The 144,179-nt window shown below is 43.8% G+C and overlaps 2 long non-coding RNA genes across 3 annotated transcripts; one reads left to right on the top strand and one right to left on the bottom strand.

Annotated features, from left to right (window-relative positions):
- Positions 1-35,209: 35,209 nt before the first annotated feature.
- On the top strand, positions 35,210-57,463 carry LOC120396837. Its single transcript, XR_005593434.1, has 3 exons — positions 35,210-35,290; positions 51,938-52,081; positions 56,688-57,463. It is a non-coding gene; the product is annotated as an uncharacterized LOC120396837 (long non-coding RNA).
- A 4,646-nt stretch (positions 57,464-62,109) lies between these two features.
- LOC120396836 lies at positions 62,110-98,305 on the bottom strand. 2 transcript variants are annotated; one of them, XR_005593432.1, is made up of 5 exons: positions 98,248-98,305; positions 97,041-97,149; positions 96,865-96,941; positions 62,998-63,157; positions 62,110-62,406 (listed from the first exon to the last, which is right to left on the bottom strand). It is a non-coding gene; the product is annotated as an uncharacterized LOC120396836 (long non-coding RNA). The 2 variants fall into 2 exon arrangements; XR_005593433.1 differs by lacking the exons at positions 62,110-62,406; positions 62,998-63,157 and adding an exon at positions 92,542-92,822.
- Between the last annotated feature and the right edge of the window lie 45,874 nt (positions 98,306-144,179).

The following is a 144,179-nucleotide window of genomic DNA, read 5'->3' as shown; positions in this document are numbered from 1 at the left end:
TGTGTTATCCTTTCCAGTGATTTTTGTAAAAAGTGCTTTGGGAAGCTGCTCAGATTACAAAGGCTGGTGCATGTCCCCTATCCTTTGATGAAGGGGTGAACTAATTATTGAGCTTGCGCTGTTAAAGAGAAGGTCTTGAACAGTGTATGGTAGTATATTTCGGGGGAGAGGGGAAGCTTGGGAGATTTTCTGCTGTTTTCCTGTGTATAATTCATGAGTGACTTTGAGAGTATTCATGCAATTTATCTGGGTGTGCCTCTGCATGCTGATGGCTGAATGATAACAGTGCCTGGAGGGGGCTGCTGCTTGTCAATGGCAAAGTGTTGTGAGGGATAACACAGGGTGGAAAGTTAAGGGGGCACAGCCGTCCGACAGATCTAGGTTGTACCCTGGGGACCCCATCACACTAAGATATAAAAGGGTTTAAATTGCCATTTTTCCTTGTCTCACTTCCGTTCCTCAACACAATTTTGGAAACTGGACAATATAATATACATTACTCACAAATATTCCAAAGTGCTGGGCTCATGCCACCACCAGAGTAGAAGCAGGCGCTGTACTGAGACTATCTGGGAGCTACCAGAGCTGCTATTGTGTAGGGAGGGGAGGGGGTATGACCAGTGTTGGAACAAGAGCAGGAGTAGGCTCCTTTGCACCCAGCATTGGACCCCAGCAGCCCATTGTCTTGTAAGGAAATGCCAGATTTACAGTTGCCTGTGCAGCCTTACTTTGTTATCCTTACACACATTTATTACGATTGGAGCTCTACAAATAATGGCTTTTTGGTTCGTTGACTGTACCAAAAGTTTTGGGTCGAAGTGAAGCAAAATGTTTTTTAACACTTTGGTGAACCAAAAAGTCAAAGAAAAATACAGTTTGGGGATTAATGAAACATTCGGTTTAATTTAATTTTTTTTTCAGGTTTTTTTTTTAATTAATGAAATTTAGAAAATGCCATTTTGATATTTTGGGGGGAAAAATGATCAAAACTATTTGGCAAATCAACACACCATTCCAAAACATTTCATTTGACTTGAATCTGCATCTTTTGGCAACACTGTTTTGTCCACATTTTTCCCCCAGTTGTAGTTGCAATAATGTTTTACATATATAATCACATATGCTTGTTTTCTACAGCATCCTTGTCTTATTCAGTGCACAGTATGAATGCACATAGCAGCACAACTGAGAGCGTGTGGACAACTGTAAATCTGGAATTTCTTTATCTTCAAGCGTTTGATTTTGTAACCTAAATAACATGTTGGGGGGGCATGTGTAATTTTAATAGGAAGTGTGCTTATGTGGTGTAAATTTACATGGGCATATGCATCTGTCTGTCAGTCAGGTCACTCTAGCCTCCTGCTACAGAAATGGAGCCCAACTGGATGTTTCTTCAACCCTAGAGACCAGTTTATATTTTATGTCAATCTACAGTTTCCAGGCTATGTTCACATGGAAATGGGTTAGAAACTTTTTTTTTTAATTTAAGTCTGAATTCTTGTTCACTAGGACCAATGCCTGGCTCTGTTAACAAGCCTTGTTACTTGATTAATCATTCAATCTTTAACCAATTATTTCCTTAATTTGCCCCAGGTTGGGTTGCTTACCAAGTGGCCAGGGTGGTGAGTCAGCCTAAGGCTATAGCTCTCACTGAAGGCAGTGTGTTCTGTGCGTGTTCAACACTTATGAAAACCAGGCCACATTCACCTTTTGCAGTGTCCTGTTGTATTTTTTAACACCTTTGTACTGACCACAATGGAAGAAATTCTTCACAAATAGAGCTTTTTCCTCAGTATTTCCTTTGCAAAACTCTATCAAAACCACATCTTTAACACAGAAGCATTACTTTCCCGCTACTATTAGAACAATAGCCAAACCTGTACAAATAAATCATAGCTTCTGTTTCTGGAGAGTAACCCTGAAATAAAGCACTTTTGGAGGGGGAGCGTGGAGAGTTGCACTTCATCTTAGAACTCAGACTAATTACTGGGAAGATATCACCCACAACATTCTTTGCACTTACATACCACTGTAAAACAGTGACACAGAAAAAGGGTTAATTCCCAGACCAAATGAAATTTTAATTAAACAATTTGAGAATGTGGATTTAGATCTATTGTATGTATGTGAAACCACTGTGCTGCTATCAATTTTTTCAGGCATCCTGCTAATGTATATTGTCAGTGTCACTTAGCTTTTCGTGTCTGAACATGGAAAGCATGAAGACACTGATCTGAGTTTACAGAAGATTATACTGGTAATGATTTAGAATCTATTTAGTCAGCAGTAATTAAAACTGTAGTCATTAGGAGCTAGATTCCTTCTGTTAGATGCAGCGCACAGTTACAAGCAATGTAGACCCATACTGTCACGGGACAATATTGGGAATCACTCCTTGAATTTCTCAGTAGGCAGGAAAGCACTCCTGCTACATTTCTTTATGGAGTACAAGCTTGTTTCTCCTGCATGCTGGTTCTGCACTGCAGGCTGGTGTGGAGCCATGTCCTGCCTCTCCCTTTCTTGGGGGTGGATACTTTGCACACCCTGGGCCATAGGAGGGACAGAGCAGTAGTGCAAGAACTGGGCCATGTAAGGGCAGCAGAAGGCTTCACACTCCACAGCACTTTCCTGGAAGAGCCATGCAGACTCTGTGCCTAACTTAGTTTTTCATCTGCTTTAATCTAAGGGGGAAATAAAAGTTAAAGGTACAATATTCATTTTGCTCTTTGAAAGCAAGTGACTTAAAAAGAATCTTATGAGAAAATACAAATGGTTTATATTCAAAATCTTATTTGTATCACCCAAATTCTGTTTAAAGTTAAGTTGCACTTAATCAGTCCAACTACTGGGTTTAATCCTCCAGTCACAGGCACATAAGGAACTGTAAACTGTGTCAAGTCTGCAAATGCACCGTTGAGGTTTCCGCAATACAGCAATGGGGGAACAGGCTAATTAACCATTTGAAATAATTCAAACCACTCTCTGCCTTAACTTGGTTTCCTTAAATCTTCAAAAATGAACACATACGTTAACACAAAGTACAAACAAAACCAACACATTTTCTCTAATACATTTTCAGTATCATGTACTATCTAGAGTTCTTCGTTCTGAACTAAAATACAGATTTACTAAACATCATAGCCACAAATTGAGCAACCAGTATCTTAGGCTTTGTCTACATTCAAAGTTTTGTCATAGTAGCTATACCAGGAAAAAAACCTCCTAATGTAGACATACTAGCAAAAAAGAACTTTTGCTGGTTGTCACACTGACACTTTGCCTCTTTTCTGGTCTCTAAGAGCCCCCTCTGATGTAAGACTTAGTGCCTTTATTTTCTTGGGATTGAATTTTGCAATTCTTACATTCTAGGACCAGGCCCTGGGCCACAGTACTCTGTGTGTCAACCATTCTTATCCAGCAGGTCAGACTGAGTTCAGCACCTGTGATTCTTCCCTTTTGTCATCTGTGACTAGTAGAGTGGATGGGAAATGTAATGATGAACTGAAATATTAAGTGGAGGGTACCAATGAAACGGACAAGAATTGTGTCAATTTCACCCAGCAACTGGCAGGCTCCCAGGGTGCATATTTTATTTCAGAAACACCAGGTGTTGGTGTGTCCAAAATGAAGATTGTATAGAATTTCTGGTTTGTGGTAAATTAAAAAAAACAAAAACAACAACAACAACAACAACAAAAACCCTTGAGTTTGTTCTTATTTATGTCCGCCAAAACAGACATCTCTGAGTTTTGGACAGTTTTAGTAATCATTGGTCAGACAGCCTTCTTAGCATAAAAGTACTGTTTATTTTACCAGTAGGAATAAAGTTTTCAGGGGGAAAAAAAGGATTTTAAAACAACAACCAGTCTGCACACGTCTGTCTTACCTAAAACGCTCACCCATGCCCTGATTGCCTACATGGGCCTAACTTCTTCAGCACTGTGGTGTCTCAGTCTGGTGCTCCCGAACAACTATTTCTGCTTCCTGCTATAGTTCTTTTGTTTTTCTGTGCTTTGGCACGTCTGTTCAAAACCAAACGATCGAAGATTGAGCCTGAGACCCTATGCTTTGGTGTTGTCTGTTGTTAACTCACGTAGTTTGCTGAGAAGTGGCTTATATTGTACCATTCTCCTTCTCCCTATCATTTTTCCCCCAGGCAGATTCCTGTTGAGTTATCAATATTGTCATAGAGAAAATGCCCTAACAGTCCAGCCAACATTCAATATTCATAAATTTTAACAGAGCAGCTCCAAATCTGTCACACTGGTGGAGCTTATGCTGTTTCAGTAAGAGAAATAAACTATATAAGCAAAAGTACTCTTTTATAATGGCATCTACATAGGGGTTTGCAAGGGTGGGTCTCTCTCAATCTCTCCAGTTGAAGCTCTTCCAGTTTCTATACATAATACTCATTGGGCCAGAAAGAGAGAGAATCCCCTTTCAGCCTGTGATGAAGGGACTCACCTGTGTGTGGGGGTGGGGTGGGGGGGGAATAGGTGGATTCCAGTTCCTACTCCAAGGGTTGACAGAGATGAACCCCAACATACCCTATAGCCCAGTGGTTATGGCTCTCATTTACAACATAGGAGGCCCAAGTCCAAGACCCTGTTCTGACTTTAGCAGAGTGGGAACTTGAACTGAAGTTTACTACATGCCTGGTGAGTGCTCAAATCACAGGACTATAAGAGGATGTGGGGAGACACCATCATCAACTATTTTTCCTCTTAACTAATCAGCATCTTCAAATTAAATTCACAGATTTGTTTGACCCCAAACTGCATTTTTCAGCAAATAAACAATTTGTCTGAAAAATTTCACCCATTTCTCTCAGATGCTTCCCCCTGAGAGCAGCTGAGCTGAGGATAGACAGAATAGGGGCTCTTCCTACAAACATACTTTTGGGTAGGGATACTGTGTTGCAACCCACAAAAAAAGTGTCATACATTCTCCTCCTCCCACCAGCACAAGCAGGGCGCCCTGAAAAATACAATGCTTCCTGGAGGTCCTACAAGGGCAATACACTTGGCTGTTCCCTTTCCCAGGGGCTTTGTGCAAATGGCACAGTTCAGTCACATTTTCCACTCAGATTTCTTTTCGATATGCAGAAGCATACAGCCAGAAGAACAATGGGAGACAGTTTGAAAATGAAGAAAACAAACAACCCTATAATCATGAGTTTAAAAAATAGTGACCATGCTCTAGGTTTTTTCTTACTCCATTATAACCCAGGGAAATGTAAAGTAATTTAGGAATTGCCGTACCAGATTAAACTATCAATTACTTTTTCTGACAGTGGTCAGCCACAGCTGATTCAGAAGAAGATGCAAGAAACCCTGCTGTTTGCAAACTAGATAATCTGTTCCCAATCCCTAATATTTAGAAACTGGTTTAAACCCTGAAGCTTAATTTCTTCTAAAATCCTTTTTTAACTTTACTGTTATTATTTTGGATATTGTTAATAGCCATATTAATGTCCAGTCCCTCTTCAACCTTCACCAGACTACCAAAAGGCACATGTTTTGCCCTAACAACTATTTTTTCACTAGATTTCAAGTTCCTACATCAACCAGCAGAGATGCTAGAACAGTTTTATAAAGAAGTAGCACACACTGATTTATAATCACCAAAGGATACTTTTTCATTTATTTTCATTTGAAAATAACAGAACCATATTTTGTGGAAACTTTACAAATCCAACAGTGTGAGAAAACTTTATACACCAAACAGTTTATGCTTGGGCAGAGAATAACATGGAAAATAGCAGCCTGAAAGATGAAAAGTTGACAACTGAAAAGGCCCTATACAACAGAAATATTTAATTAGCTGCAATGTACAGCTATAAAATGATCATAAATGGTTATTAGAATGTGCATTGTATGAAAAAACAGTGATAAATCATATTTGCAGTATATTGGTGCATATATGACCCCACTAAAGTCTCATATTGCTGTTGATACCTTAATAATATTCCTGTAAAAACTCTGTATAAATAACAAAAATCCAGACAAAAACAAGTTATGCTTTTTAAGAATAAATACATTTGCCTTAGAAATCAATGTATAAAATTTTCAGGCTGAAAGGTGTAAGTTCCAGAAAGTTGTAAGTGACTGAAAGCACAAGGGTTAAGAATGGAAACCATTATGCAACCTTTATTTATACCTCTAATGCACACAGACACCCCATAGAAGAGCATATTTAATTTACTTCTATGTAATGAGTTAGTTATGCTTGTCTTACAATAGAATTTCTCTGAAATATTTGTTATACAGATTTTCACAGACTAGTCCACAAGAAATATCCCATATTCAGTTATTGTGAAATGGACAGACAATATATTTCATGATATATACAGGACTTAGATTCAAATATAGATCCACATTGATGAGCGTTTGTGACAGCTCTTGAGGAAGTATAGCTTTGAGTGATGTTAATAAGTGCATCATTCCCTGAAACATCTCTACAGTTTTGTCAGATTTACACTAGAATTTGCTTCTCTGTTTCTTTCTCTCTGCTTTGGCTCTTTCACTTTTCATTTTCAGCCTAACCTCATAATGTTCAGCTAATACTCTTAGTTTGAAGGCTGTCTTCTTAAGCTTGAGAACCCTCTTTGCCTTTTTCTTTTTTCTTAGCTTTGTCAGGGAATCTCTATGACATGTATCCCTCTCGTTAAAGAATTTCTGATGAACAGATGATGATAACTCAGTGTTTATATTCTGTTGCTCTCAATGACTCTGTGTAAAAACTCCCTGCCATCCTCTCAATCCCTGCTCTCGTCAGATCCTATAAAATGAAAATGGCAAAATATAGTGGCATTGACAAATGCAGAAATAATATTGGCCACTACATTTTCCATACTATAGTGAAATCACACATTTTAAATGTGTGATTCTATTAAAAATACTATGCTAAAATATGGAGTTACATTATAAACCATACCAACACTAGTAATAACCAGCTTCTTTAATGCAAGTACTGGAATCATTCAGATCAAAATATGTAAAATTGATTTACAGATCCCAAATTAATCAGATGTAGCAGAAGTAGAATCTCTGCTTTCTGGAATCTCTGCTTTCTGGGAGAGCAGGTGGTGTTCTCTTTTATCTATCCAGTAAAGGGTAGGGGCCCAGGCAGAGACACATGCATCCTGGAGGTGAATGCCTGGCTGCGAGGATGGTATCAGCAGGAGGGCTTTGGCTTTGGCTTTGGCTTCAATACGGGATGCTGTTCCTGGAAGAAGGACTGCTAAGTGAAGATGGGATCCACCTATTGAGAAAGGGGAAGAGACTATTTTGATACAGATTGGATAACCTAATGAGGAGGTCTTTAAATTAGGTTCAAAGAGGGCAGGTGACCAAAGCCCACAGGAAGTAAAAAACATGGAGACCTGAGAGAAGGGTCATAATTTGCGGGGGGAGCATGGGCTGTTACAGCAGGGATAAGGGAGAGACAAGACAGAACTGAGTGGGGAATCAAATCAGTATCTTAGATGTCTGCATACTAATGCGAGAAGTATGGGAAATAAGGAGGAAGAACTTGATATGCTACTAAATAAACACAACTATGACAGTTGACATCACAGATGAGATAACAAGCATGACTGGACTATTGGTATAGCAGGGTACAGCTTACTCAGGAAGGACAGTCAGAGGTAAAAAGAGAGATTTGCTTTATATATTAAAAATATATACACTTGGACTGAGGTTGAGATGGAAATAGGAGACAGACTTGTTGAAAGTCTGTGAGTAAGGATAAAAGGGTAAAAAACAAGGGTGATGTCATGGTAGGGGTCTACTACAGACTACCTAACCAGGAAGAAGAGGTGGATGAGGATTTATTTAAGCAACTAACAAAATCATCCAAAGCACAAGACTTGGTGGTGATGGGCGACTTCAACTATCCAGACATCTTCTGGGAAAATAACATAGCAGGACACAGATTATCCAACAAGTTCTTGGAATGTATTACAGACATTTTTTTTATTTCAGAAGGTGGAGAAAGCTACTGGGGGAGAGACTGTTCTAGATTTGATTTTGACAAATAGGGAGGAACTGGTTTGAGATTTTGAAAGTGGAAGGCAGCTTGGGTGAAAGTGATCATGAAATAATAGAGTTCATGATTCCCAGGAATGGTAGGAGGGAGAAGAGCAAAATAAAGACAATGGATTTGAAGAAGGCAGACTTTAGCAAACTCAGGGAGTTGGTAGGTAAGATCCCATGGGAAGCAGGCTTACGGGGGAAACAATTGAAGACAGTTGGCAGTTTTTCAAGGAGACATTATTAAGGACACAAGAACAAACTATCCTGCTGTGTAGGAAAGATAGGAACTATGGCAAGAGACCACACTGGCTTAACCATGAGATCTTCAATGATCTGTAACTCAAAAAAGAGTCCTACAAAAAGTGGAAACAAGGTCAACTTACAAAGGATGAATATTAGCAAATAACAAAAGTATGTAGGGACAAAATTAGGAAGGCCAAGGCACAAAACAAGATTAAACTAGCTAGGGACATAAAGGGTAACAAGAAACATTCTACAAATACATTAGAAGCAAGAAGAGATCAAGGACAGGGTACACTCATTACTCAATGACATGGGGCGGGGGGAACAATAACAGAAAATGTAGAAATAGCAGAGGGGATTAATGACGTCTTGTTTCAGTTTTCCCAGGAAGGTTGGTGGTGGCTGTATATTTAACAGAGTGAATGACATGAAAATGAGATAGGATCAGAGGCTAAAATAGGGAAAGAACAAGTTAAAAATTACTTAGACAAGTTAAATGTCTTCAAGTCACCAAGGTCTGATGAAATGCACCCTAGAGTATTCAGGGAGCTGGCTGAGGAGATATCTGAGCCATTAATGATTATCTCTGGAAAGTCATGGAAGATGGGAGAGATTCCAGAAGACTGGAAAAGGGTAAATATATTGCCAAGCTATAAAAAGGGAAATATGGACAACCTGGGGCATTACAGACCAGTCAGCTTAACTTCTGTACCTGGAAAGAAAATGGAGCAAATAATAAAGCAATCAATTTGCAAACATCTAGAAGATAATAAGTTAATATTTAACAGTCAGCATGGATTTGTCAACAACAAATCATGTCAAACCAACCTGATAGCTTTCTTTGACAGGGTAACAAGCCTTGTGGATAGGGGGAAAGTGGTAAAGGAGGTATATCTTGACTTTAGTAAAGCTTTTGATACTGTCTCACATGACCTTCTCATGAACAAACTAGGGAAATTCAACCTAGATGGAGCTACCATAAGGTGGGTACGAAGCCTGGTGGCTGGAAAACCATTCCCAGAGAGTAGTTATCAGTGGTTCACAGTCATGCTGGAAGGGCATACCGAGTGGGGTCCCGCAGGAATCAATTCTGGGTCTGGTTCTATTCAATATGTTCATCAATGATATAGATAATGGTATAAAAGTACAGGTATAAAGTTTGCGGATGATACCAAGCTGGGAGGGGTTTCAAGTGCTTTGGAGGATAGGTTTAAAATTAAATATGATCTGGACAAACTGTAGAAATGGTCTGAAGTAAAGAGGATGAAATTCAGTAAGGACAAATGCAAAGTACTCCACTTAGGAAGGAACAATCAGTTGCACACAGGGCCAGCTCTACAGTTTTCGCCACCCCAAGCAGCACCCCAAATTGCCACCCCGGGCGGCGGGGGCAGTCCGTGTGCCCTTAGGGCGGTAGGCGTGTTTCCGCGGCAGCGGCAATTCGGTGGCAGCTTCTATGTTTAGCTGAAGCCGCCCCGGACAGCTAAACATAGAAGCTGCCACGGAATTGCCCTCACTGCGGAAACACGCCTGCCGCCCTAAGGGCACACAGACTGCCCCCGCCCTCCGTGGCGGCAATTCGGCACGCTGCTTGGGGGCAAAACAACAGGGACTGCCGCCCCTTGCAGAATGCCGCCCCAAGCACCAGCTTGGGATGCTGGTGCCTGGAGCCGGCCCTGGTTGCACACATCCAAAATGGGAAATGATTGCCAAGGAAGGAGCACTGCGGAAAGGGATCTGTGGAAAGGAAAACTAAATATGAGTCAACAGTTTAACACTGTTGCCAAAAAAGTGAATATCATTCTGGGATGTATTAGCAGCAGTGTTGTAAGTAAGACACGAGAAATAATTTTTCCTCTCTACTCTGCTCTGATTAGGCCTTAACTGGAGTATTGTGTCCAGTTCTGGGTGCCCCATTTCAGGAAGGATGTGTACAAATTGCAGAAAATCCATAGAAGAGCAACAAAAATGATTAAAGGTGTAGAAAACATGACCTATGAGGGAAGATTGAAAAAAATGGGTTTGTTCAGTCTGGAAAAGAGAAGACTACTAGGGAAAATGATAACAATATTGCAACAACAACAAAACCTTCAAAAATAGGCATCAGAGAGTGTTAACATTAGTAGCACTTCCATTGCCATGAGAGCAGAGCTCTAGGGCAGCTATCCCACAGTGCAACTCTCTCCAGTTTGACGATGGGTCTTGTGGGAAGGTGGGGGAGGTGATCGTGAGGCATCCTGAGTCCCTGCACAGCCTCCTCTCCCCAAACACTGATCAGCTCCAGTAGCTCAGCATTGCTCCAAGCAGGGGATCATTTGCTCTGTGGAGCAGGCATTCTCACCTGACCAGATAAGTGAGCACTTGCCAAGAAAACAGGAAGGACAGTTTCAAAGTTCCCGGGGCTTTACAGGGGGAGGGGTGGATGTCTGTTTACCTGGCAACAGAGCAGCAGAGCTGCTGGCCAGAGTGGTCACCGAGGCACTGTGGGATATCCTCTGGAGGCTAAAAGCTGTGTAAACAGGAAGAACGTGTCTTCACTTGCACATCACCGCAAAAGCATCACAGGTAAGAGCTGTATGCCTTTTGTGGAGGTGGTTTTCTTTTGCCCTGAAACTTCTGAGTTTCACCTCAAAAAGCCATTGGCAAGTGTAAAAACAACGAGGAGTCTGGTGGCACCTTAAAGACTAACAGATTTATCTGGGCATAAGTTTTCATGATGTATCTGAAGAAGTGGGGTTTTTACCCATGAAAGCTTATGCTGAAATAAATCTGTTAGTCTTTAAGGTGCCACCAGACTCCTTATTGTTTTTGTTGATACAGACTAACATGGCTAGTCCCTGATAATTGGCAAGTGTAGACGCTCCCATGGTTTTTGCGCAAAAAAGGGACTTTTTCCGCTTTAAATGGAAAGAGTAGACATGCCCTAAGAATGTTTGGTGAGGGATCTTGTCAAAGGCTTTCTGAAAATCTAATGACACTATATCCACTGGATCCCCCTTGTCCACGTGTTTGTTGATCCCCTCAAAGAATTCTAGTAGATTGGTGAGGCATGATTTCCCTTTACAAAAAACATGTTGACTCTTCCCCAACAAATTATGTTCATCTATGTGTCTGACAATTTTGTTCTTTACTATAGTTTCAACCAGTTTGCCTGGTACTGAAGTCAGGCTTACTGGCCTATAATTGCCGGGATCACCTCTGGAGCCCTTTTTAAAAATTGGCCTCACATTAGCTATCCTCCAGTCATTTGGTACAGAAGATGATTTAAATGATAGGTTACAGACTACAGATTGTAGTTGTGCAATTTCACATGAAGTGATCCATTCATTTAAGAACAGATCCAGGAATAGGTCTGATTCAAACATACATCTTTCAATAACTTCAAGGAAAATTATTGGCAAGTTATATTACATTTTATAAATGTTCTCATCTTCTCCAAATTTAAGAGCTGGGTATTATTATTGATTAAATTGGTAGTGTGCATAGAGGCAGTGACTTAAAAATTTAAATTGCAGTCTTTCTTATCCTTAGTGCTACTGCCCTCAAAATAAATTATTTATAATTAGTATACACATTGCCAATCAGCAACGTACATTAATGCTATTTACAAACATTGGGTCAGATTCTGTCTTCATTTACACGTGGAACACAGGTGGTGTGTGTAAATCAGGGTAGAATTCAGATCTTTCGGTCTGTGGAGTGAATCAGTACTGCTTCTGGTCAGTAATCTATCATCAAAGCTGCTGTGATAATATTTTAAAATAATGGAACAAAATGCCAACTGTCTAATGATATACTGCTTGCTCATACAGCCTTGGGCTGTGCTTTATTAAATAATTATCAAATGTTATGTTAGAGATGTATTGTTATGTATTTTAATGTACAGTGTATGCACACCGTATACATATTATACCATTTGTCTTAATTTATGTAATACACAAATATATTAAGACTGTATTCCATGCCACAACAATACTATGATGTAAATTCTAGTTTTCAAGAAAAAGTGAGACTTAAATCACTGCTAGGAACAGAGGCAGCATAGGCAAATACTGCTTACACACACCTCTCAAATGCACCTCAGTACTGAATTGTAACTCCCTTCCTATATCAGTCCTATGCCTCTGACAGAATTGTGGTGATTTATGTGGGTCTTACACAGTACACTGAAATCATGGAAAGATACCTACTGACTTAAATGGGATTGGATCAGGCTTGTTATGTGAATAAATAGGTCCCAGTGGTAAGACTGATCCCACCAAGCTCCAGTTTGATTGTGACTAAAGCCAGGTTTGAAAGGACTTGTACAAGAGTAATAAACTAGTAGCATATCTTCTATACTAGTAACATACCTTAACTTTTAAAATGTATATTGTAGTGGAATTTAGAAATTGGCATTGTTTCAAGCTAATCAATATCAAGCTAGTGTTTCAATTAGAATTATTTTCTCTGCTACAAACACTTAAAAAAATTTAATATACCTTCTCTGTAATGACACTCCATATTCTTTATGGAAATATGCTTATGATATGGATAAGGCATAACTGAGATATAGTTTATGCAAAATGGGCCTTGTAAGGTATCATTGGAAAGGTTATAAGTTACTGAATGCAATTATCCAATTCGTATGCACATATCACTTATGTATCTAAACCTAGGAATACTGACTATGTAACAATTACAACTGTGTGTATATTTGGGAGGCACCTACCAGACAATAGGCCATCAGCCTTGATGGGCCATTAGGAAGAAACAACAAGCCTGTGAAGATACTAATCTCTCTCCTTCCTGAGGAAGAAACAACAAGACTGTGAAGATTCTAATCTCTCTCCTTCCTGAGAATCATCCTGGGATGTAGCTGTGACACTAGGTCAAGTGGTCCTGCCACTTGGTTTTAAAAATTTGATTAAAGCTAATGTTAAAAAAATTATATAATACATAGGTTTAGAAAAGAGTGTACATCTGGGTATAGTGCTTAGATTATCCACAAATATAAAATTAGTTTTTAAAAGTCACATGATACATAGAGTATGTAATCAGCAGTTACTCAATTTTAAGTGAATAGATTTAACAATACAATTTAGATAGTAGAATCCGAATACTCAGGTACATCACTCATGAAAAGTTGTACAGAGATTTGGTTGTGGAAATTGTGGAGATTGTCCCTCAGTAATTGAGCATTAGGTTGGTTGTCTATTTAGAAAATACAATCCACGAGGAAAGTATTTCAGTTACTTTCCTGACTGCGATTCTCATCGGGACTCCAGCTCATGCCTTCTGGTATTGCGGATGTCCAGTGATGTGTTCTATGTAGATGTCCCTCAACCATCTTATGGCATCCAACACCATGAGCTGCCCCATCAGCTGAGTGTCACGTTGACTGATTCCACATTCTCTCAGCGCTTGCTCATTAATTTTCCACTAACAAGAGGAGGAACTCAAGTTTGTGAAAAAAAAGATTCCCGCCCTATGTAAATTGTATTTAAGGCTGGGGAGTAAGGCAAACAGGACTCTCCTCCATTGCCTACCCAAGAAGAAAGGCTGCTGAAAATATCTGAAGAGACAAAGAAACTAACCTGAGGGGAAAGTCAGGGGTAAGTCCTGACTGAGACAGGGGTCCAGTCTATAAGAAGAGATAACTGGAACTCTAAGGCTACGTCCCCACTATCCGCCAGATAGGCGGGTAGTGATTGATCTATCGGGAATCGATTTATCGCATCTCGTCTAGACACAATAAATCTATCCCCAAACACTCCGGAACTCCACCAGGGTGAGAGGTGGAAGCGGAATCGATGGAAGAGCCACGGCCGTCGATCCAGTGCCGTGAGGACGGGAGGTAAGTCGAAATAAGATACGTCGACTTCAGCTACGCTATTCTCGTAGCTGAAGTTGCGTATCTTACATCGACACCCCTCCCCCCAGTGTAGACCAGGCCTAGGCTATAGAAACTCTGCAACTTGCCTAAAAGAACATTTAGGGTGAGAAATTACTTCTTGAAACCAGTCTCTTTAAGGTCTTAAGCTTGCTATGCGTGTTTTGTTTTATTTGCTTAGTAATCTGCTTTGTTCTGTTTGCTATCCCTTATATTCACTTAATCTGCCTTTTATAGTTAAACTTGTTTTTGTTTATTATTAAACTCAGTTTGTGCAATTTCTATGTGGGGGTGGGAGGGAGAAGCTGTGCATACTTCACATTGAGGGTGAATTCTTATGAGCTTGTGCTGTGCAGATCTTTATATATATATATATATGTATGTAGCACAAGATAATATACATGTATGTAGCACAAGATAATATACCTTTGTGTCTGCCCTCCAACGGAGGTGGACACCTGAGTGCTGAGGCTTAAGCTGAGTGCTTAAGATAAGTCTTCCCAGAGCTGATTTCAGTGTCTGTGCCTTTCTGCAGCTGGTTTTGGCCCTGCTTGTGTGTGTGCTAGAGGAGGCTTAAGAGCCTGGCTCAGCAAGACAGGGCAAAGGGGGCTCAGGCTGGTGGAACAGGCTGTCTCAGTGGTATCCCAGTACATCAAGTGGCACCTTACAGGGGGACAATCCATCACACCTGCCATTTTAACAGAGTTCTGGATTTAATTTTCAGGAGGAATATAGATTATAAATGGGCCCAATTTTATTAATAAAGTGCTATTTGAAATCTCAATATAATTATTGGCTAGCAGTTTCCTCTGCTATTGGTGTCTTCTGGTTATATATGTATCTATACAAAATATTATGCCATTATCATTTGATGTGACAATTTAAGACATGCCTCCTTGCTTCAACATATATAAACTATGGGAATACATATTCCAGTACACGTATGTGTTTGTGAGTGAATAGACATATAAAGATATTCAGTGTATATTTATCACTTTTCAATAAAACAATCTTTTTTATGACTGAGAGAGACTGTAAACACAGATATATTTCATCCACTGTGATGTCATAACAGTACTTGCCTGCCTCTGGCAAGCAACCTATTGTACTATAGCAATTATAGGTTTCATGCACTTCGGACTGCAAAAAAAAATAATCATTTGTCTAAGAAGTGGCAAATCCTCAAATCAGCGCTGACATTTTCTTCAAGAGAATCACTAATCTGCCCGAAAGGTGGGCCAGAAAAGGGACAGGTACTGGGGATATGAAGAAGAGCTGAAGCACACTGTTTACTCCACCAGCAAACTTGGATAAACAGATGTTAAAGTTCTGGAGGTCTAGCTTGTGAGTTTTGTACCGTTGCCTCTTCAAGGCAAACTGTAAGACCTCCATTAGGCTCACTTTGAAAAGCAAACTCCAAGAAAACATAGGAATTCACATCAGTTTGTTGTCTGAAATGCCTATAGTTTGTATGTGAGAGATTTGGAATGCTGAAATGAAATATAATTTGCAGTTCAGTATGTCACAATATCATTCTCAACGGGATAGCTGTGTAGCTGTGAGGTGTGTAGAAAACAAAAGGTCAGAGTAGGTTGTGGCATTGGAGGGAGTGAGGAAAGAAGAGGTGAAAGAGTGGTATATAAATTAGGTACTAAACTTGTTGGAGCACAGCACCTTAGTCACTGACAAAGTACGAGGTACAAAGGCCTGAGTCAGCCCTCTTCACAGCAGTCCAAATCAGGCAAAGCAGATTGGAGCTGACTATGCAAGGCTGTGCCTAATTTGTTGGCGGGGCAGAAAGGCCAATTAAGCCATTAGCCAAGATCCCACAAATAGGCACAGAAAGGACAAATGCAGGGAGCAAGTAGGCAGTGAGAGAGAGAGAGAGAGAGAGAGAGAGAAAAAAATAGCTTCTCTCTGCTTGGGAAAAGTCTTAGGTATGATGTGAAGGTGATGGGATGTAACTGTAAATTAACTGCACAGGGTGTTGAACAAGCAAAAGGGTCACTCTATAATTTGTGGACTGAGACAGAGGCAGGACTAAGGCAGCCCTGTTACAGTCACCTTTTTTGATTTTGAAACAACTCCATTCACTAAAGACTTAGAGAAAGTAAGTAGCTCTGAGATCTCTAAAGTTATAGGTTATGTATTTATTCTTACATGCTTCAGGGAGTCTAGGAAAGGCGGTGATGTCAAGGTACCTCTTTTCAGGGGCTTGTTTACACTAGAGCACTCCATTGACTATGTATCCACCAGTTGCTCTGGGCTGACTGACATGCCAATAGCTGAATGCAGGCATGCTAGCCACCTTGAATCTGTGTAAGATTTGCCCTTGTATCCTCCATGTAAGAACTGCCTTACACCAAATCAAGAGGGATGAATGCCATCTTTGATAGCTCCCTTCAGCAGGAGAAACTTAGTTCAAGCAGAATGCTAACATTTTATATGTATTTTGCACAAATGTAAAATGACTGTATGAGGTTGTCATAGGTTTGTTCCCCACTCTGAACTTTAGCGTCCAAAAGGTGGGGACCTGCATGTACCCTTCTAAGCTTAATTCCTAGCTTAGATCTGATAGCGCTGCCACCAACCAAAAATATAGTGTTTTGGTACACTTTCCATTCCCCCCAAACCTTCCCTGGGGAACCCAAGACCCAAACCCTTTGGGTCATAACACAAGGGGAAATAAACCATCCCCCCATCTTTCTCCTCCCAGACTTTCCCTCCCTTAGTTACCCTGAGAGGCTACACTGATCCCAACTCCTTGGATCTTAAAAAAAAAAAAGAGGAATTCACTATCCCCCCCTCCTTTCCCGCCCCCCACCAATTCCTGGTGAGTCCGGACCCAATTTCCTGGATCTTAAAACAAAGAAAAATCAATCAGGTTCTTAAAAAGAAAGCTTTTAATTAAAGAAAAAGAAAAAAGTAAAATTTATCTCTGTAAAATCAGGATGGAAAAAAGTTTACAGGGTATTCAGTTCATATAACCTAGAGGGACTCCCTCCCCCGTTCTAAGTTTCAAAGTTACAGCAAACAGAGGTAAAAAATCCTTCCAGCAAAAGAAACATTTACAGGTTGAGAAAACAAACATAAGACTACACGCTTTCCTGGCTGGGTACTTACAAAATTAAAACATGAGACTGATTCAGAAAGATTTGGAGAGCCTGGATGGATGTCTGGTCCCTCTCATGTCCCAAGAGCGAACAACCCCCAAACAAAGAACACAAACAAAGACTTCCCTCCAACAAGATTGGTCCTCTGGTCAGGTGTCAGCCAGGTTTACTGAGCTTCTTAACCCTTTACAGGTAAAAGAGACATTAACCCTTAACTATCTGTTTGTGACAGAGATACAAGACAGTGGAGAATCAGGCCCAAGGATTTTTGTGTTTTGTTATGGACTCAAATGTGACTTGCTACAGTAAGTAATGCAAAGTTTTCAAGAGAAAAAGGCAATTTTCATGTGAAAATGAGACAGTTTTCAGTGAAATATGGAAACATGGATGCATTTTTCTGGAAAAAACTCTTTGCAGTAAAAATAGACATTTTGTTTTTGCATGATTTCTATGAAAAAGTCACTTTTTGTTTGAAACTGTGAATAAAGCTACATTTGAGAAGGTTGAACCTCATGCCAAAAGGGCTGACAGGTGATTTTGGGGGGAATTTACATAAAACAAACTTTGAATTTCACACACAATTGGACATACAGAAAAAAATTCTTCCCTCTCCTGCCCTACATTTTCATTTCCCTGTATTAGGAATTGTAGAGAAAATCCTCGAATTATTTGAAAAGGTGTCTATTCTTCTATGAATGTGGTGGAATTTGTGTGGCAATTTGTCACTACATTATTAAAATATACCTTCCCTCCCCCCCCACATCCCACCTACACACACCCACAATGAGGGGAAATAGATCAGGGACCTAGTTCTTCAAAGATGTTGAGCTCCCACTGACTTTAGTGGGATTTGTGTGTGGCCAGTATTTCAGTTCATTTTCTTCTGCATCTGTGGAAGAGGCCGAGAGGTTTTATCAGAGGTGTGGGGAAGCATTTGAAAGTAATGTGAATACTAAGGAAGCTAAATGGCAAGTAGCTACACCTTGGGGATAGGGTGTGGCTTTTAAAAGTCATTATATAATTCACAGAATTTAAGTCCAGAAGGGTCCATTATGATCATCTACTTTTACCTCCTGCATAATGCGGGCCATAAAACTTCAGCCATTAATCAAGCCCAAAACTTCTGACTGAGATATAGCATCTATTTTAGAAAGACATCCAATCTTTATTTAAAGACTTCATGTAATGGAGAACCCACCAGTGTGATGTCATGAAGTGATGAGTGCCTTTTTTATGGTAACTAGTAACATTTCCTGGTTGGGTGATTCCATAATCTGATTTAAAAATTCTCTGTTTCATTAGAGAAGGAACATACATCAAATATTCAAATTTTAGATGTGTATTACTGTTAAAATATGCCTCAAATAAGCCTTTTCTATACAATAAAATTGATAAATTACTGAAATTATAAAATTGCTGTGGGGATACCATTTGGTAACTAGGTTTATCTGGGGATTTAAAAAGTCTCTTTTAAGAGGAAAGGCTTCAAGAGCTAAATATCTGTAGCCAAAGGGTGCAAGGAGGGAGAGACTGAGTAAGGGACTGGGGTATGGTGTATCAGTATTGTTAAAGGATTATTACAGGGATCTATGAGAATTCTTTGGGTGACTGGGGATCATAAAACATCAGATTATTATGATAATTAGGATCTGAAGCTCTCACCAAAATAAAAAAAATAACTGCCATTACTGTTACTGAGAAAGAGGAAATGTGTAGAGAAGAAATGGATGAGATTGTACAAGAGCCCCAAGGCATCCACCTTGTACTGTGATCCTGTCAGATCTCAAATGCTTCAGCTGGTTTGTGTTGGGACTGCAACTGAAGGAGCGTCACATGTGTTGCAGGAAATAGTATTGATGGTTCAGTAAATCGCACTCAAGTACTGATACAATATAGCATTATGGGGCATTGTGACATTGTAGGTGCTGAAAATAGTCCGTCTATGGCTATTATAAATCCAACAGAACAACTTTTAAGGTAAAAAATTAGCTAGAAGTGGTCAAAATTATTTTGATCAATACCATTGTCTCACCCAAAAAAGGATTTTGTCAAAAATGATTTTTTTTTGGCAGGAAAATGTCCTTTTTTATTATTTTTTTTCTGAAACTATACAACAATTTTTATTTCTTTTCACTTTTTGAAAAATAAAACATTGAAATTTTTGGATTTTTGTTTTTCCTATTTTTTTTTACACGGAATGCAGTAGCTATGAATGTCTAAATTTGGGGTATGTCCGTTTTTCCATTTCTTGTTTTTCTTTTTTCCACTCAGTAACATTTCAGTGTTTCCTCAACTTTGAAAATGTTACAAAGAAGCAAAGGGAAGAATAAAACTCTTGCAGTTTGCAGTTGTGTAACTTTTCCAAAGTTGATGTAGAATAAAAAAGGAGGGAAAGAATATAAAAGTAAAGAGGGAAAAATGGGTCTGTGTTATCAACTATGGACATTATATATCTTTATTGTATTTGGTGGCAAAATGGGAGAAATGAAAATTTCAAAAAAATGTTTTCATAATTATTTTGAAAAAATGAACACCCCCTTCAATATGTAAATACAAAAAATTGTTCCATTTTGAACCCCGTGAAATGGAAATAATTTCATTTTTTTTAAACAAATTTCTACTTTTTTGATATGCTCTAGTTAGCCCGTGTCTCTTCACCAATTTCCAGTTCAGGTGAACTGTCTGCCTACCTAAAATCCCCTGAAGTTTTAACTGTGTAAGAATTCTTCCCTTTCAAACCTGAACAGCATTGCTGTACCCTATTAGAGAACTGTAATATTCCATCTAAGAGGCAGCTGTGTTTCAGTGGTGGGAGAAGTGATCCCTATACACCTCTATACCGATATACTGTGACCAGATATAACACAAATTTGTATATAACGCAGTAAAGCAGCACTCCAGGGGGGAGGGGCTGCGAGCTCCAGCGAATAAAAGCAAGTTCAATATAATGCAGTTTCACCTATAACGCAGTAAGATTTTTTGGCTCTCGAGGATAGCGGTATATCAGGGTAGAGGTGTATAACATAGCTTGTAGGCTCTCTTCCATTTTTAATGGCAAGGATTATGTTTTTAAAAGGTTAAAACACACACACATACACAGAGCATCCCAGGCAGTTTGAAATCCACCAGAGTGTGCTGTATTTTAATTGTTTTCTATATCTGCATTTTTCCAATGATTTTATTATTGAAATGTAAAAGCTATGCAATTGACTGAGACATTTAAAAAAAACAGTGAAATGAAGCTGTATTTGTAACATGAATACTTCATACAGTTTAGTGGATGCTAATTATAGATAGAGTTACCACTTAAAGGGTATTTTTGAGCTTGCTCTATTTTTATTTGCCTGGCTAAATCATTTCATGTGATCCTCAAAACACTATTTTGACATCAAAGCTTTTCTAAATGAATAATACATTTCCCAACTACATCTTGCCAAAGTCCAATATCCTAGCTTAATGGTAAGATGTAATGTTGTGGGGAGAGAACCATGACATATATACAGAAAAGTTCATTCAAAATAAAAACCAAGACTCAAATCAGGAAACACAGACAGAAACAGAATGCATGCTGTAAAGGGGTGATTTACTCCTGGAAGGATAGAATGCTGCCAAATACAGACTGAGCTGTACTTTTCATACCAAAATGATTTAGCATTTGTTACAAGCCCAAGCCCCATCCCAGGTACGCTGACATTCATGAATATTTTGGAAAGACAGGGACATAGTTTAAGTGAATCTGGGGCAATTTATAACTTCAGGTTGAAAACAATTGATTTCCAGTTAGCTTCAGATTTACAGCCGGTAATAGGGGTTATTTTCCAAGGTTCTTTTTATATTTCACTTTCAAACTGAAACAATCACCCCCCGCCCCATTTTAAAAAATGCTTCTCCTTCTTCTAGGACTACAAGTGAGGAGGAGGGAGGGCACCGTACAAATAGTAGCATTAACATGACAAAACTCTATAATCATGCAAAAAAGCTATGTTAAAAGAAGTTTACAATTTAGGGCTGTCAAGCAATTAGTGACACTGTTAAACAACAATAGAATACCATTTATTTAGATATTTTTGGATGTTTTCTACATTTTCAAATATATTAATTTCAATTACAACACAGAATACAAAGTGTACAGTGCTCACTTTATATTTATTTTTGATTACAAGTATTTGCACTGTAAAAAAACAAAAGAAATTGTATTTTCCAATTCACCTAATACAAGTACTGCAGTGCAATCTCTTTATCGTGAAAGTTGAACTTACAAATGTGGAATTATGTACAAAAACCCCTGCATTCAAAAATAAAACAATGGAAAACTTTAGAGCCTGCAAGTCCACTCAGTCCTATTTCTTGTTCACCCAACACCCAGACAAACAAGTTTGTTTACATTTGCAGGAGATAATGCTGCCTGCTTCTTGTTTACAATGTCACCTGAAAGCAAGAACAGGTGTTCTCATGACACTGTTGTAGCTGGCGTTGCAAGATATTTATGTGCCAGATGTGCTAAATATTCATGTCCCTTCATGCTTCAACCACCATTCCAGAAGACATGCGTCCATGCTGATGACGGGTTCTGCTCGATAACAATCCAAATGACCCAACGCATGTTCATTTTCATTATGAGTTAGATGCCACCAGCAGACGGTTGATTTTTCTTTTTTTGATGGTTTGGGTTCTGTAGTTTCCGCATCTGAATATTGCTCTTTTAAGACTTCTGAAAGCAAGCTCCACACTTCATCCCTCTCAGATTTTGGAAGGTACTTCAGATTCTTATACCTTGAGTCAAGTGCTGTAGCTATCTTTAGAAATCTCACATTTGGTACCTTCTTTAAATTTTGGAAGATCTGTAGTGAAAGTGTTCTTAAAATGAACATGTGCTGAGTCATCATCCGAGACTACTATAACAGGAAATATACAGCAGAATGTGGGTAAAAGAGAGCAGGGGACATACAATTCTGCCCCAAGGACATCAGTCAGAAATTTAATAAATGCTTATTTTTTTAATGAGCATCATCAGCATGGAAGCATGTCCTCTGGAATGATGGCCAAAGCATGAAGGGGTATACAAATGTTCAGCATATCTGGCACGTAAATACCTTGCAATGCCAGCTACAAAAGTGCCATGCAAATGCCTGTTCTCACTTTCTGGTGGCCTAAATAAGAGGAGGGCAGCATTATTTCCCATAAATGTAAACAAACTTGTTTGTCTTAGCAATTGGCTGAACAAGAAGTAGGACTGAGTGGACTTGTAGGCTGGAAGTTATACATTGTTCTGTTTTTGAGTGCAGTTATGTAACAAAAAAATTACATTTGTAAGTTGCACTTTCACAAAAAAGAGATTGCACTACAGTACTTGTATGAGGTGAATTGAAAACTACTATTTCTTTTGTTTATCATTTTTACAGTGCAAATATTTGTAAGAAAAAATAATATACACTTTGATTTCAGTTATAACAGAGAATACAATATAGATGAACATGTAGAAAAAAATCCCAAATATTTAATAAATTTCAATTGGTATTCTGTTATTTAACAGTGCAATTAAAACTGCAATTAATTGCAATTAATTTTTAATCATAATTAATTTTTGTGAGTTAACTGTGATTAATTGACAGCCCTATTATGACTGTGAAGTCAAACACTCAGAAGTTAGGAAATGCCAGAATCAATATTGCCCATGAAACTTATTTTTGACCCTTTTCTTTAATTACATGATCATATACGTTTCCATCCCCCCTACCCCCACATCCACCCCCGCCCCCACCCCCACTGCAGGACCTGTGTCTCACAAGTGCACAAGATGGTGAGGCAGCTGATCAATACCTCCTTTTTATATTTTTATAAAAAAAATAAAAAACAATCATCTTGCTCTTGAATGAACTATCCGAAAAAATGATAAAAGACAAACACCCTATCAATTGTGGGCCACATCTGGCTTCTCAGTCCTAGTCCTCTAAAGAAACTTGCATGAACACTTTGAAAAGAAGGGGCCGGGAATTAAATTCACAACTCTACTGCACACTAAAAAACATGGCCTTAAAAGAAACTGGTTTTATGGCCCAAACAATTTGTAACATACCCTGCTGCCTACTAACCCTCCACTGATTGCAGAGGTGTTAATTGTCCACTTCATTGTAAGTGGTCTCCTACAATATGTGTGAACACTTTATGCTTAACAATCTGTCCAACCTGGTATTTAGCTTGAAAGCTGCTGTTTCCTTTTCCAGAACTGAAGGAGAGCTCTGTGAAGCTCAAAATCTTGTTCCTTCCACTAACAGAAGTTGGTCCAGTAAAAGGTATTACCTCCCCTACCTTGTCTCTCTCCCTTTTATATACTTATCATTCATTGTGAGGCCCCATAGTTTATTTATTACAAACCACCCAAACCCAATGATTCGAGAAAGAAGTCTGAAATGGTGTTGGCATGTTGTATAAATGTCAAAAAAAAAAAAAAACCCAACCTACAAAACCCCAAACAAATCAACCAACCCAAAACCACTGTACTCCCAGACAAGCCCTTGACAGATACCACTTGGTGGAAGACAGAAAAGAGGAAAACGCATGACGTATAAGAAAACCACTGAGAAAGATATCATTGTTTTGGAAACAAACTATAATGGAGCAAGAAATATGGCACTAGACAGATGGATGTGGAAATATTAGGTTGTCTCATGTCACAAGGCATAGGAGCATCTAATCTAATAATAAAACCCAGACTTGAATAAGGATTTAATTTTTCTCTATTCTCATCATCACATTATGTGTGTAAGCACTTCACAGATATTAGTGCATTTATCTTCACCATATCTCTGTGAAGGGGGAAAGGACTAGAATCATCATTTTACAGAGGAATAACTGAGACACAGATTGAGGCAAACATTAGCAAAATTTCCACTAATTTGGGGTTCATCAATAGCTGGGTGCCCAGATACTGAGAACCGACAGCTTCCATTGTAGTCATGTGGAGTAGTGAGTATGAGGCACTTGTGAAAAACAGCCCTAGATGAGCACCCCAAAAATGAGGAATGCACATTAATGGCAACTTCAGAAAATTTTGGTTGAAGTGACTCATCCAGTATTGCAGTGTTACATGTTCAAATTGAATTATCATAATAATACAAGATTGTCGGATAATCACCTCACTTGGAATAATTTAATCAGAGATTATTAGTCAAAGATTTAATACAATACAATACAGAATACAGAAAGCAAATCATACTTTACCAAACCCTCTGTAACACATGAAGCAATAGCAGTTAATCCACTTCCAATTTAAATTTAAAAAATGTTTCCTTTTATAGAATGTGGGACAAAGAGATTCCTTTGTGGGGAAGGAAAAGCTATTTTCCCACAGTTGATCCCACTCTGTGTTCTTTTTTCAGTATCTCAATTTACCTAATACTGTAAAAGAAGCTCCATCTGTAATCTTAATTTTCATGATTTATAAACTAAAGGGGTTTTTAACTCAGTCATTATTATTAAAAACGTCTGTGGCAACAAGCAATTCCTAATGAGTTAAAAACCTCTTTCAATGGATCATTATTTCACAAATCACAGAAAACATTTGCAATAACAAATATCCCTTATCAGTCACAGACCATATTTTTGGATTAATACTAGCCCTTATCTACCACACCGTCTTGTTCATTACAACATCCAACTGCACTGACAGGCATCCTTTTTGAGTTGCCTCTCTGAATATGTGGACAGTATTCTCCATAGATCAAAGGGATCAAAGTAAAAGATTATCCACATTTCTTCATTTGGTCACCCTACTATGGTTCAGTCTAAGTACAAAGAACTTTTCACTTTGATAGGAACAGAGAGCTATATTTTATAGATCCAAAACACTTTGTTTAGATACAGAAAGGTTTCTGGTTAATATAGAAAAGACTGGTAGCAGGTTTGATATCTACTAACAATAGGAAGTATGTAGCAGAGGCAGAGATGAAATCCAATTATCATAGTTCCCAGGCAAGTGTCTCAGCAAAGGACTATCTATTCTTCAGGGAACCTGCGCTTGCCCCTCTTTCACTATATCATATCACCTTGTCTGTGGCCTGGTCTACACTACAGAGTTAGATCAACGCAAGGAAGTTTATGTCGACCTAACTTTGTAAGTGTCTGTGACGCTCTGTGCCTCGGGGGAACACCCAGCACCCCCATGGTCTTCCTTGTAAAATGATTGTGTGGTATCCAATGCAAATTTTGTCATGTTGGGTGTCTTTGGAAGGCTCATGATGCACTGAGCATTGTTGTTATAATAATGTTATAGGTTATAATTTCATGTATATAGTTATGAGGCTGAAAATGTATCCTCATGGCTTAAAATAAGCCCAGGCAAAAACTCTCCAAGATCAGAGAGGCAGTTCACACCTCATCAGGGCAGCTGTGGGACAAACCCAGCTCAGCCTCACAGGAACAAAGGATGCTGGCCTAGGCAGATCAAAAGAATCTGTTGGACTCTTGAGAAAGTCACCCCCCGCTTCCTTTGGCCAGTTTGGGACTGCGATGAGGTAATGCTCACCTGACTCTGAAGGGGGCAAAGCCAAGAGGGAAGAAAGAACATGATAAAATGGAGAGATGTTTGCCATGCTCTCTCTCTCTTCCACCTCCATCTACAGACACCACACCAACCGACTGAAGCGATGATCAAAGGGGTGAGGCCGGCTGAAGAGCACCCAGCCAGCCTGTGGTGAGAGGCATCTAAGTTTGTAAGGGCATTGAAAGTGTTAAGATCAGCTTAGAGTGCATTTTGCTTTTATTTCATCGGACCAAATCTGACTTGTTATGCTTTGACTTATATCACTTAAAATCTATCTTTCATAGTTAATAAATCTGTTTGCTTATTCTATGTGAAGCAGTGCATTTGGTTTGAAGCATGTCAGAGACTCCCCTCGGGATAACAAGGCTGGTACATAACAATGTATTTGTTAAATTGACCAACTTATATAAGCTTTCAGTGTCCAGCGGGGATAAGTGGACACTGCAAAAAGGAAGTTCCTAGGGTTGTGTCTGGGACCGGGGGTATTGGCTAGTGTCATTCAGTTGCACAATCCAAGGAGCAGCTTAAATGCCAGAGGCTGTGATGAACAGCCCAGGAGTGGGGGATCTCACAGCAGAGCAGGGTAAGGCTGGCTTGCAGAGTCAAGAATTGGCGTGACCTAGCAGATCACTGGTCCAGATAACACCAGAGGGGAACATCACAGCATCTACACTAAAATGTCGCTCCCACTGAAGTAACTCACCTGCTATACTGACTTAGTAACTCCACCTCCATGATAGGTGTAGCACTTAGATTAATGTAGTTAGAGCAATTCAGTGTCAGTGTAGACACTTTGGTTACTTACATCGACTTTAGTGGCCTCTAGTGGGTGTCCCACAATGCCCCACTGTGACTGTTTTGGTCACGATTTTGGACTCTGCTGCATGAAGACAAGTACACAGTTGTATGCCCCATATCTTTTAAAGCACTGCAAATTTTTGAAATTCCATTTCCTGTTTGCTCGGCATGGAGAGCTCACCTAGCAACTGCCCATCTGACCATTCCTGCTCCATGCTGCAGACACAGTCCTGCCTGGAGTATACAGGAGGTGGTGGATCCCCTGTGTCTGTGGGAAGAAGGGGCTGTGCAGGCCCAGCTCTGATCCAGCCAAAGAAAAGCCGATATCTATGAGCAGATCACTCAGGGCATGGGGGAGAAAGGCTACATGAGGGACCCACAGCAATGTTGAGTGAATGCCAAGGAGCTTCAGCAGACGTACTGGAAGGCAAGAGGGGCTAACAGTCACTCTGGTGCAGAGCCGCAGATATGCTGCTTTTTACAAAGAGCTGTATGCCATTCTCAGCAGAGACCCCACCTCCACCCCCAAGAGCCCTGTGGATACTTTGGAAGAGCTGGAATCACAGGCCCCTGGAGTGAACAGTGAGGAGGAGGTGTTGGGAGAGGAAGAGGAGGAGGGGGAGTATGGGGGACAAGTGACCAGGGGATTCAGTGGCACAGTGAGCCAAGACCTGTTTTTGACTCAGAGCAGTTGAACCAGTCGCTACAGTCCAGCATGGGTGAGCCTGATGCAGGAGAGGGAACCTCCGGTAAGTATGCAATTTGCTGTGATATTGCAGGGACACATCTGTTCATTTACTCTTTTTTAAACATTCTAGAAGAGGTAGTGAAATAACAAGTAGAGGCAGAGTCGCTATCTGCTTCTCATTCCTCTGTCTAGCTAGGGAGGGGGCCGTGCAGAACAGTTTGTTTATATGAACCGGGATGTCCCGTGAGTCCTCCATAAAGATCTTGAGTAAACTTTCCTGGAGCTGGTCTGCAATTCTCTGCCAAATGTCTCTGTGGAGGGCTGCCTTATTTCTTCTGCTGTGGTAGGACACTTCCCCACACCACTCAGCAATTACTTCAGCAGGCACCGTTGCAGCACGCAGGCTAGCAGCATATGGACCCAGTGTGTAGCTAGATATGTACAGGAACGGTTCCCTTTCAGCCCCCATTAGCCTCAGGAGTGAGATATCAACCAAAATCACCACGTGTTATGCTTATAACATAAAGGGGATAAGGCAATATGCCGCGTTTACTGAGAGTACAATTTAAGCATTAAAATGAGTATGCTTTCATTTACACACACACACACACCTCAAAAGATTCTGCTGCTGCGTTTTATAGTTTCCAGTCCTTAGTGTTGCTCAGTCAGTTCCAGTGGCCAATTGAAACTGCACACGAGGAGCGGAGCTGGGCCTCTGTTGAATTCGTTTGAAGCTCCGATGCTGATGCAGAACGAACACAAAGTCCCATGGCAACACACTCTTCTTTTATAGTAATAAGTTCCCACACAAGTTTCTGGACCTTGCTGTGTTACACAGGAGCTGTTTAAAGTTGCTCCAATCAGCATTATTTGGGTTGTTACTGGGAGTTATCCGCAGCTGTTTTTTTATCTCATCCCTCTGGCTCCACTCTTTATCTTGTCCTTGGGGTGTATACCTTTGCTTTAGGGTTGTCAATCTGCCATCTGGGTGAAAGTTGGCACCCCTTGACTTCTCCATTCCCTTCTTGACCATCCGGCCTAGCTGTTTTTTTCCAGTTAGTTACTATACATTTTTTACTCACACCAAACAGTAAATAAGGTAATTACAGCCATAAAACTTCTATCCTTTTAAGAACAATTATTAACACAATCAGTAAAGAATAAACTTAGAACAATTTTTCTTACTAATTTAAGACTACAATTTCTTTTTACTAATTTAAAGCTAGAAAAATGGAGTATAAAGCAAAATAAGTAAAATGGAATATAATTTTACTTGAGACATTTTTTTCCCATTAGGATTTTGCTTACAAACTGCCTGTGGAAAACAATGCCAGTATTCAGCTCAATTGCCCTCTCCACATATACTCATGCCTGTGAACTACCCCCCACCATTTATTGTCTCAACTCACTCCCCCTCCCGGCCATACTCAAAATGGGTGGGAGTGCCGCAGTGCTCAATCCAAAGGAGAAATTAGAAGGTAGTGCTTGTAACTAGTGTGGATCAAGGGGAGTGAGTTCAGTATACCAAGTGTACCAATCTTTTAAATGTACTCATGACAGTACCCCTGTGAATTATATCTTTTGCAGCTGGAGATGTGGCCTTGAGGGTGTCTCTATCCACACCAGTGGAGCAGCTCAGACAGACAGGGAGGAGAAGGTAGAGGACATGGAACGGCATGTTCCAAGAGATCCTGCAAGTCTCTGGTGCTTAGTATACTGAGTACAGGGCTTGTAGGGTCACACTCACAGACAGAATGCACAGGGATAGAGTGGAGAGGAGAAAAGTACAGGAAAAGGAGAGAGATGTGCAGCAAGAGATGCTAGTGCTTCTCAAGCAGCAAAGAGACATTCTGGAGAGTCTTGTTGACCTTCATGTTCAACAGACCTGCATTTGCCTCCCTTTGCAGCCCATAGAGAACTGCATTCTTGGACCTCCCTACACACCCACATTCCACGTGACGTCCACGGCCGCTGCACTACCCCTACCGGGAGAGTACAGATAATCACAGCCACACGTACACAGTTGGTGTATATGTTTACGAAATAAATATAACTGTTCTTTCCCATGTATTTATAAAGTTTCATTCAGTTACAAATACGTCTGTTTGCATGGGTTCCGAATAAAAGTCTGTTTATGGAAACTTAATTCATCTTTATTAATTCGCAGCATATGTTGGCTGTGACATCATTCACAGATAATAGCAATAGGTGCATTTGCATTGTTATATTACTACACATAGAACATTCATTACAAGGATCATACTGGGGAGTGAAAAAAAAAAGCCAGGTAGAGTACACTGCCGCAACAAACATTACTGTGGCTCACTATTCAAATGGTCTTTCAAAGCCACCCTGAGCATTATAGTTCCCCATTGAGATCTTCTTATAGCCTTGGTATCTAGCTGCTCCAAATCAGCAGACAGATATTCCACCTCTGCCCTCCACCCCTGCGGAAACTTTTCCCCCTGTTCTTCACAGATATTATGAGGCATACATCAGGCAGCTATGACCATTGGGATATTTTTTTCACTGAGGTCTAATCTCATGAGTAGACAACACCAGCGGCCCCTCAAATGGCCAAAGACACATTCAATTATCATTCTGCACCTGCTGAGCCTGTAGTTGAAGTGCTCCTTACTGCTGTCGAGGTGGCCGGTTTATGGCTTCAAAAGCCACGGCAGTAAGGGGTAGGCTGGGTCTCCCAGTATCAATGGACACAAATCAGACATTAGGAATGGCAATATACAAAAACCTGTAGGAGAACACTTCAACCTCCCTGGCCACACAATAGCAGATCTTAAGGTGGCCATCCTGCAGCAAAAAACTTTAGGACCAGACTTCAAAGAGAAACTGCTGAGCTCCAGTTCATCTGCAAATTTAACACCATCAGCTCAGGATTAAACAAAGACTGTTAATGGCTTGCCAACTAAGAACCAGTTTCTCCTCCCTTGGTTTTCACACCTCAGCTGCTAGAACAGGGCCTCATCCTCCCTGATTGATCTAACCTCGTTATCTCTAGCTTGCTTCTTGCTTGCTTATATATACCTGCCCCTGGAAATTTCCACTACTTGCATCCGAAGAAGTGGGTATTCACCCATGAAAGCTCATGCTACAAAACGTCTGTTAGTCTATAAGGTGCCACAGGATTCTTTGCTGCTTTTACAGTATCACTAGTGGCATTTCAACATCCCCAATGGTAATACTCTGGTCTGGAAAGAAAGTCCCTGCCTGCAACTTTCTGAATAGGCCTGTGTTCTTAAAGATGTGTACATCATGCATCCTCCCATGTTGCTTTCAGTAAAACATCCCTGGTGATCCACCAGTGCTTGCAAAGCCATAGAATCATAGAATCATAGAATCATAGAATTCAAGATCAGAAGGGACCATTATGATCATCTAGTCTGACCTCCTGCAAGATGTCTTATCCGAATTTCATGTTACTAATACTCCAGTTTACAAGGTCATCTAAATCACTTTTACAGGTCATCTAAATCTCCCTGGAGAATATCAGGTCAGCAATAAATAGATTGAATAAAATGGCTAAAACCTCTAGATGCTTGCTCATGCAACTTCAACAGATCCCTAAATTCCCCAATCCAGTTCCTCCATTCTGGCTATATCTGTTGTTATCTTGTTGTCCTCACTCCCAATGTGATAATTTGGCGTGGAGAGCACTAGGACCTCTCCCGACCGTCTCCCCCCATAGAAAAGTAGGCCTTTCTGTTGAAGCACTCTGTGGCAAGGTGGTCTGGTGCCACAATAGGGATATATGTGTGTCACCATGGCTCAATGGGTCATAGCTGAGAATGCCAGATTCAAGACAAACTGCAGAGAAATATGGCAGACTCACCCCAAGCTGGTGGTTATTCTATTATTAGGTATACCAAACCAGCAACAAAAATCAACTTCTATCTCACCACACTGGTTAAAAAGAAGCCCAAGCTGCAGTTTCCTTAGGCATCCTAGACCTTGTTTCACCACCCAGACACTAGACTTTTTGATGAGTGGTTATTGAAAACCAGTTTAACCAACCAAAGGGTTCTTCTGATCTTAAAAGACCAGCCACACACCCAGGTCAATATATAACTCAGATCTGACTCAATAATCACACTGTTGCCAATCTTTTAGTAGCTAATATCTAAAGGTTTATTTATAAGAGAAAAAGAAGAAACAGAGTTTAAATGGTCAAAGAAATAATCTACATGCAATCATTGCAAAGTTCTTGGATCAGGTTTGTAGCAATTATATTACAGACTGCTGGCTTGTGAAGTTTCTGGTAACTTCCAAAAGATTTGAAGGTCCTCAGTACATAGTCAATATGTGCCTTTAGTGCAAGTCCAGAGATCAGAGCAGGAAAGAGGCAAAATGGAGATGCTTCCAGGGTCTATTAGACCTTCTCCCATGTGTAGGGGATGCTCTCAGTCTTAGTTTCTGGAAAATTACAGGCACAAGATGGAGTCCAGGGTCATATGAGTAAGTCACATGCCCTTGCATGCTTTGATGACTCATAGGAGCAGCCATTAAACATATTCTGGCTAAGGCAACCACAGGAAGGCTCACTGGGTGGGATGATTTTCTTCTATGATCCATTGTGAGAGTTAATTACCTTTAATTAAGGTAATTAGCCTTAATCAAGCTTGAATAATCCATTCACAATGACTGACTAGACTGCATGTAAAGTACCTTGTGGGAGTTGCCCAGGAATATAGCATATGGTTAGCATGCCAGTATATAGTCAATATTTATAACTTCAGATACAAAAATATACATGCATATAAGCAAGATACTCAGTCAATCATAACTTTTCCATTGATACCTTACATGACATACTCTGTATAAGATTTGTTGCAATTGTCTAATAGTGGCAATATTAAGTATATGGCTGATCATGTTTCTGTCATACAGCATTACAGCGTTCCATCTATAGCTCCACTGCAGTTCAGGAAGCCCATTGCTGCAAAACCATCCGCTGTCTTGCATGTTGCCCAGAATCACAGTCCTTCAAAGCAGGATGTGATTAATGGCTTTGCAAGCTTGCATCATAGCAGCCCCCCTGGTGGATTTTCTAACTCCAAATTGATTCCACTCAGTGATCACCACAGTGATCACCAGGGTTTCAGGGCTTTTGAAAAGAGGCACGAAACATCATGGGATGCAGATAAAATTATGGGATGGAGAAAATCGCATCATGGGACCTTGCAACTGTGTTCCCTGTCACCACTATGCAACTCACTATGCAAATCCTTCTCAAAACACCCTGCACTTTATGGTGGCAAGTTGCACAGTGTGATAGTGCACTGCTCTCTGCATTGATGCAAGCGCTGCTAGTGAGGACACACTACCAATAGGAGGAGCATAGCGTGGACATGCAAAAGCAATTTAATTACGGTGATGGTTCTATGTTAACGTAACTTAGGTTGACTTAATTCTGTAGTGTAGGCTTGCCCTCATTCAACATCCATTCTGTGCACTGACTGAAGTCAAGAGTCATATGGAAACAACGGTATGTGGCCATGTATTTACAGAATATATTCTAAGCCATATTTGTCAAGGGACAGAATTATGGTTGCAAAGGCAGTTTGAGGAGCCCATTGGAAATAGCAGAGCATGCATTACAGTATTTTGCAAATATGCACAATCTCCTTTGAGCAGTGTCTCATTTTGTCTTTTCTAAAGGGGGGAGTTTGGGAGAGTAGTACTCTACTTCTCCTCCCCACCCTACCCCAATTAAAGTCCTGAAGCAACAGACAACAGGTTAGGCCAGCATTTTACAATGCGGTCACCATAGCTGCATGCAGCCACCAGGGGATTTTCTTGCAGCTGCATCCTCCTAGGCGGTGATTGTGGGTGGTGGTGGGGAACAAAACAATGGCCCTTCCCCTGGGGCCACCAGTGGAGGTTGGCCCCTGTCCCCCTCTGGAGACACAAACACTTGAGGAGCAGGCAGCCAGTGAGTTCACCATCTTCCCAGGGGCAGTGGGGTCAGGCTTCAGCCCTGGAGTGGCAGATGGCAGAATCCAGCTGCAGGGCTTTGGCTGTGTGGTGGAAGGGCTTCGGGCTCTGGCTCCAGTCCCCATCTCCAGGCCCCAGGCTCCTGTGGGGGTCAGGGGAGGGGCACCACCAGAGCTGATGGAGAGAATACCAGAGAGAGGAGGGAGGGATGCTGTCGCCGATGGCAGGGCTATGCCAGCGGGGGCAGCCCCTATCACAGAGGTTTTGGCCTTCTTGGTGGGGCATTTGCCCTTCATAGTCCCTTGGCCCTTCCTGTTGGGTGTGGGGGCTCCCCCAGAGTTAAAGGGGACAGGAGGCATGGCAGCAACTGAGGCCACCCCTGTGCTTAATGCAGCCAGTGTCCCAGCGGGGGCGATGACAGGGAGTCCAGAAGCAGTGGCTGAGATGGTGACCATGGTGGTGGGAGAGGGGAACAGGGAGACAGGCAGAGGAGGGGCATAGAGTCAACCTGAGGGGCCTCACCCACCTTTGTCCCCACCATGGACCACTGGAGGGAGGGAGGGGAAGGGAAGGGTCGACTGATCCTCACTGCTAGGCTGCAGGTGAATGAGGAGGGTGCCAAGAGGGGGGGGGGGAGCGCATGGGGGCACCTATCAGGGCAGGGAAGGAGGGGGTTATGACTGACACAAGGTGAGATTACCGGCTCCTCTGGCTGCACTGGGGAAAAGGGAAGGACTATCATCATTGGGGGTGACGTGAACACTGAGCTCAACAGAAAGGGGCTCAAGTGCAGGGGAGGGGGACGGACCTGGGTGCATGAAGCAAGGGGCCAACCGAGGGGGCAGGGAACACTGGAGGCTGAGGGGGAAAAGAAATGGGCTGGAAACAAACCAGGCCCAGGACAGGCAAACCGAAAGGACTAGCTTCAGGGGTTAGGGCAGGGCAGGCAAACTTACAGTCATCCAGGGACCAGGGTGGGGCAGGCAAACAACTAACCTCTCGAGGACAAAGAGTGAGGCAGGCAAACAAACTGGGGACTAGGGCAAAAAGGCATGGGGAATAGGCAGCAGGGGGCAGGCAGCAAGGGAAAAGGGTGCAAACTGCTGCAAGGGACTGGGGGTGGGGGAAGCAGAGGATGGGATAGTCCACCAGCCGAAGGCAGCAGGAGAGATAAGGGCCAGTCCAAGGGGAATGGAGGCACGTGTGTCCATGTGTGCTTGCAAAAACTCTGTCTGGGTTTGCTGCTGCTGCTACAGACCCAAGCAATGAAGGGCCAGGCAAGACAAGAAGTTGAGTCCTGGAGTAAGGAGAGGAGGCAGATGGTAGGTTGGGGTGTGTGTGTGTGGGGGGGAACAGATGCACCAGGGGGCAGGCTCCATGCCATCCCCCCACAGTAACAGTTATTACCCCCACCACAAGAGCAGAGATGGAAACAGTCACTGAGTCCAACAGTGAGCCCCTCCGTGGTGTCCTGCAGGTGTCACAGGGTTCCTGCCTGCTTCCCCAGCAGCAAGGGTCCTCCTCTTCCTCCTCACGGCAGCATCAGGATCCCAAGAAGCACGGGCAGCAGCACCAGCAGGCAGTCTGGCAACCAGGCAGGAGGGACCCTTCAGGTGGTGGCAGCAAGAGTAGGGGTAGCTTCCCTCACTCTTCCTCCAGGGAGCAGGCCAACAGACTCCCCCCAAGAAGCAGCGGCAAACAGGGATTCCACCAGCCAGATAGTAGAGATAGTGGGTCTGGCCCAGACAAGAATCTGAAGTGAAAGAGCTCTGGGCCCAGCAGCAGCAACTCCACACCTGAAGAGGGTCCTGGAATGTTAACGTGTTAGCCCCACCATAAGCAGGTTCTTTTTTCCTTAGTAACTGAACAGAGGTTACTCTAGGTTAATTAGGACACCTGGGACCAACCAAAGGCCTGCCAGAACCTGTTAAAAGTCTCCTCTCCAGCCAGATAAGGGTGTGTGATAGGAATTGTAGGAGGAAAGTGTGCTACTGGAGAGCTGGGTGGTGCAGACACTAACAAGGACCAGGAGGGAAAACCCCACAGGTACAGAGGCAAAGGGCAGGAGAAACTCTGCCTAACAGGATGAATAGCCCTTTTGGGTACCGGAGGTCTGAGGGAAGAGACCTTGCCAGAGGGGAGAGACTGAACTGGGTGCCTGGTTTGTTACCACCATGCCTGGAGGGGCTATCAGAGATTAAGAGGCTCCCCTCTCCCATCAGGGTGGCTGGGAGGAAACTTGCTCAAGCAAGGTATGGACAACAAGCCCAGGGGTGTTGGGAAATTCTGAGGTTGAGAGGAATACCCCAGCCCACTGCTAAGTGGAACCGTGGAACCCATGGAGGCAGAGACTCTTACATATATTTTAGTAAAATAATGATATGCTTGTGTGGGATTTACCTAAAAGTATCCCGGTTTAAAAAACTGACTATTTTAAACATTTCACAAATAAAATCTGCCAGTTTTTCAATGGGGAAGGGAAATTATATTCCAAAAAACCCACATTTCTGTCAATTTATAACGTGTGATCAATGGCGCTGTGATTTCCTGACCTTATTTTATCTCAGCTAGAAATGTAAGGAAGTGATCAAAGTTTACATTATCAAGGTCATCTATCATTCCTGGTATTGGTCTAGCCAAAGTAATATTTGTCATGCTGACAAGACTCACAGCCCCTAAGTTAATGTAGCATTGGGTGACAGAGTATGTATATTATCTCGCTAGCCAAAAGATAGCCAAATTGAACGGTAGCTCAACAAAATCATCTTCAGGAAAACTGGAAGGGTATATTAACTTCTAAATATAAATAAAGACCATATTTACTAGATCTCACATTTTACAGCATCTTACAAGATGCTAGAGAGCAGCTTTTACAAAAATGCATCCCGTCAGTGCACAGCATATATTTATAGCACAGCAACACAATAGGACTGTATTTAAGAATCAGATGTTGTTTTCTAGGGTTTATAACTTTGTTGTGTTAAATTACATTCTACTGCAACAAGAAATATGCCATCTCTTCCCCTAAAATGTCTTTGTTCAAGTTAAAGGATTTTTGTCTTTTTTTCCCTAATTTGTCCAAAACATTTTCTACTACTGTGTTTTTTAAAGCCAATTTTATTTTATTTTTTTTAAAAGACATGATAAAAAAAATTAAGAAATTCATGGAATAGCATCTTGGCAAGAGATGATGACTATTTAACATCTTGTGCCCTTCTGTTTCTGGCCAGCAGTCATCAGCACTGTGGTAATAAGGAAGAAGAGGTCATTTTTCTCGCACTGTGCTAGGCTCAGATGTATATTGAGAAATCTTATCAGTGAGAGGTTTCAGAGCAGTAGCCGTGCTAGTCTGTAACAGCAAAAACAATGAGGAGTACTTCTGGCACCTTAGAGACTAACAAATTTATTTGGGCATAAGCTTTCGTGGGCTAAAACCCACTTCATCAGATGCATGGAGTAGAAAATACAGTAGGCAGGTATAAATACACAGTACATGAAAAGATGGGAGTTGCCTTACCAAGTGTGGGGTCAGTGCTAACGAGACAATTCAATTAAGGTGGAAGTGGGCTATTCTCAACAGTAGAATACCAAGGGAGGAAAAATCACTTTCTTCACACTGAAGAAATTGGTCGTACTTGCTCCCTTTTCCCTCTGATTAAGCTATCACTTGTCCCTTTGCTCTGATGTCAGGTGAGTATCAAATAATCCTAGCTTTTAAATGTTTAAATTCCCCTCTCTTATATGAGGGCTTATGTTCTAAGTGTTCTATGTTCAAATGACTGATTTTTGCTTGAGCTGATATGCAGTTGCATGGAAAAAATCCTAATCCCCTCAGGTGTGCCTTCTCTAGTGACACACCCCACATTGGCTACACCTGCCTTTCAGACTTCTGGAAGAGACTGAATTATCTGAAGGGAATTTTCTTTTCTTTTCTTTTTTTTTTAAATCATCTTGACTCTGACACAGCTTGCTCATCTGGTAAGGGTTTGGTCACAAAAAAGGTCGGAGATCTCTCGGAGATGGAATGCATCAGCTCTATGAGACCTATGCCCACCCCTCAGACAGTGACTTGCAACTTCATACCATGACAAAAGGCCAAAGGTGAATACAAGAAAGATCTTTAGGGTCCCCAGACTGTTTCCATTCTTCCTGGAAAGATTTCCTTACCTGGTACTGAGGTTTAAGGGCTTGGCTCTTGAGGAACATGCATCAATGTGATTACTTCACCCATTCCTTCATCCTGGAGCAGTCATCCCCAATCTCCCCCGAGTTTTCCTCTCAAGTTGCGAGGACTTCTGCCCAGAGACTCTGTGCAGCCAATAAAATAGTCACCATACTCCTAAACTCAGAAATACAGAAATGTGAGCAACCAAAGTTACAGGAAAGACCTAATAGCTACAGCAAAGACCTAATGAAGAAAAGTGAAGAAGTCTATGGAAGAGTGGTCCCACACTAATATAGCAAGAAAGTGCTGCTATTCCTGGCTCCTAACAGACTCTTTACAGCTACCAGCCCTGTACTATCACAAACCATATCAACCATGCACCACAAAGTGCTGGCATAGGTGAAGAGTTTTTTATCACTATCTTAGAACAGAAGGATAAACTTGTCCATTTTGTACATCCACAAAGGCATTGTGGTGTTTTGGTTTCTGGCAAGAAATCATGGCTGGCTGGGGGGGTCCAAGGTGGAAAAAAAAATGTGAGCAAACTAGAATTAAAATGACTATCAATTCTTTTGCTATGTAATATCTGTTTTCAAAACCGTATTCTCAGGAGATATACATAATTCAGAAACACGCTATGAACAACTGACATTAACATCCTTTCTCTCAAAAAATAACTCACTTCTAGAATTCAAAACCTCCCTGACAACTTGGATGTCATTTTAAATATCTGAAATTCAAAGGCTTCATGTTGTTTTACTGCAAAAGGCAGAAGCAATTTGTGACTATCCAAGGCCAGAATAAAAAAAAATATTTTTCTTCATTTACAGACACTAGGCAGCAAGTAGGACAGAGAGGCATGATGGTAGAATGGGATTGGAACTCTAACTCTCAAATGATAGGAAGATGCTCTATGCCAAGTTAATCTCCTTGCTCATCACATTTTCATCCTTCCAAATATAACTCGGGAACAGATATGGCCAGCCACAGGGGTCAACTTTTCTTTTTCTTGAAGGGTGCTCCACTCTGAGGCCTCATCCCCACTCTGTCCTCTCCCCCGAGACCCCCCACCCACCAATCACTCATCCACCAAGCACCTTCTGCCAGCCGCCGAACAAGTGATTGGTGGCCCCACCAAACAGCTGTGGCTGTTGAGTACTGAGCACCCCCTATTTTTTTCTGTGAGTGCTTGAGTCCTGGAGCCCCATGGAGTTGGCACCTATGTGGCCACCAGTAAGCACAGCAAGGCGGTGCTGTCCAATAAATAGGGCACCAAACTCATAGTCAGGATATCTGTGATCGATTCGTGGATCTACCTTTGGCAAGTCACTTTACCTTTCTGTGCCAGTTTCCCCATCTGTAAAATGGGGGATAAAAGTTGTCACCTTCCTTTCGGAAAGCACTTTGAGATCTGTGGATGAAAAGTTGTAGGTGAACCAAGTGCTGTTATAGGACATCCTGCCTGTTCTCCTTTAAGTGCATAATGTGAATGAGTTGAAGCCTTTTCCAACAGCAAAATATGTGCCTCTCCATTTGTAATGTGGATGCAGTGACATTCAAAAAAATTGATATGTGCACCTTTTACTTAAGAAGTAAAGGAAACCTTGCACAAGTACAGATGCTTTGCAGTGTATTGTCACTGTCAATATCCTTGGCAATACAGGTACATGGAATTCTCATGTTTCTATCATCTTTGCTCCCAAGAGAAGGCTATCAATGATTAGTCTCTCCTCTCTGTGTTATAAATAGTTTTTCTGCCAGGATTTGTATAGATACCGTACCATTTATGTAGCAGTGATTACTTTAAAAGTGATGTCAATTAAATCCTTCCTTTTTAAAAAAAAGAAACTTCCCCTGGTAATGTTTGTAAGCTGTCATACAAGGAGAGGGGGAAAAAAGAGAAAATACTAAGAATGGAAAACTGAGCTCTGCAGTATTAGGTTAGGTTTAGCTAGACTTGTCAAAGCATGGGAAAAAATTAATTTTTGAGTAAGTTAACTTTATTTGGAAAAAAGAGAAAAGAAAGGAAAAGGGGGAAAGGAGTTGAAAGTTCAAAGGCTAAAGAAATGTAATTCCAAGTCAGTAGAGTCTCTCTGCATCTAAAAGTGATGGCTCTATTACTTTTGTCATTCTTCAAAAAGCACTTAAGACACCTGCTTGGAGTAGAGCTGATTGAATAATTGATTTTTTCAGTTCACTGGCAGTTCCAAAAAAAATAAAAATAAAAAATCAGTTTGGATCAAACTAATTCTAAACTTGTTCTGAATATTTGGTGAATTTAAAAAAAGTTATCAAAAAGTCCATTTCAGATCAAATGAAATGTTTCGTTCAATCTGGAATGTTTTGTTTCAGGGCATTTTTAAAGAACTAGATTCACAGGAACACAGTTGGGAGGAAGAGGTTCCCTTATTACCTTTAGCCTGGTGGTTAGGGCACTCACCTAGGATCTGGGACCTCTAGGTTCAAATCCCTGCTTTGACACAGGGATTTGAACCCAGGCCTCCCTTCTCCCCAAAGAGAGGACCCTAATCATCAGGGTATTGGGTTTTTCCGATTCTCTACTGCTGGAGCTGTTCCATTGCATAGAGAGAGTGAGCTTCTCCTCTGGCCATTTTGTGCATGGTGCCTAAGTCTCCTTGTGATTATAGCCCAGAATTTTTCTGGAGACCAAAACTATTGGGCACATTTATGTCCAACTCCCAAATATAGATACAGGTTGACCCCAAGCTGCATTTCTTAACAAATAAAATAGTTGTCTGAATAAATTTTACCAGCTCTTGTTCTGAACCATAATTTTCATTCTGACTATTCCTTTTATCCTTGCTTCAGCCTCTCTACACCACACAAAAGGGCCAGAGCAGCATAAAGAGGTTCTAAAAATGATAATTCCAACTGGAGGAAGATTCATCCATCCACTGATGGGACTACAGAGCAATAGAAATGTAGGGATAGCTGGGACATCAAGAGTCCATCTAGTCCAGCATCCTGCACTGAGGCAGGACTAAGTATCCCTAGACCATCCATGACAGGTTCTTGTGTAACCTGTTCTTAAAAACCTCCAGTGACGGGGATACCATGACCTCCTCTGGAACCCTGCTGCAGAATTTAACTATCCTTATCATTAGAAAGTTTTTCCTAATATCTATCCTAAATCTCCCTTGCTGCAGATTAAGCCCTTTACTTCTTGTCCTACCTTCAATAAATATAGAGAACAAATGATCATCATTCTCTTTATAACAGCCCTTAACATATTTGAAGACTTATCAGGTCCCTCCCCAGTCTTCTCTTCTCAAGACTTCACGTGGACAGTTTTTTAATCTTTCCTATAGGTCAGAATTTCTAAACTTTTTATCATTTTTACAGCTCTCCTCTGGACTCTCTCCAGTTTGTCCACATTTTTCTTAAAGTGCTGTGCCCAAAACTGGACACAATACTCCAGCTGAGGCCTCACCAGTGCCGAGTGGAATGGTACAACTACCTGCCATGTCTTGAATACAACACCCCTGTTAATACACCCCAGACTATTTGCCTTTTTTACAGCTGTGTCACGTGGTTGACATATTCAATTTGTGATCCAATGTGAATTCTCATCCAGTCCTCCAAAGAAATTAGCAATCCCTCCCAGCTTGATGTCATCTGCAATTTATATGAGCATACACTCCACTCCATTATCCAATTATTTAAGAAACATATTGAATAGTACCGGACCCAGGAAAGACACCTGTTGGACCCCACTAGATACATCCTCCTAGTTTGGCAGCAAACCATTGATAACTATTCTTTGAGTACAGTTTTTCAACTAGTTGTGCACCCACCTTTTAATTATAGGTACTATATTTGCCCTTCTGCAGTCCTCTGGGATTTCACCCATCCTCCATGAGTTCCTGAAGATAATAGCTAATATTCCGAGACTGCTTCAGTTAGTTCCTTAAGTACCCTAGGGAGAATTTCATCAGGCCCTGCTGACTTGAATACATCTAATTTATCTAAATATTCTTTAACATGTTCTTGCTCTATTCTATCTTATGTACCTTCTGCCTCATTGTTAATATAATTGTGTTATGCATATAGTCACATTTTTAGTGAGACTGAAGAAAATAGGCATTAAACACTGAAGCCTTCTTGGTGTTCTCCATTTTTAACTCTCCTTACTTGCTAAGTAGTGGGCATACACTTTCCTTCATCTTTTTCTTGCTTCTAATGTATTTATAGAACCTCTTCTTATTGCTTTTTCTGTCTCTTGCTAGGTGTAACTCATTCTGTGCCTTACCCTTTTTGATTTTGTGCCTACCTGCTTGGCTCTGTTCTTTTGTACTCATCTTTAGCAATTTGTCTGTTTCCTTCTTTGTGTAGGATTCCATTTTGACTTCCAGATCATTAAAGAACTACTCTACATTTAATGGTTCCCTTTAATATATGCTAACTACTTCTACTAAACAACTTGTTGAACCTTGCATGTAGCTGTGATACTCGGAGTACCTTTCCCAGACCTGAAGAAGAGCTCTGTGTGGCTCAAGAGCTTGTCTCTCTCACCAACAGAAGATGGTCTAATAAACAATGTTATCTCAACCACATTGTCTGAGATGTTGAGCAGATTCCCTAACCACCAGTGTACCCTCTTGTTGTTCCTATGACTTGATTGTAGCTTTTCACTTCCTCCCCACATCCCCAAAAATGGTGTTTATCTTATCACCTTTCTCTCTAAATGATAGCAAGTAGAAGGAAGGAAGTTTACACCCAGAAAATTTTGCTGGAGTTCCCTATAATTAGGACTTATCTTTCTTTCTCCTCTGATTTTTTTTTTTAACCTGATGCCAAGTTTGACTAGCTGCATGGTAGAATGCACCCTGCATCTTGATATAGCTTGTGATGTTTTGTCTCTGACATTTCCTTCCTTGCAGATTTTTGTCTGGTTGTAGGGAAATGGAAGATCCTGAGATAACAAACTGCTTTGTCTTTAGCCTGGCCTCTGTCAGGCCACCTCCCTGATGTGGGGTCAGTATAGAAGGCCTTGCTAATACCTTTAAGGATTAAAATATGTATCAGAGAGAGATGCTTTTTCAATTCTTGAGCAAGCTGTCAATTTCTGTACCTGTTATCAACCTTCTAAATAATTCACTCACTACTAGTGTGAACAGTGAATGACAAACCAGGCAGATGCCTCTTGATACTCCATTACTTGCTATCCAGATCATGATTTCATTCTTCTTCCAGCTCCTTTACACATTTCCCAATAGTCCCAAGAAGGCTGGGCAAAGTGAAAATTTTGCAATGAGATAACTGTGCAGTGTAGGATCCTTTGATAGCATGTCTGGTCTCAGGTAGCTTTTCTGAAAGAGACTGAAATGGAGTTATTGATTTCAGACTGAAAGAAAAAGGAATCTCTTACATGTTGTATCAGATTGAAAGTTTAAAAATTCCTTTGTGGTAGTTAACACCTAGGCATTGACTTTAGCCAAAGTAGTAGCAGATGGTAAGTCCACCAGCCATTCAGTTATGTGCCTTGCATTGGTTTCACTGGAGGTACCAGAGTTAGGGAATTTAGCATACCCATCAAACTGCCTCCTTATCTTAACTGCCTCCTTATCAGATTTATTTTCAGATTCTAGATTCCCTAGTTACAATTCTTCCTGAATCTTGACAGACTTGCCCGGCACAATGCTATGTTTGCTAGCTTTTCTGCTACTCGGTCAAGGGGTCGTAACTGGCTCATCTGAAAGCCAATCAGTCCTGGTTGAAAGAGAATAATGAATATAAGTTTCTCTAGATTGGCCTTTGTCCTGTAATACTCTAGATCAGAAGTTCTCAATTTTTCTGTGCTATGACTCCATATTACAATATAAATAAGGCCCTACTTGAATTGCAGAATGATTGCCAAAAAAATATGGGTGAGTTGCAGACAAGCCAAGTTGTGGGAAAGTAATAACGGATCTTATTATTTGCAGTAATAAAGTCCATTCTTACTTTTCTGCTGTTAGTCACCCAGGGCTGAGAGTGGGGGATCCCACTGTTAAAATTGCAGTGGAAGCCTAATACTGCAGATTCAGCAATTTCCACAATATCACAAGTTAAGTAGGGCTATTAATATAAGGTTTCAGGACCAGCCTTCCCATTTAGTCAGAAAGGAAGGGGAAGATGGACACACCCCCAGACTGTGCTTTATTTTCTTAAATAAGTAGGAGCCAGGAATGTGTTTCCCTTCTTACATAAAAGGTACATTGAAAGGCCCAGTGTCATAGGGACGGATCTAGAATCTCTCTTTTGTTACAAATGCAGGTCCTTGTACAATCAGTGTTAAATTATATTTCTCATCAGATACGCAGGTTTTGAGGACATCCACTTCAATGAAAGTCAAGCAGGGTTGTGACATAGCTACAGTTAGCTCTGAAGCCTGGTGGTCCAGATGCTTGACCTTTATCAAACATAACTAGAAATATTTAGATATAAAAAAATGAAGTGTTACAGCTGTGAGAAACCACTATTAATTGTCATTGCCATTGGTGGAAAAACAACGTGATGTTCATCATAAATTATATAAGCAGATAAGCTTTGATTTCAAGAATAAGCAAATCTGTTTTTGAGGGGGATGTATACATTTGTGCACACATAAGTGGGTATGTACATGCACAAACTAGTAGAGTTGGTTACAACATTTCCATCAGATTTTTTGATAGAAAACTGTGGGTTTTTTTATTAATTTTTTTTTCACAAAGTCTCTGCTTTCTTTGAAAATGTTCAACTTTCCACTCCAACTGCTCCATCCGAAAATTTGTGGCCATCTCTAGTAATCTGTTCTCCCATCTAACAGAACCCATTATATTTGTCCTGATATTTGGCCTATGTTTTCATTAGAAGCGGCACACCCCAGAGGATAGGCTATAGGCCTAGAAATCACAAGAACTGGATTCTGTTTCTGGCCCAAACTCTAACTTGTTTCATGATCATGGCCAAGCCACCATGCATTTCTATTTTCTAAAATAATGATAATAGTGTATATATATGCTATGTAATATGTTAATTATTGGTAGAGTTTGCCATGATTCCAGAATTTCAGAGCTGCACACTTCCTTATCATTAGGGTATAGATCAATGACAGATTAAAACTATAAGAAATACTTCCCCCCATTTCATTGTATGTATACTTTATATACAGTATAAAACATTTTCATCTATTTTAGTTCTTAAAATTATATTTATAAATTATGAAAGGATGAATTTCAAATTGTGGCTTGGTTTGGAGTTTCACAATATAAATACCTTACTGGCATCAGATACTTTAGAATTGTCTAAATAACTGCTCTTTATTTCATGAAAAAAATATGGCTGACTGTAGCGCAGTGGTCACCCACTCCCGGCTTGAAAGGGTTAAAAGCCAGCCCTTGGAGAGGGCTGGGACTGGGAGCCTTAGGCTGGGCTGATTGGGAGGCAGCCTCAGCTGTGGCCACACCCCAAACAGACTCAGCTGGCCCTATAAAAGCCAGGGAAGCCAGGAGTAGACACACAGTCTCCTCTAGCTGTGGAGGGAGATGGGCCTGGCTGCTGGGGAGCTAGAGAAGGTACCTGGGGTGGAGTGGAGCAGGGCTGGGGGGAAGGCCAAGGGAGCTGGGGAGCTCCAGCCTGGAAACCACCCCAGGCTGCGGCCTAGTATAAGGCCAAACAGGTACTGGAGTTGCAGGGGACAGCCCAAGGCTAGGCAGAGGCAGCAGGTCCAAACCCAACCTTGCCTGTGATGAGTGGCTTATACTGCAGTCTGCCCCAGGGAACAGGGGCTAGTTGGTGACTGGCAGTAGCCTATGACTGAGGTGAAGTGGGGATAGGAGCTGGGGGTTCCCTGGGGAGGGGAGACCCTGAGAGTGAGGGGCTACTGCTGGGGGCAACATCCCAGATAATGGGGCACCAGAGTCCAGGGAGGGATGTGGGGGCCCAGCAGCATTGGGACACTGGCCTGCAGAGGGCGCTTCAAGGCTGGAAAAAGAGCTAATTCCCAGGACACCAGCAGAAGGAGTCACAGGGGTGAGTCCCACACCGCTACACTGACAAAGATGTGGGGGGGAAAGATTTGAACTACTAGATAATAAAAACCTACAATAGTGAGGTTTCTAAATGACAAGTGGATATATTTTAAGCAACAATAAAAATACTTAGTTTTCTTTGAAGTGCTATCATTACATGTAAAACAAACAAAAATGTCCTGTATAAAAAAATCTATATAGTTTTTTGACAGAACAGTGGCTGAAGATTACAGTCTTTATACAGTTTTGAAGTGCAGCTCACCAGTGGCCATTCAAATTGCAAAAGCTACAAAGAGTACTGAAAAATGAAGATAAAATATTCCCCCTTTTGTTTACAGACTTAAAACTGTAATCTTGTTGTCCACCTCCAATGCTCTCATCTAGAGCTATGTTGCATCGCACTCAATGTACAACTATATGCTGTTAATCAGAAGAGACAATAGCATGCATTTGAAGTGTATGGAAATTAGAAGAATGTAATTTGCCAGTTATGCATTTATATATGATTATGCAGAACCTAAACCTTAAATCTAGTGCTTACTTTTATTGAGTTGAGAGTCATATTTTGTTTATTGCTAGAAATAAAATGGGTTTTCTCAGAGCAGCAGCCAGGAGCCTAACGAACAGCATCACCCGAGACAGCCATGTCTCAGTCTAGACAAAGAAGTTAAGACTAAAGTGATTCACAGTTTTCAGTACATAAAAAAGAATCCCTTATGAGGCAAATAAATGCATCTGAAAAATAAAATTGAAAATACTAAGAAAAGCACTGAAAGTTTTGTAAATGTCCTCCTTTCTCTGAATCTTTGCAAAACAATTTGTGAAACAAATGCAAAATAGCATGGGACTGAGCAGAGGACCCAAACAGGGATATCATTTGAAAGTGCAGCTGCTAGCATTGCCACGGGACTACTGATCTGATGTCTAATAGTTTAATGAAGAATATATACCATCAAGACAGATTGTGGCACTTTCCTGTGCATCCATATGCGGGTGCAGGAGTCCCCATGTCCCTGTGTGACTTCCCTGGGTTTCCACTGCAGGTGTGGGGAAGAAAAGTAGGGACTGTCCCTGGTATTTGCACCAGTACAGGAAGGAAACTTAAGGGGAGGGACAGGGCATGATCAGAGTCTTGGCTCTGCCCCCCTAATAAAGGGAGGCCAATGCTGCTCATTTAGCAGGAAAGAAGTTCATAATGTGCTACTGGATAGGTCCAATGATGCTGAGGGAGACAGTGACTTGCCATTTGTTCCTGCATGTGGGAGGTCGAGGTTCCTTGCTTGACTGAGGGCTGAGGAGACACTGAGTGGATTTAGTAGTCCCCCTTGCACCCTGGTGCTAGCTGACACAGGACCCACAGGGTCTCCCCAGAGAAGGTAGTGGAGGAAAAGCTGCTGAGACTCAAGCAACAGTCAGCCATTCACCCACAAACACTTGTTTTGGGGGATCACCTTGAGTTCCAATCATGCACTCACATACACGGGTTACTCTGCAGGAGCTGCTGCCACAGCTACAATATAGTTTCCAGGGTTCCTGCGTGGGGCAGGAGTCAGGATCCATATAGAGCCAGTGGAGGGCATATAGATCTCATTTGTGTGTATCACTCACCCTTATCAACCTTCATAGGCCACAACCATAGAAGGAGGAGCTCTGTTCTATGTCACATGGCAGCCTGACTGACCCCAGGACTGGTGAGCTTTCCTCTGCATGAGGGGTGTCAAGGACCATTACATATTAAGCATCAGTAAAAAGCATTTTTTGAGAAGGCACTTAACAATTAAAATGAAGATTTTCAAGGTCAGGCATTTATCTACCTGCCCATGTGCACATGCAAATATCTACTTTCCATGCACCCAGCTGGTATTTGACTAGTTCCAGTGATTTCCTCCCCACCCCCTTCCACTGTAATAGATAATAAATTCTTTTATACTTTTCTCAATGAGTGGTTAGTGCCTTCTTTGCATCTATTGTCTTTTATTCCTTTAATCTGTTATATAATGAAATATCAACAGGGTGAAAATCAAATTGATCTGACTGGCTGCTGTTTTTCACCCTCATAAAAATTCTTACTTTAAGTGTTGCCCAATCATTACTGCTGTCAATTCCATTTGATTTTATATAAATATATTCATACTTGCTATTTGAGTTTGTCAATCTCTGTTTGCTCATGCCCAAAACATGAAAACAGATCTTAAAACTGTAATTTCCTTTTTATGTAGTGAAAAATAGCAAATTAATGACAAATTTCATGCAATTTATATAAATTTTGCAAAGAACATTAAAAAGGCAACAGGATTTCAACCCAGCTCTATGATGTGGCTAAAAAATATGGATCATCTTCCAGAAACAACATTTTACCCCAGCCCTGTTTGATTAATTAAAAACAAACAATGCTCTCCCATTGGTATCTCAGCTGAAGAATTTCATGGTGATCCTGATTTTCTTCTTGGGTAACAGACATAAAAAGTCAAATTCTCCCAGTGATTTTCAAGCAAATGGCAATTCATACTCATTGGTTTCAGTTTAGCTACATCTTTCATTTGGAATCTGATAATGTCACACACAGTTTCTGGACCTCACCTAACTCTTATTATTAAGACCCAGTTTTTCAAACTGTGCCTCACCCTGGGTGTAGATTTCTAACTTTAGGCACCCAAGTTTGAAAACTTTTTGACTTGAACTCAACATTTTAAGTTATGCAACCTCAGTGACAGGCAAGTCAAAATCTAGATTGAATAAGTGTTTAGTTGACCAGCTGCTCTTGAATAAACATGGTAATGTGTAGTGCCAGTGTATTTTGTATTTCAAATGAGGTTCTACCATCTTAAAATATCATAAAATACAGGGCTTTCCCTTCATTTTAATCAACTCTCTCCTAAGACGTTGACTGAAATACAGTAAGTAGTTGACTTTCTTATCTATATGGCCATGGGGATACAAATAACAACTTGTCTTACCCATAAGTATGTCAATAACAATGTCTGAAATAAACAACTTTTAGTAGTAGTCATATTTTTTTAAGTGTATTCCTTCAAAGAAGGAAGATTTCAATAGGTGTATCACTGAAGTCAGAATCAGGCCCTCAAATCAAAATTGTCAGAAATATGTGATTAAAGTTAACCTCTAAGTCCATAATTGGGGTACTTAAATAAGTGGCATGATTTTCAAATGTATTGAATACTCAGCTGGTTTCTGTCTGAAGTCTGTGCATGCTGTAGGTTGCTCAACATTTTTGAAAGACAGGCCATTCATTTAGGCGTTTGAATTTGCACAGTTTAGCTGATATTAGTATGTGAGTTGTCTTGGATTTTCCTGAAATGATCAGCATGTGTATTAGCATAGACATAAAAATCCCAAGAGCATGTACAGGAGACACAGTCTGGCTTGCATATACAGCCATCTCAGAAATTGGTTTCTGATAAGTGCCAAGCCTTGTGGAAATTCTGGTTTTACTCAAATTGGAGTGTGATCAAGCTCCAGTCTTCTTCATACTCCAGTTCTCTAGACCACTGTACCTGGACACGTCATCTCTCCTTATTGAAACCTTCATTAACACAATGGTGTAATGAAGTAAAACAAAACACAAACAATTGCTATCCGTGCAGTGATAGTACATATAAAGGATCAAGCTGAGCCAGATTTGAACCCAATCTACAGGAAGATCTGGATGACCTTGTAAATAGGAGTAATAGTAATAGGATGAAATGTAATAGTGAAAAGTGCAAGGTCATTCATTTAGATATTTTGTTATAAACTGGGGATGCATCACTTGGAAGTAACAGAGGAGGAGAAGGATCTAGGAGTATTGGTTGATCACAGAATGGCTATGAGCCACCAGTGTGATATGGCTGTGAAAAAAGCAAATGCAGTCGTGGGATGCATCAGGCAAGGTATTTCTAGTAGAGATAAGGAGGTGTTAGTACTGTTATACAAGGCACTGGTGAGACCTCATCTGGAATATTGTGTGCAGTTCTGGTCTCCCATGTTTAAGAAGGATGAATTCAAATTGGAACAGGTACAGAAAAGGGCTACTAGGATGATCCGAGGAATGGAAAACCTGTTTTATGAAAGGAGACTTGTAGCGGGGTGGTTACCCCACTCCTGCGCTGAAGGGCTTAAAACAGCCCTGGTAGAGGGCTGTGGCAGGGGAAAGGCTGGGCTGATTGGAAAGCATCCACAGCTGTGGCTGGCTTAATGAGGGCCCAAATGGCCCTTATATGAGGGCTGGCGCCAGAAGCCAAGACACACTCTCCCTAGCTACATGGAGAGAGGAGGACCTGGCTGCCTGGGAAGATGAGGAGGGTACCTAGTGCAGAGCAGTGCTGGGGAAGGGCAGAGGGAGCTGGGGAGCTCCAGCCTAGCGGAGCCCCAGGCTGCAGCCAAGGTGAGGGCCCGCGAAAGGGTACTAGGGCTCCAGAGGGGCAGCCCAGACCTAGGCAGAGGCAGCTGGTCTGACCCCCCTTGCCGATGATGAGTGGTACAGACTTCAGTCTGCCCCAGGGAGTAGGGGCTAGACAATGACTGACAGTTGCCACTGAGGCAAGGGAGGGATGGGGGTGGGGGTTCCCTGGGGAGGTGAGACCCAGACTAAGGGGGTACTGCCAGAGGAAAGAACCGTCATCTAGAAGGGCACTGGGGTCCGGGAGGGACATGGGTCCAGTGGCAGGCGAGCCAACAGAGGGCTAATTCACTGGACAACCAGCAGGAGGTGCCGTGCTGGTGAGTCATCGCTTCGATACAAGACTCAAAGAGCTTGGCTTGTTTAGCCTAACCAAAAGAAGGCTGAGGGGGAGATATGATTGCTCTCTATAAATATATCAGAGGGATAAATACCAGGGAGGGAGAGGAATTATTTAAGCTCAGTACCAATATGGACAAAAGAACAAATGGATATAAACTGGCCATCAGGAAGTTTAGCCTTGAAATTAGATGAAGGTTTCTAACCATCAGAGGAGTGAAGTTCTGGAATAGCCTTCCAAGGGGAGTAGTGGGGGCAAAAGACATATCTGGCTTCAAGACTAAACTTGATAAGTTTATGGAGGGGATGGTATGATGGGATAGCCTAATTTGGCAATTAATTGATCTTTGTCTATTAGCAGTAAATATGGCCAATGCTCTGTGATGGGATGTTAGATGGGTTGGGATCTGAGTTACTACAGAGAATTCTTTCCTGGGTGTCTGGTTGGTGCAGGGTTTAGCTGATCGCCGTATTTGGGGTTGGGAAGGAATTTTCCTCCAGGGAGGATTGGCAGAGGCCCTGGGTTTTTTTCACCTTCCTCTGCAGCGTGGGGCATGGATCACTTGCTGGAGGATTCTCTGCACCTTGAAGTCTTTAAACCACAAGTTGAGGATTTCAATAACTCAGACATAGGTCAGGGGTTTGTTACAAGAGTGGGTGGGTGAGATTCTATAAACTGCGTTGTGCAGGAGGCAGTGGCGTAGCCAGATTTTAACAGCAGGGGGAGCAAGCAAACATAAAAAAGGTGCTCCCCTTGGCTCCTCCTCCCACCACGCCCCCCAGCTCCTCCGGCCACGCTGTGCCCCCTCCCCCCCTTGGCTGGCTCCTCCGGCCATACTGCGGTCATGCTGCACCCCCGTGGCCATGCTGCGCCCCCCCCGGCCATGCTGCCCCCCCCCATGGCTGTACAGGGAGGCTGGCAGAGGATGGAGGTATGAGGGGAGGTGAAGAGGAGGGAAAGGCAGGGGCACGGGGTACATGGGAGGGGTACACGGGGTATGGAGTTTGGGGAGGGGTTACTGGGGATGGGAGTGGGCTGGGGTCCCCGGGGCTCTCTGTGTAGAGGGGGCTGGAGCTGCCCCCAGGACCGGGAGAGCCTGGGAGGGGCTCGCCACATGCAGCACCAGCCCAGCTCAGCGCTGGCTCTACCCCTTGAGGGGTGGGGGAAGAAAGCAGCGAGCCCCGCCAGGCGCGGTCCAAGCGAGCTGCAGCCCGGCTCGCCCGCTCAGCCCAGGGGGCGCTGCCCTGCCCAGGGCTGCTGGTGGAGCCTGGCTGTGGGCAGGTCGCACTGACAGGCCATGGCAGGAGGGGAGAAATGCTCTCCCTTCTTCGGGGGAGTTTTATTCCGGTGAGCTGTGGGCGGCGCCGAGGCTCCTGCTAGGAGTGACCGGCTGCAGGTCTACCCAGTGTGGCTGCCATGAGCAGCGCAGAGCCGCGGTGTCCGCTCCTCCAGCATGCATCTGCTTTGCGGCTGCGCTGGTGGGGCTCTTCTGGGCCAGCAGGAATTGATGGCAGCGCCGGCCGGCAGGCGCAGCTTCCCCGCCGGGCTGCCGCCCCACGGCTCCTCCTGCTGTGCTGCTGTCAGCGCCGGCCGGCAGGCACTGCTTCTGCACCTGCCGCCCTGAGGGGAAGTGGCTGCTTCCACTGAACCCTGCTAGCTACGCTACTGGCAGGCGGTCAGACTAGAAAATGATAATGGTCCCTTCTGACCTTAAAGTCTGTGAGTCTAAGATGTATTTTATGAGTATCTGATTTAATCACCATTTCTCTCTCTTCAGCCATGCTTTGACCTACCCAGATCTGTTTTGTATGAGAGCACTGCTACTGCTAGAACACTAGTTGGCAACTCCTCCAAATCTATGCTATGCTTCACAGTATGTCAGCCAAATTATGGCTGCCCTCTGCACAGCTGCATTTAGAAGGTATGTCTAGATTAGGATAAAAGATGGGGGTTTAGCATATGATGGCTAGCCTAGGCTAACTAACATGTAGCCTAGGCTTCTACTCAACTACCTAGCACATGCTAAGGTACAACTTGCCTTGTTTATATGATGTATTTCAAGTATATGAAACACTTTTAATATCCTAGCTTAAGACAAATGAAGGGTGGAGGAAAGGAAGGATTCCTCATGCCCTCTTATCTTTATATCCCACTATCACAAAAGTAGGGGATAAAGTCTGAGTTTTCTCAAAATTCAATATAGGCAGGATTGGTTTTCCCTGTACAATTATTCTCATTTACAATGATGATAGATACATTTAACAGATCACGACACTTTTTTAAAAAGTTAATGGAAATTGCCTGTTCCTATTCTTTCTACTTCTCATCCCTAGAAGTACCATATTCTAAGGATAAGATTAAGCATTGCTATTTAAGATTTATAATTTGATTAAGTTATCAAATATAATAATATTTTTTGTGAATGTGCAATGTTGATTACCTAATTTTTAAAAGTACTTTTATATGTATCTAAACAGCATTATATATATATTTCTTCAATACATGAGAGTTAAAGCAGAGATTAAGAGTTTTCAAGTATATAGTGCTATCTATAATATTGTACTCTTTATATTAACAGATTAAAAAATCTTTAACTTTTCTTTTTGATCGGTGACTATTTGATACCAGAACATTTAAACAGAAAGAAAAGGTTTGTACAAACTAGTACTATCCAATATCCAAAATTACAAGAAGCTAGTCTGAACAGTGGAATTAGCATCAGAGGGCTATTGTTCCCTGGAGAGATTAATATTGACAGTATGCCAATGGAAACAAAAAGGCCTGAGATTTAGGTTGGAAACAACTCAGCCACATGGACAGAGCAGTCCACCGGGTTTAATAAAGTTCTACTTGTTCAACTTAATCTGCATTCAGCTTCATTCAGAGTGAATGAAACATGATAGGAGCACCTGAGTAGTGAGTTCTCTGCCGTGCAGCAGGTGGTAGTATCAGCAATGGAACTTGGTATGAAGCCTCCTGGAGTTCTGGATTTTGGAGGCACTATCCTAACCCAGTGATGGACCCAGCGAAAGCAAAATTTGTTTACATAGACCTGGCCATGCACCAAGACGATAACAGCAGGAAAGTAAAACTGTTATTGTGCCTTATTGGGGAACAAAACAGAAAGCTGTTTATCACTACTTCAAGCCTCACAGCAGTCGTAGGAGCCACGGGGAAATATTGTTCCCTGAAGCAGAACAAAACTGTGGAGTAACACAAATTCTTCACTAGAGACCAATCTGAAGGCGAGGGGATAGACCCCTATATTACTGCCTTACGCACAATGGCTGCTACATGCAATTTAAGGACTTGACAGTTTTTGTGGTTTGGGACAGAATAGTTTGTGGCACTTGGGATCACCCCCTGTGGGAGCAACTACTTCAGGAAGGTGAGCTTGCATTAGCAGATGCTTAGACATGGGACTTGGAGCAGAAGCCGCAAGAGACATGTTGAAAGCCCTAGGATATGCAACACTCCCAGAAGTACAAAGGAGAGCGGGTGGCCAGGGTTCCATACCCACCATGAGAGGCATTTACCAAGGGAAACAGCATGAGAAGCTAAAGAAGTTCCCCACAGTAGGACAGCATTGCAAGGAATGTGGCAACTCAAACCATTTTAGCAGTGTGTGCAAAAGCAGAGGAAGGTCTCAGAAAGATTCAGTGAGGCTTGTACCTAGGTAAAAGGGGTAGAACACATCAGACAGGGTGACATTCTGACTCTCTCCTTTAGTCTGAGAGCATATCAGATTCAGTCTCGCAGGACAGGAAAGCAACAAGAGACAATACCAGGAGAAACTGATTGCTTATACCAGCACAGCCCTATCAGAGACTGAGCAGGGATACACCCAGTGAGAAAAAGGGCTTCTTGCTGTGGTATGTTGAGTGTAGTTATTCCATCAGTACATCTTTAGCCACCCACCAATGGTGCAGTTAGACCCATAAACCCCTAGTAACAATCATGGCAAAGCCCCTTTTTGTGCTCCAAAGAGATTGCAGCACATGTTGATGTACACCCAGGTAGAGATCAGATCTTGTCCAGGATGATTACTGGTGTCAGCTGACACCCTGAGCAGGTCATATATACCCAGCATAAGCAAGTTGGAGAAGGGATCAGGACACTGAATACATTAACATAGTGCACTATCTCCCATTTCTATAACAAAACTGACAGAAATCAGAGAGGCTGTGGAAAAGGACATCCAACTACAAGCAATCAAGAGAGAGATACTACTGCAGGGTGGTCAGGAAACAAAAACCAAGTATCTGTAGGAGCAGAACCATATTTTCAAATTAAAGTTGAGCTGAATATGGAGGATGGAATCATATTTCAAGGACAGAAAGCAGTTATCCCTGCCTCATTACATAAAGATGTCATGTAAAAAAAAATACATGCTTCACACCTAGACATTGACAGCTTTCTTAAACAGGCTCTAGAATGTGTTTACTGGCTGGAAGTGAATACACTACTCTACTCCTTGATACTCACTCTGCTGCTCATGTGAAAGCCGCTGGTAGAAGGAGACTGTTATCACATGTGTTGCACACCCAACCTTGGGAAAGGTAGGAGCAGATATATTTAGTTCCAAGTCAAAGCGGTACTTGTTTACAGTGGGCTAGTATTCAAATTACCGGGAGTTCAACACCTGCCTAATACAAGGAGCAAGTCAGTGATTGGCAAACTGAAGGCCCAGGCACATTATTAATTGACAATGGACCTCAATTTGTCTGAAGAAATCAAGGAATTTGCACACAAATGGGAGTTTGACCACCACACCTCCCCCCTCCACCTCAGCATACCCACAAAATAAAGGTTAGGTGGAAATCAGCTGTGAAAACAGCTAAGAGATTGTTACATATGGCTGTTCTTTCTTGTTCAGAAATCTGGCTAACATTTTTTGGCACGCAGGAATACCCCATCACAGGTGTGCAAAACAGTTCAGAGTAGGTACTGATGTGATGAAGGATCAAAACCCAGTGAGGGAGACCTACTGCAGCCAGCAGGATGGAGATATCATTGAAAGGAAATGGCCAACAATCAGAGAAAGCAGGGACTATAATACCACAGTTCAGCCAAGGACCTATCAGCCTTGGAGACAGGCACTCCTGTGAGAATCCAGCCATTACACAGACACCAGAAGGAGTTGACTAAAGGGGTCATGAGAGGTGCATTGGCACCCAGGTCAGATGAGATGACTATGCAAGGGGGCAACTGATCTGAACAGGAGGCATTTACGAATCATCAGACACAACACCCAGGGACAGCCTGCAGAGATCTCCACAGAATGGAGAGATGGAGAACCATCTGGAGGCACACCCTACAGGGAAGGAGTAGACTCCACAGAAAGAGTTTGCTAGACTCAGAGAAAGATGATCGGGAGACAGAGAGGTCATTCCTGGTGTGATTGCCTATTGAGGAGACCAAACTATTTCAAAGCGCATGTAACCAGCTGAGTCTATGGTAAAGATGAGAATCCATCTTGGCTATGTGCTAGCAACCTCTGGCTGAAGGAAAACAGGGTGGACGTCTGAGTATCAATCATTTGTTTGTAATGTTAAAATGTTTGTAAAATAGGGATGATGTATCATGATCAGTGGAACTGGAGTCAGCAGGTCCACGTTCCCTGGAGGGACAGTTATGGATGTGTTGATAAATAGTATAGTCAATTGCTTTGACAACACTTGGTTTGTTACAAAATATATTGTGACCAAATCACCAATGTCAGTCAGGTTTATTGCTATAAGCCAATAATACTATAGTACAGGAAAAAGGCCATCTTGTACAATGTCATTATGTTTACCTTAACGCAGAAGGTGTGCTGCCAAAGTTACACCCCTAATGCCTTATTAAACAGGTCCTACCTGTTTACAAGTAAAAAATTCTGTGTACATCATCTGAAACTAGATTTAACCAATCAACTTTCTACCTTGTTTTTCTGATATGGTGTACTCCTTATCCCTTGTTCCGAACATATGTTTCAGGAACCAAAGGGCATGAAGGCACCTCCTAGGTCTGTACTAGGACAGAACAATCGTATGTCTTGTCCTCTTCCTTTGGGACATTCCACTACAAACCTGTGAAATTAACTCCTTTTCTTTTGCTATGATAAAAATCTGTCCTGATCTTGACAGCTTCCTTGTTTGCTCAAGCCAAAGCTTACCTCAGTGAATGCAAGGGGTTACGATACTGAGTATAAGAGAACAGGGTTTTATGAAAATTATAGGCCAATGTATGCTATATAACTGCTGTAATATTTGTGCTTGATGCTGTTTGTGCTTAATGTATTCTAATATAAATGGATAATACATACTATTAATATGTTATGTACATATGCTAGCCAGCATATATTAGTCAACAGATGGGAGACAAGTGGAAACGTGGAATGTGGGGAGTTAGGCTGGAACCAACTCAGCCAAATGGACGGAATAGTCTGTAGGATTTAATAATGTTCTACTTGTTCAATGTAACCTGCATTAGGTTTCACTCATGAATAAAAGAGTTATGCTATTTCTCCTAATCTTGTTCTTCAGATGCAGGCTGATCAACGAATCTCCAATGCTAAATGAGTGTTACCTTTATTGGTTTTCACTGGACTGTACTTTACCATCCCTCACAACCTGAGAAGATAAGACGACAGACAAATCTAAGTCTTTATAAATTTATGTAGAATACTGGTATGCACAAGTCATTGTTTTATAGTTTTCTTTCATAACTTGGATTTGATTATTTTGTTTTCAAAGGCCTAAAGAAGGTCTGTTTTCTTTCATTCTCAGAATGGAAGTTGGAATTGGTGTGGTCCACAAAGTGAGGACCTGGCTTTGTTCTGTCAGTGACATTGTGTTCTGTGCTTTCAGTTCAGAAAGTGAGACATGGTCCTTTGCTTCTATGTCCAGTGAATACTGTGCTGGATTGAAGTCCACATTAATTCCTACTTTAGCTTTTACAAAATGGTACATCAAAGCCCAGTAGTTACTTATTGATGAAACGAACAGCTTTCTTGGCAATGCAGTAAGGAATCTGAGTCACGCTCACTTTTAGTGAAACTTGGGTGCAGAGATGATTGCATTCTATTCAAAATGGCAGAGGAGTGGTACTGAATTGCTCAATTTAAATTTGTGTATTTGTTCTGATGTTTGTTCAGAGGAGTCTCATCATACTGACAGGCATTGCAGCTATTTGTATATTTTAGCTTTGGCTATTTCTAGTTCTTACATTTGACTGAGGATTCTATTCTTAAAGGGGAATCCTATTTTTAAATCACTCTTTAAAAATTAGACAGGAAAAACAGAAAACTCTAATATCTAAATGCAACTTTTTATAAATTAAAATAATTATTATAACTTGAAACAAAATCTCAATAATCTTGTATTGTATAACATTGAACCTGTTATTATACTTTAAATGTATATGCTAATAAATGCAAGTATTTCTAAAGTAGGCAGCACAGGCCAAGATGAATGTTAGAGATAAGGGAAAACCCTTACACTGTTTTCTCTCAAGACATCTCAAGTGTACTTTGGTGCACCAGGACCTGCATATCTGCCAACATCCAAAGTGTGCATGCAAGTCATGCATGGGCAAATAACACATGGAGAGGCAAATCTTCTGACTTCACTGACACTCATTAGATGTGTCATGTACAAGACAGGGACCACAAAAGCACATGCATACGTTAGAATTTGCATTTTTGAGACTTTGGACCCAAGCAGGTGCAAATAAATAACATTCATCCATATTCAGAACTGGGAGTGAATAGAAATAATTTGAACAAACAGAAATATTCAGATTCTGCTTCTTTTAAAAGGGTATTACAGTGATTTATAGTTATTAATTACAGTAGAAACCCTGGTCCTGAGCATTAGGTGTATAACCAAAACTTATGTTGTACTTTATCGCTGGCAAAATCACCTTTTATCTGAAGATTAGATTGTATGTAACCCTTATCATCTTCTGCCTCCAGGGCAATGGCTCAGGTTATTGATTTTTGTCACTGGACAACTGAATGCTTTACACTGAAAAAGAATCTACAAAATCAAGGCCTCTGCTGTTGAAATTTAGAATCAAAATGCTCCATTTTTCTTTAGCTTTGTAGATGACACTGCACTAAAGTTACATTCACTGTCTGGAGTCTGTTCAAATTCTGTAGGTTTTGGGGGGTTGGGTTTTTTGGGCAGAGTTGTTTTGTTTTCTTAACTCTTTCATAGAAAACACACTGGAAAATCATCACACTGTTATATCCCAAGAACGAGAGGTTTCTTTTCTCATGTATTTTTTGATGATTAATTGTTCTTTTCTTTTCTTTTTTCTTTATTATCATTGAGACAAAAATGGATGTTCAGAGATAAAGTCTTCTCCTCTTAATTTTCTGAGTGGATTGAGTGAGCTGGGCATAGACCAGTCCTGGAGGTTTTGTTTCCAAGTTGAACTAAAAAACAGGAGACTGGAAGAAGAAATTCCTACTTGTACCTTGGAACTTGCCAAAATCATGCAAGTTCTGCCTTTTTCATGCAATTTTGATCAAAATGACAGAAATCTTTCTAAAATGGCAAATCTGGCATTTACTCCATTTTGGGCAGATATGCTGGGAAAGAACAACTGATATAAGAATTCAGCCCTACTGAAAGCCCCAGCTACAGGAGACAATTACTAAAACATCAGCATTAGGAGCAAAGTGAGTGAAGCACCTGGAGGGGAGCACATGGAAAGCCAGAAATAGGATAGGACAGTGAGGAGGAAGAGCAGGTGGAACAGTGGGAAGGAAGGTTTGCTGCCCTGATCAATCAAAGCCTGTAGATTACAATGTGGGCAGAGGAGAGGGTCACCATGCACTAGTTATGCCAGAATGTATATACATCGTACCTTAATATTACAAGGAAAGCTTTCTGGGACCTGATCCTGCATGTGGTACCAAAACTTCCTGGTATTTGGGAGTCCAGAAGGATTGTCATCCCGACATCTCGACACACAGTCCTTCAACTGTGCTTGTGCCCCTCTTGTGTTTGCTTTCCATACATATTCTAGTAAATGAATTAACGGCAGAAATGTTTGCTAGAACAGAGAATTATGAATTCCTAAATATGAGTAGATACTCCCCTCTCAGGCTAGGGTGATAGGCCTGGGTAGATACCTAGGTAGTCAGAGAGCTACATGTAAGCTGGCAAAAAAAAATATTTAAAAGTTGTTCTTGTTGTTGTTTTTGTGTTATGGGGGAAAAAAGAATGTTATTAGAAATGAAACTTTAAAAAAAATCTTGGTATTTTATTTTATTTTCAAAACTTTTTAAAATTGAAACTAGAAATTTCACAATTCTCTTCTTGTGCTTTTCTCCTTTTTCTTTTCTGCTTGACCACTGAATGCAATACAATCAATGTCTGGAGATTTAGTTTTTTCTTTCTTTTTCTGTTTACCAGTAAGTAACTTTTGAATAATTGAGGAAATTTTGAACACTAGTGAAAAAAGGAAATAAAATCCCCAGACCTTGACAGTCGTTCATTCTATTGCATTCAGTGACTGAAAAGGAAGAAAGGGAGTGAGTGGGAAACAAAAAATGAAATTTTAATGTCTGAAACTTTGAAATTTAGAATTTTAAACAGTTTGTGCTTTGTTACATTTCCTGCACTGAATACCATCTGATATTAAAGATTATATTCATCCAGTAAGGAAAAGAAAACACCAGTTTGCAATGACTTTGCAGATGAAGTTGTCCAATCCACAGATTGAGTTTAGTTTCCAAGTTTTTCATTTATTGATGAATATTCTACTTGATATTATTTAGGTAAAATAAATACTGACTTTTCAAGAGAAAACAATTTAGTAAATTTGAAATATTTACCCTATAAACAATACTCAGAGCAAATGCCACATTTCCTGCACATACATGTTATAGTCACATATCAAACAAAATCCACTTTGGCAACTGAGGCCATGTCTACACTTACCAGGGATTGATGCTGCTGCGATTGATGCAGCACGGGAGCAATTTAGCCGGTCTAGAGAAGAGTAAGGTAAGGGATGCAGCGCGGTGTAGACACCGCAGTATGTCAACCTAAGCTTCGTCAACTCCAGTTACATTATTCACGTAGATGGAGTAGCATAATTTAGGTTGACTTACCCCAGTAGTGTAGACAAGGCCTGAAAAACAGTATTTGTCCCACAAACTTATTAAGCAACACTTAGCTGGAAGCAATTAAACTTTGCTGTGACTATGGCCTCTAGGCACTGCTGTAATACAAATGATAAATAATAAAATAATATATGAAATGATAGAGCAAGTGGTTCAACTGTATTGCAACTGATGGATGTGGTGAACATCTTCAAATGGGTGAATGTCTTCTTCAAATGTCATGAGTATCTTCCCTTGACATTTTTTAAAAAATATTTGCCATCTGGCTCATTTTAAAGGTTTAAAATAAGGGGGATATGGTGGGGCAAAATAATTTTCAGTATTTTTGAGCCACTGGCCAAGTAATGTTAGAGATTGTTCTGCAGAAGGAAATGAATTCAGAATCAGGGAAATTTTCCCAACCATCCTTTCAACTTAATGGTGGCAGTATTTTAACAAGAGACTCCTGAAAGCCTCTTGTCTCCTCCCTCTGGAAAAATAAAACCCACCATAATTTATGGGGGCAATGGGCTCATTCAAGTGGAGGCCAGTTTGAAAATCTGGGGTTTAGTGTGTACATATTTACTTAAAAACCAATAGTGAAGAGATGCCAATCATCCATGTGATGTTGTCTCTTGATATATTTTCATAAGCCAAAAGTATCGTTCCATGCAGCTTCCCAGTTAGAGGTGGGCGAATTTTTTCAGATAGTTTATTCACTGAAAAATGTAATTTACATTGATTCAAAAATATTCATGAATTTGACATGAATTCACCAAATAGCTTCAAACAAAAACAACTTGAGAAGGGAGCCTAGATTCACTTTGACTTTCGTGCCATTCACAAAACAGCCAGAGCAGGTGATGGCCCTTATAACCTTTAGCCTGATGGCTAGGACATTCACCGATGATGTGGAGGACCTTCAGCCTAATGTGGCACATGGATTTGAACCACTGGGCTTAATGTTACAAGGGGGGGGGGCACTGTGACCACCTCCTCCAGAAATTTTGTGAATCTCATCCTTTACAAATATCTGAAACATTTTGTTTGTGTGTCAAACAAAATGTTCAGTTCTCCAAAATGGAGTTTTTCAATTTGCCAAAAATTCTAAAAAAACTTCATATTTGGTTCTACCAGAACCAAAATTATTCTTTTTTTTATTTTTTACAGATCTGCCAGCAAACCAAAAAAAATCAGTGATTCACCTAGCTCTATTCCTAACTACATGAAAATTCTTGCAAATAAAGAATTAGTGACCTTTCTCAAGATGATCAAATATCCATTCAGTGATTCTGTAGACTTGAAACATATGAAACCCAGTTAAAATGTCATGAACTGGTGATTTGGAAAAACTAAAAACAAAAAGTCTCTGCTGCATTGCTTCAATTCCATCATAATTTCACTAGATGAGCTTTATTCACTTGTTCAGATATTGAACTGGCCTGTTGACCATAAATGGAATACATCAGTGGAGGATACTATGTGAGAGGATAACCATGCGTCTCAATCAGGGCACCTAAATGTGATGCACTTTTTGCTTGTTTGTGAACTTAAAAGAGGTGAAACATTAAAGGCTGCTTGGATGAGATGCTACTTTTAGAGGGTGCAAACTCAGAGCTCTGACTTGAAGGCTCTACACCAGCAATGACCAGAAATGTAGAGTCCTATATTCAAGCACTTTCTGAAATATAAACCCCTTTGATTTTTTTTTAACTGAAATGACAACTATTTCCACAAGTAAATGGTTACACTTTTAAACCAAGTTTAATTGTAATGCCAAGCAAAATACTCATTTGCTGAAGTAAAAGAGAAATGAGGTGCTCTTTTGTGGCATTTAAATCAAGATCTGAACTTAAATGATCTCTGAATTCAGCAAGCTAAACAAATGTGGGGGAAAAATCTATTTCTTCACCATTTCAGAACACTATGCAAAATCACTTATCACAGTCTAGGCCAAAGCAGATCACAATGAGCTGCACACCATAATGAATGACTTTTCTATTCCTGGCACTTTTCTTATTGAGTGGTTTTGTTCAGGAGGCAAATCCATTAGGTGCTGAAGTAAAAATGTTTTCTCAGGATACTGTCAGGGTGTCACTATGGAGACGGCTAGCAGTAGCTTTGTCTTCCTCATACATTTCTAAGGGCTAAGAGAGGAAAGAAAATGCTGTATTTAAGCAAACTACAGCTAAGTCTGTGCAGCTGTCAAGCACTGTGTGTAAATACGGATTTTATTCCACTTGTATGCAAAGCATCGAACTATCACTTGGAACTGTAACCCTGTGCATAGTTAGCAGGGGTGCTGGAACAATTTGTATAGTGGGGGTGCTGATATCCATTGAACAAATTATAAATCCTTTATATAATGGAAACCACTTCAAGCCAGGGGGTGTGGCAGCACCCCCAGCAACCCTAGTTTCAGCACCTATGCATAGTTAGGGACAATCTCCATCCTTTGTGTATTTCCTGAGTGGTTTCTATGCCTAGCATCTCACTGCCCTCACTCCCTCCCCCTTGGCAGGAACTAACATCCTCTTTGCCTGCATGGTGCTGTAATTGGCAGCTGCTTTTCTGCTGAGCCCAGCTAAGAGGCTGCTAAGAGGGGAATAAATACAGCTGGGAGTTGCTGATGCTCAGAGCAGCAGCGAGTGGACTAGATGGCAGTTGGCAATCCAGGAGGTGTGCTGCTGTGCTTGGAGCACAGTGCTGCAACATATGCCTGTGCTGTGAATACTGACCTGGACCACAGATTCCTGGAGCTGTCTTGGTAAAATGGGTCATTGGCAGCTATGCACCATTCACTTTGATAAAGCAAATATGATAGTCAGTCCTTGTATGGGCCATTTCAGTGCTAACATTAGTAAGCAGGGGACAGGTTCCTTCTTCCCTTTTTTCTTTCTTTAAAAAAATAATAAGAGAATAAAAACAAGAAACTCTATTAATACAGCTTGTAAGTCATTAAGCTTACAGGAGTCAGGACAATTAAAAGTTGTTCCCCTAACGTTAATACATCCATGGGATATCTTTAGAGAGAGGCCCTGAATGAAACGGTCAAGATCTTGAGATCAGAGTTTTGGTTCAGGCCCATATCTAATACTGTAAATGGTGAATTCTCTGTAACTTGAAGTATTTAAACCATGATTTAAGGACTTCAGTAACTCACCCAGAGGTTTGGGGTCTATTTCAAGAGTGGGAGGGTGAAGTTTTTTGGCCTGTAATGTACAAGAGGTCAGACTAGATTATCACAATGGTCCTTCTGACCTTAAAGTTTCTGAGTCTAAGTTTAGGTATACTGGTTCCTAGCCTTTCATTGGAAATGAATATTTTCAATGTGATCTCATTCATGGTATTTGGCAAACAATAGCTTGTTCATTTCCTTATTTTTTGTATTTTAAAATTCCATTGGATTGTAACCATATTCCTCCTTTAATCCAAGAAGTTAGAAAGGAAGGGTGGGGTCCCCATTGTTACACGTTTGCCATTGAAACCCCAAATTAATCAATAATCTAAGAATTAATCAACAGGCTGTCTCAATGTTTCACCATTAATTATTCTCCAAGTAAGTACCATTTAATACCATCTCATTTGCTTATTAAATATTAGGAAAAAATGCTCATCAAGTTACAGAGCTGATCAATTATACTGTATAACACTTAAGCACACATTAATTAACCTTTTGACATCTTAATTCTTATCCTTTAATTCTTGTTAGAAGTTTCTCCAGCTTTTCTCCATCGTGGAACATTTGCATATTATTGATTAACCTTTTGCCATTTCAAATTATTTTTAGCTTTTTTTAGTTTCCACAAATTTACAGCCTCCCCCTCCGAGTGACCAAAATGTTACATCGACATGGATTAAAAATCCTTGTTTTTGACAAATTAAAAAATGCAAAATGTTTTAACATAGAGTCATACCGTCCCTATAGGGGCCAACCCCATGCAGGGGACAGGAAGTACTGAAGCGTCTCCCTGGTGGATGGATCATTTGCATTGGGGGGGGAGGGGAAGGGGGAGAGAGAGAGTATGTATGTGTTCGCAAACAATACAGGACAAAGTTCCATAATGGTCCAGCTAAGGAACATTTAGGACTCCATCTGCCTTCATAGCTCTCCCAATCCCAATTTTCACCATTTATAATGTTGCCATATTTTGCAATTAAAGCAACATAAATATGGGATTAATCCATACCAATATCTATATGAAGTTAAAATGTTATGACAATTAGACTCAATACTGTTTGTTGGAATTTTCTTCTACAAAAAAATAAGTATTTTCATTAAATGTGAGGATTATAAAGATAATTAAATGTTGGAAATGCAGTGATCCATTTGACACCGTGAAGAAAAGATGCAAAGAATTACATAAAAACAACCCCAACATGATTTCAAGTTTAAAACTTTCTGTGATGGGTCCCCTTGGGGTGCCACCTGGAACTAGGGTACCACTGAGCTCCCTGACCCACTAGCCTGGGTTCCCTCTCACACTGTACTGCTGTGATAAGATGCAAAGCCCTCCAGCCTGCACTTTCACCAGCATTCATACAGGTAGGGACACACCCAGCTGCAGTTATACACACGGCAGACTCTCTAACCACCAGCTTCCCAGCCTGGGACCCCAGAGCAGTACCGCTGTGCCCTGGTCAAATCTGGTCAATATATGGGTTTAATACCTTGCCCACCTCTCCCTCAGTGTGAAGAGAACTATGCACACTTCTGGTAAACAAGCAGCAATTTTCCCCAAGCACTCCAGTCAAAGCTCACTGGTTTAGATTAAAACAAAAACAAGTTTATTAACTAGAAAACTAGATTTAAAGTGATTAGAAGGGATAGCAAACAGATCAAAGCAGATTACCTAGCAAATAAAACAAAAACGCAAACTACGTTTAATATACTAGATAGATTGGATATGAATTAGCAGATTCTCACCCTAAGAGATAATACAAGCAGCCTGTAGATTCTTAAGGGGCAAGCTGCCCATTCTTTACAGGTTGGAAACCCCAGGTCTTTCATGCACAGGCTAGAAATCCCTTTAGCCTGGATCCAGCACTTCCTTCAGCTCAGTCTTTGTTCCTCAGGTGTTTTTAGGAGTCTTCTTGCATGGGGAGTGAAGAACCACAGATGATGTCACTCTCTACCTTGTATAACTTTTGCATACGATGGAAACTTAGTTCCCAGACCAGTCTGTGGAAAAATACCGACATCCCAAGATGGAGTCCAGCATCATGTGGCCTGGTCACATGTCCTTGTAGAGTCATAGGAGCCATCACTCACAGGCTGTCTGTAGCATTCTGAGGAAGGCTCACCGGGTAGGAGATAAGCTTCTCCTAAAACCTATGGTTTTCCCTATTGGCTCATTGCCATGAATAGGCCCTTTCCAACCTAGTCTCAATCTAGACTGAACCCATCTTGTCTAGTGGGCGTTACCAAAGTGTAACTACATTTGAAGTACAGATACATACTCAGTATTTATAACTTCAGATACAAAAGCAATACATGCATACAAATAGGATAATCATATTCAGCAAATCATAACTTTTCCAATGACACCTCACATGACTTATCTTGTACAAAATACATCATAATTATGCTACAATCATATAATAATATCACTATGAAGAATATGTGGTGCAGCATCACACCTTTTAAATATGAGAGAAAACTATTTTACCCACTAGGCTCTGATGTCTGATTAACAGCCATACAAATTGAGGAAAATTATTTTAACTTCCTGGAAATTATGCTATTTTTCTATTAATTCACATAGGGAGAATGGAAAAAGTATAAAAAAATTAATATAAGAAATTTCCCTAGTGGTCTAGTATTGTCATAGAGTTTAAGTCAAGAATGGACCACCAATTCATCCAGCCTGTCCTCCCAAATATCACTGGTCACCAACACCACTTAGCATCTGCACACTAAATCGAACAGTCAAAATCAGACCAAAGTATTACAGCCCTTTGGTGACTAAATTAGTATGTGTCACAGGCAAAGAAGAGGAGGGACCAAGGTACACCGATGGCAAAAGACTTTGCAAGGGTGGGTAAATAATTGTGAGATACACCCACATAATCCGGACAAGTGAACCACACCCACATGCTCTAGAGGAAGGTGAAAAAATCCCAAAGTCATTGCCAATCTGATCTGGGGTAAATTTCCTTCCCAACCCCACATATGGTAATCAGTTACACCATGAGCATGTGAGCAAGAACCAGCCAGCCAAGCACCTGAGAGAGAGACTGCTCGGTGCCACCTCAGATCCCTGGCCAATGTCACATCTCGTGCTGGGTTATCACTAATGCTTCAGAGGAATGAGATAAAAATACCTGGGGGTGGCAGTGATGAAATCTTTCCTGACCCCAGCAGGTGGCTGGCTGAAGCATTGAAACATGACCTTTTAAGACAAACTGGAAGTAAGCCCCAGGGCTGCTTAGCCCTGGCCTCTACCATGATATGCAACCCCATTATACAATTGCACTCATAAATGTGTCCGGCTCTCTCTTAAAAGTAATTAAGTTGTTTGTCCCCCAACTCCTATTTGGGAGACTGTTTCAGAACCTCATGCCTCTGATGGTTACAAACCTTCTAATTTCCAGCCTGAATTTGTTCATGACAAGTTCAAATCTACATTGTCCTTTAGCTTAAATAGCTGTTCACCCTCTCCAGTATTTATCCCCTCCCATATATTTATAAAGAGCACTCATATCTCTTCTCAATCTTCTTTTCCCTAGACTAAAATCTTCTTTTCCCTAGACTAAAAATGCTAAGCTCTTCCAGTTGCCTCTCACAAGATAGGCCGTCCATTCCCCTGATCATCCCAGTAGCTTTTCTCTGTACCTGTTCCAGTTTGAATTCATCTTTCTTGAGAGACCAGAATTTAGCGTAGTATTCTGAATGAGGTCTTGTACAGTGCCATTAATATTCTCTCTCTCTATTGGAAATGCCTTGCCTCATATATCATAGGATCATATTTGCCTTTTTCACAGCCACATCATATTGGTGGCTCACAGCCACCCTGTAATCAACCCACACCACTCTCTCTCCTCGCCTGTGGCTTCCAACTGCTGAACTTCCATCTTGTAGCAGATATTCTTGTTATGTTATACTATGGAATGACAGAAATGGGATGAAATTCAAGTCTTCAATGTCATCCAGATCTTCTTGAATAACATTTGAATCCTCCTCTGTATTGATGATGCCTCCCAGCTTATCATCAGCAATTTTTTATTAGCACACTCCTATTTTTGTTCCAAGTTTATTCATAAAAATATTGACTAAGATTGGTCCTGAGACCAATTCTTGAGGAACTCCACTAATAACCTCTCTCTGGTCTGATAAGTCACCTGTCAGCACAACCCGTTACCTCCTCCTCTTTAGCTAGTTCCTTACAATTCTTGTACTTATCCCCAACTTCTCTAATTTTACTAATAGTTTCCCATGTGGTACCTTCTTGAATGTTTTATTGAAGTCTAAATATATTAGATCTAGTTCATTTTCCTTATCTTAAAAATCAATAATTTTCTCAAAGAAGGAAACCAGGTTAATCTGGCATGATCTACCTTTGGCAAACCTGTGCTTCATTACACCCTCTTTATCATTTACCTCCAGGAATTTAAATATTCTTTCCTCCACAATTCGTTCTAAGCCTGGCATACAACTGAGGTCAGACTAACAGGTCTGTAATTGCCTGGACCACCTCTTTTTCCATTTCTTAAATATAGGTACAATGTTAACTATTCTCCAGTCATAGGGTACTACCCCTGAATAGATAGATTTATTAAAAATTCTTGCTACTGGGTTAGCAATCTCATTTTCCAGTTCTTTTAGTATTCTGGGATGGAAATTATCCAGACCCTCCTCCCCCAGTTTGAGCGCATTGAGCTTTTTACATTTTCTTCCATTTGAGAAGTAGTATTTTCCATTTCTAGACACTCATTTCTATCAGCCATACTGCTGTCATGCACACATTTCATATTATCATTTCCACTGAAAACCAAGGCAAAGTATTGATTTCGTTTTTGGGCTATAGCTAGATTATCTTGAATTTCCATCCCATCCACACTGCGTGACAGGCCAACCTCATCCTTCCTTATTCTATTTTTAATTATGTAAATAAAAAACTATTTATTTATTTTAGTTTCCTGGACAAGAGCTAATTCATCTTGACTTCTAGCAGTTCTCATTTATTCCTACATCACCCTCCTTTTCTAGCAGTCCGCTCCCCAGCTCCTTTTGTTTGGCAGGTTTCTGCAAATCTTGAGTTGTCTATAAAACTCCTCTCCTTCATTATATTTTCAAATTCCCATCTGAATTCCATCATCATCTCCAGCTGCATCGCTAATCCTTGGATCTTCTCTGCCGTGAGCTCTATGAGGTGATATTTCATGCTTATATAGCTTCCATGAGATACTCATTCAAGCATGATGTACTTCCTGAACCTTCTGCATCTGACTATATCTTTTGTCTCCTCTCCTCCTTGGGTCACATCTAGTGCTGCTTCAGTAGCCATTATTGTCTTTTCTTCCTAGACGCTATTCCTCTGGGAAATAAAAAACGGGGAAAATACTCCCCAAACTCCTACAGAAACTACACTGCTAGCTGTTCACTGCTCCACTGATTGCCAGTGACTGGTTTTTAAACCTAGCCAATGAGGTCAGCACTTCCCCCTCACTATGGGATATCAGCAAACACTGAATCAAGCCATGTAGCTAGACCAAATCATTACACTCTCAGAACACAAAATCACCACTCTCCTGTCAGGGTCTACTACCACAGAAACTCTGCTGTTAGCTGCATTTACATGTAACTCTTTTAGGGCAAGTATATTTTCTCACTAAATAAGGTTTTGTTTCCCCATAAAGAAAACTGGAACATTAAATTCCATTCTGTGCAAATATAAAGACTCCCCCACATGGGACTTCAGCTGGGTTTAGTAACCTGGAACTTTAGATACCCAGAATGGACTTTTATCCTCTATGTGTAATAATAACTAGAACATGACCTGATACAAATTGCCAGGGAGGGTCACACAACTATATTTGCTCAATAGTAGTAGAAAGTTGTGGGTCAAGATTCCTGGATTGTGTTCATGACACTGGGAGGAGTGTATGATCAGGTTGTTAAAACAGCAGTTACAGACAAAAAAAACAGGAGTACTTGTGGCACCTTAGAGACTAACAAATTTATTTCAGCATGAGCTTTCGTGAGCTAAAGCTCACTTCTTCGGATGTAACTACCTGTTACAGACAGGTAGTCAGGCACAGACATTTGGTATATTCAGACTGAAAGGTTGTGTTCTTGAAACTTGGGTCTGCCATATTCCCAGCTCTGCTTGAAGTGACCCGGTGCAATTTCAGTTAACTTAGTTGTGTGGATATTTTCGAAAATGGGGAGGAGGAATGGGAGAATAGTAATAAGACCCATAAAGTGCATGTAGCAGGGGGGACCCTGCTCCGGCCCTGAGGGCTTGGAAAAGCAGCCTGGCAGGGCTTGAGAGCTGCAGCTGGAGGCTGGGCTGATGGGGAAAGTGGCTGCAGCTGGGGGCCACGCCCCAAACTGAGGAACAGGGCTTATAAGAGGCAGGGAAGCCAGAGCCCAGACAGAGTCTCTCTCTGGCTCCAGAGAGAGATGGGCCTGGCTGCCTAGAGGCTGAGGCTAGAGTACCTGGGTGAAGCAGGGCTGGGAACAGGCTGAGGAGCTGGGGAAGCTCCAGCCTGGAAAGCCCCAGGCTGCGGCCTAGCTTTGGGCTAACGGGTACTGGGGGTTGCAGAGGGCAGCCCAGGGGTAGGACAAGGCAGCAGGTCCAAACCCCCTATTGCCTGTGATGAGTAGGCTGATACTGCAGTCTGCCCCAGGGTGTGGGGCTAGACCATGACTGTCAGTAGCCACTACTGAGGCAAGGCGGGGATAGTAGCGTGGGGTTCCCCTGGGAGGGGGAGACCCAATTATAGATAGGGGGCACCGGGTCCAGGGAGGGACGCCGGGGCCAGAGAACAGGCGGGTCACCAGCCTGCCGAGGGCGCTCCAGGGCTGGACTGAGAGCAAATTCCGTGACCAACCAGCAGGAGGCGCGGCAGGGGTGAGTACCGCCCGTTTACAGTGCACAAAGTATAAGAAGCAATGAGTAGAAAAAATTAGATTTCAACTTATGGTTTTCTGGATCCTAGTCCTCTGCCCCATCTTGTACAAAAGACTATCTTCTCTCTTCCCATGGGAACATTGTCTGACTAGATGGTACTGCGGCACGGTCACCCTGATTCAGCTAAAATATTGAGTGTCCCACAAATTCCAGTATGCTTCTGAGCTCCAAATACTACCTTAGAACTTAAGAACCATCTTACTATAAAATTGAAAGACGCAAAGGCACAAGCTCAGTTGAAGAGAAATATTTGAGTATCTATGAAAGATAATAGGAGAAGTTAGATTGCTCTCAAAGCATAATCTGCACAGATACAAGAACAGTAATAATGCAAAATGAAAATATACGTGAATATCCCTTTAAAAGGAGGGGTGGAAAAATTTTATGAGTAAATCAGTGAGCCTGAAAATGAGCAATTACAAGACAAAGCTCTGCTATGTCAGAATGGGATGTGAACTGTACAGGAAATGAAAAAGAGACAGAATAACCCAGGAGAAAAAAAAGAGAAGCGTCTATAACACACAACACATATACTGAGATTTATTGTGGGGCAGAAGTCACTGTATAGGTAACAAATAAATGCAGTAGATGAGGGGGAGAAGAGGAAAAGCAATGGAATATATGTACAAAGGCATTGAGATTAAAAATGGCAAATGCTGAAAGGCAGAGAACAGCAAAAAAGGAGCAGCAGGAACTGTAACAGAAAGAATAGAGTAGGATCCCCACATATCCATGTAATACATTAAAATAAGGCCTGAAAGGAGGAGGAAATTTTGCCCTCATTTACATCATATAATCCCATCATATAATCCCAGTAAAGCATTTTTTTTTGTGGAAACAAAGGCAGGGGACGAAGCTTGGCCCTGTGATTTAAAGCCCTGAACTGGGATGTAGAAGATTCAGTTCTTGGCTGTGTCAGAAACTTCCACTATGATTTTAAATGCTTTACCCGTATAACTATTTTGGTTATGGGTGTGATTTTTTTTTTAACCAACACAGTTATACCAAGAAATACCCTAGTGTTGATACAGTTATACTGCTATAAAGATGCACTATACTAGTATAATTAGTGCCATTCCTATATGGGAATAGGTATAAGGGTATAAAACACTTTTATATTGATAGACCTGTGTATGTGCTAGTGGGGGTTTCACCTCTTAACTATACCAGTACAGCCTTCTAGTGTAGACAAGCATTGAGCATCTCTGGGCCTTAGTTCCATGTCTGGAAAAAGAAAGTATTGTGTATTCCCATTCTCCCATGTTTTGTCTGCCTTCTCTTACTTGGGATGGGACTTTCAAAAGTGCTTAGCGTTGGCCTGACTCAGCTACCATTTAAATGAATTAGAGGAGAGTTAGACCAATGCTGAAGGCTTCTGAAATCCCACTCATAGAAGTTAAGCTCTTCTGCGTCTGTTTGTGTAGTGTTTGTATCTCTCTGTAGAGGCCCGGAGGGGCAGACTGCTGAAGGGGCAGCCGAGCCCGGATTGGCGGAGCCCTGAGTAGGGGGTGGAGCCAGGCTAGGAGGGGCCTATAAAAGCGGCTGCCCAGCTAGGCAGTGGCACAGCTGTGAGCAGCGGCACAGGAGGCAGCAAACAGGGCTGCTAACAGGGGAGTTTGCGTGGGAGTTCCCATTGGAGGAGGTGGAAGGGAGAGGCACCGTGTCCCCCGTGCCCCCCAGGTAAGAACGCCGAGCGAGGCCAAGACAGCAGCAGCCATGAGCCAAGCAGCAGAGGACACACCGAGGATGAGAGCATGCAGCAGCTGCGGTATGTACCTGGTCCTAGCGGGTGACCCAGAACAGTACTATGTATGCATGAAGTGTCGCCTAATATAGCTGCTGGAGGAAAAGATCCAGGGCCTAGAGCTGCAGGTAGAAACCCTGATAGAGAATAGAAGGGGGTTCAAGCAGCTGATGGAGCAATGGCAAGCAGTAACTGAAGGGGAACGCCCAGGGGCACAGGGGGGAGCAGGGGCTGAGGCCAATGAGGGGGGACCACCAGATGAGGAAGATGGGCGGTGGAAGCATGTGACCATGAGAAGCAGGCCAAGGAAAAGGAGAGCCAGTGAGGGGGAAATTGAGCTAAGGAACAGGTTTGAAGGTTTGGAGAATGAGGAAGGGGTAAAGCAGACGGTAGCTGACAGTGGGAGGCCAAGGAAAAAGAGACGAGCGGCCAGTCCCATAGAAAAAGGGGAGGAGTCTATGGAGGCAGCACCAAGTTTGGGCCCAGGGAGGATACAGGATGGCTTAAGGGGAACCACAAGGGATGATAGGAATGGAAGGAGCTTGCAACCAGGGGGAACGGGGGATAGGTTAGAGGACCGCACTGTCCCCAGGCAAAGGCAGGTCTACGTGATTGGGGATTCCATACTGAGAAGGTTGGACAGGCCTGTGACCAGGGCCGATCCGGAGAACAGAAGGGTGTGCTGTGTACCGGGCGCTAAAATACGGGATGTGGACCTGAGGTTGAAAAGGATCCTAAGAAGAGCAGGTAAGAACCCTTTGGTCATCCTTCATGTGGGAATGAATGACACTGCTAGATTCTCGCTAGAAAGGATCAAGGGAGACTATGCCAGGTTGGGTAAGACGCTCAAGGAAATTGAGGCTCAGGTGATCTTCAGTGGGATCCTACCTGTCCCTAGGGAAGGGCGCCAAAGGGGAGACAGGATTGTGACGATTAATAGTTGGCTGAGGGAGTGGTGTTACAAGGAGGGCTTTGGGATGTATGGGCACTGGGAGGCTTTTGGGGACAGACAACTGTTCTCACGGGATGGGCTCCACCTAAGTAGGGAAGGAAGTAGACTTCTAGGAGGGAGGCTGGCTCATCTGATTAAAAGAGCTTTAAACTAGACACTGGGGGGAGACGGTTGGGAGAGGTCCTGGTGCTCTCCACGCCAAATTTATACATTGGGAGTGAGAACAACAGGATAACAACAGATATAGCCAGAGGGGGACGGTTAGGTGTAAGGAAGATGGGGGGGGGGGACGGATACTAGATCTACAAGTCATACTGGAAGTACTGTGTCCCTACCGAGTTGGGTGAAAAGAGTGAGAGAAGCCCAACAGGAACAATTAGGATGTTTGTTCACCAATGCGAGAAGCTTAGGTAACAAAATGGAGGAACTGGAGCTCCTGGTCCGAGAATTGAAACCGGATATCGTAGGAATAACCGAAACATGGTGGAATGGTAGCCATGACTGGAGTACAGGTATGGAAGGGTATGTGCTGTTTAGGAAAGACCGATGCAAAGGTAAAGGTGGTGGGGGAGTAGCATTGTATATCAATAATGAGGTGAAATGTAATGAAATAACTAGCAATGCAATGGATAATACAGAGTCTGTCTGGGCAATGGTCACATTGGGGAAGAAAACTACCAGAGCCTCACCCGGGATAGTGATTGGGGTGTGCTATAGACCGCCGGGATCTAGCTTGGAGACGGATAGAGAGCTCTTTAATGTTTTTAAGGAGGTAAATACTAATAGGAACTGCTTGATCATGGGGGACTTTAACTTCCCGGATATAGATTGGGAAACAAATGCTAGTAATAATAATAGGGCTCAGCTTTTCCTAGACGTGATAGCTAATGAATTCCTTCATCAAGTGGTTGCTGAACCGACGAGGGGGGATGCCATTTTAGATCTGATTTTGGTGAGTAACGAGGACCTTGTTGAGGAAATAGTTGTAGGGGACAACCTTGGCTCGAGTGATCATGAGCTAATTCGTTTCAAAATAAATGGGAGGATAATCAATAGTGCATCTGAGACTAGGGTTTACGATTTCAAAAGGGCTAACTTTACTAAATTAAGGCGACTAGTTAGGGAAGTGGACTGGACTAACACATTTAGGGATCTAAAGGCAGATGACGCCTGGGGTTACTTCAGGTGGAAGTTGCAGGAGTTGTCAGAGGCATGTATCCCGAGAAAGGGAAAACGGCTCGTAGGTAGCAGTTTTAGACCGAGCTGGATGAGCAAGCATCTTAGAGGGGTCATTAAGAAAAAACAGAAAGCGTACCAGGAGTGGAAAATGGGAGGGATCAGCAAAGAAACCTACCTTATTGAGGTCAGAGGGTGTAGGGAAGCAGTGAGAAAGGCAAAGCGACGGGTGGAGATGGACCTAGCGAAGGGGATTAAAACCAATAGCAAAAGGTTTTTTAGCCATATAAATAGGAAGAAAACCAAGAAAGAAGAAGTGGGACCGCTTAAAACTTTAAATGGAGTGGAGATTAGGGATAATCTTGGAATGGCACAATATCTGAACGAATATTTTGCCTCGGTCTTTAATGAGGCTAATGAAGGTCTAAGGAATAGTGGTAGAGGGACCGATGAGAATGAAGAGATGGGGGTAGACATTACGGTATCTGAGGTAGAAGCCAAACTTGAACAGCTTAACGGAAGTAAATCGGGGGGCCCGGATAATCTTCATCCTAGAATATTAAGGGAATTGGCAAGTGATATTGCTAGCCCGTTAGCGATAATTTTTAATAAATCTCTAAATTCGGGGATTGTACCTTTTGACTGGAGATTAGCTAATGTAGTTCCTATATTCAAGAAGGGGAAAAAAGTGACCCGGGTAACTACAGGCCTGTTAGTTTAACATCTGTAGTATGCAAAATCATGGAAAAAATCTTAAAAGAGAGAGTGGTTCCGGAGAATGAGGCCGATGGCAACTGGGATAGATTACAGCATGGATTTACGAAAGGTAGATCGTGCCAAACCAACCTGATCTCCTTCTTTGAGAAAGTAACAGATTTTTTAGACAAGGGAAATGCGGTGGATCTAATATATCTGGATTTCAGTAAGGCGTTTGATACGGTACCGCATGAAGAATTACTGGTTAAATTGGAAAAGATGGGGATCAAAATGAAAATCCAGAGGTGGATAAGTAGCTGGTTAAAGGGGAGACTGCAGAGGGTAGTATTGAAGGGGGAACTGTCAGGTTGGAGGGGGGTTACCAGTGGAGTTCCTCAAGGTTCGGTTTTGGGTCCGATTTTATTCAATCTATTTATTGCTGACCTGGGAACCAAGAGTAGGAGTGGGCTGATAAAGTTTGCGGATGACACCAAGTGGGAGGTATTGCCAATTCGGAAAAGGATCGGGATATCCTCCAGGGAGATTTGGATGACCTTGTAAACTGGAGTATTAGTAACAGGATGAAATTCAATAGTGAGAAGTGTAAGGTTATGCATTTAGGGATGACTAACAAGAATTTTAGTTATAAGCTGGGGATGCACCAGTTGGAAGTAACGGAGGAGGAGAAGGACCTAGGAGTCCTGGTTGATCGTAGGATGACTGTGAGTAGGCAATGTGATGTGGCCGTTAAAAAAGCTAATGCGGTCTTGGGATGCATTAGGCGAGGTATTTCTAGTAGGGATAAGGAGGTGCTAGTCCCGTTATATAAGGCGTTGGTGAGACCTCATTTGGAGTATTGTGTGCAGTTTTGGTCTCCCATGTTTAAGAAGGATGAATTCAAACTGGAACGGGTACAAACAAGGGCCACTAGAATGATCCGAGGAATGGAAGGCCTGTCGTATGAAAGGAGACTTGAGGAGCTCGGTTTGTTTTCCTTAACCAAAAGAAGGATAAGAGGAGATATGATTGCACTCTTTAAATATATCTGAGGGATAAATACCAGGGAAGGAGAGGAATTATTTCAGCTCAGTGCTAATGTGGACACGAGGACAAACGGATATAAATTGTCAGTCAGGAAATTTAGGCTTGAAATTAGACGAAGGTTTCTAACCATCAGGGGAGTGCAATACTGGAACAGCCTACCGAGGGAAACAGTGGGGGCGAAGGACCTCCATGACTTTAAGATTAAGCTAGATAAATTTATGGAGGAGATGGTATGATAAGATAACGGGCTTAGTCAATAGGTCAATTAAGTGCCACACTGGTAAATAGTACAATGGGTCAATGATATGATATTCTTAACCTTTTTCCAGAGGGTATGGCTGGAGAGTCCTGCCCGCATGCTCGGGGTTCAGCTGACTGCCATATTTGGGGTCGGGAAGGAATTTTCCTCCAGGGAAGATTGGCAGTGGCCCTGGAGGTTTTTCGCCTTCCTCCGAAGCATGGGGCAGGGATCGCTTGCTAAAGGAGTGGGTGGATCGGCTTATGTGGCCTGCATCTTGCAGGAGGTCAGACTAGATGATCATAATGGTCCCTTCTGATCTTGAATTCTATGATTCTATGATTCTATGAGGCAGGAGCACTATGCCTAGCTATGAGTTTGTACAGTGCCTCACCCAAAACGGGCCCTGATCTCAGAGGGGGTCTTAAGGTGCCACTGTAATATAAATGAAGGGCAGAATTTAACCCCAGGTATCCTAAAGTGACAGCATAATAATTAGAGATCAGATACTGCCACTCTCACCCACCTTAGGTCGAACCTTTGTGAGAGTAAAGTATTACATAGTGTGAATAAGGGTAGTAGAATCTGGTCCTAGGGGAATAAGGAGCATAAATTAGTACTACCCATGGAATATTTCTGAGTAGCAAATGAACATCCATTAGTTAACAAAGAATGACTAGATTAAATTACACATCAGCAAGGTATGCATGAGAGAAGAGTGCATTGCTTCTAAAGGGCAATAAACTTAATGAAATTGGGGCCAACTTTTAAAACAATATATCACCTAGGCCTATGCAAAGTGTAGTTACATTCTCTTCTACATCCCTTGGTCATGTTTCTTTTCATTCTTTCCCTTATATGCAACCAACTGCATATAATAAAACAACAAGAATGAAATTACATCCCTGAGTCCTGGCTGCATGTCTGCAATCAACGCCATAATAAGCACAAAACTTACAGGGCGTAAAAGAGACCATGGAAAACTATTATCAGCTACTGTGACATTCACAATAACAATGAGTACCTGTACCAACATTTTTGCTTGCAGCTTAGCATTTGGATAAGATGAATACTTTAACATTTAACACTTACCTGGCCTCTTACAGCTGGTATGGCTACTTCCACCTTTTTATGTTCTGTATGTATAAATATCTTCTTGCTGTATGTTCCAGTCTATGCAGCCGATGAAGTGGGCTGTAGCCCACAAAAGCTTATACTCAAATACATTTGTTAGTGTCTGAGGGTACGTTTACACTTACCGGGACGGTCGACGCGGCGAGTTCGACTGCTCGTAGTTCGAACTATCGCGTCTGATCTAGACGTGATAGTTCGAACCCCGGAAGCACTAGTTCAAACTCCGGTACTCCACCGCGGCAGGAGGAGTTGCCGGAGTCGACCTTGGAGCCGCGGAGTTCGCTTCCGCGGCATCTGGACGGTAAGTAAGTCGAACTAGGGTAGTTCGAATTCAGCTACGTTATTCACGTAGCTGAATTCGCGTACCCTAGTTCGACCCCCGAGCTTAGTGTAGACCAGGGCTAAGGTGCTACAACTACTCCTGTTCTTTTTGCAGATACAGACTAACATGGCTGCTACTCTGAAACTTTAACATCAGTGCAGAGTGAGACAGTACTATCCAGGGAAATTCCAGCTGAAATCATTCCTCATAATGGAAGATTTTTTTCACCAGCCAAACAAAGTTAAACCAAAATTTTGCTCTCTGAATGTGAAGCTGACAAAAAAGTTATGCAAGACTTTTGTCTAAAGAGACACAGCTTTCTCTGGGGTATGTGTATTGTCTGATCTTCATGTTGATGTTCTGTTAGGCATTCCTAGGAGATGATTGACTAATAAACAGTTGCAATTGCAAAAAACAAATGTGCTTGAGAATAGCACAGTTGTTCTTTGCAAAGCTTTCTGTAAACATTTTTTTAACCATGTTGGCCTAGATGCATGAATTTCCTGGCTAACTCTCACTTGTGCAGTTTTTGATCAACTACCATGCAGTTAATTGTTTTAATACTGTGTTTGTTGTTTTAGTGCAAGTAAATTAAAAGTAACAACCTCTAATTACCACTGGCAATATCATTGTAAACAGATGTAGCTTAACTAACACCACTTCTAATAACGTAACAGACACAAAACCCAAGGAAAGCTATTACAGTGAAAAAAAAAAGCCCCAGTAAGGTTGATAACTTTCAACACTTTACAGTGAATTTTAAATACGGGGGGGAGGAAGGGGGGCATTATTCATTGACTTACGTCCTGTGGATCTCCTCTGACTTCAACTTACACGTGGGACAAAATTTGGACGTATTTGTTTATATTTTCTTTTCTTTCTTTCAATAAATCCACCCCTGTGTTGTTTCCAGACTTTGCTTTCAGTGCTGCTGACCACATTCTTCCATTTCCCACTGTGACATGCACTGTGAGATTCACTTCTACTTAGAAAACAATACGGTTGGGTGGTAGCCCCTCCTCTTTATTTTCCTCACTTCTTCCCTTCCTTTTTTCATTGCTCAAAGCAAAACTAAGGGCAATCAGAATGGGGATGGGGCGGAGTTACCTCTTTTGGGGGGAAGGGAGTATTATGCAAATAAAATAAAGCTTTTGTTTTGTATTTATTCCAGCAGAAACAGTATTGCTTCCTGTTAAGGTGGTCAGTGATGATAATGTAGTATTCAGGCCTGTATATTTGCCTGAGCTAGAATTTTGGGTCTTGTTTGCCCATTTGACTTTTGATATTTTTATATTCTTACTAATAAGTGTGAACAAAGAACAAAGACACCGGGTGAAGAGCAAAGAACAGAGTCATCTGTCCACAAGCAGATCAGGGAAACAGAGAATGGCTGAGGCTCCCTCACCGACCCTGCCTCAGCCCCTCTCCCAGAGCCTCAGCGCATCCAGGAGCGTCCCTGAACAGCTGCAGCTCCAGGCCAAGTGGAGGGAGCTCAGGCCCGCTGGAGCTTGCAGCCCCACCCCCTTACCACACGGCTCTGAGTGGGGAGGATCTCAGGCCCCGCCGGAGCCACGCTGCAGCACTGTTCAGGGATGCTCCTGGATGCAGTGCGCTGGTAAGGGACTGGGGCTGGGGGGGGTTGGATAAGGGGCAGGGAATCCCGGGGCAGTCAGGGGACAGGGAGGGGGCAGAGGTTGGGGGGGCGGTCAGGGGACAGGGAATGGGGGAGTTGTATTGTGGGCGTTCTGGGGGTCTGTCAGGACTCAGCAGTGGGGGAGGGATGGGGTCAGGGCAGTCAGGGGACAGGGAGCAGGGGTGGGGTCCCAGGGCAGTGGTTGTGGGGGTCTCTGGGGGACGGTGAGGGGACAAGGAGCAGGATGGGTCAGGGATTCTGAAGGGGGCGGGCAATCGGGGGGCAGGAAGTGAATGGGGGTCAGATGGGGGCAGGGCCAGGCTGTTTTGGAGGCACAGCCTTCTCTACCCTAAAGCTCATTCAGCAGTTTGAGGCTTGCAGAAGAGCCAAGCTGTTAGCTTTTCCATTAGTGCTACCATCCCTTTCACTTCTCAAATGCCAAATTATAGTCTATATTTAATTTCAGTGCCATTGGGAGATTCATGTCAGGGGAGGGTAGCTTCATTTAAAATTAGCCACTGGGGGAGGGATCACATGAGAAAAGCAATATCCTACACCACCTACCTCCTTCCCAACCCTACCAAGGGAGACCCCCCTCCCCCCACATTTCCTGAGGCTTCAGAGGGGTTAATTCAGTGGTTCTCAAACTTTTGTACTGGTGACCCTTTTCACATAGCAAACCTCTGAGTGCAACCCCCCCCCTTTATAAATTGAAAACACTTTTTTATATATTTAACACTATTATAAATGCTGGAGGCAAAGCGGGGTTTGAGGTGGAGGCTGACAGCTTGCAACACCCAGTAATAACCTTGTGACTCCCCTGAGGGGTCCCGACCCCCAATTTGAGAACCCCTGGGTTATTTTAATTTTAGCACCTTGTGTCCATTCACATGCATGTGCTGTTTTGAGCATTTCAGTTTTCACAACATAGGCTCATCCCAGATTCTGGAAAAAGCTCAAATGCTCAGTTCGTGGAGGATGTACATAAGCTATATTAAAAACATCCTCCATGCAATTATCTGTTTCCTAGAGACTGGCTTCATGGGGTCCCTCACAAACTGGAGACGGTTACTCTGGGTTTAAGTCCATTAATGGCTATTAGCCAGGATGGGTAATGAATGGTGTCCCTAGCCTCTGTTTGTCAGAGGGTGGAGATGGATGGCAGGAGAGAGATCACTTGATCATTACCTGTTAGGTTCACTTCATCTGGAGCACTTGGCATTGGCCATTGTCAATAGACAGGATACTGGGCTGGATGGGCCCTTGGTTTGACTCAGTATGGCTGTTCTTATGTTCTAACCTAAATTAGCCCAAATTTATGGAGACAGATATGAGTCAAGGAAGCCAGCAGAGTATCAGAAACCTGGAAAAATCTTTGACTGGATGGGCTCAGGCGTTTGGTCACAAGCTGAGGTGGTTCAAAGTTTTGAATTTTTTTTAAGCAGAATTTTTGTATTGTTTCTTTAAACAATCAAACACAGCAAGCAGCAAATATTTGGCCACACACTTCTGAAACCCCAAACCATATTCAGGTTTTGGCAGACTAATTTCAGTTTTTCAATTAAAAAAAACACAACAAATTTTGAAGGAAAGCAGACATTGTCCGTGATTTTTTTCTGCTTTTTAAAAACCCCTAGTTTTCGATCCAAAAAAAGTTTTGATGGAAAATATTTGTCCAACCCTTTTAATGAGCTTTAGTGCCTTTTAGCACTAGCTGATGCTGAGAACCAGTGATACCTTATAAAGAAGTTTTCTCAAAACTGGGTTTCTGCCGAGATGTGGAAGGTTTTTTTTTTTTTCCCAGGGCCGCCCGTGGGGGGGGGGAGCAAGTGAATATAGTATTGTATAGTATTGCAAATTTTTTTATGGAAGGGCCCCCCCAAAATTGCTTTGCCCCAGGCCCCCTGAATCCTTTGGGTGGCCCTGTGCTTGACTAACACCAATAAACATTGCATTGCCTGCACTTTGTATTTCTGGTCTTCTGCTTTCTGTCTGTATGACAAGAACCGGGGAAGGGCGAAGGGAAAGCCCCTAACACTTCCATATAAACACTAAATGGGAATTACGCTCTTCTGGATCACAGATAGATAGTTAATTGACAATGTAGGGTTTTTTATCCTTATAATAATAGGTTGCTAGGCTATCAGTCTGTACGATCTGGCATTGTAACCACTCCAGCCTATTTCTAAAGTAGTTCTCCTTGGTTTGTTTTTCTTGTAGCACATACATGTCCTTTTTTATATATATGGCAAATCTGCAGGAATGCTACCATCTTCAGTGTTAGCTCTTTTATTTTTATCTCATTTTCCATTAATGCATCAAAGAGTTCCTGACTGATATTTATCTCAAAATGCACCCGGGTATCACAGTGCAGGTATCACAAACTCCCCATGTGTGCAAACACGCGCATGCACACACACACAGTTTCCACTGCTTCTCAGTTTTAGCAAATGATCAACTCTTGCTATCCCAAAGACAAATCTGTTCATGGCAGAGGCATTTTTATTCCAAAACACAGGTTCTTAAGAATCTTAAATTCCTTATGAATTCTCAGTCAGTCTGCATCTAGAAACTCATTACTTAATCCTTGCAGCTCCTCTAGAGTTGATAAGGAATTTTTCAAAACATTTTTCTGTTTGAAAATACTGATTCATCAAAACCAAAACTTTTTGCAGCAATATATCAGATTTGACAAAACTTTCATCCGAAAGGTTTCTGGTCAAAATGAGAGAGAGAGGAAGAGTTAACACCCACAGAATAGCTAATAACTCAGTAGTTTGGCCACTCCCCTGGGATGCAAGATACCCTGGCACAAGTCCCCATTCTGAATCAAGTAAGAAAGGGACTTGAACCTGAGACTTGCCTATCTCAGGTAAGTGCCCTGACTAATACTGGCTATTATGTGGTGGGTTTCTCTATGCTCTTTTGAGAGCAATTTTGAAAGGTCTCAGCCTCATCCCTATAAAAAATTAAACCAAATGCTGAATGCTTGCATTTTTTTATGAAACAGGATTCTTCCAGATAAAATTGGAGGATAATGAACTGAAACCCCAGATTAGTTTAGGTTGATATAACCTTGGAAATATATTTAATCACAAATATTATAGTTGTGCACGTTGTCTTTGTAGCTGTGCAATCACAGTAAACTTCAATAGCACAGGAATAATTTAGAGCATAATTTAATCTACACAAAATTGTACCCATAATTCTGTAAGGTCCTCCTTATTGGGGATTGATGCTGTTTAGGTGGTTTAATGACTACAAACCTCTGTGTATTCAGGCTAGCTAAATTAAAAAAAATCATGGGCAAGTTATTTATCCTTATTAGTGCCTCAGAAAGACAATCAGGTGTATCAGGGGGAGAGAAACCTCTGCAACTTTAATAGAAAATCTGGATTTTGATGCTGAGCAAATTTGCACTACAAGACGTGCCCTGCACTCCCAGCTTTTCAAAGTTTGTAGTTTGTTTTAATCATACATTCTCTCAGCTCCTATTCATGCATTCCTTATATAAAAGTCATTAGTATCCAGCATCTAAAAACTTTCTTTCTTGGGTGTTTTGCAGTATGCACTCAGTAACCTAGAACTATAGTGGACTGATTTGCTCAATGACTCATCTAATTAGTGCCTGCAGTTCCTGCATTGCACATACACATAAGGTGATTGCACACAGGTAGGCAGTTAGATGTGTGATTATTCATTGGAGCACACAGTAACCCAATTTGTATGTTCAATCACAATAATTAGATACAAATTAAATGTGCAATTGTGTACATGCAGTTGACAAAATCAGGCCCTAAATATGAAACAATAATCAACATGCATATATTTAAAAATGAAGACAGAAGCTCTGGAGATCTGGTAACAGATATACTACAGAAAGAAAATATAGCATTTCTAATAATCATGATATTTTATTGTTTAGTTTTTTGATCACTGTTGTTTTTATTGGAAGAAAACTAAATTATGTAAAGAAATAGCTACAATATCTCTTGAGGTCAGACAGTAACATGACCAGAGTGCTGAGATTTTGAAGATGGACATGAGTGAAAATTAGCCTATTTCGAAAGCTAAGAAACAAGTTTAGTTAATGGGATCAGTAATTACTATGGTGATGCATGCCCATTATAGTACCATAGCCAGCCTGTTCTACAGCCTCCACATATAGCTGATGCTGAAGAAGGCAATATGGACATAGGAGTGCCAAGCACGCATTCTAACATTTCAGATAAGCCCTGAGTAAAGTCCAGTATTAGCTAGCTTCAACTTTGATTAACAATTTATGGTACATACTGATGCTTTAGAGGAAGACTATGCCATAATATAATACTTAACCAACTAAATCCCAAAAGAAAGGTTTCCCACTATCTCAGCAGAAAACTGCATTGTAGGGAAAATAAATTATGCCATCATTAAATATAAACTTCAATTCACACTTGAGATGGTACAATATAACCAACATATGCCATCAGCAAGGTTATTCTGGTATTTATGAAGTTACTTCTCTATCAGCACTAGCCTGGAACCATTGAGAGCTCAGGGAAACCTTCTAAGGAACTAGAGTCATCCTGTTCTGTTTTTTGGGACTGGCTCTGTTCAATATCATCATCAACGACATAGATATTGGCATAGAAAGTACGCTTATTAAGTTTGCAGATGATACCAAACTGGGAGGGATTGCAACTGCTTTAGAAGATAGGGTCATAATTCAAAATGATCTGGACAAATTGGAGAAATGGTCTGAGGAAAGCAGGATTAAGTTTAACAAAGACAAATGCAAAGTGCTCCACTTAGGAGGGAACAATCAGTTTCACAAATACAGAGTGGGAAGAGACTCTCTAGGAAGGAGTATGGCAGAAAGGGATCTAGGGGTTATAGTGCACCACAAGCTAAATATGAGTCAACAGTGTGATGCTGTTGCAAAAAAAGCAAACATGATTCTGGGATGCATTAACAGGTGTGTTGTGAGCAAGACACGAGAAGTCATTCTTCCACTATATTCTGCACTGGTTAGGCCTCAACTGGAGTATTGTGTCCAGTTCTGGGCACCGCATTTCAAGAAAGATGTGGAGAAAATGGAGAGGGTCCAGAGAAGAGCAATAAGAATGATTAAAGGTCTAGAGAACATGACCTATGAAGGAAGGCTGAAAGAATTGTGTTTGTTTAGTTTGGAAAAGAGAAGACAGAGAGGAGACATGATATCAGTTTTCAGGTATCTAAAAGGGTGTCATAAGGAGGAGAGAGAAAACTTGTTCACCTTAGCCTCTAAGGATAGAACAAGAAGCAATGGGCTTAAACTGCATCAAGAGAGGTTTAGGTTGGACATTAGGAAAAAGTTCCTAACTGTCAGGGTGGTTAAACACTGGAATAAATTGCCTAGGGAGGTTGTGGAATCTCCATCTCTGGAGATATTTAAGAGTAGGTTAGATAAATGTCTATCCGGGATGGTCTAGACAGTATTTGGTCCTGCCATGAGGGCAGGGGACTGGACTCGATGACCTCTCGAGGTCTCTTCCAGTCATAGAATCTGTGAATCTATGAATAAGACAAGATAGAATCTGGTAATCCCTTAAAAGTGGTTTACCAGCTTCCAGAGTACCAAACAACAGCAGTAAGAGGAAGAAATTTGGGGTGGGCAGCCATGAATAGCTATGCTCCAAGCACTTTAAAAGCACATGCATTTGCAGTAATAGTGCACGCAAATAGGTGTTTTTGTGCATGCAATTCACAGCTTCATTGTTTAAATATCAGGTGCTAAATTGTTGCATCGCAGGCGTATATGAAGAAAGCTCTTCAGTCAGTTTGATTGGCAGCAAAGTCATTTATTTCTCTCCAGCATACATCTTTATACTCTTGAAGCAGGCAAGCAAGCAGTTGCTAATTGGTTAACAAAATTAACACACCCAGAGCTGTGACTTCATAAAACTAGCCAAGGCCAACTTCTCAAAACAAAGCTCAAAGCCTAATTAACCCGTCCTAAAAACCTAAACATCTTAGCTTCCCACACTACCAGCTGCCAAGCTAGCAAAATATTCCCAACACCTCCCCCCTCTACCCAAAATCAAAAAGGAGGGAAAGAAAAAAGGAATAAAAACATAAGCAAAACATTTCCAACTTATTACAGCATAACACCACAATCTATCACAAGCCAAAATTAAAACTTTATAAAGCCAACCTATATAACCATGCAATTCTTAACATAACCCCAACAACACCAAACAAAAACAAAGCACAACAAATAAATGGTGTAAATTCTACAGGATTCCCCCCTTCTCTATAGCACACCAACTTGTGGCAAACTTCTATTACCAAATCATCCCTCAGATGTCAGGCGATCAAACTGACACTGAGGGAGGGGGGGTCCTAGAAAAAACACAACATAAACCACATAAAATGCAAAAAACAATTCTGGCCAGAAACAAACAAAGAAACAAACAAACAAACATAAAACACATAACATAAATTTAACTCTGTAAACAAATGCATGGTATATCAAATACTAAGCAGCTAACATCCATATTCCTCAATTATCTAAAATACAAAAACAAATATACCCCTACTGGGCAATCAATCATTATTTAAAATACACAAATACCCTTATTAATTTCAGACAAAACAGGGGAATCACTTCATCAATTAAATCATTTACAGTAATACAATTGCATCTTGGCTTACTTCTAAATTCAAAGCTATTAACAGCTTAAAAATTTTTTACTTTTAACTTCTACTTTTAAACACAAACAAAAAACATCACCACTTATATGCCCTTAAGCCTAATACAATTTCAATTACATAGCACTATATACATTCTTCAGCTAATACAACAAAATTATTTATAACCAAACAATTACAAACTAATAACTTTACCTAAATTTATTTACAAACATTTCAAAAACACCAAAACTTTACTCTTTAGCAACTTTGCAAAATTCAACTGCTGTTCCCTCTAGCAATCACAGAGTTAACTTTTACTCTGCCTAACATTACTCGCTTGTAGTTAATTACCTTCTCTATCAACTACACCCTCAAGGTTATCAACCAGTTTTCCAAGCTTGTTGTCTGTTGCCTGCCCGCTTGGGCCCGATCCTTTTTTCCTTTCCAAGCCTCTGTCTATTGCCTACCTGCCTAGGCCCGATCCATATTTCCTCTTGCTAAACCGTTCCTTTTCATGGACACTAACTTATCCCACTATCAATTTAGCTAGAAGGGTGTACTTCTTAACTAGCCCCTACCCTTCTGGTATCTTCTGTGAACAACTATCTGTACTTTCCCACCGTGGGGGCTACATCAAATATCAAACAATCATACAACTACCAATAATCAGCACATAACACAAAATTTACAAAAGGTCTAATAAAACTAACAAAAGCACTTTACATAAAGGTATTTTGGGTCACAAAAATTCAAAGCCATTCTCCCAAATTACATAGATTTATGCCTAAATAACACCATAAACTCCCCCCCCTCCTTTGAGAATACTCAACAAACCTTTTGGCTGAGTTTTCTCAAACTTTAAAAACAAAAAACAATTAGGCTCTAAAAACAGGGCTAGTAATGGGGGGGGGGTAATATTTACAATCCAATTAGGGAGGGCAATACATGCTAAAAAAAAATTCCACAACACAGGGCGCAGCCTGCAAAATAAACCCCAAAATCCAATCAATACCACATTTTTTAGCAGGAGTCCCAAATTTTTTCCTGCCAGTGTGCAATTCTTTGCTTCTTTACCAGGGTCAGTTCTCAATGCCCTTTTAGTCAGGAATTTCTAGACATTGGCAATATCAGTGATGTGAGTGTTTTTTCTTCTGTTCCACCACCATCGTGGTTCAAGTTCTACGGGGGAAATTATCAGGACACCATCCTATACATTCAGGCAAAGCAAAAATTATCTCAATCAATTAAATCATTCAGGGAGGATCAAACAAAAGGGATCGTGGCACAGCTAACAAGCAGTTGTCCTCCAGGGGCTCAGGGTGTGTACATCTTGTTGCTTTCTCAGTCATTCCATCCAGCGTTGCAGCAGTCATCTCTAATACTGACACTGTTGCAGTTTCTTCAGTCCTACTGTTTGCAGCCTCAAATCCCGAATGAGCAGTGGTAATATCTTGGACTAGTTCAGGAAATAGTTTTTCAGGCACTGCTTCTAAAGGCTTTAAAATTTCAGCCGAGGTTTCCATAGGCGTTACAGTGTCTGCAATGATTTGTTCTTCAATTGCTGCAGCTGTAACAGGCACAAATGTTTTTTGAGCCCCAGAGCTTTCAGTACTAAAAATGGGTGAGCCAGTATCTGCCAGCTGCACAGCTAAATTCTCTTGCTCCTCTTCATCTCCCTTTCCACACACAGGCAGTTCTTGAGGACACATGTTGCTCTGTAGAGGGGCCCCATTTACAACTGCCCCTGGGCATTCTGATACTAGGTTAGATGGCGCATCTCCTACATCATTCTGCATGGGGGCCTCAGCTGCAACCACTCCAGTGGGCGCTGATTCCAAGGTAAACACAGTATCTTCTACCTCTGTCGTCCCAGGTGCCTCAGTTACCCCACTCTGCATTGCATCCCCAATAAAAGCTTCCTGAGTGATCTGCTGCCCATCGGATCCCTGAAGCCGAACAGTTCGGATGGGCTTACGCGAAGTAATGTCCATAGCAAAGGCAATTTGGGGAGGGCCGGTGGATCCAAACCCTCGAGATCCACGGTCAATCAAAGTTGATCTGGGCACACATCCCTTGAAAGGTATTAACTGAGCAAGACGTGTACCAGCAGTTATAGTCACAGGGGGACAAAGGGCACGTACCATTATCCCAATATTCCCCGTATAATCGGCATCAATAAGGCCAGGCAAAACAAAAATACCTTGTTTTGATGTTGACGAGCGCCAATCAAAAGGGCACTCAGGCCAAATCCTAATGGACCATCGGTGTTGGAAGGAAGAACTTGAACCTCGTCAGTCTCTAAAACTACATCTGTCGCTGTGGCCAAATCCACTCCGCACTGCCACGGGTTGCTCCGTGAGGTGTTCCAGGCAGCCGGGTTGGCGGGTGGAGGTACTTGTGTCGTAGCGCCTCCAAGGGGCGCCCGTGATCCGTTTCCCGGCAGCGGTGTTCCATCCTTCTTGTAACGCGCCCAACAGTCGGCGGCGCGATGTCCAAACTTATCACATCGTGTGCAAGCGCCAGTTGCAGCTTCAGGTAACACATCAGAGGCCCGCTGCTCATTTTGCATAGGGCAGTCCCGCCGGAAATGCCCGGGTTTTCCGCAACCAAAACAGGCCGGCTGGCCGGGTCGATTTTCTAGCCCCCGCTGTCGCCCGAGCAGGGGTTGTAACGCCACGGCCAGTGCAGAGGCCTGTGCCTTAGCATGAATTGCTGCCTTATCCGTCTCATCAAGCATAGAGTCCCTACCACACGCCTCAATAATTTCCATCAGGGTCGCAGTCTTGGTCAAGGTGGCTAATATTCGTCGGGAATTGGGATTTGCATTCTGTGTTGCAAGCTGAAGTCAAACTGCAGTTCTGGCCTCTGGCGTCAGATTAGGAGATCTATCAATAGCCTCTGAAGGCGATCCAAAAGGTGGAATACGGTTCCGATGGGCCTTGCATAATTTTAGCGTAGGGAGGGCTCGGCTTTCCCATCTGGGGCACCGCTTTAAAGGCAGCCAAAGCCAGTTCCTGCGACTGCTGCAGGATCCGGGATCGAGGCGGGCTTGCAAATGCGGGTCAACAAAGCGACCGGCTCCCAAAACATATCAGCAGTGGCCACGCGCCAAGATCATCATCCGTAAATCCAAATTGCGGACAAGAGCCAAGTCAACTCTCTTAGCCCAATCATCTTTCCACAACAGTTTCTGTGTAGGTGTAAGAAGCATGTCAGCTAGCTTAATCGCATCGTGACGGACACATTGCTTGGCCAGCAAATACCTGTTCAATGATAGACTGTACATACGGATTATCTAGTCCATAAGCCATGATCGATTTCTGTGCCTCACGGATCAACTTCCAGTCCAAAGGGGCCCACCGTCTATGATTAGGGTGTTGAGGGTCTGGCGTAATCACCGGAAAGGCCTCAGGTGTTAGACCTTCAAGGATGGCTTCTCTTAAAACCCCATGCCAGCGCTGTACCGGATCCGGAGGGTCCCCAGTTGAAGGGTCCCTGAGGCCAGGCGGGGCGGAAGGGCGAGTCGGATGAAAGCGCTCGTGAAGATGCGACCGCGATGATCCAGGTGGAGAACCGTGCAACTGGTCCAACTTGTCACACATATGCTGCAGCTGTCGACCCTGGCGCTCCATCTCCTTATAGAAGGCATCAGACTGAGTAAACTGAGTAAACGTAGTCAAATCGGGATATGGCTTTGATGGCACATGTTCCACCCGAGCCCCCTTCGTTCCCCCGCAATCGTGGCACCCCCAGGTCCCGTGGACACGGCATGGCTTTGGAGGGGGCGCATACGGCAAGGCTGTCTCCATAGGCTCGGGTGTATCGGGGGGTAACGGGACCGTAGCAGGATCAATCATGTCGGGGCCAATAGCCACATTGGAGGGTAGTGGAGCCGTAGCAGGGGCAACATCATCCATAGGGTAGGGGTTGGAAGCCAAAGGTATCACCGTGTCCTCACCACCGAAAAACTCTCTGGCTCCAACCGGCAACACAGAAGGCATTCTGGGCGTTGGGCGGCAAAGCTCAGAAAGGGCCGCCTGCACTCCTGCTTCGGCCGTGAGAGTTTCTACTATCTCCTTCGCCTTATTCCATACTGGACTCAGGGAGAAGGCCTCCTTATCGCCCTGAGCCACCGACTTCCAAAGCTCGGAGCCTAGCCGCTCCCAAACAGTTTTATCAAAAATTGTACTTGGTTGAACAGAAAGTCCCCTTCTCCGTCCCCACCGCAGCAGACGGGATAACGTATCAGAGGGGAGCTTCTCCCTGCCGCTCCGCGATGCGCATCAAATATTCATGCACCGTCCTTTCTTCCGCTGATGCAGCGGTTCCCATGTTAGCTGCTCACCTCTGGGCTGGGGTGTGCCTCCCTTTTCAGACGCCCTGCGGCTTGCCGCTCGACACTGAGCTCAGGTGCGCCCCTCTTTTCGGACGCCCTGCGGCTCCTAGCCGCTCGACACTGAACTCAGGTGCGCCCTTCTCTTCGGACGCACTGCGGCCGCCGCTCGACACTGAGCTCAGGTGCGCCCCTCTTTTCGGACGCCCTGCGGCTCCTAGCCGCTCGACACTGAGACTCAGGTGCGCCTCCTTTTCTTCTTTTCAGTTCAGGCCACCAACACTGTCCTCATTCAATCACGTCGGGGTCACCATTTGTTGCATCGCAGGCGTATATGAAGAAAGCTCTTCAGTCAGTTTGATTGGCAGCAAAGTCATTTATTTCTCTCCAGCATACATCTTTATACTCTTGAAGCAGGCAAGCAAGCAGTTGCTAATTGGTTAACAAAATTAACACACCCAGAGCTGTGACTTCATAAAACTAGCCAAGGCCAACTTCTCAAAACAAAGCTCAAAGCCTAATTAACCCGTCCTAAAAACCTAAACATCTTAGCTTCCCACACTACCAGCTGCCAAGCTAGCAAAATATTCCCAACACTAAATGTGCAGTCTTTAAAAAATAAGCACTATTAAATACAAAAGTAAATTGTATTAATGGTTAAGATCTTGAAAGTCAAGCACTCAAAAGTCAATAAGAGTGTGGCAAATCAAGATTGCAGAGGCAATGCTATCTCAACCACAGTGCATTTATAGTTCTGTATGAATTAACAACAAAGAGGAATATATGGTGGTTTGGGTTTTTTTAACTTAACAAGGGAAAGAACAATTTAAAGCATTGCAGGAGCAACCTTAATTTGCTGGAATTTTCTGGCAATTTAATGCTTGACTTGAACCTTAACGTTGCAATATCATTTTTTAAATGTAATTCCCTTGAGGATTTGTTTAAAGGGGAAAGAGGAAAAACATGATGGGAGCAAGAGCCTGGATATAATAGACTTGCTAAGCTCATGGAGCATGTAAATTTATCTCTCTGCCCCTATATGGCCTATATCTTCACAATGATTATCATCAGAACTTATGCAATCACGTAACCCCAAAATGTATGTTCCTGACGGGTTATTTACCTAATTAGTTGCAAAATGAAGCTAAAGTCAATGGGGTTCCATGTATACATTCAGTCCTTCCATGTACTTCTCTTTGCAATATGGGACCAGTTGTATTAATTTAGATGGAATATATGGGCCAAAGGTGTTAACATAACCTAGTCACGGTCCAACATTAAACAGAATTAAACAAGGTCTGGGGTATACAGAAACCTCAGAGTGCTTAGTACTATGGCAAACACACCCTTAAAAATCCTTTTAATCTTTTAATAAAGATTCAGAAAAGAAGGAAAAACAGTTAAAGCATTTGAAATGTAAAGGTACTAAACGAGTCTTTCATTTTTACAATATTTTTTGTTCCCTTCCCCTTTAGCTGGAGAGAGTTTTTAGAAGGAAACCCCCCCTTGTTTGACAATATCTAGATGGCATCAAAGATGGTAATAGCTGTCTTTTGGGGGGGAAAGAGAAGCAATTAGTTGAGATGAGCTAGAGTTATTGATACTGCTGTTATTAAAGTCTGACCCCATTTCATCTCAGTTGATGTTTGGGATTCAGCTGGAGCGGGTAGGGTGGCAATGTCATCCTTACATGCCCCAGGGTACAGTTTGTATTGTTGGATCATTGTGCCCTCTTAACTTTCCAGTCTGGTGTGCACTATGCCCTGCTTTGCTGTGTGAGCTGCCACTCTGCCCACTCACCCCCGCCCCCAGCATGCAAGTCACCCCCAGACAACTTCCAGAGTGCTATGTCCAGCGACTCTTGAATTACATATAGGGCGACACCCATATATCCCTAGTCCCAGCTTTGCACCCCAGAAATGTACTGTCTTGTACTGCTCAGTTATTTACTAAGCAATACAGGCTTATAAAGTCCATTATTTTATCAAAGAAAATGAATATGCACCAGCCCTTGTTAACTTGAGATCTCCCAACCACTTAAGTCAAAACCACACTAGTTTAGATAAAATATTAAAATAAGTCTACTAACTACAGAAAGATAGGTTTTAAGTGATTATAAGTGGTATAGGCATAGAAGGTCAGAATTAGTTGCAAAAAGAAATAAAAGTTAACCTTACACAATCTAAGTCAAATTTGAAGCAATAAGGTTTTGCTTACCCACAAGCCCACAACAGTCTGTGCTAAATGGAAAGTTTTCCAGTTAGGACTACTCCCTTCAGTTCAATGATGTTTCTGTCTTCAGTATAGGTGGGAGAGGAGAGATGGCCAGGGGGCTTTGTTCTCCCTTTTTATATCTTGATCCTTTTTACTGGAAAAGTCATTGATGTGTCATAGGGTCAAGCAGCCCCCTTGCCTATGTGGTCTGTACTCAGTCCTTCATATGAATTGCAAATTCTTGTTTGCACCTTCTGTATACATGCAGCTTGAGTCACAAGGTGTCTCTGGGGATGACATGCCAGTCCTTTGTTTATAGTTCATTTGTTATTTCTAAAGAGCTAGTCTGTGAGCATTCCTGTGACTCATAACATGTTTCAGTAACAAACATTAAGCAAAATCTCATAACTCCATATACAATGATAATGCACATGTTAATGGATAGTAATATTCAGGAGACTGACTTTTCCAATGATACCTCACAAAGCATACATTGTACAACATTTATCATAATTTCGTAAAAGTGGTGACCATAACAGTGCAGACTGTGACAGTCATCTGGATTCCTCTCTCTGGCCTGCTTTGGTAAGGGCATCTCTCAAAATTAGGACAAAGACATTCCAGGGCCCCAGGAGATGGAGGGGGTAGCAACCATGATGCTTGCTTCAGCAGCCTCCATCTTTTCTTATTTTTCCCCCAAGGGCTCTTTCTTTAAGTACCCACAACGGGAGTGATGGGCAGAATAGGCTATTCCCTCATTATTTTTTCCACCAATTAGGCCTAATATCCAAAACACCTATTTTGACACATTAATTTCCAGACCCACATTTTCCTGTTTACCAGGCATGAACTTAACAGAGTCTGTAGTTATACCAGTAGGCCTTTTTGTTTAGACTAATTCAATCTGCTTCCTTTTCATAACTTTTTCCATCAATATTTGTTACTATAAACTATTGTGACATCTTATGAACTTTCACATACTTTTAACTGTTGAGCTCAAAATTAGAGTAAATGTAGGCCTGGTTACCACAACAGGCCCTTGTTCACCTGCCCATCTTTACACTGCAGGAAATGTTCTAATGTGCATGCTCTGTGTGCAATTTGCAGATAGTTCAGATATGTCTGAATTAAAGCCAGTTTCATTTTTTTTTAATCAAGCCAAGTCATTAACTGAAGCCTTTTAACTAATGGTTATAGCCAATTGCTTGACTACACTTTTGATTCAATATTGAAATTGTTCAAAAGATCAGCTTATTCAAATGTATTAGTCAAAGACAAAGCAGTACAATTACAGAAAGTAGTTACTGATCTGATTCGGAGACCACAGTCTCACAGTATTCAATTTTGCTCTGAAAATATGTATTCGTACATATATATACAGTATGGTTGTTTACAAGTTAGAGAACATTCTGAACATCACCTAGGACTTAACCCACCAATCAGCCTTTTGTCTTATTTTTCTATATCATCTTTTTGTTTTGTTTTGTTTTTTGATACCACATTCCAGACACAATGGGCTGGCAAACACTCTTTACCTGTACCAGGACATTGGATTAATGTATCTTCTCTCTGTTAGGTTTGTATTTGCTTGTGACAAGAGCTGAATTCAGCTTTGCAAAGCATTGTGGGATATATACATTAGCACGATCAGAACAGCATTCTTTGGAAAGCATAATGCAAGTCAATTAACACAACTACTCAACATCTATAGGTGATATAATGTATATAATAATATTAATGCCCATACACATTAATATGGTGTGTGTAATACATATTCATGCAGTTTGGTCTACTCTGACATATATGCTAATTTAATAGGCCTATGTCCCCCATGGTTGAAGTTTGAATCTTGAAATCTATTTTGCTGTCAGTAAACATTTCAGGATGTTCTGGCTATATGAAACCAGAGATGTATAATTAAAAGAGTGGAGGCCTTCATCTACAGTGAGCACTAGAGCTCACTGGGAAAATTTTGACTACACTTTTGTCATAAAATGCCAATTTGTCAAAACTGTAACTTTTTACAGAAAAGAATGTTTCAACAATATGTCATTGGGAAGAGTTCTAGGGCTATGTTTACATTTAAAATGCTACAGCAGCACAGCTGCAGCTGCATCATTGTAGTGTTTCAGTGTAGACGCTACAGCGATGGGAAAGGTTCTCCCATCACTGTAGATAATCCACCTTCTTGAAAGGTGGCAGCTAGGTAGAGGGAGGAATTTTTCTATCAACCTAGCACTGTCTACATGAGGGTTTAGGGTGGCTTGACTACATCATTTGGGGGTGTGGATTTTTCACACCCCTGAGCAACATTTCTAGGTCGACCTAACTTTTCAGTGTACACCAGCCCTAAGGTCCAGAATGGAATTTGGGAAGAAGAAGGAGGGGAAACACCTCCCACTTGCCTCCTACCCTTCAAAAGTCCAATCCATGAGTGGTCAGGGTACTCACTTGGGATGTAGAAGACACAGCCCACGTGATGTTTCTCTGATCTGAATCGGGCAGAGCAGGGAAGCTGCATCTCTTTCATCCCAGGTGAGTGCCCTGACCAACAGGCTATTGCTGTTCTTAAGTGGCTTGTTCTCATTCATGCTTTTTTAATGAAAAATTTCTAACGGACTTGCATTCCAGTGTGGAACAAAAGTAAATGTGGAAATCTGTGTGTGTGTATGTGTGTGAGAGAGAGAGAGAATCTTGTTTTCTGGCCAGCCCCAGTGAGTGCTGCACTATGATGCATAGAGAGACAAATAAAAATCAGTCTATCCTGTTTTTGATACATTTTTGAATGACACTTAACTGACTGGACTATAAACTAACAGCTTGCTATCATCAAGCAGTGCTCTGAGTGCATGCTGCAGCTGTAACCCTTTAATAATACCCTGAATCCATTATATGCAAAGAAAGAATTCAAAACTAGTGATTATATTCTTTGCCAGAGTGATATCTGATGATTTACCTATTCCTTTTTGGAAACTAGTTCTACTTTTTATCCATGATCAGCAAAGAGACAATACATGTGTGCCATTTGTATCATATGATGTATATGGGAAACTTGCAACGGCATTGACACACACTTTCATTCCTCTTCATTTTCTGCTCTCCATTTATAACCATGGGAAAATGAACGTGATTATCTCTGATGCATTACTGCCTAAGAAATTGTGTGAAACATGTAGATAGTAATCTGACTAATGCTAGTGATAATACCTGTCACTTTCTAAAATGATGGAACAAAAAGAAAAGATAATGGAATTACAACTCTTAATAGGAACAACATGGCCTGTCCTCCTGCACATCTTGGCATTATCCACGTTTTCATCACTCAGGACTAAAATGCATTCCTGTCCTAACAATACCACTGTCTTTTTAAATAATCTATCTTGCCCAGTATATATGCCTCCATTTTTTATACTATAGCAAGTACTTTTTTCCTTTTATGTGCTCATTTTGGCTGCAAAGACAATCTGCCAGTTTTGACAATTGATGTGAAAGTGACTACTACTGTATGTGTATAGAGTTTAAAAAAGAAAATCTCATGGCATTATTTTTTTAGTTGAGAGAAAGCTGCAATCTAATGGTCTGATCGCAGATCTGAGAGCCAGAAATTCCAGAGTTCTGATCCCAGTTCAAACATAGAATCTCCCTGTGGTCTTGGACAAGCCACTTAACTTAAACAGTTTCCCCAGCTGCAAAATAAAAGTACAAGGCTCCTGAAGTCAAAACAAGTCATTCAATGGAATTGGCTAACTGTATTTTATAAAAGCTAATGAAATCTAATTATAGCAATGCCTTGCAGGAAATATAAGATGTACTAGAGGGATCACATTATCCAAAACATTTGTTCAGTGTACACCCTTGAGTTTCACATTTAACGGGAAAGAAAAATTCTTTTTTTTTCTTTTTTTACAGAAAACAATCTTGAATTTTTCTGTTGACCTGATCTGAATTAAAATGGGAATCTTTTTTTTAAAATTCTGAGTTTTCCCCGGCATTCTTAAGTTTATTAAACTTTATTTTTGTTACAGCCTAACCTAAGGTTATTTAGTGAACATAACTCAGGGAAGGATTATTTAGTAATTATTGTAACTGTATTTTGTAAAGGGTCACCAATACCTAGGATTCTTATAGTAATTCCTAGTGAACTTGCACATCTAGGCAGTGTCACAGTTACAAGACTATCTGTACCTCTGCTCCCTTCTGGGGTCTCTGAGCACTCCTGCTCAGGTGCCAGGCCTAATGCCTTTACCTTCCCTGGGGTGGAATTTCACAGTATTCCTGCTCTTACATCAGGCCCTGGGCTACAGTATCTTTTGTATCAATCGTGCTTACCTAGCAGGTTTCAGCACTTCCGTTTCTTCCCTTCAGGAGTCTGTTACCGGTGGTGTATACAACAACCAGATAGCCTGCTTTAAGCAAAATATTGTTTATTTTATGTGTAGGAACAAAGCATTTAGAGAAACATATTTTAAAACAACAAACAATCTATACTAGTATGTTTCTCCTACCTGAAGCTCTACCGTCCTGTGATGGTGGCCAGGGCAGGCCAAGCTTCTTCACACACCACTGCCTGTGTCAGCCTGGTTTTCCCAAACAGCTCCCCAGCAACTGCGTCCCCTGGAAAGAGAAAGACCATTTTTATTCAGCCAGAGTACCATTGTTCCTTTCAGCTCTTGGCCCAGGTTTGTCAAAACCAGTTGGGTAGGCTATGCAGGCCATTGAGTCAGACTCCTCAGAGCCAATGCCTGTGTCATTGTCCCTTAGCAACCCTCAAATATTTACAGTAGTGTGGCTTATTTTGGGCTCTTGCTGCCCTTTCCTACTTGTTTTCTAAGCAGCCTTGTTGATTTAACCCAACATACTCATACAATAAACACCCTAATTACCATGTCAACATACAGTTTCATAAATTACAGAGTATCAGGGGGTAGCTGTGTTAGTCTGTATTCACAAAAACAACGAGGAGTCTGGTGGCACCTTAAAGACTAACAGATTTATTTGGGCAGAAGCTTTCATGGGTAAAAAAAAAAATCTTCAGATGCATGGAGTGAAAATTACAGATACAGGCATAAATATATATTGGCACATGAAGAGAAGGGAGTAACCTTACAAGTGAAGAACCAATGTTGAAGGCCAATTTAGTCACTGTGGATATGGTCTACTCCCAATAACTGATGAGGCGGTGTCAATACCAAGAGAGGGGAAATTGCTTTTGTAGTGAATTGAATTCCAGTCCCTATTCAAGCCCAAATTGATGGTGTTAAGTTTGCAAATGAATTGTAGTGCTGCAGTTTGTCTTTGAAGTCTGTTTTTGAAGTTTTTTGTTGTTGTTGTTGTTGTTGAAGAATGGCTACTTTTAAATCTGTTATTGAGTGTCCAGGGAGATTGAAGTGTTCTCCTACTGGCTTTTGTATGTTACCATTCCGGGTGTCTGATTTGTGTCCATTTAGTCTTTAAGGTGGCACCAGATTTCTTCTTGTTATTTTTATAAATTACAGAGCAACTCCAAGTCTGTCACAGACAGGTCCCTATTTCTTTGGAGTTCTACACATGACTTGTATCTTTAATGTAGATTTTAAACTGATTTTTTAAAAGTGTGAAATATGAAAAAAGAGCTTTGACCAAACTTCTACTCAAAATAACTATACAAAGGATTTTCAGCATTAACCAACTGTACTATGAAGTTTAATTATAGCTTTGCTATATCTGTATTACATTTGGTTTGGGGATTGAGGAAGGAACAGAAAGCATGCGGTTGCTGATAAGAGGCCTGGTCCAAAGACTGTTGAAGTCAGTTGAAACCCTGCCGTTGATTTCAGTTGGCTTTGAATTGGGCTTTAAATTAGAGGATCCAGGAGTCTGGGCTTCCAAGTTCTATTCCCAACAGTGAGTCACTGAGAGACCATAGTAAAGCACTTATCCTTTCTGTGCCTTCATGAAATAGCTACAGTAAACCCAACTGGGTTGGTGCTGATCCTCAGATGAAAGGCACTTATAGAAATGAAAAGAAAATGGGGTTGTCAAATCAGCATTTATTGACATTTCATAGGTCAAGTGCTGGTCATGTGCGTTATAAAGAGCCTGTGTTTTTGTGTCTTCAATGAACAATATCCCTCCTTTTATTCAAGTGTTCAACATACAGTACATTGTGCCACGGTTACATGCTGCCTACATTTTCTATATACACTATCTAATAAAAGCCCATATACACAGTCTTGAACCAAGCAGCACTGGGACTCACTGCACTTTCCAAAAAGAAACGGGATGTGCCAACTTAAAATCAGGATTTCAACCTCTCTAAATAGTGGCAAGGTGCTTACATTACAGTTATGAACATGAGGCACCCCTCTTTGGGCTCAACCACACTTTCTAGGTTCACATTTTTGGTCAGAAAAAACATAAACATCCTCATTAAATGTCAGAAGAGATGACATCCTCCCAGCAACAAACTGGCATTAGATGGCAAGTAGTACTCTGACAAGAAACTGTCATATCCATCCATGATGCATCTGAGAGGCGAGGATAGGATTCAAAAGAGGAGATTTACCAATCAATGACAAGTCAAATCCATAACACAAAACAACCATTTATTTCTGATGACATTAGCTTATTTCCTGCCAGCTCATGTCTGGATCTGTCCAGGGCTGGATTTCATTCCTCCCTAAAAGAGTTATTACATTTCAGAGATAGAAATGAAAATATATTAATCAAGTACTAAGTGGACTGTGCAATATATAGAACACATCTTGAAGTGCTACTTGCGCTCTGCAACACATGTACATATGAACAACCATAGCTTTCATATGCCTTGTGTAATTTGAGTTTAGAGTAAAGTTGCTAATACAATTGATAGGAGAACAGACTACAGTGTAAGAAAACTGTCTGGAAAGAAGTCTGCCACTGTGTATCAATAAACAGAAGAAAAATAATTGTGAATGATGACAATTAATAGTCTTCTGTTCCATTTTTGAATGAGGTGTTCCATTTGTACTAAGGGACATGCTTTCAGAAGGGCTTAAACTTGACATGTAATCTTGTGCAAGTAATTTTTCAGGAACTATCTATTGTGGGCACAAATGAAAGGCACCTAACATCCAGGGATGGCTCCAGGCCCCAGCATGCCAAGTGCATGCTTGGGGCAGCATGCCGCGGGGGGCGCTCTGCCGGTCGCCGGGAGGGCGGCAGGCGGCTCCAGTGGACCTCCCGCAGGCGTCCCTGCGGAGGGTCTGCTGGTCCCGTGGCTCCGTTGAAGCATCCGCAGGCACACCTGCAGGAGGTCCACCGGAGTCTCAGGACCAGCGGACCCTCCGCAGGCACGTCTGCGGGAGGTCCACTAGAGCCGCGGGACCGGAGACCGGCAGAGCGCCCCCCACGGTGTGCCGCCGTGCTTGGGGCGGCAAAATGGCTAGAGCCGCCCCTGCTAACATCAAACTACCTGCTTTATTGGTGTGCTTCCCAAAATGAGGTAGCTGTACAACAAATACACATGTACAGTTGACTGTGATTACAAAATGAGAGGCCCCTGTGGATGTAAGTGAATGTATACAAACAGGATTATTACCCTCTGCCACTAACATCACAGTGTTAGAGGTCATTTTTGAAAATTATGATACTACATGCCAAGGGTCTTGAAACAAGTGTTAAGTCATGGCTGCTTGCATTTGGAATTTTATGTAATGATCACTTTCTGAGAATTCCAAAAATTAAAGATTACATTGAACCAGCTTTGCAAAATCAATGCAAAATCTTTTTCTCCCTGAAAAAAATCACTGAATTGAATTATTAATTATAAATGTGTAAGGCAAAATTTTGTATTGAGTTCAGGCATAATACCCATACTATGTTATACTGTATGTTTTAGGGTTTACAACAAATTATAGACACCGGTGTTTTAACTATGAGTAATGTGAATTCCAGATAGCATAGTTACCCTGTCTTCAGTCTGACTCCCCCTGCCTATGAATAAATTCCTTCATTTATGCAATTTCACTTACAGCTATTCTGTTCCAGCTACTCATTGAAGAGAGTTAGCATTGAGCTGAAAGAATAGTAATACAGGTTTTAACCTCAATGAGATGGTAAAGGAAACATTCTGGTTTTAAATCAATCCCACTAATGGAGCTTTTAAAATCCTTGGTCTCCAGAGTATGTTTACTGTTGGCTTTGGTAAACATCCATAATTGACTGGAGATGCAACAACAAAAATCACACCATGGCAGGGAGGGTGGAAAATTGTCACAAACTGGCTCATTAAGACATCATTTAAGAACATCAGCTTTTCAGAAGGATTTTTTTTAGTTTCCTAGCTATTCCCATAACATTGTTTAACGGGAAATTTGATCAGAACTTCTGATGAAAAAATCCCTTTCAACTTCAAGTATTAAAATATGAGAAAAGGTCTTTGAAAGCTGTGATCACATCAGAAGCTAATTCCTGTGCCATTTTAAGACTGATGAGACTGACTTTAATAAAGCAATGCAAATATTAATTTCCAATTGAAAATACAGATTTCATTTTAAAGTCAAGTCATATCTACATCTTCCTTTTCTGATCTATTGGTCTGTTATTGATACCCACAGTTTATATTCTTACACTTCAAATTGATTGATGAGCCCTGAGTTTTAGGGCCTCTGATGATGACTTTACAAAAACTGCAGTGCTAAGTCTTTTCAGAAGACTTAGGAAGTAGCTAAATTACCCCATTACCATATGTCTTGGAAACACAGAGATAGTCCTAGAATTATCCAGATTTTGTTTAGCATATCAGAGCAGTGGACTTGTTATAGGGACCTTTTGAGTAGCGAATGAATAAAACCTGACTCACAAGACAGCCACCACCCAAAGGTTCCTAGTTGTTTTTCCCTGCCAGAGTAGGAGGGTTTATTTACAATGTATGGAAGATGGAGTTTCCACATATATTTATTATTTGAATTGCAGTAGCACATACAGAACCAATCATAGACTTGGATCCTACAGTACTAAGCACTGTACAAATTTAAATCCACCTTTTCAGTCAAAGGGCTTACCAACATATATTTCAAACAAGATATACATTTTAATACTTTATCTAAGCTGGTTTAAAAATGTGATTAAAAATATCTTTATATGTTCTATTGGGTTTAAGACTAATTTCTTAAGAATCCTATTTCATTTGTACAGAACCCTATTTGGATTCATCCCTATTAAATTTTATACACTAGGCTTTTTGACATAAAGACATGCTGGTTTACATCCAAGTCAAGCTGGAGGGAGAAAATGAGCTTGAAGGAGAAGGCTTGTATTTCAGAGAAATAAAACTCCACATGCTATCCAGCCCCAGCTGCCCCTTGAAATTGTTAGTTCACCCAAATCCATCAGTGCTCCACTACTTTCATGTCATTATTTTCCACTAAAGTGTATTGATTCTCTCCCTTCTTGCACAGTCCATTAGTTTTCCTTTGCTACCCTATCCCCAAATACCCTTTTGATTCCTCAGAGAGAAGTTCCTCCTCACTCACGGTCCCAGCATTGGTGTTCTCTTCTCAGCAGCACCATCTGAGTTTGCTAGGGTAAGGTAAAGGCTCAGGCCTTTGTGAGTATTCACAGCCTCAGCAAAACGGGCTTGAGCTGATGTCAAGGTCCAGGCCTTTGCAATATCTTTGTCTCAACTACTCTAGTGTTCTTTGTTTATGTGAAATTGTAGGTCTATGAGAGGTAAATGAAACAGCACCTCTAGCTTCCTAGAGTGATGTCAGGTCTTGGCCTTTGGAGGACTCCTTGTTCAGTACCAGCTAGCATCTAGACTTTATGTCAATGGAAAGGCCATTATGAACTTGGTAGGCTTCTCTGAAAACTTTTGTAGATTTACTGGCTCAGCGTGTCTTGCATAATCAGCTGACAATTAGGAAAAGGACTTGTGAGCTCACTGGTCTGATGACAGGGGACAGGCCTTAGTGAGGTCATTGTCTCAACTCCTCTAATCTGCTGCTGGGCTGTTTTCAAGGTGCAGATTTCTGAGAGACCTGCAGTTCAGCGTCTCTAGGTGGATACAGGCACATATTGAAAAGAGACAGTTTGAGTGTGTTACAGGAAATGTGAGCACTTAGCCTTGGATGCACTGGGAGCTGCAGGAATTTTCAAAGGTAAGAGTAGGCCTCATGGGAATTTAGAAAATTCACCCTCCACTATATCTGTGGATGCTGCCTCAAGCTACATGCTCAGGCACCATTCTGATTTTCAGAAACCACCTCTCACATTAGTTTGTTGTGCTCAGCCATTTCCAAAAGCCAACTCATTACCCAATGTTGCATCACTTCTCTCCTAGTCTTGGCCCCAGACAGATTCAGAGTTTCTCTGATGACCATTGGCTCATATGAAGAACCTACACAGACAAGGGAACATGTAAGACAACAGAAATGCAAAAGATACCTCCATCCTTCCATGCACATCCTGTGCAGGGTCTAGAGAAAAAAAGTCAGTCCTTGTACTCCTGTGCTAAGCTCCACAAAGGTATCAATGATGATATAAGGCCATACCTTGCCACCCACACTACCCCATAGATCAGCCCACATAGGGTTATATGCTACACCTTTTGGAATTATGACGTAGTTGCCCAGATCTCCAGGAAACTTGTGTTTGATTTAGGCATAAATGCTTCCAGAATCTTGATGGCAGAGATGCACCTTTCCTTTATTTCCAGTGTGGAGCTGTAATATAAGCTTGAGCTAAAATTGGGAGCAGGGGGCACTGATCTGAGTGGGGCCAGAGATAAACTTCCTCTATGGGAGGAAAATCCTCTCAGGCAGGCTTGATCTGGGGAAAGGGACGGCTTTCAGCTGGGCAAGCATTACTTTCCCAGGTGTGAGAGCTGGACATGAAATGGGGAAGAGCACGCAGGGAGGATGTGGCTAGAAGTACTGGTGGTGTGTCGCCCCCTCCTGTTCCCCCACGCATGGGGGAAAGGATGGGTTGGGAGCCCCAGGTCCCACTCTGAAGTGGGACCTGGGTCGGAACTGTGAGGAATGAGATCGGGCGGGGGTTGGGACCTCCCAGAGTCTGCGTGGGAGGAGTGTGGGCATGGGCAGGGTCTGGGCTGGGGCAGAGGATGGCTGCTCATTTGCACCTGGGGCCAGGGCTGCAGTGAAGCCACAAGTTCACTCATCAGACACAAGGGAAAACTTCTCTTAAAGGAGCCACGTCCTTTTTCCTTCCCCCGGGCCAGCACTAAGGGGGTCCACAGCTGGTTCCTCTTGGCTGGAGGCAGTCCTGGGTCCTGAGGGAGACACCAGAGTATGCTGAGAATGGGGGCTTGGTCCTCGAGAAACCCCCAGCCCATACTCCCCCCAGCAGCCCCCTGCAGCCATCCAAGAAGTTGCCCGCCCTCATCTCCTCCTCAGCAGCCCTCTATGGCCAGCCCAGGAGCTGCCTGCCCTATTTCCCCCAGCAGCCTCTTGTGGCCACCCGAGAAGATGCTTCCCAGACCCCTGCAGCTAGCGGGAGCGCAGAGTCCAGCGGGGAGCGTCAGCAGCCCCACACTGGGAAACAGCTGATAGGCGATGACCTTGCGCCAAACAGCTGATTGGCCACAGCAAGCCAAAGAGCTGATGGGGGTTGCTGCACATGCCAAATTGCTGACAGGCAGTTGCCAACAGCTGATCTCTCTGGTGGATGCTAAGCACTCTTTTTTTTCCCCCGTGTATGCTCCAGTCCCAGAGCACCCACTGAGTCTGCCTCTATGCAGGAGACCACCAACAGTAGGATGATAAAACTGTTTCCCTTGTGCCTTATTAGGAACAAGGCAGAGAGATGCTCGCCACTACCTTAAGCCTCATAGCAGTCATAGGAGCCAGGGGGACCTATTGCTCCCCAAAGCAGAACAAAACTGTGGAGCAACACAGTTTCTTCACTAGAGACCTATCCAAAGGGGAGGGGATAGACTCCTATGTCACTGACTTTCACACAATGGCTGCTGCATGCTATTTGGGGTCTTGACAGACTCCCTGGTTTGGGAGAGGATAGTCTGTGGCACTTGGGATCACCCCCTGTGGAAGCAGCTGCTTTGGGAAGGTGATCTTGCATTAGTAGGTTCTTAGACATGAAGCATCAAGAAAAAGGATGAAATCCCTAGGAAACAGAACACCCCCAGAAGTGCATACAGTGGGACAACAGCAACGGAGAGCAGGTGGCCAGGGTTCCATAACCATGGCAAGGTGCATTTACAGTGTGATACAACACGAGAAGAGAAAGAAGTGCCCCACAGTAGGACAGCATTGCAAGGAATTTGGCAAGTTGAACCATTTTAGCAGTTTGTGCAAAAGCAGAGGAAAGCCTCACAATAATTAATTAAGATTTGTGCAGGAGGGGGAGGGCACATTAGACAACAGGGATGTCATTATGACTCTCTTCTTCAGTCAGAGCATATCAGATTCTGGCAGTTAGGACAGGAAAGCAACAATGTGCATGCAACAATGGTAAAAGGGATGAATTGCACTCAAACATGCTGTGACATTCTGGGGTACAATTCAGAACAGTGAGGCACTGTGTCACTGCCTGCTCAGCAACCAGGGGTGCCTTACAATGCCCTTCTAAATGCCTTTCTAAATTGGTCCTGCTAGTGAAGGCAGGGGGCTGGACTCGATGACCTTTCAAGGTCCCTTCCAGTTCTAGGAGATTGGTATATCTCCAATTATTATTTATTTATTGTAGCTCTTCCCTGAGTTGTTCACAAATAGCCTGCCAGCATGTAATTCACTCACTAACTGTCTGTGTGCAGCCACCACCCTGATCTGATTCCAGCAGCCTGTCAGCAAACACCAGTTTCACCTGGGCTCCTACCAGCCTTCGTTGCTCTTTGCAAAGTAACTGTAACATACTCCCAGTCCCAAATTTCCCCCACAAAGCATGTATTCTGCACTGACTAGCCCTCTCCTGGTCCATTGTCCCTCTAAGGGTTACAATACACAACAAAGAATCCTGTGGCACCTTATAGACTAACACACATTTTGGAGCATGAGCTTTCGTGGGTGAATACCCACTTTGTCGGATGCAAGTGATACACAACAGCTTGCCATCTTAAACAGTTTAACTCAAGCACACTGGATTTGATTAAACAATCAAATAAGGTTATTAGCAAAAGAAGATAGGATCTTCTGTGAGCATAAGCACTGGCAACACAGTTAGAAATGGTTTACAAGAAAAATGAAGATAAAATGCTTCCTACTACTAAACTTAACAAACTCAACTTGGTTTAAAGTGAAATTCTTATGAAATACCTCCAGCAGCATTACTGACCTACCTGTAGGTCAGGACCCATGGCCTGAAGTCCAACAGCTATTTCTTTTGTCTTCTCAGGTACAAAGAGAAAGATGGACAAGGAGATGGAGGGGTAATTGGGGGTGGTTGCCCCTCCTTTTAATAGTTTCAGCCTCTCTTTTGAAAAGCATTTCTATCTGAGAATAAGGAGACAGCGAGGATGGTGGAAGAATGCTTCCTGCTGGGTTCTTTCACCTGTGTATGCTCACATGCATGTTTCCTTTTGTTTGCTCCCTTTCTGCATGATAACTCTGTTTGCCACTAAATGCAAATTAAGGCAACCACACATCCCTTTGTTTAAGACTTACTTGACCAGCTGTGGCTAACTGAGGCTACGTGAGTTTGAACAGGTCCTTTTAACATTATACAGGGAATTTCATAACTTTACAAAGAATGTTGCTATGTACATTTCACCATGATATTACTGACCAGTGAGTTATTAGTTTTCAAATAATACCTCACAAGACATATTTTGTACAAAGATTATTGCACTAGTGTGGAGGATGTGAATAAAGAGGTGCATTCTGTCACACACACCCATGAAAAACAGCAGGCATAATCCAATAATGTACAATAAGAGCATAATACACCCCTTAGGAAAATGTGACCCTTATAGTAGCTAATCAAAAAAACTGCAGATGGTCCAACTGACATTTGTTTTGGTGGATGCTAAGAACCACAGATCCCTCTTGGGGCATACAGCCATACAAGCCATGGATGTGATCAGGGAGCAATATCAGAATTTTATAATTTCTGTGCAAGAAGCAAAAGGGAGAGTCCCACGGACAATGGGGACAATTTTAGAAGCATAAGTCCTGGTCCTGTCTGTCAGCAAGAAGCAGTTCCAGGGAGACTTGCCCTCTCTCTGGAGACTTCGATTTCTGGGACATGGATTTACTTTCTCTGTGTGTTTTAGAGACTCATTGAAATTGAGGGTCTGTGACATTAACCACAGCACCGTCTGGACTGTTGAGCAGCTGTGTCCCCTCAGTTCCCCAAACTGGGGTGCCTTTTATACTGCTTTACTGTGAGAACAGCCATTCCTGGGCAGGTAACACACAGTCTCCAGCATGTAACATGCTCCCAGCTACACAGTATTGAGTGCTGCTAGTCAGTGACTCAGAAATTACAGTACACCACCGGAGAACCCCAGAAAATTCTCTGGTCCCCGACTTTCCCCCAGAAATGTGCATCTTGCATTGTCCAGCACACTACTCAACAACGGAAGCTCATTTGAAGTGTGTCATTTCATCAGTTGAAAATGACATGCACAAGCCTTGTTATCCCAAATGAAGTTTCCAACACACTTTAATCCAAACACACTGGTTAGATAAACAATAAAATAAGATTGTCAACTGCCAGAAAAAAAGATTTTAAGTGACTATGAGTAATGAGGCATAAAAGTCAGAATTGTTCACAAAAGAAATGCAAGATACAACACAAACTGACGTCTAACTTAACAAGCTAAAACAGATTCAAAGCAAATATTTATCTGACCATATGCTGAGAGAGGCTGGCTTTCCTTTCAGCTGTTTCCCTTGCTGTCTCTGAGGAAGTGGGTGGATGAGATTCTGTTGCCTGCATCATGCAGGAGGTCAGACTAGAAGATCATAATGGTCCCTTCTGACCTTAATGTCTATAATTGGTCTGTAACTAAGATGCTAATTTCCCACCAAGGAGCCTTCCTGGGAAGCCTTCCTGAGGATGTTATGAACAGCCTCTGACTCATGGCTGCTATAGCCCTACAGAGACATGTGACCAAGTTACCTGGTTCTGGATTCTATCATAGAATACTAGTGTTTTTCCACTGAAAGGCATGAGAACAAACTGTGGAGACAAAGGGTTCCCTCCATATGCAAAAGCTATTTAAGGCAGGGGAATGACATCATTGCATTGTTCTTCTTCACTGACACCCCATGCAAAGGAGACATTTGGAAACACCTAAGAAACAAGGACTGAACTGGGGGAGAAGGGTTGAACCCAGGCTAGAGGGATTTCTAGCCTGTGAAAGGTATTCCTGGGGCTTTAAGCTGCAAGCAAGTGGAGTTAGCCCTCAATAATCTCTGCAAACTAACCAACAAATACGATGAGAATTTGCTACTGTACTTGTATCTGATTTCTTTAGTAGATTAAGCGTAGATTACATTTCTGTTTTATTTGGTAGGTAATCTGCTTTGAGCTGTTTGCTATCCCTTATAATCACTTAAAATCTTCCTTTTGTAGTTAATAAACTTGGTTTTGTTTTGTCTAAAACCAATGTCTGGAAATTATAACTGGGGACAGAAAGCTGTTGCATATCTTCCTCCATATTGATGGAGGGGGCGAATTTCATGAACTTACACTGTATAGTTCTCTGTGCAGTGCAAGATGGTATAATTTTGGGTTTACCCTCCAGAGAGTGTGAGCACCTGTGAAGCTGGTTAGTGCCCTAGCAGTATAGCCTTCCCATGCAGGGGCTGGTCAGAAAGCCTGTCTGCATGTTATTACAGCTGGGTATGTCCCTATCTGTGTGCTGGTGAAATTTTGAGACCGGGAGTGTGTCTGCAGCTTGCCACAGCATTACAGGGTGAGTGGGAGCCCAGGCTGGTGGATTGGGGTGGGGGTTTAGTGGTACCCCAGTTCCAGGCAGCACCCCAAAGGGGAGGGGAACCCATCACAGGCTGGAAAACAATAACATTTTTCAATAAAATTTTGAGCTTTCTAAAATTGTTTTCATTCCACATCAGACAAAAACAAGACCTTTGGAACCAAAATATATAAATTCCTATTTAGTACCTTCATTAGCACTAAGCTTCCTATAATGGTTAGTGTGTATTATTTCCAGTCTGTCTGCATTCCAACTCCAATCAAGGCTTCTCTGCTTTCATATTTTGCAAATATTTCTAGATAGAGCAACATCTTGAGACTGTTATTCCAAGTCCTGTTGCCTCTTGCATTTTCTGGCTAAGTGGCTTTATGCCAGCCTAAATTTACAAATAATTACAAAACAATCCTCTTCTCACCAGAAATGCTTTGCAGAAGTCTAAGCTGCTGCCTCCAATTTGATCTGCATCTTTTATTCTTAACTGACTCTATTTGAATCACAGTTTTTTTGCTGCCATTTCTGTTGCTTTTGCTAATTCTGCTTTTTTCCAGATAAAATCCACCTCTGACAGCAAAAGTCTTTGAATTAGATGATTATTGATGCCACAAATCAGTCTGTCCTGTAGAATGTATTTTAGAGCACATATAAGCACACACTATTCATTCACACTTGTGTTCTGCCACATAGATAGCTCCTTTTGCATGTTTCCACTTCTATGGGATTTGAATCATTGTACAAAATGCTTAGCTTCAGTCTGTAGTGGTCTCCTAAGGTATTTTTCAAATCTTATGAAGTTGCCTCGCATAGTTTATGAGGTTGCAAGAAACTGCTTAAAGGTGACCTGGAAAGCTAAAAGAAAATGGAGTTTGTGCCCTTTGTTTCCTTATGTTGTATTCGTTTCCCTTCCAAAATTAGTTTTTTTTCTTCCTGATTTTTTTATTAGTAAGATTTTATCATAAGATTAGTAATATCATGTCGAGAGAGGTCTATGTTTGTTTGCTCTGAGGGACTGGAGAACAAGTGGGATAATGATGTTCCACTATCTTGAAACCTAAGCAGCATCTTCCTAGTCCTCAGTTTAGGGGAGAAGGGATGGTTAGGCAGTCTATACAATTCTTTGCTTTGTTGTTGTTAAAACCAGTTTAGATCTAAATCCAAACTGCTAAGGGTAAGAAATCTCTTAAAAATCCCCTCTCCTTCAGTTAAAGCCAGAGAAAGTACCATTTCATTCAGCTTTCATTCCTATGCTAATCCTCATGCAAACTAAGAAAATGAAGACTGGATATCCCTTGTTATGGCTGAAATTCAACCCAGTAGGTCTTCATAAGGATCTATGCTCCTTTTCAGTGCTACTTAAGCCCCATCTTAAGTGGGACTCAAATAGTGCATAAGGTTTTGTATGGGCTAACTACAAAGGAGTGCCTTTCCTACGGTATACAGTTAAAGAGAAAAAAATGGGAAGTTTCTATATCTGTTTAATTTTTGGAAAAAAAGAAATAGAGGCTGTCTTACGCCTCATAAAGGAGCAATAAAAGGTATTTTCCCCCCTTGCAGTACAGAAGGTCTTTATTACTAAGGACACTGAGGGGGAGGTATAGAGCCAATACTTCTAACTTTAAATACAAAAGTGATACATGCATACAGATAGCCTAATCATAACCAGCACATCATAACCTTTTTATAGACATTTTACTCAACAAGCTTTGTACAATATTTGCTGCCAATATATAACAGTGGCTGCAACAATGATCTATATGGTCATATTTTAATCATAGTCCTCAAATGGCTTTATTCAGTCATCATACTGCCTTCCTCAGCTGCACATCAGATCCACTCCAAAACTGCAGGACCTTGTGGAACACAGAAAGTTAGGGAATAAAGCCAGGGGCCACTCCTTGAATACCATGGGCCTGATTCACCATTGAATTATTCCAGTTTTACCCCAGGATTTTAGAAACCATTGCTTAACACAATTGACTTCTAAAGTTGTCACCTAATATCTAACTTCTCGTTGCTGAGCAAATTGACTAAGAAGCTTGCCATGGGTTGTAGGCAACTCCACCTTTATTTCCCTTTTCTTTGTACTTTCCCATAACTTCTCATTTGCTTTTTCTTCCTCTTTCTATCTCCTTCCAGTCTATCTGTGCTCTTCCATCCATCACTCTTGTCCAGCCACCCCATCATTTTCTCTCTCTCTCTCTATGCCTTACTAAATGCATTAAAAAACAGTAATGTATAAAGAGGTATAGGACATGAGTCTGCATCTGGAGTGGCTGTAAAAGAAAAGCCAAGATAGCTTTGGATTGCATTGTGCCCAGTGATTGTCCCCAGTGTGACTGTCCATGGAATGGAATGCTGTATTCAGTTCTAAGCACCGCTCTAGAAAAATTGACAAACTGGGGAAAAGTGCAACAAAAATACTTGGGGGACTGGTGGGATTTATTCGTTATAAGTGAGGATTAAAAAAGAAAGCTAAGTGATGACGAAGAAAGGACATAAGTGTGTAAAACTATTTCAATGGTCTAAACTACAAGGTAGAAGACAAAATATTTAGGCTGGTAGAAGTAACTGGGAATAACGTGATGTAATTAAGAAAGGGAAATTTAGGCTGAAAATAAATAAAACTTCCTATGAGCTCCAGTAGGCTAGAGAATAATCTTTTCAAGGAACTGGTGGAAGTGGCATCATTTGGTACATTTAAAATAAGAGTGGCCAGAGCATGAACAAATGTACGATAGGAAATAGTCTTACCCTGGCAGGGAGAGTGTAGCTGGCCTGATCTGCCTTTTCCATCTCTAACTTTTGTGATACCATAAGGCAATTTACATTTATCACCTTACCAGCTTTTTGAAAAAGTAACTTTGTTAATGCTGTCAAACTGAGACTTGTGCTTACAGTGTCACTTACACAAGCAGCACACTTTCCAGGAAACACAGGGCTACAGCTTGGGATTTGTTTGTTTGTTTTTTAATTTTAAAACTGATAATTTGGAGGTTGAATTTAATAAATCCAAACCTTTCTACTGCACTTCCTGGTAGGATTTGGGAGATTAATATTCTGATAACATCATAAACAGCATATCCAAGCTACGTCTACACTTATGGAGTCGTATAGAGTATACATGCTGAATGCCCCCATAGCACAGGTGTAAATAGCAGTGTAGACAGTGAGGCATGGCTTAGACAAGAAGAGTAAAGACATTCCAGAACCTTAGGGTGTACATCCTACATAGCTCTTTATACACCAAAGCCATGCCTTCCTGATCTACACAGCTAGTTTTAGCAGTGTAGTGTCCCACTGTCTCCCCACTGCTGCAGCCTTTCCTCACTGCAGCAAAAGACTCTGGTCGCTGGAAAGGGCTCTGGCAGGTCCACACTGTCAGAGCCTTTGACCTCTGCTGGAGCCTTTCAATGACATGTAGCGACACATCACATTGTGGATGAAGTTTTTCACTGTGGTGTATGCCTAGACATACCGTACACGCTGCCACCAGGGTAGACAAGGCCCAAATGGGACACAATAAAATGCAAGGCTGGGTCCCACTCCCAACTCTGCTGATTTTCTCTGTCTATGAAGAAAGGAGATAGAGGCAGAAGGGGGGCACAATGACTTGTGCGGGAGGGAAAATCATGGAGCACAAGCACTGGCAGGAGGAGCAAGGAAAGAGGCAGGAATTAACAGCTGGCTCTGTCTCAGTGACTCTGACTGCTGCTTCAAATACGCTGGAGAAGCAAGAGAAGAAGCTTTTAATTTCATAATTCCTTATTCTCTTTCCAGCAGCACCAGTAGCGGTTAAAGCTTTTAATACCTAACTTCCTGTTTTTTGCCAGCTGCTGCCTACTGTTATGTTGAAAAAAACAAACACGTAAATACTTTTTCTGGAAGGTTGCATCATACTACTACTTTATTTCTCAGAATTTAAAATGCTAAGACACAAGAACAAGAACAGAAAAACAGAAAGAGAGAGAAAACAGGCTGCTCCCAAAGTCAGACAGGCACAACGTACCTCACCTTGATTTATGCTGGTTCTCCCCAGACCGACTAATTGCATGCTTTGCTACAGAGCCCTCTAGCCTGCAAGCAGGATCAAGAAAACACACACACACACACACACACTTGACGTGATAGCTTGCAATTTTCAGTCCCCACTACATGACACCTACCCAGCCACTCTTCTGAATCAAAGAAATGTTTGTGGTGCAGGAAAGATGAAGCAAGACGCATAGAATAAGAGGCTGGTAAGTGAAAATTTTGGAAGCTGACTCTAGGTTGAAATGGCAGGGAAGGAAGCAGGGTGCTTAGGAAATTACACATTCTTTCCTGGTGACTTTTAAGAAGCCACCCTTCCTATGACTGTGTATTCCCCATTCCCTATTTCCACAGGCAGAGTCTCAGCAGAGGCTGAGAGTCTGTGGGGCTGCTGCTCTGATCTCCTGCTTGTACCATCAGAGCATCACCCTCCAATCCCCCACATCAACTAGACAGTTGGGAAAGGATTGGGATTTACTAAACCTGATCTCCAGATTAACTTCATAATTATAACTCCTCATCGGGTGGAGGTGGTGATTTCAGACTTTGTGGAAAGTGAATTTTCATGTGAGATTTACACTCGATCCCCAAGTATGGGGAGAGGTTATTTAATATTTTCATCACTTCTAATATTGATCACTGTAACTAATTATTTACTTTTCTTCCATCCTTCTCTGTTTGGAGACTATGGCTGACACTCAGTGCTACAATTCCAATTATTACTGAGGTCAGGGTGTATTGGATTACATTACCTTGGTCAGGGCCGGATTAAGGAAGGGGCTTTAGGGGCTGCAGCCCAGGGCCCCAGCGCAAGGGGCCCCCACAAAAATAAATCACAGGCAGCATCTCCAGGCTGCTAAAAGGGGCATTCAGGCTGCCTGCATGCCATGGCCCCATACCGCTCCCGGAAGCGGCTGGCTGCTGGCATGTCTGTGCAGCCCCTGGCACAGCGGGGGGGACGGACACTGGCCAACGGGAGCTACAGGGGTGGTGCTTGTGGGCACGGGCAGTGCACGGAGACATGCTGTCCCCCTCCCCCAGGGACCGCAGACACGTGTCAGAAGCCAGCCACATCCAGGAGCGGCGTGGAGCTATGGCAGGCAGGCAGCCTGCCTGAGCCCTGCTGTGCTGCCGGCTGGGAACTGCCTGTGGTAAGCACCTCCCCTCCAGAGCCTGCACCTCGCACTTCCTCCTTCACCCCAACCCCCTGCCCCAGATCAGAATCACTCTCCTGCGCCCCAACTCTGTCCCAGACCCTGCACCCCCTCCTGCATCCCAACTCTCTCCCCAGCTCTGAACCCCATCTTGCACCCCAATACCCTTCCCCAGACCCCTCCTGCACCAAACTCCTTCCAAGGAAAAAGACTTGTATAGAGGGGCCCCACAAAATCTAATAGCCCCAGGTCCACAGGAGAGTTAATCTGGCCCTGACCCTGGTGTTAATATGTCTTCATAGACATTGAAGTGTTGCTTTCTGTTTTGCCTGCCCCATGTTTAGCTAGCCCTTTTTTTAAAAGGGTCAAAGTCTGTACATTTATTGAATTGCCCTGGATATAATTCAGACATGTCTGGAATTTGGGCCATTAGTGTTGCCACTCCGTGTCTGTTTGAAAGAACTTGATTTTCACATGCAAAAAGCTGTATCTTCTCTTTTAAAAACCATCAAAAAGGCTGTTTGAAGCTGCTCTTAATTGTGCTGAATTGTAAAGCACCCAGGGTCTATTGTAAAGGGCACTAGAAAAGTGCATTGCATTGTTGTTATACCTCAGCTGGACTCCAGGAAATCTTGCTTTGCAAAACTCCACCAAATTAAGGAATGATCATTGCTCTTATTCTAATTTCACCCTTGCCCTTGTGCTGTTTTCATTCCAGTTCTACTCAGACAGCCACTGCAGTTTCTACATTTAACTACATTTCCCTTTGAAACTGAAAAGTCCTTGAAGTCACTAGATCTACTTTTAGTATAAAGCCTATTAATTTTCCATGTTGGGAACACTGCAGCATATTTGTTCAATGACCAAAGGCTATAAACACATTTCATTGGTATAGATAAAGGGAGGATGTGCCCAAAGTTGTTTGTGTTAATTACAGTTTGCCTTCAGACTTTGAACGCAATACTAATTGTACATGTACACTTTTAAAAGTGTGTTTTAACATGTAAAGATGCATACATTGCCAACCCTAGACAAATAAATAGTCTTTTGCCCAGTATGCTTGTTTTGACAATACAAGTCTCTCCTAATTGGCAGGCAGTAGTACAGACAGAAATCAAAGCTAATTCAGTTTCAGGTATATGTGGTATGTGCTTAACCCATCATGTGCTCATTTAAGAAGTGAACAATAACACAAAGACTACCCATTTATTAATCAGTTGGAATGTCAGCTTATGAGGTTAGGAAATACACATGTGCTTCTTGCTGGATTCTACCAATCTTACTTTGAAATGCCATGCACATCTCACACTATATTATCACAAGGAAATACCATTGCTTATCTGTGATTATTATTTTTGATACTATCTACAAGGAATGAATGAGAAGACAAGTGTCTGTGACTGCTTTAAGCCAGAGATCTGGTCAATGGCATGAGAGAAAATTTGTGAACCTGCAATCACTGAGAAGAGGAATCTTCCCAGCCATGGGCGGCAGGTTATATATTTGTGTGGGGCTCGGGCCCCACCAATATTCAGGGCTGGGCGCCCTGCTCCAGCAATAGTTGGAGCTGGGTCTCTTCCCGCCCCCCCCGTCCTGCCTGGATCGGCCCCAGCCACCGCAGGTCTCCCCCCGCCGCCGCGACCCTGCCTGGAGCAGGTCCCAGCCCCCGCCTGCCACCCCCCCTCCGCGTGTTTCCCCCCCCCTCCGCCGCGTTGTGTTGTGTCCCTGCCTGACAGAATGCAGCGCACTGCTGCCGGGAGGGCTCCCAGCAGATTTGCTGTCTGCTGCCGCAGGGTCCTAGTGCCTGCCCTCCGCCAGTACTGGCAAGGCAGGCTGCCTTTACCCTGAGCCTCTCCAACCCCAAACCCTCAGCCCCAGCCAGAGCCCTCATTCCCCCCACACCCTCAGCCCCAGCCCTGAGCACCCCCACATCATGAACCCCTCATCCCCCTGCACCCTAATCCTCAGCCCCAGCCAGAGCCCTCATCCCCTGCACCCTAATCCTCTCCCCCAGCCAGAGCCCTCATCCCCCTTCACCCTACTCCTCTGCCCCAGCCCTGAGCGTCCCCACATCATGAACCCCTCATCCCCGCACCCTAATCCTCTGCCCCAGCCCTGAGCGCCCCTACATCATGAACCCCTCATCCACAGCCCAACCCTCTTCCCTAGCCCTGAGCCCCCTCCTGCATCATGTACCCCTCATCCTCAGCCCCACAGTCCTCACCCTGCACTCCCTCCTATCCCCAAACTCCCTCCCCCTTCCCACACACCCCTTCCCAACCCCAAACTCCATCCCAAAGCCTGCACCCTTCACCTCCTCCTGCACACCCACCCCCTGCCCCAGCCCAAAGCCTGCACCCAGCACCCTTCCTGCACCCTAATCCCCAGCCCAGGATCTGCACCCCAGACCTCCCCCGCCGAGCCCCCTCCCAGAGCCTTAGGCAGGTGGGGGCGGAGTTGGGGGGGGGCGGAGTTGGGGGCGGGTTCTGGGCCCCACCAAAATTTTTACAAACTTGCCACCCATGAACCCACCAGGGGCTATCATCTTCCCTCCGCCGCCCCCTACTGAGCCGGGGTGTGAGGCAGGCCACGTGGACTGGCCAATTGGTTGCCACGTCGGGGATCCGCCCCCTGCCTGCCTGTCTCAGTGGGCCACGGGGCTTTGACAAGAGCCCCACCGGAGGCTATCCAGAGTCCAGTGACCCTGCCCCCCCCCATACGCTGTGAGAGTTCCTTGCAGATGTCTGTGGCTCCCGTAACAAGGTGCAGCTCGCTCTCCAGCGATGGGGGCATTTCTTTCAAATCCTCCAGGCTGCGAGGGCCCTCATGGGGTCGTGAGTGACCCTGCCAACAAGGATCCCCCCCAGCCCGCCTCATGGCACCCATCATCTTCGCAACATTGAACACCCAGGGCTGTAGGATGGGTCGCCGCAGGAGCCAGATGCTCTCCTTCCTTTGGGAGGGCAGGTACTCTGTGGTTTTCCTGCAGGAGACCCATACGGATCCGGCCTCCAAAGACAGCTGGCCGCTGGAATGGTGGGACAGGGTGTACTTTAGCCACCTCAGTTTGCACAGCTGGAGTGGTGACCCTGTTCTCCACTGACCTATGGCCTGAGATGCTGGGGGTTGCTGAGGCTGTGCTGGGCCACCTGCTGCACCTCCGGGTCTGTATGGAGTGGCTCATGGTCAACCTCATCAATGTTTACGCCCTGACATTGGGCCAAGAGCAGCTGCGTTTCTATCAGCAGGTGTCTGCATTCCTAGGCTCCTTGGATCCTCGCAAGTGCCTGGTCCTGGATGGGGACTTTAACACCACCCTCAAGGAGCAGGACCACTCAGGGACGGAGCAGTGCCTGGCCACCACGGACGTCCTCCAGGAGATTGTCAAACATCACTTCCTGGTGGACGTCTGGTGCAACCACCACCCAGACGACATCTCGACGTTCACCTTTGTCCGGGTGGAGGCCCATCGGTCGCGCCACTCCCAGTTGGACTGCATATGTCTGTCACGCTTCTACCTTTCATGGGCCCACTCCTCCAGTATCTGGCCAGCCCCATTTTCGGATCACCATCTAGCCACTGTGATGGCCTCTCTCTGTGAGGAGAGGCCAGGGCCAGCCTATTGGCATTTCAACAACAGCTTGTTGGAGGATGTGAGCTTCATGGTGTCCTTCCGGGAGTTCTGACTGGCTTGGCAAGGGCAGAGGCGTGCCTTTCCCTCAGCGTGGTGGTGGCGGGACGTAGGTAAAGTGCGTGCCTGGCTCTTCTGCTGCAACTACAGCCAGGGCACCAGCCAACAGAGGGATGCGGTGAAGAGCAGTTGGAATGGGAGATCTTAGAGCTGGAGAGGTGTCTGGCCGCCAGCCCCGAGAATCCATCCATCTGTGGAGCATGCCTGGAGAAGCGGGAGGAGCTCCAGGCCCTCGAGAACCATCGGGCGCGGGGTGCCTTTGTTCGATTCCGCATCCGCCTCCTTCGGGACATGGATCTCAGCTCCCGCTTCTTCTATGCCCTGGAGAAAAAGAGGGGGGCCAAGAAGCATGACATCTGCCTCCTGGCAGAGGACGGCACCCCCCTCACAGATCCAGCGGAGATGTGCGGGAGGGCCAGGGCCTTCTATGCATGCCTTTTCTCCCTGGATCCGACCAATCCTAACACTTGCAGAGTGCTCTGGGACAGACTCCCGATGGTCAGTGCGGGCAATCACCCGGCTAGAGCTGCCTCTCACTCTGGCTGAGTTCTCGGAAGCCCTCTGCCGCATGCCCACCAACAAATCTCTGGGCATGGACGGGCTGACCGTGGAGTTCTACCACGTGTTCTGGGTTGTCTGGTAATAGTAGATAGCTTCTACCCATTTGGAGAAGGGATCCCTACTAAAATCAACACCACCTCTGTCATTGCTAAACAGCTCTTTAACATAGTTTTCTCAACAATGGGAATTTCCAGAGTAATTGATTCAGACTTGGGATCCCATTTTGTGGGAGATGTTATGCAAGAACTATGTAAGGCTTTAGGAATTAAGCAATGTTTCCACATAGCTGGACACCCTGAGTCCTCTGGCCAAGTTGAACAAACCAATTGCACAGTAAAGGAAGCTTTGAGAAAACAAGTAAAGAGCTCAGGGAGGGATTGAGATGAAAAACTACCAATCATCTTAATGACTCTAAAGCAATTCATGGGCACACTCCCTTTAAAGTTATGACTGGAAGAGAAATACGCCTGCCTGAAAGCTGGTGGTTGGGAGTGGAATTGCCTAGTGCCTGGGAAGGAAAGGTGATAACAGATGAATGGATACAAACCTTAGTGGAGACAATAGCTTCTTTGCAGAAGCAAGTGGCAACACAGCTAGGTATAGTACAGCAAAACATAGCCAAAAAACCTAGGCTGGGGAAAACCTCCTTTGATATGGGAACTAGGCCAACCAGTAATGTACAGAAAGTTTTCAGCAAAGGAGCACTCTGACACACACCTGGGATGGCCCCTGCTTTATTGTGAATTGGGCCAGCCCCAGTGTTTATCAGGTAGAAATCCTAAATGGGAAACCCTGGCAGAAATAGTTTCATTCCTCGCAGCTCAGAGTGGAAGGGTAAACCACCTGACCCTTAAGGAATATCATAACTGTCTTCTCCATCCTGTCGGCCACCCTTCTTGGCCAGCAAGGAGGAACAGCTTTGGGCCATTGGAAAATATGCATTGAGTGAGAGGGTCAGTGCCTACCCTGATGTTGAAACAGGAAAAATCCAGAGAAGTCCTTGATTTATTATGGCCACCCTCACGTAGGTTCCTACTTCATGTTCACCCTGTAATATTGGTCCCAGATTCTCCCAGTATATACGGGGATGGGTGGATGGGGAATTTTGTTCTCTCTTCTCTGACCCCTCACAGGTCCTGAACATGAGCCATGACATCCCACTGGTGCACCAGCACCCTACTGGTCATAAGTGGCTGAAGCCTGATGCTGTCCAGGCTCTATGCTGTACCTGTGATCCCTCTGAGCCTCTGGAGGGGCTTGCCAGCTGGAGCCCAGGAAGTCAAAATGTTGTGCCACATGCATGGATTCTATGGGAATGGGAGTAACCCCCTGGTCCTGCAGCATCGCTACCAGTTCTATGCTGTTGGCATCTCCTCAGGTTGCCCCTGGAAAAGTGTTACCAATTGCACGCAGAGTGCCACCAGAGAGTCACTGAAGTTTTGTTATGAAACTAAGATCACCCCAGACTCCATCTCATTCTTCTGTAAGCCGTTGTGGTCTTGAATGGGACATACACCATCAAACATACCCAGTGACAGCCTCCTGGGCGGCGGAAGGTGCAGGGTAGCCATGGTTTCTTCCACTATTTGAGGAACAACCATGCCCCAACGTGTCATCATTGTCACTAGAACTCAGACACCTCTGTTACCTGGAGATGAACTGCAGCTGTCTCTGATCACGCCAGCAGGCAACAATATCGCACGGTTCCTCGTAAACTGGGAACTGCTGAACTGGACTTTAGCTGGACATGATTTGATTCAGCAAGGTCCCCCAGACTGGGTAGTACCATTAAAGGGGACACATTGTGACAAGCTCATGCCAGCAATTTGGATTAAATTCTATGGGCATATTGCCATTTCGGGGGGATATCATGAGCCCAGTTTGTACAGAGTGGAATTGGGCCAACAACAAAAAACAGTTTTAAATTTCAACCCTCTGATCACAAACCTTGCTCCCCTCTGATGTTTAAGAGCCACAGTTTCAGGACCCCATGTGTTTAAATTGGATCAACAAGAACATTTGGTTCTGCAACCTCAGACTTCTCTGAAGGAGGCTCAAATCCACTTAGAGGGCATGAATATCTCTCATATTGCCCCTGCATGTGCTCCCTTGATTGGGACTGGCCATAAGGGTTGGAATGAATGGGTAAAAATGTGGCAAGGGGCCAATCATGTAAATAGAGTAAAAAGGGAATTAAGTGAGTGGATTGCACCTGTAGGAACAGGAATCTTTAGTTGATGCCACAAATATAGAAGTTCTGGCTAATAAACTGTCATATGCCACCGAAAATATAGGGAAGATGGGAACTCCATTAACATCTTTGAAACAGTTAAGTGAGGAACAGCAGTTAATAAGTAAGGTATTTTCTGGATGGGAAAGACTAACAGAAAAGGATGAAGAGTTAATGATGTCTGGTGTATAGTCCCTCCAAAATAATATTTCATTGGCTTTAGCGTGTGAACAAGTGCAGGCTCTCACCCAAAACCTAGTCATGGGAATGATTTGGCAAGCAATAGCAGGACAAATTCCCATAGAGGCAATCAATTTAATTTGGCCCCATGTAACAGAGGAAGAATTAGCCCTCCAGCCCTGGTGGAGACTAGTTAATGCTTCGTACAATCACCACCAGCAAAGCTTGCAGTTATTCCTGATAACTGTGGCAGGCAAAGAAATTAGAATAATCCACCCAGTAGTCCCACTGGGATTACAGATTAATGATAACTCAGTAATGTACTCCAGAGATCCTAACTGTTGGGCCTGGCAGAAAGATAATGTGTGGAACACAGTAAATGCAAAAGAGTGTAAGAGAAAAGAAGGTTTGGGATATATCTGTGAAGACCAAGCATTGGAGGAACATGATGAATGCTTCTTCCCACAATCTGGGAATAAGTCTCACTGTTCCTTTGATGTTGTCCAGGAAGAGCTGTCTGTTATTGTCTATGTTGGTAAAGCATGTGTGTGTATATGTGTGTGTGTAAAGACAAGATGTGATATTGTATTAATTAATGAACATTGGGTCCAACCCATGGTGCCTTATGTTAATTGCTGTCTCTGTAATGTAACCACCATTGTTAGTTGTGATATTAAGTTTACTCTGCCTATATGGACTGTACAACATTTCAATACCTATCCTGAGCTCTACAAGGAGGTTTCCCCCATTTCACTGGGAATGGGTCTCACTGTGATTAAAGGACTATTAACTCATCCCTCTTTACAAGCTGAGGTGCAAAGGCTCAGAACTTTGGGGGAGAATGACAAACTCAAGATTCAACACAACAACCAGGAGATATCTAGGCTGGCAGCCACAGTTAAAAACACAGGCCATCACTGCTGATGGGAGACTTTGCTTGGGTGGAGCCCCAGTGCAACAGGTCTTTTGAATATCATGCTTCACCCCCTTGTGGTGATCATTGGTTTCCAAATTATACTAGCAATTGGTCTGGTTCTGCTGGTTTGTTGGATACGACGACTGATGTGGTGGCTGCAATGGATGGAAGATGAGACCTGGTACCACGGAGGAAGGATGTGATGGGGATAATCGCTCAGTGCAAGCACCCCGTCAACAGGGGGACTTGATACCAGTCAGCTCTGTGTTCTTAGGGAACCAGGACACAGTATCCAGCCTGTCTGACTCATGAAAGATACCCCCCCACCAGCCTCTGCTTAAACCAAAACCTATCAGAGAAAAGACTTGCAGAGAGCAATGAAGGGTGGTGGGAGACACACCTAGATCCCTCCTGACAAGGGTGACAAGATTAAGACATCTCCATTAGCATACACAATGGAGAGCAGAGACAACTCCCCATGCCTCATCTGCATGAGAGATGGGACAGGAAGACATCTCAATTTGCATACAGGATGGAGAACAGAGAACTGCACTGAACTCTGGGATCGGAAAAAGCAGGGAAGCACAGCATCATGGGAATCCCTGCTCCTGATGCTAATGAACGTACACCTGCCCACACCCAGCTCTGCAGTTATCAGACCAATTCTAGTAATGAATCCGTGATTGATATCCAAAATACTGAAAGCAGCCTAGTTGCATTGTCGCTACAAAGTAGGCTGCCATCCTGGGGAGCTCAACCGGCAGGTCCTCCCAGGATGCTGATTCTGAGCTCCCTGGAAGAAAACACCACCCATAGCCAAGAGTGATCAGCCCCTATTGTCTAGCCTAAAGAAAATCCTTGAGTCATCAGCTTACCTATAAACAAATCTAGTGTTCTCTCTTGAACCATTGTATTTTCTGTACAAAAATCCCTACTCACCCTCCTGTCAGGGTTCTGATGCTTAGATCCAAACTATGCATCAGTTCCACTGGGACTCCATATTCTCCTGACTGATCATGCTAGGGACTCTGCCTGTCTCCTACCCTCAGGATCCTGAGCTACCACCATCACCTGGGAACCCCAACCAGTTCAAGCTTCAGGTAGCGGTGAGATCCCCCCTCTTTCTCTCTCTCTGTTTTCCTTTCTACCTTAGATATTAACCTTTAATAATGTATGTTATGTTTGTTTAGCACTCCTTGTGTAGTTATCACCATTATTCAATAAATAATTTTTATAGTTAAGTTGGTTGCTTCTCTCTCTCTTGCTGAACTTTACTCTTTTGTGTTATTAGCTTTTCCCATTCACTCTACAGCAACGCTTCTTTTACCTAAGCTAAAGATCCCTGCAGCGCCCGAAATATTGTGGGTTTTGCTCATCAAGTAGGTTGCTGCCAGTACAATTGTGATGTGAGAGTGGGGATAGGGATGTGCTGAATCTGGGATGCATAAGAGTAACAGCTTGAAAGTGCTGCTTGACCCAGTCCATGGAGCCCAGGGTCATATAAGGAGAGGCAGCTTGAAAGTACTGCTTCCTCCAGCCCAGTGAGTCCAAAGACATATAAGGGGTCAGCTTGACAGTGGTGATTGACCCAATCCGCTCAGACTTACTCTGTGTGTGTGTGTGTTCATCCGGTTCTGGGGCTGGAGGAACCCAGCCCTAGGGAACCTAGCTCATGCAGGATTGCTCCATTGGGAGGGGACTTGCAGAAGGGAGAAGTAGAGCTCCATATAAAGACACAAGCAGTACATTGACAGAATTACAGAACACCTCGCCCCCCCATCCCAAAAGAGTAACCCAAATAAATGAGCACACCCCAAAGTAACGGACAAATCTGGTAACATTATATATTAATTCCAAAACCTCCTTTAAGACAGAAGCAAAGAATTCATTTAGTTTTTCCACAATGACTTTATCGTCTTTAAGCACTCCTTTTGTATCTCGATCATCCAGGGGCTCCACTGGTTGTTTAGCAGGCTTCTTACTTCTCATGTACTTAAAAAACATTTTGTTATTACCTTTTGAGGTTTTGGCTAGCTGTTATTCAAACTCCTTTTTGGCTTTTCTTATTACATTTTTGCACTTAATTTGGCAGTGTTTATGCTCCTTTCTATTTACCTCACTGGGATTTGACTTCCACTTTTTAAAGGATTCCTTTTTCTCTCTCACTGCTTCTTTTACATGATTGTTAAGCCACAGTGGCTCTTTTTTAGTTCTTTTACTGTGTTTTTTAATTTGGGATATACATTTAAGTTGAGCCTCTATTATGGTGTCTTTGAAAAGTGTCCAAGCAGCTTGCAAGGATTTCAGTCTACTTACTGTAACTTTTAATTTCTGTTTAACTAACCTCCTCATTTTTGTCACAGTGTTGGGCTGTTGAGGTGTTCTTCCCACTGCAGGAATGGTAAATATTATATTATGGTCACTATTTCCAAGCGGTCCTCTTATAATTACCTCTTGGACCAGATCCTGCACGCCACTCAGGACTAAATCAAGAATTGCCTCTCCCTTTATGGGTTCCTATACCAGCTGCTCCAAGAAGCAGTCATTTTAAGTATCGAGAAATTTTGTCTCTGCATTTCATCCTGAGCTGACATGTACCCAGTCAATATGGGGATAATTGAAATCCCCCACTATTTTTGAGTTCTTTATTTTGATAACTTCTCTAATCTCCTTTAGCATTTCATTGTCACTATCACTGTCCTGGTCAGGTAGTCAATAATAGATCCCTACTGTTATATTCTTATTAGAGCATGGAATTCCTATCCAGAGAGATTCTATGGGACATGTGGATTCATTTAAGATTTTTATTTCATTTGATTCTACATTCTTTTTCACATATAGTGCCACTCCCCTCTCCTCCCCCCTGCACAACCTGTTCTGTCCTTCTGATATATTTTGTACTCCATTGTGTCCTCGCTCCACCAGGTTTCTGTTATGCCACTTATATCAATATCCTCCTTTAGCATGAGGCACTCTACCCATCTCATTATTTAGACTTCTAGCATTTTTGTACAAGCACTTTAAAAACGTGTCACAGTTTATTTGTCTGCCCTTTTCTGATGTGTCAGATTCTTTTTTATGTGAATGTTTCTCGTCTGATCTGGCCCATACTTTATCCTCTTCCATCCTCTCCTTCTGACTAAAACCTAGAGAATCTCTATCAATAGACTGTCCGCTAAGAGAAGTCTCTGTCCGATCCACGTGCTCCTCTGCAGCAATAGGCTTTCCCCCATCTCTTAGTTTAAAAACTGCTCTGCAACCTTTTTAATGTTAAGTGCCAGCAGTCTGGATCCATTTTGGTTTAGGTGGAGCTCATTCTTCCTGTATAGGCTCCCCCTATCCCCAGAATTTCCTCAGTTCCTAATAAAGCTAAACCCCTCCTCCCTACACCATCATCTCATCCACGCATTGAGATTCTGAAGCTCTGCCTGCCTACCTGGCCCTGCACATGGAACTGGGAGCATTTCTGAGAATGCCACCATAGAGGTCCTGGATTTCAGTCTCTTTCCTAGCAGCCTAAATTTGGCCTCCAGGACGTCTCTCCTACCCTTCCCTATGTCATTGGTACCTTCATGTACCACGACCACTGGCTTTACCCCAGCACTATACCTAGGTATATCTAGACGCCTCGAGAGATCTGCAACCTTCGCACCAGGCAGGCAAGTCACCATACGGTTCTCCCGGTCATCACAAACTCAGCTATCTCCCATTAGTAACACCTGCCTTTTCCTAATGACTGGAGTTCCCTCTCCCAGAGAGGTAACCTCAGTGTGAGAGGATACCCCACCACCATCTGGAAGGAGGGTCCCAACTATGGGAAGGTTTCCCTCTGCTCCTGTTGACTGCTCTCCTTCCCTGAGCCTTTCATCCTCCTTAACAGCGCAGGGACTGTCTGACCGGAGGTGGGACAAATCTACAGTGTCCCAGAAAGCCTCATCAACATACCTCTGCCTCCCTCCCTTAGCTCCTCCAGTTCTGCCACCCTGGCCTCCAAAGCCTGTATGCAGTCTCTGAGGGCCAGGAGGTCCTTGCACTGAATGCACACATATGCCTCCCACCCACAGGGCAGGTAATCATATGTGCTACACTGAGCACAATAAACAAGATAGCCCACACTGTGCTGCTGGGCTTCTGCCTGCATTCTCTCCTACAGCTACCTAGGTTAATGATAGGGTTTTTGTTTAAATCAAGAAGTTCTGATTATAGTTTAGTTTAAAGGTTTTAAAGAATAGCACGTGTCCCTCGCCCCCTTCCCACTCCCCTTCCAAACTCCCTCTTGAAACTCCCTGTTAGCAGCCCGTGTTCAATGTTTAGGATGCTGTCTAAAGCACCACAACAGATTAGGTTTGGTATGTGTGGCCAGCCCCAACACAGATTATCAGACTGCTCTCAGGTACTGTACCAATGGGTTTGTAGAGTTAGTGAACATGTAAGCAGAGTCAGAATGAGCTCTACCCTGACATCTGGTGGTGAATTGTGGTGAGTTGTGGAAAAGAACTTCAGGGGTTGGTCTTGTTTGCATAGGCACACCCACCCCACCTAGCATGAGCCCACAGCCGCCCAAATGGTCACTTTGGCTGCTGTGGGATTCCCAGTTTCTCTGTTATTGGGGCAGGAAGAATAAAGTGTTGTTACCCTGATTATGTGAATCAAGGTCAGTGGAACTGTTTTATGACAGAGGGACTCACCATCAACTAAATAGCACTCGCTAGACAAGGGACATGGGTTCCAAAACACAGTGGCTTGAGAGAGGTTTGGGATAGGTATGTGTACCTGATGGTATGGGCCCCCTTTGAGGACCTGAAACACCAATTGCATCTCCTCCTCCTCCTCCTCCTCCCCCCTCCGCTGTTGAATAGCAGGGCTGATGTTGATTCTGTTAAGAGGCTAGTTACGGGGTGCTGTGCTAAATTCGCTTTGGGCCAGTGGTGCACCAGCACTGAGGCTTCCTTACTACAAGCTGAAATCTCTAAAGAGCTAAAATTACTAAGAGCTGAGATCACTGTGTTAACTAGTGGGGGAGCCTGAAGAGATATTGCTAAGCGGCTGGCAAAGTGGAGCAGTTTGTGGGATGGTTGGGGTGGCCCACAGGACGGCGACTGGAGTGAAGTGGGGTGGAGCTGAGTGGAGCAGTTCATGGGATGGCTGGAGCGGCTTATGGGATGGCTGGTGGAGTGGAGCGGCTTGTGGTGAAGGCTGCAATAGAACCCCACGGAGAGGTGGGGCAGTCGGCCTCGGACCACATCAGGTGCCCCTTAAGACTCCATGTGCCCCTTTCCCCCCCCATTTCCACCCAGGCGGGCGTGTGTGTGTGTAAAACTCTGAAGATAAACTTTTGAACTCTGGGGCTGCATTGACCAGGGACAGAGACTTTTGGGGTGTTGGACTTTTGGGTGATCTTTGGGTTGTTGGACTTAAGACTCCGAGGGGAAAAGGACACTGCCAAACTTACTTGGGGGTGGGTCTTTTGCTCATGGTTTATGTTATGAATCCTGTTTGTGGTGTTTCCCCAACATAATGCAGCATTGTTTCCCTCCTTTATTAAAAGGATTTTGCTACACTCAGACTCTGTGCTTGTGAGAGGGGAAGTATTGCCTCTTAGAGGTGCCCGGGGGGTGGTATGTAATTGTCTCAGGTCACTGGGTGGGGGCTCGAGCCGGTTTTGCATTGCATTATTGAAACAGAACCCCTAGATACTGAACCTGGCCCTTGCCAACTCAGACAGGCAAAAGGGTTACAAATATATACCTAATGCCTACTAGACATGCTACAGAGGACAGATTACCCTTGGCTGTCACTCAGCTGGTGAAAGGGAATGGGCCAGCATAGCCCAATGGAGGAAAAAACTGTCAGCAGATAGCGCAGCCATAACCTATGGCCATGGTTCTAAAAGATGAGACAAAGAATATGATGGAATAGATGGGAAATAAATGCTTTGAAAGCGGAGTAAATATGTTTTTGTTTATCAAATGCAATTGGGGTGTTTTTTTAATAGTATGTTAAAATGGGATGGAACAAATATTTTTTCTTTAAAAAATATTTATCTGTGACGATAAAAATATTTATCTGTGTATGCATGCCCCGCACTGGGACTGCGAGGGTTAACCCCGCACTGTGGGCTGAGGAAGCCATGCCCCCACGGCCCTATTGGGCATGCTCAAAGTGCAACACCCGTATAAAAGGGAGCAGCCTGACTGAGTCTGGGGGGACCACCGTAGGGGAAGGATATGTGCTGCTGTCCCCTGCTGAAGGGCTGTGGGCACTGCACGACATAGAGGCCGGCCAGCTGACAGCAACCCTCAACCCCTAGGTGCTGGATGTGACTGAGGGAGAAGGAATCGAGGGAACAAGGAAGCCACAAGATGTGTAGAAGCAGGTAGGAAGTAACTCAGGGAGTCTTTGCAGGGAGTCGGTTGGACAACCAGAGGCTAGCTGGGTGTGTTTCACCTGGATCCCGTGTAAAATGACCTCCCTGTACTGACTTATAGACTGCTTCCCTTTCCTTCAAATCCCTCAAGAAACCCTATTTTAGTGCTTCCTACAAAAAGGCCAAATAGCAATAGAGAGTTTTAAGGAATAGTTGTATGTGTACGTATTTTACATTTATATAAAACTATTTTGATTATATTCTTATTTGGACCCTTTGTGTGTTAATTGCCTTTGTTCTGGACAGGAGTTGTCTTCCTGTGTGTGTTTGGACATGGCTGAGCATAGTATGAGTTCTATCATAATACTAATAATTAGTATCTCTAGACCTGTAAACCTTCAGGGTGACTCATTACTAGAATGCATTAGTTTTGAACTACTGATAGTTCAAATAGGTGGACCAATGCAGCACTATCACAATAGATCCTAACTTACAAACACCCATATTTTACATAATTTCTGAAAACAGCTAATTCCAGGAATCTAGATATAAAGAGGTAGTAAAACATTTAGGAGCAGAGAGCCTGATTCTCCCCTGCTATGCACTGTGTGTAGTCATTAGCTCCGATATAAACTGAATGCAGAACGTAAAACCCAATCAGAATGCTAGAACCTGGTTATTTGTTCCACCTAAGCATTCCATTTGGCATAGAGGGAGTGGGGAGCAAAGGTAGCTCAAAGCCTACTGGACACCTCTTTGTATTATCAGTCCAGCTCCTGGCATAGGTTACAACTCTAATTTCTGATCAGCTGAATCACCCCTTATTCGCTGTCCAGCCAGCAGAGAACATCTGGAGCATAACTGTATTTCGATTATGCCTCCCTTCTTCCAGCTATGCCCCTTACACAGAAAATAGTGAGGAGGATGTGATAGAGCTGTTCTGCAGGCTTCATACCACCCAGGGAAACACTGGAGGGTACTCCATGGAGCCAGTTCCACCAGCTTAACAACCTCTTCTTGCTGCCAGAGCAGCCAGAATGGAAAAGAGATTTGGGACTGTTGTGTTTTACATGAACTTTTGCATAGGTGTAAATCACCATACAACATGCAAGGCAGTAGAGCATCTGGTTCTAGGGAATTTTGTTGGATAAAATAGCCTTCATCATGAAGCAGTATTCCCTGGTTATTGTTCTAGGGCAAACAGTTAAATTTTCTGTCCAGATACACACCTGTGTAAGAAGGAGCAGTAGCTTATTACCAATGTGAGAAACACATGGGAGTTGCTACAAGGAACTAGCTATGGTATCAGAGTAAAATCACTTGTAACAAAGGAATCTATTAACTAATTTCAACCTGTTCATACAACTTCAAGAAATTTTCACTTAAGACATTTTCAGATTATAAAAACAAACATCTCAGATGACCATATGTTGCATGTTCTTAAAAATCATGAGTCCAAGATAATTAATTAGAAGTAATGTTAAATACAATGAATTTCAGAATACATGTGATTTTATCAGAAAGGACGTATCAAATCACATATGTCAGTCAACATTAGAAATAATTACAGTTACATTGCACCTTCAAGTATAGACTTTCTTTAGTATTCTAGGACAAAACAATATTGCAAAATTATTCCATTTGCTAAAACAAAAATATATCCTTAGGAACTATGGACAATTTATTCTGGACTAAGAGTAGCTACACAAGGAGTTTTATCAATATAACTATAGTGATATAATTTTTCTGGTAAATGTCCCCATGTAGCCGAGCCCTTAGATGCAGCCAAATCACTAGGCAATGCCCCCTGCCTACACACACCTTATTCATTCAGTTGGCATCCAACATAAAGCTAAGGATTAAAATAGCTCTAAGGATTAAATGGTCACATAGAATGCTGCAGAGGGGAAAAAAGACCTGTTGAGACAACATTACTAATGATCAGTCAATGAATATACTAGATAGTGTGACAAAGTTCCTCCTCTACTCTGGTGGATCCTGCGCTTATTGGCAGATTTGCTCACCTCAGTGATCTTCCCCACAGTCTGAGTCAACTCCTCCTGTATCTGATCAGGAGTTGGGAGGTTTGGGGGGAATCCAGGCCCACCCTCTACTCTGGGTTCCAGCCCAGGGCCCTGTGGACTGCAGCTGTCTAGAGTGCCTCCTGGTACAGCTGCATGACAGCTACAACTCCCTGGGCTACTTCCCCATGGCCTCCTCCCAGCACCTTCTTTATCCTCACCATAGGACCTTCCTCCTGGTGTCTGATAACACTTGTACTCCTTAGTCCTCCAGCAGTACACCCTCTCACTGTCATCTCCTTGTGCCTCTTGCTCCCAGCTTCTCACAAGCACTTCCCTTCCTCTGACTCCTCCTCACCTGACTGGAGTGAGCTCCTTTTTAAACCCAGGTGCCCTGATTAGCCTGCCTTGATTGGTTGCAGGTGTTCTAATCAGCCTGTCTGCCTTAATTGGTTCTAGCAAGTTCCTGATTACTCTAGTGCAGCCCCTGCTCTGATCACTCAGGGAAGAGAAACTTCTTTCTCCAGTAGCCAGATGATCCCCTGTCTACTCCTCTGTTGTTGAGGGTAGGAGGGAGAGGGCTGCTGCTGTTCCTGCTGCTGTTCCTGCTGGGCCCTCACTGCTACTGCTCCGGCTGCTCCCCTGGCTGGGCTAGACACCACCACCCACCCCCTTTCTCTGCTACCTGCTTGCTGGCTGGCTAGTAGATTTCCCCCCCACACACACACCATCTCAGTTGCTGCTGTTACTCCACCCACAGCTCCTTGTGGGGGGGGGCTGCTGGCCTGCTCCCCAGAGGAGGGGAGTGAGGGACCCCAGCTCCAGCCCTTGTTGCTGAGGGCTCCACCACCACCATCTTCTGAGCGGGGTCCCTCCTGCCTGGCCACCAGACCACTGCCTGGAGCTGCTGTGTTTGCTACTGGGGAGCTGCTGGAGCCCCGAGGAGGAGAAGGAGAGTGCTGCCTGTTGCTGGAGGACCTCATAGAGGCTCTGAAGACCACCGTGGAGGGGGCACTTGAGGACTGAGTATTTTTTGGACTGTGTTCTTGTGGTGGGGGTTTGGACTGTGTCTGTTGGGACACCGGGGGTGTGGCGTGGAGCCAACCCCCGGTTCATCCGTGTCACCCTTCACCCCCACCACCATCGTTGCCCCCTCCATTACCCCTGCTGGCTGTTTTCTCTCTACCTCAATCTCCTCCCTCTGGGACTGAGCTGCTCACCTGCCTTGCCACGCCCACTTCCACCATTTGGGCCTGCAGCAGCAGCCAGCTACAATTGACTTTTTGCACAAGTGCACGTGGGCGCACCCCCCACCCCCACCCCCATCCCCTTGGCCTGGCCCCCTCTCCTTTGCCACATTTGTCTGCCCCACCCATTTCCTCTGTGGCCCTGATTGTCCTGCCCCAGCCCTGCAGCCAGGGGCGGCTCTAGGCACCAGCGGGCCAAGCGCCCGCTTGGGGCGGCGTCCTGGGGAGGGCGGCATTTGGCTCCGGTGGAGCTCCCGCCGGCATGCCTGCGGCAGGTCCACCGGAGCCCGGGACGAGCGGACCTGCCGCAGTCAAGCCAGCGGCGGGTCCCGGCGTCCCCCCGCTCCGGGTGAGCGCCCGCAGGCATGCCTGCGGCAGGTCCGCCGCTCGCCTCGGCTCCGTGGACCTGCCGCAGGCATGCCGGGCGGAGCTCCACCGAGCCAAATGCCGCCCTCCCCAGGAAGCCGGAGCCGCGGGAAGAGGGGACCCGCCGCGGGACTGGGGAAGGGCGGCGCAGCGCTCCGCGCTGCTTGGGGCAGCCTACTTTGTAGAGCCGCCCCTGCCTGCAGCTAGCCCCGTGGTCCCTCTGCCCCGCTCCTAGCTCAACTTTCCCCCCCCTCTGTGCTTCCCCAGCCCTGATTAGCCCCTCCCCTTGTGCACCCATGCCCCCTTCCATGCGCTTGTGCCCTTCCCCCATTTGAGTTTGCCCTTGTTCACTGCACCCCCTATGCTGTTAGCCCCCCTGATCCCCTAGTGCAACTAGAGGAGCCGGAATTCCCCTCTGGGTCAGTGACCTGCCACCCTCCCGCCCTGGGTCCTTGATTGCTTCCCACGCCCCTTTAGCCTTCCCTTTCTGGCACCCTCCTCCCCTGCCTGCAGCCTAGCGGGGAGGGGTGGTCGCCTCCTTTCCCTCCCCTCCCCTCGCTGTTTGTCCCCCTCCCCGCTCTCGTTATGGCGGGGGACGCGGCGGGGGAAACCCCTCGCGATGCTCCCTCCGCCCCTCCTCCAGAAACCCCCATGTCCATTCCCCGAGCCTCTACCTTGACCGCCGCTGCCGGTCTATCTGTCACCGCCCCCGCTGGGGCACCTGCAGCGGCAAGTACCAGGGAGACGTCCGCTGCTGCCACGTCCCTCGCCTCTTCCGATACAGGGGGAGCCCCCCCAACGGGTGGGAAAGGTCGGGGTGGGAAGAAGGGTAAGGGCCCCGCTAGAAAGACCAAGCCCTCCATGGCGGGGACTGCCACCGCTGCCACAGCCCCACTACCAGCCGGGGCATCTCTCCCCGCTGCTCCCTCCACCAGCTCTGTGGGTGTCCCTCCCCCGGCCTCCAGGGCGTACGCCCAGGTGGCGGCAGCCCCCTACCTGCCGCTGCTCCTCCGACCACCGCTTCTGCTACCATCTACAGCGGCCGGGGCCCCTTCCCCACCTTGACCAGGAAGCATGGCGTCCGTTGCCTCCTGGTGCCTGCCTCGCCCCATGTGGAGACCTACGTGCGGGCGTTGGTGAGGGTGGTGGGGCCCATGGCCATCGTGGCAGCCTCCAAAATGTACGGGAGGGTAGTTTCCTTCCTGGCATTGGAGGTCTCCGCCCAGGAGGCGGTAGAGACGGGTCTGTCGGTGGGGGGGGGGCGTGTTCATCCCCCTGGAGCTGTTGGAAGACCTGGGGGTCCGCCTGATCCTGACCCCCAGGTCTCTTCCTGCCCTTCCTGCCCAATGCCGCCCTGCTGCCCGCCCTTTCTGCCCTGGGGTGCCCTATCTCCATCATCAACCCTCTCCCATTGGGCTGCAAGGACCCCACCCTCCGTCACGTCCTCTCGTTCTGCCGGCAAGTGCAGCTTCAACTGCCGCCGGCGGTGCGTGACGGAGAGGCGCTCGAGGGGTCCTTTGTGGTCCCCTACCAGGGAGCCTGCTACCGGGTGCATTACTCGACGGGGGAGGCCCGGTGCTACCTCTGCCGGGTGATGGGGAACGTCCGGAGGGACTGCCCCTTGGCCCGGCATGGAGGAGCGTCCGGGACCTCTGAGCCCCGGCAAGGCGCCGGCCCTGTCACTGCCGATGCCCCTGGCTGCCCGGCACCTGGAGCTGCCCCTCCTCCTTCTCGGTCCACCGCTGTGGAGGAGGGTGCGGCAGAGATATCGCCAGGCGTGGGAGAGGGCCCGCCCCAGGGAGACTCCTCCCTTGTTCCTGCTGTCCCTCCATTGCCTCCCGGAGTCCCTGAGCTATCGCCCTTACCCCCCGACCCGACCCCTGTTAGCCAGCCCCCGGATGATGCCATGGAGGGCTGGTCTTTAGTGCGGGGGAAGCGGGGCAAGCGGAAGGCTCGGGCCCCGTTACATTCTTCGGATTCGGAGACCCCCCGGAAGAGCAGGAACGGGGGCACCGATGACGAGCCTTCCGCCTTGCCCCCTGACGACGCCCGTTTTGTGGTGCCAGCTGGGGACGACGTGGCAGCACCGGACGGTGACACTGCTCCTCCTCCGAGGTCCCTTCCCAAGGGAGCCCCTCTTGTGCCCTTACCATCCGAAGCCCCTGCGAGCACTGAGGTGGGCGTCGCTTCGGGTGTTGGCGGGGAGGGCCCCGGGGTGGCAGACAGCGATCTCCCCTCCATCTTTGAGGAGATTGAGGCCCTGGGTCTGACCCCAGTTACGCAGGGGGAGGACGACCTTTTGCCAGCGGGCCTCGATCTGTGTGATCTCACCTCGGTCCCCCTGTCCCCGGGTTCCCTTCCCCTGACTGATGCTTCTGCTCCCGCCTCTGAGGGTCCCCTGGGGTCTTCCATCAGCCCGGCTGCAGGTGGCACCTCGCTGACGGCCGCCAAGCCCATTGAGACAACGGCAGGTGCCCCGCTGCCCGGACCCGATTCCCAGGGGGTGTCCCTCTTGGGTGTGGGCCAACCGACCTCCTTCCCGGACGGGGACCCCATTGTTGACCTTCCATCTCCGGATGCCGTGGCTGTCCGCTCCCCACGATCCCTGAGCCTGACCACTCAGGATCCTGCCTCTGCCCCTCTCCCTGATTCTCTTCCTGATCCCACCCCTACTCGTGACTCCTGCCCTATCCCTGATGCCGACCCCACCCTTGTCCTCTCCGCCGCCCGTGATGCCATTGCCGCCCCTGGGGATACCCCCCAGGGTGTGGCCTTAGTTGTTTTTCCCTGCCCTAACCCATCAGGGGCTGCTGTTCTCCTATCGCTGCCCCCTGTTGAACCAAGGGAGTGGGGCAGGCCGCGTGGCGTCGGCCCATCGGACGCCACGTCGAGGGTCTGCCCCTTGCCTGCCTACCTCAGTGGGCCACGGGGCTGTGACGGGGGCCCCGCTGGGGGATGGTCCTCGATCTGTTACCCCGTCCCCCCATGCGCTGAGGGAGGAGCTGCGGGAGTTCCTTGAGGATGTCCGTGGCTCCCGTAACAAGGTCCAACTTGCGCTCCAGCGGTGGGGGGACTTTCATCTGATCCTCCGGGCCGTGAGACCCTCCCCCATGAGGGCCAAGAGGACCAGGAAGCAGGCCGCCGCGGCCTACCAGCGGGTCCGCCTCTTCCGTGACTCTCTACTCACCTATGGGGTTGGTCACAGATTGCTGCACGGCCCAACAGAGGCTGTGGGCGTATCTGCCGGCGAGGATCCCTCCCAGCCCTCCTCATGGCGCCGATCATCTTTGCCACTTTGAACGCCCGGGGCTGTAGGATGGGTCTCCGCAGGAGCCAAGTGCTCTCCTTCCTTCGGGACGGGGGGTACTCTGTAGTTTTCCTGCAGTAGACCCATACGGATCCGGCCACTGAAGCTAGCTGGCGGCTGGAGTGGGGGGGCAGAGTTTACTTTAGCCACCTCTCGGTTCGCTCGGCAGGAGTGGTGACCCTGTTCTCCCCCGACCTACGGCCTGAGGTGCTGGGGGTCGCCGAGGCTGTGCTGGGCCGCCTGCTGCACCTCCGGGTCCGCATGGAGGGGCTTGTGGTTAATCTCGTCAACGTCTATGCCCCGACATTGGGCCCGGAGAGGTTGCGTTCCTCGGCTCCCTGGATCCTCGTGAGTGCCTGGTCCTGGGCGGGGACTTTAACACCACCCTCGAGGAATGGGACCGCTCGGGGACCGAGCAGTGCCTGGCCACTGCGGACGTCCTCTGGGAGATCGAACGCCACTCCCTGGTGGACGTCTGGCACGACCACCACCCGGACGACGTCTCGACGTTCACCTTCGTCCGGGTGGAGGCCCATCGGTTGCGCCACTCCCGGTTGGACCGCATTTACCTCTCACGTTTCCACCTTTCATGAGCCCACTCCTCCAGCATTCGGCCAGCCCCATTTTCGGATCACCACCTTGCCACCGTGACGGCCTCTCTCTGCGCAGAGAGGCCGGGGCCGGCCTATTGGCACTTTAATAATAATTTGCTGGAGGACGCGGGCTTTGTGGCATCCTTCCGGGAGTTCTGGCTGGCCTGGCGAGGGCAGAGGTGCGCCTTTCCCTCGGCGCGGCGATGGTGGGACCTGGGGAAGGTGCGCGCCCGGCTCTTCTGCCGCGACTACACCCGGGGCGCCAGCCAACGGAGGGATGCGGTGATAGAGCAGTTGGAATGGGAGGTCTTGGAGCTGGAGAGGCGTCTGGCCGCCAGCCCCGAGGATCCATCCCTCTGTGGAGCATGCCGGGAGAAGCGGGAGGAGCTCTGGGCTCTCGAGGATCATCGAGCCCGGGGTGCCTTTGTTAGATCCCACATCCGCCTCCTTCGGGAGATGGATTGTGGCTCCCGCTTCTTCTATGCCCTGGAGAAAAGGAGGGGGGGCAAAAAGCACGTCACCTGCCTCCTGGCGGAGGACGGCACCCCCCTCACGGATCCGGCGGAGATGTGCGGGAAGGCCAGGGCCTTCTACGCGACTCTTTTCTTCCCGGATCCGACCGATCCTAACGCTTGCAAAGTGCTCTGGGACAGACTCCCGACGGTCAGTGCTGGTGACCGGGACCGGCTAGAGCTGCCTCTCACTCTGGCCGAGTTCTCGGAAGCCCTCCGTCGCATGCCCACCAATAAATCTCCGGGCATGGACGGGCTGACCATGGAGTTCTACCGCGTGTTCTGGGACGTCCTCGGCCCAGACCTAGTCAGTGTCTGGGCCGAGTCTTTGCAGGGCGGGGTCCTCCCTCTCTCGTGCAGGCGAGCCGTGCTCGCCTTACTGCCGAAGAGGGAGGACCGCCGCGATTTACGGAATTGGCGTCTCGTCTCGCTCCTCAGCATGGACTACAAAATCATTGCGAAGGCCATCTCGATGCAGCTAGGGTCCATGCTGGTGGACGTGGTCCACCCAGACCAGACCTACACCGTCCCGGACCGCACGATCTTTGATAATCTGTATCTGGTCCGGGACCTTCTGGAATTAGGGTGTAGGGATGGTCTGTCGTTCGCCCTCTTGTCCCTGGATCAGGAGAAGACGTTCGACAGGGTGGACCACAGGTATCTCCTGGGCACTCTGCAAGTGTTTGGCTTTTGACCCCAGTTTGTGGGTTTTCTCCAGGTGCTGTACGGTTCCGCGGAGTGTCTGGTCAGGCTCAACTGGACCCTGACCGAGCCGGTCAGCTTCGGGCGAGGAGTATGGCAGGGGTGTCCCCTCTCGGGTCAGCTGTACGCTCTGGCAATCGAGCCCTTCCTCTGTCTCCTCCGTCGGAGGCTGATGGGGTTGGTGCTCTGGGAGCCGGAGCTGTGGCTGGTCCTGTCGGCGTATGCCGACGATGTGCTCCTCGTGGTCCAGGACCCGGGCGACTTGGCGCGGGTGGAGGCTTGCCAGGCCATTTATTTGGCGGCCTCCTCCGCCCGAGTCAACTGGGTCAAGAGCTCTGGCCTGGTGGTCGGGGACGGGTGGCAGGCGAGCTCCCTCCCACCCGCGCTTCAGGCCATCCGGTGGAGCGCGGGTCCGCTGCTCTATCTCGGCGTTTACCTTTCTGCCACACATCCATCTCTGCCGGAGATCTGGCACGGTTTAGAGGGCGGGGTGAGGGCGTGCCTCCAGAAATGGATAGGACTACTCCGGTGCCTCTCTCTCCGAGGGAGGGCGCTGGTGCTGAATCAACTAGTCCTGTCCATGCTCTGGTACCGGCTCAACACCCTGGTCCCGGACCCGGATTTCCTGGCCAACCTCCGGACGGCGGTTCTGGAGTTCTTCTGGCCAGGGACGCACTGGGTCTCTGCAGGGGTCCTCCACCTGCCCCTGGAGGAGGCGGGGCAGGGCCTGAAGTGCCTGCACACTCAGTTCCACATCTTCCGCCTCCAGGCCCTGCAGAGGCTCCTGTATGGTGCTGGTAGTCCGGCATGGAGTGTATTGGCGCACGCCTTCCTCCACCGCTTCCGAGGGCTCCAATACGACCGGCAGCTCTTTTATCTCCATCTGAGAGGTCTTCTGCGAGACCTCTCTGGGCTGCTGGTCTTCTACCAAGACCTCCTCCGGACCTGGAAGCTCTTTTTTACGACCAGGTCCATGGTGGCCACCGTGGGGGTTGATCTCCTCGCGGAGCCCCTGCTACACAACCCCCAGCTTCGTGTGCAGGTGGTGGAGTCCCCCGCGGTGTGCCAGAGGCTGGTCTTGGCGGGGGTCACCAGGGTTGGAGACCTCCTGGACTACGACCGGGGAGACTGGCTGGATCCCCTGACGCTCGCTCAGCACATGGGGCTCTCCAGACCTCATACTCCCCGGCGCGTACTTCAGGAGGTGAAGGCTGCTTTACTGCCCGCTGCTTGGGCCTACCTCGACCGGGTCCTGTGAGAGGGCATGCCCCGCCCAACTTCCACCCCGGGCCCCGTGGACCTTTTTATCGGGCCTCTGCCCCATGGACCCAATCGGCCCCCTCTCCCTTTCACTGCGAGCCGGCAGCCCAATCTGCAGCCGGTTCTGTTCCAGACCGCGCCAAGAACGCATCTGTTCACGCTCGTGCTCCACACTCTTCACTACCTCACCCTCGTGTCCCGCCCCGATACAAAATGGCGGGACCTCTTGCCACCTCTCGAGGGTGAGGAACCCCGGTGGGCCAGCTTGTATTCTGCCCTAGTCCCAAGGCCCGCCGGGGATGTCAGTTGGCGGCTCCTTCACGGGGCCATGAGCATGTGCGTGTACTTGGTGCGGTTTACCCCTGTCCCCAACACCTGCCCTTTTGCGGCATGAAGGAGACCCTGGCGCACGTTTATTTAGAGTGTGCCAGGTTGCAGCCCCTGTTCTGGCTCCTCTTGGATCTCCTCTTGCGCTTTTGGTTGCACTTTTCCCCTCACCTGTTTATCTATGCACTCCCCATCCGTGGCCCCACAAAGTCACGGGATCTCCTTGTCAACTTTCTCTTGGCCCTGGCCAAACTAGCCATCTATAAAACCAGGGAGAGGAGGTTGGCTGACGGGGTTTCCTGCAAATGTGGGGCCTATTTCCGCTCCTCCATCCGTTCACGCATCCGGGCAGTGTTCCTCTGGGCAGTGTCCACTGGCTCCCTTGACGCCTTCGAGGAGCAGTGGGCATTGTCTGGGGTTCTCTGCTCGGTGTCCTCATCAGGTTCCCTTCGTTTAGCCCTATGACCTCACTCCCGATCCTGTTTTTTTTCATTGGTTATCCCACGTAATTAGTTAGTATCTCAGACCTGTGGATCCTCCCCTAAGGCTGGGGGGAGGTCCTTTAGCAGTGGGCTTCGCCCGCCCACTTCCTGGATACTAATAGGACCAGACTCCTGTATCCCACTGGCCTGGGTCTGTCACAATAGTTAATAGCTTAATATACCATAGCAATGGGGTCTTTCACAGATCACACGGGCCTTCCAAGTGCTGATGTTTTGTTCTTACAACAAAGATGGCAGTGCGAAGGGGAAGTGTTTGAACATATGTCCATTCTTATGAAAGTTATTGTAGTGTGACTAGGTAACAGTACAACCCAGAAGTCATTTTGTTGCTATTTTAAGATTTCATTCTTGTGAGATTTGTTAAAGAAAATCAGGTCTGTCAGAGGGGCAGCCCATGTCTCTGAGGGACTTGAAGACTCCTTTCCTTAACTAAAATATGATCATACTCACCGTTAAACAGTAGCTTTTCATGATGCATGCACCTTCTCCAAAGAGAATCTAGGCCAATATTTTCAAGCTAGCTTGAGCAAAGTTAGGCACCTAAATTCACATTTAGGAAGCTAAAATGAAAGACCTGCTTTTTCAGTGGTGCAGAGCATCCACAGGTCCCATTGACTCAAATACCTATATGTTCTCAACATCTCATGAAATCAGGTGATTTATTGAGTGCTTAAATAAAAAATGAGGTGATGAACATTAGGTTAGAAAATATTAGCTCTATGTTTTCATCAAAACCAAAAGGTGAATAGTCAGGAAAAAATCATAGTAATATTTTAGGAAGAGTCATTGTAATGATTGAAAAATGGCATTTTTTTCTCAAGCACTGAACTTATGACTCCATTTCTTAAAGTGTGATCGATGACAGCTACTGACAGATAAGATAATTTTATTATCACCTTATAGTCTGCCTCTGTTCTATTTGAGATGTCGTCATGTAAGAATTAATATTCAGCATATGCATTTTAACAATGCTGGAGATCTACTGCCCAAGACAGTGAGAAGGTAGAACAAAGACTGTTTTCTTCATTGAACCTACTAAAGATAAAAATGACTATTCAGAGGCACATAATGAGAGAACTAGAAGACAAGGGATATATTAATTCTCAATTGTGGGAGGAGGTAGAGGATCCAGGCAAACAGTCATTACAATAATGATTTTTTAAAAAACAACAACATTATTTTGGGCTATGGAGGAAGTAAGCTTATTCACAAGTATCATGTAGCAGGTTTTTTTTTTTCTTGCTGTTGTTTAAAAATCCTACAGAAAAGCTTGCATCCGAAGAAGTGGGTATTCACCCACAAAAGCTCATGCTGCAAAACGTCTGTTAGTCTATAAGGTGCCACAGGATTCTTTGTTGCTTTTACAGATCCAGACTAACACGGCTACCCCTCTGATACTTTACAGAAAAGCTGTTTCAATGCTTTATACTTGGGAAAATGTGATCGCAAGACATAGTGATGCAAATATTCTGTGCCTTGAAATTGATATATGCAATATCCAGTGCTGTTTCTCAATACTTTCCTTAGAAGAGGTAGTACAGAAACCTTAGTTTTTCAAGGGTAAAAGGGACAAATCACAATGCAGGAAGCCATCCCAAGGGAAAATCAAGGCTCTAAATGCAAGTGATAAGGTAGGGGACAGTGATATGGTGCTGGCTGTCCCACCCATTCAGCTACATACTATAAGTGAAGGAAGTGATACTATTTTACTGCCATGTATTACATAAGAGGATTTTACAGTGATAGTGCATCAGTCCATGAGACTGATGAATGTGTATATGTGGGGAAGGGAAAATAAAGCTCATGTGCAAGATTCAGGTGTATTTCCAGACCAGTGGGAAGGCCTTTCTGCCTTTTGATGCATTCTGGTATATTTGGAAGGCAAAACCCAAATAAACTTACAACCCAAAATGAACAAACCCTGCTCTTCTCATATATCTTAATGATTACAGAGTCAACTTGGGTATGTCAAGACTGATTCCCCACTCTGGCACTTCGAGTGCAGAAGGGGGGGGCATGCAAGGATTTTAAAAATTAATACTGGCCACTCCAGGCTGGCATTAAACTCCCAAGGTCACAGCTTCTCTCTGACCTTGGATGGGTAGATGTTGCCACCACCCAAGTACAACCCTTCCCTCCCCTCTTTTGAGAACCCAGGAAGGAAGACTTGGGAATTCCTTCCTGTGGATTACCCTCGAGCCCTTTCATCCCCCTTCCTGGGAATTGCTGAGAAAAAAACCCAAAGGAAATCAGCTGTTGCCACCAGCTAATTAAACAACATATGCACAAACCTCTTAGGGACACAAAAATCCAACCCTGTTGTTCAGCTAACAGGCTGGCTGGGTGCCCATAAAAGGGAGCTCCCCACCCCCTTCATTTATCACAGGGTGGGTCACAGGAGCTCCAGAAAGGAGAATGAACTGAAGTCTGCTAGCGGCAGGTAAAGACTCCTCATGCTGTCCCTTCAACTATTAGTATATCTGTCTGTCAACAAGTAGGCACACTGCTGGAGCCACACTCTTATGTTTTTGCTCCATATTGTATGCAGTGTTTGTGGTAGCCATGTCAGTCCCAGGGTATTAGAGAGACAAGATAGGTGAGGTAATCTTATGGATATTGGATTATTGGACAGAAGTTGGTACAATAAAACATATTACTTCATCCACCTTGTCTCTCTATTGCCTATATATTGATATTCAATAATCTATTACATATCTATTAATATAACTTCTCTCCCTTTCTTCATTCCCTTTTTCCTCTTCTGTATATTGGTTTAGCTCTCCAATCTCTTCCAGTATGAATTGTTCCTTCTTTGCTTCTCTTTCCTTCCAACTCCTTGTTCCTCTTCCTCTTTTTGTCCTTGAGATGCCGTCTCTTTCCTTCTGTTCCATCAACATCTATTCACTCCTCCCTCACCTCTAATTCCCAATAGATTTGCATTACTTGCTTCTCTTCCCCATTCTAAGTCTCACACCTTTCTGAACTCACTCATTCCTGATAATCCCTCCTGCCCACCATCACACCTGGAGTCCTTCCCTTAGCACCAAGCTCTCTCACCGTCTTCTGCACCCCACTTCCTCTCAGATACCAAAACCCAGACAACTGTTCACTAGTTACTGCTCACCAAACATCCTTTCCTCTAGGTCATCAGGGGTTCGTCTCTCCTGAAGAGGTTGGCACTGCTGGTTTGGGTGCTTCAGATGGAGGGTCCACCAAAGCTGGTTAGTGAACAGAACCCTACACCTCATTTAGCCACTTTCCCCATTGCAGTACTGCTGCTGTGGCTTGGAGTGAGGAAGAGGCTTCAGGGGCCCCTGTGCGCAGAGTTATGCAGTATTTTGACACCTGCCTAAAGGATGATCCACAGAAAAGCCATGTCCCCATTACAGTCCCTTTTTTTAGCTTCCTCTCCTCCTCCTCTTCCTCTTGTGTGTTCCATTGGCAGTATCTATCATGAAGGAAGGAGCAGTGGGCTGGAGCAGCAGCCAGCAAGGATGCCATTTCTGCTTTGGCTGCTTCCACATGCAGATTCAGAAAAGGGAGGCACTAGAATGCAGCATGTACCCAAGAAAATTACATGCTCATGGGCAAATACCTAGCGTCTAGGTAGTCCAGCCTAGGCCTACTGCCTGGAGGACTCATGCAAGCCATGGGAAGTTAGTCTGAAGTTGAAGTCAGGTTAGATGTTCCATAGGAGCTGATGTAAGTTGTATTATTGAAGCAGTATTGTAGCAAGAATAATCCTACTTGCTTTACTTGCATAACCTCATGGTAGATAGGGAAGGCAAGGTTAGATGGAAGAGGGAGATTTGGCCTTTAAAGACCAATGAAGTGTTAAGCTATGACAGAGCTATGACAGTAGAATTGGTTCACTGCCTGGAAGTTGTCCATTTTTTTTAGATACTCTGGTAATAGACACTTTTGGCCTTGATCCAGAAAGGTACAGGACAACTCCTGGTGATTCTGAGTGCCTTCAACTCCTATTGATGTTAATAGTAGTCAAGAATACTCAGCACCTGTCAAGACTGAGACCTGGTATGGTATGACTTAGTTCTGGTATATATTGTATGGCTCTTCCTTATTTTTACTAATATAAATACAGGTCAGCCCTCTATAAACACCTATAGATAGTAAATATTTTGCTAAGTGAAGATCAGCCTGTCCAGGCACTTTAGACATGAGCTAGATTTCTGCTGAGTATCTTGCAGTCTTAAATCTATTCTGTTGCAATGACTGGACACTCTGAATTTATCATGCCAATGAAACATCAACACATAAAAATCCCCACAATAGTGAAAGGGTTAAACAAAATAATTTTTGATAGTTTTAAAATCATATTTACTTTTTAGTATACACTATAAGTAAAAATAATATACTAAAAAAGAAAGTACTTGCATAAACTCTGAGTGGTGTCCAATATAACAAGTTTAACTATGCCCATAAATAAAAAAATACAAATAACATATAAACATCAAGTTTCTTGAAACAAATATGTTTATGTGCAGGTAGTATTATATATGTCCCACATGAAAATCACTGGTCAATTTAATTAGAGTAGCATTTGAAAGAGGCAAAAGGTTGATAAATGGGTCCAGTATAAAAAATCCTCTAATATATTATCCATAAAAGCAGAATCTCTCTCCATGGTTAGAATATTTAACAAAGTTGATGCCCAGAGAGACACAGTAGGTACTGAATCAGAAGTTCACTTAATCAGGATGGATTTCTTAGCTGTGAAAAGAGACACAGCTACAAGCTTAGTGTAATCTTCAAGTAACTGGATATTCCCCCTTAGAAAAATGCTATGTCCAGAGGAAGAATTCTTTCTAGGATCTAACTAATAACACTGTATATCTGCAACCAAGCCCTTTGGGAAGGGATTACTTCTTACTAAATCCTTAATATTACAGTTGAGAAGGATTTTTTTTCTTGATGAGGTCAGGTGCTCCAAGACCAGGACCTAGGCTGAATCCAATTTAAATACCTATAGGTTGTTAGGTGGCTGGCCCTAGAACATTTACCAAGTCCCAGCTATTGTTATTTTTCCCCACAGAATATTGCAGACAGAAATGTAACTCTATTCAGGGAAGGGCACCTCTGCCAATGACTCATATCAGTTCTGCATCAAAGCTTGAAAAAAATGTTTAACTTTCTATTTTAGGAAGCAGCAGAGCGGGAGAAAACAAACAAACAAAAAAAGAACTGTGGTATAACTATAGAAGTTATACATGCTAATTCATGAAGCAGAAATATATTTTTTAAACTTCCTTCAGGCAAAGTGTTCATGGTCAAGTGGAATGAACATAAGGCAGTTAGCCAGTAACCCCTAGTTCTAGATCTTGTATTTACAAGGAGAATCTGTGGCAATTGGGAAATAACTTTAACCTCTCTGCCTCTACTGCTAGACGTAAAATAGGGATAATAACGTTTGCACACCTCACTCACAGGGTTATGTCAAGAAGCGTTGGAGGGAAAACTGATTTTTTGGTTTGCTGGCAGTTGTGAATAATCTATAACCCTTCTGCCAGGGGAAGTCAGCAGCAACTATGGCTGAGTTCAGTATCTAGGGTTCCTCTTAGCAATACAAAACAGAAACAGCTCAAGCCCACACCTAGTAATCTGGGAAAACTTAACCTTTAAGTACCTCTAAGAGGTAATATTTCCCCACTCACAACTACTGAATCAGTGTAAAACAAACAAGAACTTTTATTAAAAGGGAAAGGGAACCAACCATTAGTTTGGGAAAACACCACAAAAAATATGCTATCATAAGCCAACTCGACTACACAGTGAGTTTGGCAGTGTCC

The sequence above is a fragment of the Mauremys reevesii genome, linkage group 2 (assembly GCF_016161935.1).
Source record: "Mauremys reevesii isolate NIE-2019 linkage group 2, ASM1616193v1, whole genome shotgun sequence".
Lineage (NCBI taxonomy): Eukaryota > Metazoa > Chordata > Testudines > Geoemydidae > Mauremys > Mauremys reevesii.
Note: the sequence above shows the minus strand (reverse complement) of the source record. Positions and strands in the feature narration are given on the sequence as shown.